The 144,179-nt window shown below is 41.5% G+C and overlaps 7 protein-coding genes across 10 annotated transcripts in view; 4 read left to right on the top strand and 3 right to left on the bottom strand.

The window, feature by feature from the left end:
- The window catches only part of magoh (mago homolog, exon junction complex subunit), a 3,089-nt gene extending 38 nt beyond the window's left edge, over positions 1-3,051 (bottom strand). The window contains exons 1-5 of the mRNA XM_083911278.1: positions 2,893-3,051; positions 2,481-2,539; positions 2,007-2,117; positions 744-826; positions 1-183 (exon numbers count right to left, since the gene is read on the bottom strand). The exon at positions 1-183 is cut by the window's left edge and continues 38 nt beyond it. Coding sequence (XP_083767404.1) covers positions 84-183; positions 744-826; positions 2,007-2,117; positions 2,481-2,539; positions 2,893-2,983 — 444 coding nt within the window. The 5' untranslated portion in view covers positions 2,984-3,051 and the 3' untranslated portion in view covers positions 1-83. The remainder of the gene's footprint in view (positions 184-743; positions 827-2,006; positions 2,118-2,480; positions 2,540-2,892) is intronic.
- Positions 3,052-3,549: 498 nt separating this feature from the next.
- aatf (apoptosis antagonizing transcription factor) lies at positions 3,550-5,201 on the top strand (the record flags this gene model as incomplete). Its single annotated transcript, XM_083940223.1, has 1 exon — positions 3,550-5,201. Exon 1 carries the CDS (start codon positions 3,585-3,587, stop codon positions 5,199-5,201), a length of 1,617 nt encoding a protein of 538 aa, XP_083796349.1. The 5' UTR covers positions 3,550-3,584.
- Positions 5,202-8,029: 2,828 nt separating this feature from the next.
- On the bottom strand, positions 8,030-14,555 carry uck2a (uridine-cytidine kinase 2a; the record flags this gene model as incomplete). The annotated part of the gene is made up of 7 exons (XM_083940387.1): positions 8,030-8,166; positions 9,563-9,611; positions 9,719-9,816; positions 10,755-10,897; positions 11,409-11,505; positions 12,504-12,663; positions 14,451-14,555. The coding sequence occupies 7 exons, from the start codon at positions 14,553-14,555 to the stop codon at positions 8,030-8,032; spliced, it is 789 nt and encodes a 262-aa protein (XP_083796513.1).
- Positions 14,556-17,006: 2,451 nt separating this feature from the next.
- On the top strand, positions 17,007-22,296 carry tmco1 (transmembrane and coiled-coil domains 1). Its single transcript, XM_083911274.1, has 7 exons — positions 17,007-17,194; positions 18,368-18,445; positions 18,548-18,607; positions 18,751-18,797; positions 18,960-19,027; positions 19,838-19,982; positions 21,812-22,296. The coding sequence occupies exons 1-7, from the start codon at positions 17,125-17,127 to the stop codon at positions 21,908-21,910; spliced, it is 567 nt and encodes a 188-aa protein (XP_083767400.1). The 5' UTR covers positions 17,007-17,124; the 3' UTR covers positions 21,911-22,296.
- A 6,305-nt stretch (positions 22,297-28,601) lies between these two features.
- On the top strand, positions 28,602-35,736 carry aldh9a1a.1 (aldehyde dehydrogenase 9 family, member A1a, tandem duplicate 1). The gene is made up of 12 exons (XM_083939867.1): positions 28,602-28,646; positions 28,878-29,040; positions 29,598-29,743; positions 30,057-30,186; positions 30,274-30,408; positions 31,032-31,228; positions 31,731-31,871; positions 32,647-32,835; positions 33,031-33,118; positions 33,280-33,421; positions 34,633-34,745; positions 34,913-35,736. The coding sequence occupies exons 2-12, from the start codon at positions 28,899-28,901 to the stop codon at positions 35,005-35,007; spliced, it is 1,518 nt and encodes a 505-aa protein (XP_083795993.1). The 5' UTR covers positions 28,602-28,646; positions 28,878-28,898; the 3' UTR covers positions 35,008-35,736.
- Positions 35,737-36,851: 1,115 nt separating this feature from the next.
- Positions 36,852-41,497, top strand: med8 (mediator complex subunit 8). 3 transcript variants are annotated; one of them, XM_083911624.1, is made up of 7 exons: positions 36,852-36,900; positions 37,275-37,396; positions 38,367-38,511; positions 38,601-38,741; positions 38,906-38,993; positions 39,080-39,277; positions 41,102-41,497. In XM_083911624.1, exons 1-7 carry the CDS (start codon positions 36,895-36,897, stop codon positions 41,170-41,172), a joined length of 771 nt encoding a protein of 256 aa, XP_083767750.1. In that variant the 5' UTR covers positions 36,852-36,894; the 3' UTR covers positions 41,173-41,497. The 3 variants fall into 3 exon arrangements, with proteins under 3 accessions (XP_083767750.1, XP_083767749.1, XP_083767748.1); XM_083911623.1 differs by having other exon boundaries at positions 39,080-39,319; XM_083911622.1 differs by having other exon boundaries at positions 39,080-39,340.
- Positions 41,498-56,368: 14,871 nt separating this feature from the next.
- Positions 56,369-121,427, bottom strand: LOC310966456 (pre-B-cell leukemia transcription factor 1-like). Of its 2 annotated transcripts, XM_083940189.1 has the most exons (9): positions 120,926-121,427; positions 120,027-120,100; positions 68,603-68,847; positions 66,187-66,377; positions 62,934-63,069; positions 61,414-61,573; positions 59,852-59,964; positions 58,757-58,846; positions 56,369-56,504 (listed from the first exon to the last, which is right to left on the bottom strand). In XM_083940189.1, exons 1-9 carry the CDS (start codon positions 121,111-121,113, stop codon positions 56,412-56,414), a joined length of 1,290 nt encoding a protein of 429 aa, XP_083796315.1. In that variant the 5' UTR covers positions 121,114-121,427; the 3' UTR covers positions 56,369-56,411. The 2 variants fall into 2 exon arrangements, with proteins under 2 accessions (XP_083796315.1, XP_083796314.1); XM_083940188.1 differs by lacking the exon at positions 59,852-59,964.
- Positions 121,428-144,179: the final 22,752 nt, after the last annotated feature.

Raw genomic sequence — 144,179 nt, 5'->3', positions numbered from 1 at the left:
AAAAGCAAATGTACAAATGCGGTAGTACAACAAACAGAAACATCAGCTAAAGCAATTAAAATGAGAAAAACAAAAATCCTCGTTTAGATAGGCTTGATCTTGAAGTGTAGGCCGATGAGACTGAAGACGAGACATTTCAGATCCTGCACCAGGTAGTAGAACACGCGAAGACCTTCAGGGTCCCTGAAACAGTGCCGTTAGAAAAGTTAAGCCCTTTTGTCATTGGCAAATATACAGTGTCTACTTCCCCAACTCCTGGATAAAGGACTCCCTGGGGATGTGCTCAAAATGTCAATATGGAAATATATCATGACATACTCCTGGCTCATGTAGATGCTACCGCACTGGCACAACAGCAACAACAAACACTATGATGGCTGTTTTGAAAAAGAAACCTCATTTATGGTGCAATAAAGCCAACCGTTGACTGCCAAAGCCAGTCCACATTAGACATTTCTCCATGCAAAACATTTATTCAATCATGTTGAGTTTAAAAATGTGAGAATATTTGATTTTCCTTTATAAATGACTTGGAATAGAAACTATTTTTTATTGCACTTGTAAGTTCTCTTTGTGCCCGTATCACAGAATTATTTAACTGTATTGATCCTCACTGGGGAAAATTCACATGTACATAATAAAGAACTGGAAAATCTGTGTAGGACATGATCATAATTAAAAAATGGACATGTATTACAATCTGTATCATGAGGTCAAAGGTCATACCCAGCCCTAATACTCACTTTGACTGGTTGACGTCAATCAAGGAGCCAATTTTGGAAGTTGTGAATGAAATGTGCTCATCTCCAATGACGATCTCCAGTTCCTGTGAAAATTAGGAGAAAAACGGCCGGGTTATTTTCAAGGCTTCAAAAACATTGGTCAAATCCATCAATGCAGAGTTGATGGAAAACAGCACCAGAGCTGATGTGTGAACGGGAAAACACAATATCAATGGGTTGTCCGAAGATTTAAAGGTGTGGTGTAAAGCTGCAAAGCTAAATCATTTAGTTGTCAACTATTAAATTAATCGCCAGCTATTTTGATTATCAATAAAACAGTTTGAGGGTTTTTTTAGCCAAATTCTCTGACTCAAGCGTCTGAAATTGGAATATTTCCTGGTTTCTTTCCTCCTCTATGGCAGTAAACCGAATATCTCTGAGATGTGGACAAAACCAGAAATTTTAAGCATCACCTTCGGTTCCGGGAAACACTGATCAACATTTTTTTTTCTACCATTTTCTAACATGTTAGGGACCAAACAAATAATTGAATGATCTAGATCAGTGGTTCTCAAACTTTGTACATGAAGTACCAATAAATATCAGGCTCTCACCAGTACCACCCCTCAGACCAATGTAAAAATACACTGTTCAGCTACGGACAGGAAGGTTTATTCCTGATCAGAAGATTATTTATTGTTGACTGTCTTCAGCCACAGCCACGCTGTAGGAAGAACATCAGAACTGATATGTCAGGGTTTTCAAACCAAACGTTTTACCTCTGCTCACTATCTTACCATCACAGTTTAGCTCATATCTTATGAACGTGACTGATTACTTAAGTAATTTCTTAGTAGTATATTAATTTATTAATTAATGTTTCATTTTGGAGATTTCTTCACATACCACCAGAGAGCTTGAGTATTACCAGTGGTTACCAGAACCACAGTTTGAGAACCAGTGCTCTAGATAACAATCAATAAATTAACAATTGATTGTTGCAGCCCTAGTGGAGTTTAATGGGGTGCTCTGTGCATGCAATCAAACTTTGTAGCCTTATTTAAATAATATGAGGTCATATAAAAGTTTCCCTTTAAGGTCAGAAAATCTGACAGGTTACAGAATGCTGTGCAACACCATCAGCGTTAAAAAGGTGAAAGTGAGCAATGTACAAAATAACTATATAATATATCATATATAATAACTATACAGGATTACAGAACTGGAGAGAACATGGGTATGTAAAAGCCTTGCCACTGTCTGACGGGGACGGGAATCACAAACCTGTCTGCCAACTCTGTCCGGGGGTGGCCACAGAGCATCGTCTTCCTTGGTGATCTCACTGTCGTCGATGATTCTCTTCAGCTCCTCCATCACACTTTTGTGTACATATGCCTGGGTTGGTACACACAACAAAGATGGACCAGGTTAAATGTGTGGAGCTGGGCCAACTTAATTTACAAACATGAATTGTATGTTCGGGGCTGTGCTTGGACTGAGAAACAATGAGTCTCGCTCTGCTTGGTTGACCACCATTACCAAGCCCCCCAATTCATGCCCTCAACATCCAGTTACATGGACTACTGCATGAAAACACTAAAACACATAATATATTGGGATATTGTAAAATATTTTAATCTTATGTTAACAGTGCTAATATATAGTGCCACCTGGCGACAATGGAAGAAACCCAAACAGCGTGGACTGCAGATGATTGGGTTTTTAAGGTACAGGGACGTGTTTGTAAATGAATGTTACCTCTTTCCTGATCATGACGTCATTCTTGTAGTTGCTGTTGTTTGCGTACCTCAGTTTACCTGCAAGAAAAAGTTCAGTTTACATTAGAAAACACTGAAATGCTATCACTTTAAGCAAAACCGAACGGACTTTACCATTCATACAAGCCACATGGCGCTTAAACACACATATATCACCTAATCACTACTGGATGACTAATAAATATTACAACAGTATTAATTCAGTAAAGATATTAACTATTATCATTTACAATGCACTGGAAACTAGGGAGACAAATTGGCGGTCGCTAGTGCAACTCGTCTCGAGTGCGCTGCGGCCTAAGTTAGCCATTACCGGGTGGCTGCTGGCTAGCGGAGTTAGCTCAGACTCAGGGGAAGCTAACGCGTTTGTATTACCGCCAAACTGAACTTACCGTCAGGTCTGAATTCAAATTCCAAGAACTCGTGTCCAAACTTTCCCTTGTGACCAACATAATATCTCAAGTAGAAGTCACTTGTTGACATCTTTGCTCTCCAGAAAGTACTCTTTCTGGTAGGTCTGCGGAACAAAACTCTAGCGAGAGCAGCACAGAAGCCTTGAGTCTCGTCAACCGTGTGCGCATGCGTATTGGGGGTACCGGAAAGAGAAAACATTTGCGCCCCGAAATTTGTCTTTCAGGAAGTTGGCACTAAACCTGAATATCATGTCCATTCTATAAAAAAAGCCCCCCAAATCTGTTTTTGCCAGTTCACTTTAGGACTCAAACTTCTCCATTAAGCCGAGTTAAATGTAGCATACAAATTGGATACAGTATGCTTTTACCCTTGAATGTAGAAGCTAACACTCAAATCGATAATTTGATAATAAATCCTGTCTCTCGGCCAAAATTTTCAAAATACAAAACGTAGTATGTTTGTTAACATATTTATTTATATTTGTTTTAGTATTTTGTTTTTTACTTTTCTAGTTTTGTTCTGAATTTTCCCAGTGGCTTGTTCTGCCTGGAAGACTGTACCCAGGTCTTATGGCTTTCAGGATCGTCGCATACTACAGACGTCATCACTTCCCGCACTGAGGGAAGGTCCTGACTACAGTTACACGTGTGGTGGTTCTAAACCTTTACCCATGGCCGGCTCGTTCTCTCAGGAGCTAGAGGAACTGTTGAATCCTTTGCCTAAATTCGCTGATCCAGAGGATGACGGCGACGAGGCGACCAAAGCCAAAGTGATAGACATATTCTGCGAGGACGACGATGAAGATGAGGTCGGCCTCGGTGCCCTGCGGAGGCACAACACATCCCTGCTCTCGGAAACGGACAGACGGTACGTGGGGAAGACAGTCTCCCGTAAACAGCTGCTGATGGATATTGAGGAATCTGGTGAGGAGGATGGGGAAGAGGAGGAGGAGGGCAGCATAAAGCAAGACGAAGAAGAAGAAGAAGATGATGATGAGGAGGAGGAGGGCAGTATAGAAGAAGAAGATGATGATGATGAGGAGGAGGAGGAATTGGTGACCAGTGATGTTCAATCAGCTGCTAAACTGGCATCCAAGGAAAAGGGCTCTGACATGACTTTTCCTCGGGGAGTGGACTTCCACAAACTGACGGAGGGCATGGATGACCTGGGAGTGAGTGAAGATGAAGACGACAACAGTGGCGAGGAGGACGCCGAAGGCAGCGATGACGACGAGATGGAAGACGACGTCGACGAAGAGGGCGAGGGAACTGTCCGCACATTTTCCCAGGACAAAGTCGACGCGGAGGTTGAGAAGGGGAAGGCCGTGAAGGACCAGCTGGCCCTTTGGGACCAACTACTCGAGGGTCGTATCAAACTCCAGAAAGCCGTGGTGACCACCAACCGGCTCCCTCAGCCGCAGACCTTCCCAGAGTTCAAGAGGAGGGGCGGGGCGGAGTACGCCGGGGAGCTGAAGAACACCCACAAAGCTCTGAAAGCCCTTCAGAGATCCCTGCTGGAGCTGCACGATCAGTTGCTGTACCAGAACGCAGACACGCGGACCATCGCTCAGGGGAAGACCGAGGCTCAGGGCGAAGACGAGGAGATAAACAGTGATGAAGGTGAAGAGGGGTCTGTGCACGAGGGTGTAGCACCCAAACGGAAGCTAGAGATGGCAGAGTACCCGGACTTCATGGCCAAACGTTTTGCCGCTTTCCAGCCCTACCGTAACGCCACGTTGCAAAAGTGGCACGACAAAACCAGACTGACTATGGGCAAAAGCAGCAAGGGCTTCGGGGCGTTCGACAGAAACATATTGACGCAGGTGGAGCAGGTGCTGATGGACAACGAGAGGCTGGTGCGGCGCACCCGGACCCGCCGCTCAGAATACAGAGTTCTGGGGAAAGGAGAGGCCTCTGCGCTCACCCCTGAGCTCGTCCCCACAGAGGGAGAGCAACTGGAACAACAGCTAAGAGCCAACGCACATCTCAAGGATCTGGACGAAGACATATTTGACGACGACGATTTCTACCACCAGCTGTTGAGAGAGCTGATCGAGCGCAAGACGAGTGCAGCGGACCCCAACGATCAGGTGGCTATGGGCAGGCAGTGGCTGGCCATCCAGAAGCTGCGCAGCAAGATCAAGAAGAAGGTAGATACCAAGGCCAGCAAGGGGCGTAAAGTCCGATTCCACATCCACAGCAAGCTGGTCAATTTCATGGCGCCCGTCGACCACAGCTCTGTGAGCGACGAGGCACGCAGCGAACTGTATCGCGGGCTCTTTGGCTAGAACTCCTCAGTCAGGGAGTGACGTGAAGGAGGTGCTGTGGGCGCACATGCCGCAGAGTCACAGTGTGAACAAAGCAGTGGCTTTTTTCTTCACACACTCAGGACTGATGCTGAACAGCAGTTTGTGTTCGGACAGAGAGGAGCGTCACCGAATGTGGACTCTTCCTAATTCCCTTTTTATCCTGAGTTTGTGTTTCAGTATGTATTTTTGCCTCATGAGCAATGTGTGATCAAATATGTAATACTTGAGTGTTTCCACCAAAACAAAATGAATAATGAATGTTAAAGGAAAACAGTGAATATGTTTTTCTTCCGTCACCAAGTCTCTTATGATTCAAGTAAAGTTTGTACTTTAATATGGCCTCTTTTTTTTGTAAGATTTTTTTTTTGGGCAGTTTTTCAAGTCTTTATTATATAGGGCCGTCAGGAAATGGGGTGAGAGAGAGGGGGGGGAGACATGCAGCAAAGGGCCGAAGGTTCGACTCCTTCCTGCAGCCGCTGCCTCGGGGACCTTCAGCCTCTTTACATGGGGCGACTGCTCTAACCACCCATGGCCCCTTTTTCTGTCCTAACGCATGCTGTATCCCAGTTCCATGCAACATAAACAGCTTATATGGTATACTTATAGTAAACTGTTTTTCCAGTTAGTATACAAGAAATGAGCCCATTTTACTGCTTTGTACTTACAGGGTATGACAATATTTGCATTGTATAACCCCCCCCCCAAAATGTAGTTATTTTTGTCGTTTTTCCATCCATAATTTCAAAATATATATAATTGTGGATTGCATTGTGGGAGAAAAGCATCCAACGGCAGCAGGGCCCGAGAGGAGATCTCGACATTTCCCTTAGTATTAGGATAATTCTACTTGATTAAGTTAAATTGCAAATTCTGTAATATTTTTCTATTCTCAACAAGTGTAAAAAAAATGCTCCTCTGGGCAGACTTTGAAATATGTAGAAATACTCAGAGTAACCTTTTGGTTAGCATGCATTAACATCTCACAATGTTAACACAGTGGGGTTTTTAACTCTTCGGACATCATGTGAATGCAGCACATTGCTCTATTTTGCAGTGTTAATGATAGTGAGGCAGTGGTGATACACTGAGCGAACAAGAAGAGAAGAGCACAGGTTTACGTTCATCACGGGGGGGGCACATTAGGTGGGTGGTCTGAGTGTCCACTCTAGATAAATGTGTCCAACACTTAATTTCCTGCAGATGGGTGGATTTTTCTGCACAGTTTACGGTGGAAGCTATTGAAATGATAAAAAAATGAAAATGACTCAAATGCACTGTAACTGCTTTTACTTGGTAAAGAACCACTACAACGAGTAATAACAAAATAAGCTCATTTAGGCTGTTAGAAGCTGAACCTTCAACCTTTTCTTGGTATTTACAATATGGCACCAAGCAAATGGCTTCTCCTGATATAAACTGAAAAAAATAAATATATATTTATATATATAAATATATATATATATATATATATATATATATTTATATATATATATATATATATATAAATATATATATATATATATATATTTATATATATAAATATATATATATATATATATATATTTATATATATATATATATATATATATATATTTATATATATATATATATATATATATATATATATATATATATATATATATATATATTTATATATATATATATATATATATATATATTTATATATATATATATATATATATTTATATATATATATATATATATTTATATATATATATATATTTATATATATATATATATATATATATATATATATATATTTGAGTAAAACGTATTAAAAAAATCAAAACAAGAATTTAGAAGTGATGGATGTGTCAACTCAAGCAAACAAAGAGTACCTGAGAAACTTTATAGGAAGAAGACAACACTAAACATTTACAGAACGCTGTACATTGGGTCTCTTGTACTTCATGACAGTTCACAAATCAATTCATTTAGTGACGCCATTGTCGGCGTCAAAGCAAAATAATATTTTGTGGTCATTTCACAACACAAGTAATTGTCTTGACGTTCTCGACATCTCGCTGAATCGATTCAAATGTCAGTATCACAGTGAAATAAAAATCAGATCCAACACAATTAGTCCACAAAGACGGGACAGAAAATGATCTTTGGTGATGTCATACATCAGACGATTTGAGGTGGGAATCGGTTGTTTTTTTTAACTAATAACTGACTCGCTTTGTTAGATTTAGACACTACGATGCAAGTGCAGCTTGGGACAGGAACGTCCAAACTCTCAATCCAGTAGTACAGTCTCAAAATCAGAATATGCTTCATACAGAGCATGAAAAAAAGAAGTCAGGTTGCATCGATAAAGGGAATGAGCGAGGTCACAAGGTGCACCTTTAACAGTGTTGAGATGGGTAAGGCCATTAGATAGCACACTGCATTCATTGTATGGTTAAAGGCTGTCAAGTGTTGGGACATCTTTTTTTAGACAGCATAACTGGATTTTGGAAAGTTGGTTTTGGTGCTGTAGTAAAGGCAAGCAGCAGTTGTAAGTTAAACTGAATTAACAGTTAGCCCCTTTGGATTTCTTCCATCTCATACAGTTCACTAACTAAAGAGTAAATATATTTGAATAGAACCACTTTAAACCAGCTCCACAAAGGAATGGATTCTGTTCTCATTCGTTTGCTCAGTCCAAAAACAATCAGATGAAAAAAAAAAAAAGGCCTTTTGATTCCCTGGCACTTACTCCTGCCCCGTAAGCCACATTTAGAGCACATTTGGCCCATACAGGACAGGTGAACCCTCCTTCCTCTCTGCGGGCAGCGCTGCACTCAGTGGGGCCGACTGCTGGACTCCATGTTTGGCTGTTTCTTTGTTGTTCCGTAACCGTTGAACCAACCGTTCAGCCGTTTGGTCAGGCCACCGGTGAGAATATCCTGGATGTGCTGAACTATGAGATTTATGGCAACTGTATAAAGAGACAAAGAGATTGTTTGATCATGGTGAGCCACAGTTTGTGTGTCTGATGCATTACCATTACATTTGAGTCACAAAATCACACCGAGACCTTTGAAAAACCCAGAAGGTTATCTGACCAAATAAATCTAAGTCAGAATTGTACATATTGTTTCTTTCCATTATTTTGTATTTTGGGGTTTTATACCGAATTACTTGTTTCCAAATAACTATTCAGCACACCTGGTCAACACAAGGTTTAAAGCAGTGCATTCTCAAGTTTCTTTGTGGGAAAACTCAAGATTTACAGATATGTCAACAAAATCCTAAGAGTGTTAATCGACTAAGAATGGATTTAAATGAGGACGGCCCTAGTGTACACTTGTAGACAGGCTCAGCAGCGGCCACGCGATCATAGATGTGACAGTATATATCAGCCACCCTCCATTCCAGCGTACCCAAAAAGTTCTGTCAGGCGAACCCAAAGACCACCTGAGTGGACACCATTCCTTTATTTCTTGCACCGTCTGCTGTAACCGTCCAGAATGGCAGCTTCAGTTCCATGTGTCAAACCCCTCAGCTCTCATGGGATCTGAGAGTGTGCCCCAACATTCATTTAATCATTTAAGAATGTTTACGGAAATGTCCAGACTAAAATATCTCAACTTCAGGATGGAGCAGTCATTGTCCCCAGAAGATCAATTCGGATGATTTTAGTGATCCTGACAAAATACCTGCAAAATTACTGACATTTCATTAGCCGTAGTGGTATTTTGTGTTAGCATTGGCACTGTGATCATGTTAGCACAATGACATTAGCATTTAGCATTTTTCTAAAATATCTCAACTTCTCAATTCTGATGATTTTAGTGATCCTGACAAAATACCTGCAAAACTACTGACATTTCATTATTTTTGCGCTAGCATTGGCACTGTGATCATGTTAGCATTACGACACTAGCATTTAGCTCAAAGCACCACTGTGCCCGAGCACTGCATCACTGCTAGCATGGCAGTCTTGTTCAAAGATATGTGGGTATTTATTTTCAAAGAACTGGATGCTTCACTCTGGGATTTTGATAAAACGGTAACACATGAGAGGCACAACCTGGGATTAGCTCAGGGAATGTATCCTGCTTCAAGACAGTCACACTATCTACTGGATTGTTTTCTTTTCCACTTTGTTTCGAATGTTTCAAGGTTTGTTGTTTTTTTCTTTTCTCAACTCGACAGACAGAGCCGTTTTGTTCTCCCAGCAGCAGATGCTTTTGCTTCCTTAGTTTTGAGAGTGCAATTCCCAGCTCAGAGGTCGACGATAAACACAGCTGTGTCCTTTATGATAAACTAGTGTCCGAAACATTTGGTTCTCTTTACCATTATCTCTGAGCTCCAAAAGCACAAATACTCACCAAGATTGTCAACTCCTCTTGGTATGATCACGTCGGCGTATTTCTTCGTCTAAATCAAGTCAATAAAAAGCACAAAGGTTTGACCATGAGTGGATGCTCAGGGGCAGCGTGAAACTGAGTCGAGTCGTGTTACAGCACGTGTAGAACAGCACTTACTGGCAGACAGAACTCCTCGAACGCAGGCTTGACAAAAGTAATGTACTGTGCTAGAACGCTTTCCAAGTCCCGTCCACGTTCATTTATATCCCGCAGTACTGGTGAAAATGAGACCGGGGAAAAGGTGTCGTTAAGTTAAAAAAAACACCAGTAGTTTGAGGTTTCATAAAAAAAATGCTTATTCGCTAGAGTTACAGTAGATGAGTCTCGTGTCAGTAAGCTACCACCAATTTGTTTAATCAGACTCCAGGAATATCCAAGTAACCCCACATACTGTAAACATGTTTTTACACGTTTTTTTTTACAGATTAAATCAAAAGGTGCATGCTCAATAGTGAGTTCAAGAGTTTCTAGTCTAGAGTTCTAGTAGAGCTAGCTGCTTCCTCCCGCTTCCAATCTTTGCGCTAAGCTAACCACCGCCAGTGTTAGTTCCACATTTACTATACAATCTTCACATCCAATTCTCAGCGAGAAAGTGAATAAGCTTACTTCCCAAAATGTCCGACTGTCTATTTTTGTCTTGCCACTTGTGTTTAAACAGAAGCTAGCTGCGGGCAGGATAGTGTGCTGCGCTATAGCTAGCCAAGTTGCTAATTACCAATAGATGAATCGACTACCCATCTACTGTAGCTAACGTTATATAGCAAATTCGATCACGGGGCCAGCATTGTTATCTGTGGTCAAAACAATACACAAAATAACTGAGTGTACTGAAGGTTGTTGTAACATTGCCACACTCATTAGCTTAGTGGCAGCATGAGCCACTTGTCACAGTAGCATATCGCAGTAAGATGACAGTTACAAAGCAAAAAAAAGGAAGAAGAAGCGAGAACTTTATAGGTTGGATGACTACTGATGAGCAAATGGAACAATACTCGAGTACTCACGCCCAACCCTAGTTTATATGGAAGTTTAATCAGAAGTTAGCCCGCTACAACTGTCACAGTTCTTGGTAGCATACGCATAAAAATGGCTGCCTCTCTAAACATCCTGCAACTTTGATCGTTCTATTATTATTCCATTTCTGTGGTGTCACCTCTTCGGGATAGACGTGTATCTGCGTCAGTGTCCACGAACAGCTTCATTTGGAAAAGGTCTCGGATCTCCTGAGAGTAGAACATCAGGATGCCCTCAAACAGCACCACGTCAGCAGGGTACACTGTCACCGTCTCTTCCTTCCTGCCACACAAAAGACATTCAATATCCAAACACTTAAAGGGTGCCTAGGTAGTATTTGCTGAACCCAAGAGTGTCAAACTGAGCAATGGTGTGTTTTATTGAACTTTGTAAAGGGCCGTTCTTCTTTCAAAAGTTAGAGTCTCACTTTAAAGCTACATTACAAAATCATCTAGAGTTTCATTTTTTCATTGTTCCAGCGCAACATAGATAAAACAGCAAAACAAAAAGGGACCACACCAGTACTTTGGCAAGTTTTAGTCAACTTTCATATACGTTTTATTACTGATACCATTTTCCATACTGTGGTGTGGCAACTTTTGGTTAACATTAATTTCACTATGCTATGGAAATCGATTTACATTATAAGCTAATTCATTGACCCTAGTGGACATGTCTTCTTGTAAAGTTAATGTTACTGCTGCGTTATGCTTTCACAGTGCCATTGCTGAAACATGCAAATGTACCGTATGTTGTCTCTGTATATATAACCTACTTGATCAGACTCATTCACCTGGAATGGGAAACAAAGTCATAGACAGGGATGTGCACTGTTTTCCCCTCTTTGATGTCCCACAAAGTTGCGGTTATGAGGTCGTTGTCAAATGCATCTACAGAAGGAAAGAGTACAAGGCAGTTCAAATTATTTCTCTAGCAGGATGAAATAATACCAAGCAAAGATCCAAGATCCTGAATCACATACAGATTTAGGGCGCACTCACACTGTCCGTCCGTACCGTGCCCGTGCTTTAGGGTACTTGTTCCCCCCTCCCTCTCCCCCTGCGGCCCAGTCCCGTTTGTACTTACACTCCCTGGGCCTCGGTGAATGCTTCTTGCTGCCTATACGTCATCACGCCGTAATACGTCACACGCATTGATTGAAGTCACCACGATGCATAGCTTTGTTTACAAATCTTTCCATTGACCTCAAAGTTTTTGTGCATCTTGTCGACTGTTTTTGAATATTTTCATCAGACCAAATCTGCAGTAAACACTCCACCTCCGCATCACAGCAACGTGAACCTTTCACCGCCATTGGACCGCGCATGGTCCGTCCTTCTTTTTTCTATGTCCCAACAGGCGCACATAAAATAACAATAGAACCGCCGTAGGCCTCACGCTCGTACACGTGTGCACGCTCGTGCTCATACATGTGCAAAAGTGCCCACCTCTCCCAAACGGGCCGTGCACTCACACTGGTCAAACGAACTAGACTTTAGCCGTGAAACGTGCTTGGGCACGGTACGGCTGGACAGTGTGAGTGCGCCCTTACTGCTGAATAAACAAGGCAGGAGACATATGGCTTCTATCCTCGATTATCTGCTGCCATATGGTACATCTGACCGTAAAGCAAGAATTCTGTATCCTTGTGTGTCATGCCTATCATTCACATATCTCGATAACCGTTCATCTGATGTACTTCACACATGGTGGGTTCAATACTGAGGACCCATGGGAGTGCAGTGTCGAATGTGAAGTAGATCACATGAGCGGTCCTCGGGAATGCTGCCAGCAGCACTTCCGGGCACCAAGCAATAGACACACCCAGAACTGCACTGCACCCGTGAATACAGTGAGTTATGTGATTAAGGGAATAATACGGACATACCTGGGTGGTCAAAGTTGAACTGGCCCTTAAGTGCTTTGGTCTTCTGCTCTGGGGTGAGGACCTTGTAGAAGCTGTCTTGGCTGAGGATGGCCACTTGCCGCTGGTGGTGGTCGATCTCGTTCTGACCCAGCAGCTCCATGATCTTGCTGCACACCGACGACTAGCAGCGCAAGAAGAACAAAACAAGTAGTGTGACTAAAAGAAAAGAAAATGGCTGCCCGAGTTATGTTATTCACCACATCCTGACGTTTTTTTGGAACATGAGTGGTGAAAATGATGTAAAACTTTCATTTACACTTTGTATTTAGCATGTCTTCGTGGCCTGGGAGCATAGCTTGTTCTGTTATGAGAAATCAGTATCTATTTAAACGGCTGCAGACTCGGATTGTTGATCTATCTGAGCCTGGCAGACAGATGCACCCACAGACATAACAGTCACACACCAAACAAAAGATGGCAGTTTCCTCCACACTCATAACATGTGGGAGCGCAGGTGTTCTGTGAGCAGTTACTTTTATGAGAAAAGGGGGGCATAGCACCAGGAAGTCACACCCTCAAGTAACTGTCTTCTGAACCAAGATCGGCTGATTTAACACAGTTACAGTGTCCAAAATGTCACACACACAGCATGCACACACTTGACTCATTTGACTATATCTCTGACATTTCAATAACTTTATTTGTAACAAATTAAAAAATAAGATATAAAGACTTTGATTTTTCCTTTGAGTGAGTATCCTGAATATCCACTCTGAAGGATAATGCAGATACAAGACTTTGTGTCAACGAAGGCACAATGAGATGCCAATGAGCTAGCTGGTAAAGTGAGGTGAAGTACACTCACCGGCCACTTTATTAGGTGCACCTGTCCAACCAAAATGTCTAATCAACCAATCACATGGCAGCATCCACATGCATTTAGGCATGTAGACGTTGTGAAGAGGATGTGCTGCAGTTCTGCCCGAGCATCAGAATGGGAAAGAAAGGTGATTGAAGTGACTTTGAACGTGGCATGGTTGTTGGTGCCAGACGGGCTGCTCTGAGGATTTCACAAACTGCTGATCTACACAACCATCTCTAGGGTTTACAGAGAATGCTCTCAAAAAGAGAAAAGATCCAGTGAGAGGCAGTTCTGTGGGCGCAAATGCCTTGTTTTAGCCAGAGGTCAGAGGAGAATGGCCAGACTGGTTGGAGCTGATAGATATGAAACAGTAACTCAAATATCCACTGGTTACAGAAGACTACACTGACACTTTATTAAGCACCAGGTGTACCTAATAAAGTGTCCGCTGAGTGTAGAAGCGTAGAGGGAGCTGGAGATAGAGGTTACATCCGTGTCACCAAGAAGAAAAAGCCAAGTATCAGCAGATAATCCAGAAACAACAGTACAGATTATGAAAAAAGGGAAATCCTACACTAGGTATATATCCATGAATATGCAGTGACTTGCAGGCAGCATCACACAGTGGCATAAGAGTCAGATTGTGCTTGGTTATTAAGATGAGGAAGTCTGACTTTATTGATTATGTCATGTGACAGGCAGGACCCTGTGCAGCTGATGCCAATGAACTGAAATCGTATCGTTTTACCCTGATCGTTGCCATCGTTGAGTTGAAAACGTATCATTTTAATAGCAATAAGACAGATGGGAGCCCTTAAGTCTGATTTCCATTCATATCACGCTACTTTATCAACCACCTGAGAAAGGGTAGGCCCGTATATTTCACAACACGTTCCCCTGTTTTGACTGGCTGTCGGCGGACTACAATACGCTGATCAAGCAGAACAATCAGTGTGACTGACCTGACAGAAACGTGATAAATACGCTAAGATTTCCTCGCGTGTCATCTTCAAAATGTCCAGAAACAAAACAGTTAGTGTCGGTTCATTCAGACACCTGGTCTAATAAATACCAATAACTACATGAAGCCTCGAATAAACACCAACCTTGCCGCTGGCCGTCCCTCCAGCCACACCGATGATGAAAGGCTGCCGATAAATGCTCTCATTTTCGGCTCGGTCACCTGGCTTTGTGTCGCTGTCGCCTGCCATGCTTCATCTGCAGCGCGATGCGGCCCTGCTCTAAACACACTCACACACACCCACACACACACACACACACACGGGGGTGCCCGCGCTCCTCCCATGTGGTGATGGTCATGATGAAGAGGCATGGTAGCGATGTGGGGAGGATTATGATGCAACGATGATGATGATGAAATCAGAGTTGGGTTTATTACATTCAAATATTGGTTTTGGCCACTTTGTGTTGAATTGTTTTCATTGTGTGAAGCACTTTATACAGTCTACGGTGAAGCACTGCAGCTTTTATTTTGAAAAGGTTTGGACTAAACCAGTGGACTGGCTAAATGTAGCTCTCCATTTGACTGATTCCTTTACTTCTTTCTGTTACAGCCACAGTTTCTTTACAAAAGTCACCTTTCAAAATGTTTTGTAAAAATGTAATACTAACAAAGACGGACGTGTAAAAAATCCTAAATATTCGGCAGGTGAAATTTACATAATTAATTGGATGATTATCTTAGCAAAGCACTCACATTTGACCTATAAACTACCCTATTTTTATATTTATAAAGATTCAGATTTTAAATCATATTTGACCACTATGGAAAACTTAAAACTCAAAAATAAATGTTGTTTTTGTTTTTGTTATAATTATTGTTTCTACATTAAGGACTAGCCTACGTTTTTTGTTCTTTGTTGTTATTATTGTTTCTTCATTTAGGACTAGCATACGTTATTTGTTTTTTCTTGTTATTATTGTTTCTACATTTAGGACTAGCATACGTTTTTAGTTTTTGTTGTTATTATTGTTTCCACATAAAGGACTAGCCTACGTTTTTTGTTCTTTGTTGTTATTATTGTTTCTTCATTTAGGACTAGCATACGTTATTTGTTTTTTCTTGTTATTATTGTTTCTACATTTAGGACTAGCATACGTTTTTAGTTTTTGTTGTTATTATTGTTTCCACATAAAGGACTAGCCTACGTTTTTTGTTTTTGTTGTTATTATTGTTTCTACATTTAGGACTAGCCTACGTTTTTTTGTGGTTTTTATTGTTATTATTGTTTATATATTTAGGACAAGCCTACGTTTTTTGTTATTATTGTTTCTACATTTAGGACTAGCCCACGTTTTTTTGTTATTATTGTTTCTACATTTAAGACTGGCATACGTTTTTTGTAATTATTGTTTCTACATTTAGGACTAGCCTACGTTTTTTTGTTATTATTGTTTCTACATTTAAGACTGGCATACGTTTTTTGTTATTATTGTTTCTACATTTAGGACTAGCCTACGTTATTATTGTTATAATTGTTTCTACATTTAGGACTAGCCTACGTTTTTATTGTTATTATTGTTTCTACATTAGGGACTAGCCTACGTTTTTTGTTATTATTGTTTCTACATTTAGGACTAGCCTACGTTTTTTGTTTTTTATTGTTATAATTGTTTCTACATTTAGGACTAGCCTACGTTTTTATTGTTATTATTGTTTCTACATTAGGGACTAGCCTACGTTTCTTTGTTTTTTTGCTATTATTGTTTATACATTTAGGACTAGCCTACGTTTTTTGTTTTTTGTTGTTATTATTGTTCCTACATTTAGGACTAGCCTACGTTATTTTTTATTATTGTTTCTACATTTAGGACTAGCTACGTTTTTTGTTATTATTGTTTCTACATTAAGGACTAGCCTACGTTTTTTGTTTTTATTGTTATCATTGTTTCTACATTTAGGACTAGCCTACGTTTCTTGTTTTTTATTGTTATTATTGTTTCTACATGAAGGACTAGCCTACGTTTTTTTTGTTTTTATTGTTATTATTGTTTATACACTTAGGACTAGCCTACGTTTTTTTGTTGTTTTTATTGTTATTATTGTTTATATATTTAGGACAAGCCTACGTTTTTTGTTATTATTGTTTCTACATTTAGGACTAGCCTACGATTTTTTGTTTTCATTGTTATTATTGTTTATACACTTAGGACTAGCCTACGTTTCTTGTTTTTTTATTGTTATTATTGTTTCTACATGAAGGACTAGCCTACGTTTTTTTGTTTTTATTGTTATTATTGTTTATACACTTAGGACTAGCCTACGTTTTTTTGTTGTTTTTATTGTTATTATTGTTTATATATTTAGGACAAGCCTACGTTTTTTGTTATTATTGTTTCTACATTTAGGACTAGCCTACGATTTTTTGTTTTCATTGTTATTATTGTTTATACACTTAGGACTAGCCTACGTTTTTTGGCATTGTGTATGGAACATGTAAGAAAAGAAACGTTTATATTGTATCTTTTCAATAAAATAAAAAAGTCCCTCACCTCACACTTCAGTCTTAAAAAATGACAGTGGCCAAGTCAACAAACCTCAAACAGTGTCAGTTATAATCATTGTTTAAACATGAAACCATTTCTGTTGAGACCGTTGAACCGGAAGTACTTTTCCCATGACCTCTCTCTAATGCTGACAGAGCCCTACAGAGCCCTGTGAAACTGACCGGTGTAATGTGCTTATGTGGTTCCATATATAATCTGTAATAACACACTGTATTATTGGTCTGTGCGGTCTGATAAACGGGACTCAGCACCATGAGCACCATGTTCGCGGACACTATTCTGATCGTGTTCATCTCTGTTTGTACAGCGCTGTTAGCCGAAGGTGAGTGAAATCCACCTCAGACAGGCACGAATGCATTTTACTATCGTCAAGGAAACACACTGAAAAGCATACGTTGTACACCGTCATTGGTTAGGTAGCGGTAAAATGTTGTTAACGTTAATAATATTGCATAACTGCTACTTTCAGTACTTTCGGGGAACAGCGGCATGCTAGCATGCTCGCGAATTTAGCTAACCAAGCTAATGCTCGACGTTAACAAGTCAGAGGTCAGAACATAGACAGCGAGCAATACCACTTCCGGTTAAACTTTCATAAATAAACAGTGCGCTAATAATTTTGCTTTATCTGTTTCCTCTTGGAAACTCGTCCTCTGCATTTCACCCATCCTAATTAAATCGTTCAAGTTAAAACGGCTGTTTAGGTTGTTTTGTTCTAAGTTAATGTGACTCTGATAGTGGGCATTTATGCTCCTATTCTCATTGATTGGAGTTTCCCAAGAAAGGGGTTGTTGTCACCCATGGTTGCCACATGTTTTTTCTTCGTAAAAGTTATTTTGTAGCTCATTTTTAAAGTGCCCTTTGACACCGCCTTTAAATTCAGCTGCTGAAAAGCAAACTCTTAAATGCAGGAACATCCAATAATATCCCTTTCATTTATATTTGCTAATTGTCTCTGTGCATTCCCAAGAGCATAACTTCTGAATTAAAGGCCCTGGAAACCCAAATCCACCATATCTTTTTAGATATGTGATTTTAGGAGTGTATGTACATACATTAAGCATATATATAACAGTACTACCAATTAGTTTGAATACAGGTCAGCATGTGACTTTCAGTTCTACTCAGACAGAAAACCAATAAACCGAGAAGGCCACACAAATGTTTTTTACAGTCTGGTATTGGTCTTCGACAAGCTGATCTCTTTATTAACATGACTGATTCTACAAGGAAAAGTTTCACAATGTAAACAAACGCATACCTCCACACAACTCCAGGGTGTTAGTGTTTCTCTAGGACTGCAAAATGTAAATTCTCAATTGATGTGTATGTAACTGTATATTGTGATATGTGATGAAAAACTGCTTACTGGTTAAAATAATCAATAAATAAAGCCTCACACTGGAAAACTCTGACCAAATATCATCTCACCGTGTATTTTACACCACAATGGCAATGGTATCATTTAATAAACTTCTTCTGATTGTCTCTTCAGGGATCACCTGGGTTTTAGTGTATCGCACTGAAAAGTACAAGCGGCTGAAGGCTGAAGTGGAAAAACAAAGCAAAAAACGTAAGTAACTCTCATGTAAACCTCAAACTACTGTTACTTCTACACTGACAGTTTTCCATTTCTGACAGTTTAATGTGTTCTCTGTTGCTTGTTTGATGATAGTTGAGAAGAAGAAGGAAACCATCACAGAATCTGCAGGACGTCAACAGAAGAAGAAAATTGGTAAGGAGCTGCAAAAGAAACTGAAGAAGGTTTAAGCAAACATTGCTCAATTAAAAGGAAAAACCTCAACATTCTGCTGTTATGAACCCTCTTCTTCGACAGTATTCCTTAACACATGACACATGCCTCTGAATGTATTACAGAAAGACAAGAAGAGAAACTGAAGAACAACAACAGAGACTTGTCTATGGTGAGACACGATAAATATATAATGCTTAAGCTCAGTGTAATCCATCATCATATATTGTCATATGAAATGAGATCATGCCTGTGATATTTGAATGTGTCGGTATTTCCAAACTCTAGTCAAATGTAATCCAATTCCAAATTTCTATTTCCTGTTTGTTTTTAGGTGCGCATGAAGTCCATGTTCGCCATCGGCTTCTGCTTTACAGCGCTGATGGGCATGTTCAACTCCATGTAAGTGTAACAAACACAACACAAAGAAAGGTTCAAAAGGTGAGGATTTTTAAGCTGCGCACGATAAATCGTTTGAAACGCGAGTAATGTGTCGCATGATCAAATTTGGACCAGCGCTCCAAACGCGGCGCTCCAAACGCGGCGCTCCAAACGCGGCGCTCCAAACGCGTGAATTCTGATGATGACGCCAACCAGTAAACTGGCTGCTCTCGCTAGAGGTGGCAGCTAGAAGCCCCGCTAGTGAGGCTTTGGTCTCGTTAGTTGGGATGCTAGTCTCGCTAAGGGCCGCAGCTAGCAACCCCACTAGCGAGGCCTCTGCCCCGATCTCCCCTGAGCACACCAAGCTGCTGTTAGCTGGCTGCCGGTTGCTCGTTGGTGGGTGGTGCTGTGTCAAAACAACTAGGGGCCATTGGAGGCTTTGGGACTGCAGCTAGTCTACTCTTCTGATTGGCCAACGCGGGATGGCAGCCAATGCTGATTGGCTGTCGGGCCACATTTTCGAGCGAAAATGTCCTTTTGTCGCATCTGTCCCTGCCCGGTGTGAACGCAGCTTTACATCCACACTGCTACGCTTTCATTCTAAAATAGTGTTTCAAAACAAAAAGAATCTCGAAAGTAACACGAGTATTTGGAGGTAACAATGCACTAGTGTGGCTGTAGCCTACATCTTCATTGGTCATCGAGAGACCAGGAATGTTTGTTTGCATTTTAGCAAAGAACATATGATGTATTCATAGCAAACTTCATCACTCCACTATTTTAAACCTGCCCTTAAGCTATCCCCACTGTCTCGTCTTCTGTCTTGCTCAGCTTTGATGGAAGGGTAGTGGCCAAATTGCCGTTTGTGCCGCTGTCCTACATCCAGGGACTGTCACATCGCAACCTGCTGGGCGAGGACTACACCGACTGCTCCTTTATCTTCCTCTACATCCTCTGCACCATGTCCATCAGACAGGTAACACTCTGAACAACTGTCGACCTAGGGTGGGGTTGATGCCTTTTACTGTATGTCACTGGACAGCAAAAACGCAGTGACCTGCATTCTGCTGAACGTTTGTTCTCCAATTTATGGTGGAAATATATTTATGTAAAGGAAAACACAAAATTCAGGCTCCATGTGACAATTCAAAATATAAAAAAAGTGGATTAACTGAATAGAAGGATGTCAGGCGATCTGTATCACTATAAAATATTTATTCTCTTGTAGATGAACTTTTCTTTTTTAATGTTATCTCCGCTGAGTCAACACACGTGTGGTCATGATTGACCCTACTATTTTGTCCTTCTTTGTGTATTTTGTTTAGGGAAGTAACCTCTTGGCATCTGTCCATGTCAATACTACTTTTATTAATTTTAATTAATTCATAAACCCCTGGGTTTTAATGTGTTTCAGCAACATTTCTACTCATGATCAAAACTTTCTGAACATTGAAAATAGGCTTTAATTCATTCCATCTGTGTTCTCTGAGACTAGGAGAATAAATACAGGGTTCCTTCGCAGTATGGAAAAATATGGGATTAATTTGAGTCATTTCCAGGTCTGGATAAGTCTGGAAAAAGAGTATGGAAAAATGTTTGTGGTTTTTTTCCAGGGTATTATCTCTCTTTCTAAAAATAAAATATATAAATATATACAAATCAAAACGAGTTTACTAACGCAACCCATCCGGCCTGTAGATGATATTAAACTAATCAAATGGCTTTAGAATGGTGTCAGGTTACCATGGTTTCCGCTGGCCGCGCAAACCTATTTGTCGTCTACATTTTATTCATGATTTATTTGTATTTATCCTTATTTTATTGATTTACAGTATTACTCCATCTAAAGCCAATGAAGCACAGCCTTGTGTTTTCTTTTGTAGTTTCCTGGTTAATGGTTCATCTCTACTGTTCCTCTCTGTAGTGTTACAGGTTCACAGTTATTCATTTCACTCTTTTAGCATTTAGCTGGAATAAAATGCTGTACGTTGAACATGTCTTAGTTTGGAGTTCATTCACTTATATGAGCTACAATACATAGGTAAAATTTCTTGTTACTAAGCAACATAATGGCAAACCTAGTCCGTATTAAACATATGTGTTAAAGTTGGATTTTGTAACTATTTATTGACATAATTATCTAACAATTGGTATTCAGATGTTTAATATCGATGGAAATTTGATTCTGAAAAGGTCTGCAATTTTGTGTAGGAACCCTGTAAATAGTTATAATTGAAATAGTTTAAATCACAATATTTCAAGAAAAAAACTACCTGTCCCATGATCTACTGTGCATGGAGATAATGCTCTGCTGCTATGGTAGCATTCCCTTGGGTCCGTCTAACAGACTCCGAACCTAGTTTGGGACTCGAATCAGTTCAGGAAGTCCGTGGTAAAATCAACGTCATGTATTGCGATACGTATCGTATTGTTGCCATTGTCATTGAGTATTGTAGTGATTATCTACGGCAGCAGAATGGTGTATGTGAGATTGACCTTAAAATAAACTACAGTGGCCATGTTCATCGTAATAAAGGTCCCCCAGTGAAACACTGTGGCTCATGATGTGTGTTCTCTGTGGCACAGAGGGATAAGATAAATCAGGCTGCACACACACAGTACTTGGTAGAAGAAGACATTCATTGTTGGTTTTGTCTTTGCTTGGGTTTGGGCACAGTGAGAAAAATGGAAATCTCAAATAAGTATTCTATCAAAATGAAATTACAGCTTTAAATTTGTGTTTACACCTGCTCTTTATAAACTTTCATTTCTGAGCGGTTTTGTTCTTTGTTTTTTTTTCTCCAGAACATTCAGAAGATGCTGGGTCTGGCGCCCTCCAGAGCTGCAACAAAGCAGGCCGGAGGATTCCTGGGACCGCCCCCCCAGGCAGCCAAGTTTTCCTAATGGTCAGACATGTCCGACAGTGTCCCTGCACTGGCTGTTTGCAGTCGTGGCTCCCTCTTCAGTGCACAGACAGAACTGACTCTGCACTGCTCCAGCACACACATTGATGCAGCTACCGTACCACCACTACCTTCAGTTGGATGTTTTGTTTATTTAACTTTAAGATTGTCTCATTTAGAAATGATTTAGAGGAAGAAAATTAGTTCTTAATTGCATCGTTAACCAAAGGATACAAATGTCTGCCTTGTGTTCAGAACATGCCACACTTTGTTTTGAGATTTTAATGATTAATCGGCACAGGAACACCTGATCCATTTGTCAGTATTATGGTATGTCATTGCTTGTATCCTTGTTTCTTACATATTAAAAATGTTTTATGATTACAATTAAGTAGTCCATCCATCCGCTTTCATGGGGCCCACTTTTCCAGTTGGACATGCCCACGAGGCGTCCCGATAAGACGTCCGAACCACCTCCACCTACTGGCACCTTTCAACGTAAAGGAGCAGCCACTCTGCTCCGAGCTGCCTCCGGAGTCTCACCCTTTATCTTACCCCCCGATGACCAGGGTCAGACCAGGGTCTTCTGCCTCTTCTTCAACCCTTCTTTTTTCAATTCAAAACAGAGCCAGTCAAAAGGGTTAACCCCTGGTCATGACTATTCCGATATGACCTGGGTCAATACCCAGGAGAGATCCACCTGGCTGCGTCTGTTTCCACAAGGAGCACATTTCTCCACCTTCCTCTGCTGTTTACGGATCCGCCTGCCTGCCTGCGTGCGTGCGTGCATGCGTGTGTGTGTCCTCACTTTTTTAAAGGTCTGTTTGGGGGTTAAGGTTGGTGGTTTTTTAAGGTGGAATCAGGTTTATGATCAGGGTCATCATTGTCAATGAGTGTTCTCACAAATATCGATGTATAGAATGTGTGTACCTTTAAGACACAACGGACAAATATGTGGAACAAGTATGTCATTTTAAATATCACAAATGGGGGCGGCCGGTGGCTGAGAGTTGGAGCAGTTGCCCCATGTAAAGAGGCTGATGGTCCTCCAGGCAGCGGCCGAAGGATCGACTCCGACCTGCGGCCCTTTGCTGCATGTCTCCTCTCTCTCTCACCCCATTTAATATCTGTCATTAGTAATAAAGACGCTTGAAAAACTGACAGAAAATAATCTATAAAAAAAAAATCACAAACAATAGTGGCATCGGGCTATTCCTAATAAATAGAGCTCCTGCCATAGGTGACGGTTGGAGTGTAGACTGAATGGTAACGGTAACAATAATAACCATGACCTCTGCACCAAAGGCCTGTCCATTCCACACTATTTTACCCTCACTCGTGAACTCTTTCCTTCTCTTTAGTCGTGTTTTTCATTATGATCCACTTATTCTGGATTTGTTCTTTCTCCCTCTGGAATCCTGAATCCCCTCTGTACTGCCATCTTTGCACACTTTGTCAGGGACAGCCAGGAGGCGACCGACCGTCAAGACTGTGCTCCCTGGCGACCACCAGCCCATCACCCCCCCCCCCCCCCCCCCCCCCGCAGGATAAATGGGTGTACAGCTGGTGGCCCTCATCGCATCCTGACGTGTGCTCAGAGCCTGAGAAGGGCAGCTGACTGATATCTTCAACCTGTCAACTGGCCCAAGCATCTGTCCCCGCCCTTTTCAGAACCACCGTATTCATATCAAACCTGCAGCTGTTTACTCTGTATATATGATCTACTGTGAGTATTATATGTAATAACACTCTGCCCTTTATTTATACCTGCATTGCTTACTATGTTCATACTGTATATTATAGTGTGCTCCTACACACTGTCAATACTGTTCATAGTGCTGTATATTTGAAGTGGATTCATGCCACTTCCAGTTTATTCCACATTCTATTTTATTCAACTCAACTTTATATATTTAGCACCTTTCTTACGAGCATGCAGCCCAAAGTACTTCAAAGAGCAAAATTGAAACAGACAAATAAACAACAATTAAAATGAAACAATGCTATGTTGAAAATGCTAATAAATAAACATTTAAAAAAGCAGTAGAATAAAATAAACCAGGGTTCAAAATAATGTATAAACAACGATTAATATGTAAAAACTAAGGCTGTAACTTTAAAGCCTGTGTAAAAAGGATGGACCTTTAATTTCCTTTCAAAGGTCCAGGCAGAGCATGCCATCCTATTATCCAAAAAGATAGGGCTTTAATTTCCTTTTAAAAACAGAGAGCATGCCGTTCTAATATCCAAAAAGGTAGGTCTTTAATTTCCTTTTGAAAGTACAGAAAGTGGGTTGACCTCTGGCTCACCCGGTGGAGCGTGCGCCCCGTGTCGGCTGAGTCACTGACCCTCGGCCCTTCCGCCCCCCTTCTCTCTGTCCCTTTTCCTGTCATTCTCTAGCTTTTCTAATAAATTCAATAAAAAAGACAGAAGATAGTTTAAATAAATACAGAGGAAGCATGCCATTGTAATATCCAGAGGCAGTGACCAGTTTATGGACATCAAACCCGTACTTCTGTGGGACATATAAGGACATTTAAAAGAAAAAAGTGGAGGATCTTACTGAACTGTCTGGGGAAAAATGAAAGAAAGTATTTAAATTATGGAGGGGCAACCGAGAGCTTTAACTAGTAAAATGACTTTAAAATCAATTCTAAAATGTACAGCCATGCGGTGTCTTAATAACGGTAATGTGATCCATGATGTGATGGACAGGGACTTTAATATTTTACATTAAGTAGCAGGACAACAGTGTAGAAAGTCCCAGGTCGAGATACAGTCATGTATTTAAAATTTAACCAAAGTAAAAGTATACAGAGCATTGGTTATATTCTTAAAGTGACATGAGTCAAAGCAGGCTCTGCCAAATGGGCTATTTTAGAATATATATTATATTATTGTGTATATAATGATAAAACTACTACTACTGCTGCTACATCCATGGGTTGGGGAAGGTGGGTGCTGAGGGTGCTGCAGCACTTCATATTGACAAGGAGTGAAATGACACTGTGTGTAGATATATACAACGTATAAATGCTTTACTTTATTTCTGTTATTTTGTTCAGAATTTGGTAGAATTCCCTCTGTGTCTATACCACTGCTGTAGCATGTTTTTTTTTAAATAACCAACAAAAACCTTTATTTAGTGAAAAAAACAATGATCAAAGTTAGAGAACAGTAACCATTGTGTCAGAAGAGAAGATTTAACAGTGTTTTCTTCCCTAGGATTCAAAAATGAACAGGAAGTGTAGAGGCCACAGCTTTGAATGACTTCAGCACATCTGCGCCCACAGGACATCACTAGTTTCTCACACTGCTCTGGTTTGATCTGGGTCCATTCTGACTCAGTCTCTTCCACAGTTCACTAACTGGAGTGGGTTTCATAGACTTTACTTTGTCACCGAGGATTTTCCAGAGATTCTCTATGGGGTCTAGATCTGGACTCTGGACATTTCATTGTTTCAATATTCTTAGCTTCAAGGAACTGCTTCACCTGTTTTACAGTGTGACAGGGGACATTGTCTTACATGAAAGTTGCAGCTGATTGGGAGACAGTTGCAGTGAAGGTATTGCATGTTGCTGAAGGAGGTCCACATAAACATTTGCATTCACCCTGCTATGTAGCTGCACAAGAGGCCCAACTCCTGCTGCAGAAAACATCCCCCAAACCATGACACTTCCTCCTCTAAATTAATCTGACGTCTTTACACACTTTGGGTTCAATCGTTCCCCAGTCCTACGCCAAACATAATGTTTCTCATCAAACCCAAATTAAAGTTTTAATCTTCTTGAAATCCCAGACTGTGAATGCCCAACCTCTCTGTGATGGCTGAGAGGCTCATCCCTTTGGTCTTCACCTGGACAACCTGCTGTCTCAGGGTTTCAGTCACTTTAGAGCAGCTGCCATCTTCAAAGGAACCAGGAGAGCTGCAGATAAACAGGTCGTGTCCAACAATTAATAATCTGAAAGTGTTCTCTATATTTTGCTTACTGCTTTTTCAGAAAATAAAGGTTTTTGTTGAAGTGCCTTGGTTATTTATAAAAACATTTTAGTACTGCAGTGTTGTCTTTTCCTACTCTGTAAAGTGTCCTGAGATAACTTTTGTTATGATTTGGCACTATAAATAAAATTGAATTGAATTATAGCCACAACTGATATTCTATCAAATTTTGAACAGTAAAAAATAACAATATTTCAGAATAAATCAAGTATTAATACATATTAATACTAATTTTGATCTCCACTGTATATAATTAGATATTGTACCATAATGGACTATCTGAACGTTTGTTATCAGCACATGATAAGGCGCCTGTCAGAAAAAAAACATGTTAAAATATACAAAATGAATGAATTCCTCCCATATTACGGGGCAATGTCCCAAGTCCTGGGCCTCCATCTTTCTCATGAGATATGAGCTTAATTTAAAATAATGTCCATGGAAGTGAGAAAAGATCTTTTTGGGCCCAGGGAATTTGTAATTCTGCCACTTGGCTTCAAAGTCCGACACACTTCCTTTGGGGCCTGGTTCATTCCTATGAAAGTTGCTCAATGGCGCATTAAACTACACAAAAAACTTCAGTGAGGATGACCGGCACTACTTCCACACTGTTGGTAAGGCTTAATGACAGAGGTTGAGACTTGTCTCTGAGCGTACGGGTATAACACATGCACAATGTAAATGCAGCAGTGCTGTTAGTGCTGGTAGTAGCCCTCTTCGGCTGCACTCTGTTACATCACTTTTTGGATGGCAAAGATACATGACTTTATTTTTCATAGACATTATACTACGACCCAAGGCCAACTGTGGACATGTCAGTGAAACGGCTCATTCAGCGTCAGCAGTCGAGCCTTTCCGCATTACAGAGCAGATTCCACTGCGCATGTGTTGTGCCCCAATGATATCACACAATATGGCGCCCTGACTTCTCTTTTCACCCTCCTTAACCGATGGGTCCATCGAGCAGCTGCACTCCCCTGGCCCAAGCCAGTTACTCCAGTTTAGGACTCCAGCTAACTTACCAACTCCCACGTGTTGTTCTGGAGGCAGACACTGTCCCCATATTTAAGAGTAAACTTAAAACTTTCCTCTTTGATAAAGCTTATAGTTATAGCTATGTTCTTATTTTTATGCTGATTTTGTTCTGCTTAATGATGCTGCTACAGGCCTAGTCTGCCGGGGGAATAATCCTGCTCCTGATACTATGAGCTTCTCTCCTCTCTGTCTGTATCATTCATGTCTCATCAATGCATGTTACTAATTCAACTCCATGTTTGCCACCATAATTATTATCATTGCCATGTTCTGTCACCCTGGCTGTGCCTGTTTCTTGCTAACTGCCATAACTTGTAAGTCATATTCACATAACTTTAGCTATCACTATAGTTACTGTTACTTTTGTGGTTGATTGCATCTCTGTCTTTGTGTCAGTCTGTTTGTCTGTTTGTCTTCCTCCCCAACCGATGCAGACAGATGGCCGTCCTCCACAGAGCTGGGTCTGTCTGACGTTCCTGCCTGTTATAGGGAAGGTTTTCGTTGCCACTGTACTCTACGGGGGAATTGTTGGGTCTATGTAAATCATAAATAAGTCATAGAGTGTGGTCTTTACCTACTCTGTAAAGTGTCCTGAGATAACTTTTGTTATGATTTGGCACTATAAATAAAATTGAATTGAATTGAATTGAGCTTGAATGGGGATTAAATAATTTAATTGTGCTGCTCTTCTCGACTTTCAAAATTGTATCTGACTGATTGAATACAATTCTGATAGGGAAACTAATCATTTTGCGGGGGTTGTGGTGCTAAAAAAAATGTCTCTTTCGCAATGTAAGTAAATGGGAAAAAGTCCTTTTGGGCTCATGGCTGCACGTGACAAACGTATGCTGTATGTTGTAATTCCACCATTTGACCACTAGCCTATGTCAAATAGGGTTCAAAGTCCACACTTGGCTAAAAACCTAGCTTTGCTTTGAGTTATTGTTGATGTATTGTCATATTGATGAGTTTCATATTCTGTGTACTGATTAGGAGGGAACTAAATTTACCATTCGTCACTATCCATTGACAGGAGGTCCTGGATGTGGCCATGACACAGTAGGGACTGTAAGCAGCGACGGTTGAAAATACGGCTGCGGCCTTCGAGAAACATTCCAATGGGTCCTTGACGTTATAGCCCAACTGTCTACTACGGGAGAACGACCGGTTTGCTGTATCGTCTACAACGGCAGACTTTTCTTGAACGCCGTCCCTTCAATCATCGCTGCTTAAAGTCCCTGTTGTGAAGGGAGAGACGGGCCTCCAAGTAATATTAAGCCGCCCCTGCCTGGATAGATAGGCTGAAGAATGTTTGAGTGGACATTTGTCGTCTTTCTGTTACGTACCGTTTTCTTGGCTCTGAAAACTTTAGGCCCTGAGCTACGGAAGTCGTGGCGGTGGCGGCGTTGCAGATATGTACTATGTGTAATATGTAACGTTATATTTTTAAACATTTTTAAGCCCATGCTTCATGAGTCCCCTGGAGGCCTGGGCCTTAAGCCCCGGTAAACCCCTGCATTAAGGCCCCAAATACAGTAGAAAAGGACATTTCTCTTGGACGAGGAAGCAGACAACGGGAACGAGATGCACTCAGGCGGCGGTGGGCGTGTCCTGACCCATTTGGGGGCGTGGTCTGTGCTTTATATGTGACAGCACTACCGACCTCGAAGCCACTCACTCCGCCTCTGCCGAGCCCTAACGGTAAAGCAAGATAACGTGTTCTCTGTGTACTAACCTACTGTGTTACGAATGACCTGTAAAGTGTGTGTGTGTGTGTGTGTGCTGAATGCTCTCGTGTGCTGCTTTCTCTCATGCTTGTGGAGCTAGCTTCACTGTAGTAGTGCGAACTTGTAACTTAAGCTAGCGGTAACGGAACATTATCGTGCACAGTCAGTTTCAGCCACTTTGCTGTGATTCTCCGTGTCCCCGCAGGTACTCCGTCTCTTTCCGAAAATGCCCCAGTCAATGCTCGACACTATGCCCGGAGCCTGGACAGGCACCGTGGTGGTCACGGAGCCTCTGAACTTCTGGGGTGGGAAGCGAGTGAGGCCGAGGTACGAGAAGAACACGGAGCCCGTCTATGAGCCGGCAACTGGTAAATACAGAGTTCATTGTGTGGCATTCATACCTTAATAACTTGTGAAAAATGTTCACCACGAAGCCTCTGCGCAGCCCCGTTCAAGGGTTCGCCGTCAGTGGGTAGTTCATGAGCTAAGGGTGCTGCTAGGTAGATTTTTAACCATGAAAGGAGTGGGTAAACTTGCATTTTTTTTTATTATTGTGTCATGCAAACATAATATCTCCAGCACAACTATTTACAATTATCTTGAAGAAAAAAAGATACTATACTCCAAAAGATACTTATATATTCCAGTGTCTTTTGGCTGAAAGGTGGGTATACTGTAAACTGTTTACCACTGCACTACAGGTAGCAGCGTCACAATGTTGTTATTTATGTAACTCAAGCTCTCCCTTCTCTTCTTTGGTGGGTGCAGTAACTTTTTGGAGTTGAATAAATGTATTTAAAATGTACATTTTTAAAACAGGCTTTCCCGATGCGTTTGTTATAATGTAGTAATAAATCAGATTTCCCCATGCATTCTCATGTTGGGTCTTGGACCAGACTTTAACCTGTTGCTCTTGTCTGATCAGGCCGTGTCTTGTGCCAGATGGTACCGTGTGGGTCCGAGGAGGTTGGAGAAGCCATAATGAGTGCCAATACTGCCTACCAGAAATGGAGCAAAATGTCTGGCATGGAGAGGGCTCGGGTGATGTTAGAGGCCGCTCGCATGATCAGGGTGAGGTCAAGCTGTGTCAAGACCATGTAGTCTGGAAACTAGCCAGTGTGATTTCAGTGTTGCCTAACATCAATTTGAGCAGATTGTCGCAAGACACTAGTTATTCATTAAAAGCACGAACATTCACTCTTCCCTCTGCTGCTGGCCTACATTTACACAAAACACAGCTTTTGTCTGTCTGTCTGTCTGTATGGTGTATCTGATGTCATTGAAAATAATCTGGAATCTTACAGTGTAACAACATGGAGTATATGTTTCTTATGATCTGTAAAAGTTTGCATTCAGAACATTTTTTCTGTTCCAATGAAAATAGGAAAGAAGAGAGAAGATCGCAAAGCTGGAAGTGATCAACAATGGCAAGTGCATCACTGAAGCACTGGTGGATATTGATGTTGCCTGGCAGTGCATTGAGTACTACGCTGGCCTGGCTGGAACACTTGGAGGTGGGTGCACAAACATTTTTGTTTCTGTCAAAAATGTATACATTTATGGAAGTTCCAAAAATCAGTGTTGTGTTTCATGCATTGTAGGCCAGCATATCCAGCTTCCCGGTGGATCGTTTGCTTACACCAGGAGGGAGCCCCTCGGCGTGTGTGTGGGAATCGGTGCATGGAATTACCCCTTCCAGATCGCAGCGTGGAAATCTGCTCCCGCTCTGGCATGTGGTGAGTGTGTGTTACCATGTGTGTAACCACATTATTATAAGATCTGAGCTCATTATTTCTGCCTATTTGTGCAGCAATCGTGTGTCTCCTGTGCCCATTAAACCTAAACAGAATGTAGACCATAACCTGCAGTATGGATGCTAATTGGAACTTTGTTTTTCTGACTGTAAGCCGATCCGTGTTAACCAATCATTAACCATTAGCGGAAAATCAGGCAACCGAGTCCCAGTTCACTCACCACGGCTCACCTTTGCGGTGGAGACGGGCTCAGGCATATGCTCCAAAGACAGCTGTGGTTTTGTACCAGTCGTATCAGCATCAGCATGTGTCCACAACGATGCATGCAGCATAGTGGCTGAACAGCTGTCCCCAGAGCGTACGTCTGAGCCCGTCTACAGTGCATCCTCCTGCGAGGCAGAGCACGCCAGGCAGACACACAGCCGACACAAACACACAGCTAACACAACCATCTCATGCTTAAGTTCTCCAATAAGCTACACCAATAAAAGGCATGTGTGGCTGCACATAACACATATATATTTGAACTGTTTAACTCCTGTTGTCGGTTAACAGTTAATGATTAGTGTCCCTAACCATCAGTGTTTAAATCTGTTTGTGTTTAGGTAACGCCATGGTATTTAAGCCGTCTCCAATGACTCCTGTGACTGCTGTCATTCTGGCCGAGATCTACAAAGAGGCGGGGGTACCTGACGGGCTCTTCTGTGTGGTCCAAGGTGGAGCAGACACCGGCTCCTTGCTCTGCAATCACCCGAAGGTCGCCAAAGTCTCTTTCACTGGCAGTGTACCAACGGGCAAAAAGGTACAGAGACCAATGCAGTGCTGTGATTTTTAACATATTTAGTTCAACTGAAGAGAACATGTCCAGACGAGCACCACTGCCGTCACAGTATCCAGCATACAATCATACCATTACAGTGTTTTTGCATGTTTTAACCCAACATGAAAAGACTTAAAGATCTTGTATATATATATATATATATATTACTATACAACTTTAATCACACCTGATGCAGATACGTAGTATGAGGTTGATACTTTTTACCACAATGCATTATTTTTATACCGTGGGGAAATTAATTCAGATGACTTTGTTGGCCATTACGTAATGGAAATGTGTCTTTGGCACTGGCATATTAGACAACACACACAACAAAACATAAAAATACATCTTAAAATCCAAGTTTCAGTAATAGAAGTGCTGAGTGGCTTTCTCCTCCACTGATATTTGTGCTTTGTCATGACTCAGCGTGCTCTTTAACTCTCCCTGCTGTTAATGGCCCTCGTGTTCTTCTTTCCCTCAGGTCATGGAAATGTCTGCAAAGGGAGTGAAGCCGGTGACTCTGGAGCTTGGAGGGAAATCTCCCCTCCTGATCTTCAAAGACTGCGATCTGGAGAACGCAGTGAAGGGAGCACTTATGGCAAACTTCCTGACCCAGGGACAGGTGAGGCTGTTGTGTCCTTTATATGCTCAGGGGTCCACACAAGGGGCTTGAAGTGCGTGAATTTTGAGAAAAATAGAGTACTGGACTTTGAAAATAGCCCCTTTAAATGAACATTCACAAAAAAATCCTTGAAATTCAAATGAACTACGTAACGCTGTATATTTTGACCAAAGTTTCTGTTCATCAAGTCATAATAGCCTTGTGAGTATGTTACTTAAAACTAGCTACTAGGTGCGGGAATTCTTGTAAGCAGGGGATTGACCTTTCTATTGTCCATCTCTGCACTCTGTGCTTCTTCTGAAGAGCTGGCTGGTGGAGAAAGGAGCTTGCAGTACGGCAGATGATCACTGCGTAATGTAGCCGCATTCTCTTGTAGTTCAGACAAACACAAGTTACCCTCGGAGATTCTCTGATTGGTTGATTATGTGGCCCATTGTATCGCTGTGTCAGGTTGAGCTCTCAGAGTGGAGGGTTGATAGTGTGTTATTATGATGAAATATTTTTTGCTTGCATATTTCTCTTCAAAATATAATATATGTGTTTGCAAATTATATTTTTCTGTCCTCCAAATCTCCCATAGCTTGCTCAGGAATTTGGCACAAATGTAATATAATACCATAACTCATGATTGTATGCTCAAAAGTACTTGAAAGTCCTTGAATTTCCTTTTGTAAAGTCTATCCGAACCTCTCTGTTGTGTGGTGTCAAGTTCGGCCCGATCGAATACATTCTTTGTCATCTCAGACGGCTTCAAATTTATATTGGCATTGTACAGGTTTGCTGCAATGGGACCAGGGTGTATGTGCAGAGAGAGATCATGCCCCAGTTCCTGCAAGAAGTGGTGAAGAAGACCAAGGCCATCAATTTGGGTGACCCGCTGTTGGATGCCACCCGAATGGGAGCGCTGATCAGCAAGCAGCACCTAGAGAAAGTGCTGGGATATGTCAATCAGGCCAAGAAGGAGGTGCGTTTATGATCCTCCCATTTTTAGATTACATGAACCTTTAATGACCCCTGTGGAAGAATTGAACCACTGTGGAGAGAATGAATCAGCTGGGATTGCAACACCAGCACTTTTTCTAGACCTCACAGCAGTTAAATGGTGTAACACTTAGTATGTTAGTTCTCAGTTATCTGACCAATATGTTTGTTTTTGCAGGGAGCTCGTGTGCTTTGTGGAGGAGAGCCTTTCTATCATAGTGATCCCAAATTGAAAGGGGGCTTCTACATGGCCCCCTGTGTGCTTGGTAAGTGTTTTTTTATATTCTCCAGGCTGTCTTGATTCCTTCAATTGTGCAAATTCCAGTCTCTTATGAAACAACACCACATAGTCAGTTTTACCACCACTTGCATGTTTCGTGTCCCAGTATGCACCACGTGTCACATCCAGTCCTTTCTTTGGGCGCAGATAACTGCAGAGACGACATGACCTGTGTGAAGGAGGAGATTTTTGGCCCAGTCATGTCTGTGCTGCCTTTTGACACAGAGGATGAAGTGGTCCGGAGGGCCAACAACACCACCTTTGGATTGGCCTCTGGAGTCTTCACCAGGTCAGACGAGTATACCGAGAGGACACTCGAGTTTGTCCCTACTCAGCAGTCTGTTGCAACAACGGATTCACAACGCTGGCCGTTCGCTTTAGTAGATAATGAGGCCATTGCATTCCATTGGCTGCTGTCCAGGGTTTCCACAAAGCAGCCAATAAAAATGTTGGATTTCATTGTGCAACAGTAGTGTGGAAGGCAGATGAAACAACACATTATCTGGGTGACCTGTGTTAGTTTAGGTTTATCAGTAGTTTAATCATTTGAATACGCCACCGGTAACACCAAGGGAAACAATAAACTTAATATTACATTATATCTGTAACTTATAAAGTTAGGTTATGTAATGTTAAACAGTAAAGATCCATGCCAAAAGATAGTACTGAGCGTATATTTTATAAATTGTCCATTGTATCACGTTCTTGCCACGGTATAAGTATGCCTATTAAAGCTAAGCCACACAACATCCACAAATATCATAGAGGTGGACAACACAACCTTAATATTTAAGGTTTAACAGTGACTTAAAGTCAGGTAATGGAATGTTAAGCAGCAAAGACCTTGTGCAGACTAACCATATGAGTTTGCTATCGTTAGCTAGCTATGCTAATGTCGCTAGCAAACTAATATTAGCTGAAATGCTTACATTAAGCTTTGGCAGGTTTTTGCAATCATATCCTGATTGATATGTTATCCAATCATACAGACAAACCCAGTAAAGTTACACAAAACACAACGGAGCAAAAAGCTTAACGTAATAATTTCTGCTAACGTTTTTTAATGGCATTAGCATAGCTAGCTAATGTTAGCAAACTCATAAGGTTAGTCTTTGCTGCTTAACATTACATTACCTGACTTTAGGTTACAGTTATATCTGTGATATTTGTGGATGTTGTGTGGCTTAGCTTATATTAGGTCTACTAATACAGTGGCAGGAACATGATACATTGTATTAAATATACGCACAGTGGGATGCTTTATTTGTTAACGATGAGCAATAAAAGAATACACTGCCTAGTATAATTCAGGTGCATGGAAATCTTATTTATTGATAAGGAAGTATGATAAACTGACTTTCTAATTAAACACACATGATTTTCCACCATGTAGGAGGAGATGGGGCCCCAGCCTGGAGCCCTGAAGTGGGAAGCTATTGGACTGTTGACTTTTTTTCCTGCTTAAAATCTGTGACATCTGTTCCTCTCCTCTGCCTGCAGGGACATTTCTCGAGCCCATCGTGTGGCTGAGAACCTGGAAGCGGGGACCTGCTTCATCAACAACTACAATGTCAGCCCTGTGGAAGTGCCCTTTGGAGGATACAAGATGTCAGGTAGGGTTCTTTAAGGTTGTCAGAATGACCACTCTTGCCATTGAAAATGCAAAGGAAACACATTCATAGTTATTGCAGCGAGTGACCTGAATTGTTTTTACTGAATAAAAGTAGGATGAATCACTCAAACAGACAGTGTCAACATGATCTCTACTGTGCTTCACCAGGCTTTGGCAGAGAAAACGGCCAGGTGACCATCGAGTACTACTCCCAGCTGAAGACTGTGGTGGTGGAAATGGGCGATGTCGAAAGCCACTTCTAAATGCTCAAACACAGCTTTGCCAGAACTATTGTATTAAATACACTTCTCCCTTTAGTCATATGCTATGCACCACACATAAGCACATGTAGCACTCTCTTCTTTGCGCTTTGTTTGTATTATACCTGCTAATGATCTGTAAGAAATCATGTAAGTACTGAAGTGGACGTGTTCACAACTCTCAAGTTTAAGTTTCACTTTTACTGGTCATACGTATGTGGCAAATGTCAAATGTGTTTGACAAGAGAAGGGGTCGACTCAGCAATAAATATATAAACGATAATTGACATTAATAAGATAAGATGACAATACTGTGGTAAAAGGGTGTGAATGAAATGGGAAGTCAATAAGATAAAGTGACAATCAAGGGAAAGGCAAGCCGGGGTGATGCCCTGATTGCATCTATGTGAATGAGAGTACAACAGTAAGTGACAGTTTCTGACAGTGTTGCTCACATGATATAGAAAAGTGTATTTTTGTGTCTTTACCCAACATGTCCTACTTTAATATTAACCAAGTCAATGAACGCCCACCTGTGAAACTAACTGCTTATTAAAAAAAGAAGTCATGCTGGTGTGTGGTCATGTATGCGACCAAATGCCTTAATTATGAATGCAGTGTGTAGTCAACTGTGAGTCAGCATTAATCAGTCAATGTCAGATTTTTATACCGTTTGCTTAACTGACACGCCTTTGGACAATGTTGCTTTTTTATCAAAATAAAGTGTTTGAGATACAACATCTCGTTTCCTGGTCATTTGTTGCTTTGGAAGAAAAAAAGATGAATTATGATGAAAGAATAATTTCTACCACTTCTGTAATCACATCTGAAGAAAACACCAGTACTAAGACTGCATAATCCCATTTCTGCAAGTATCCAATAGCTGATAGTCTTTATTGATTTTTGCCACTCTTATATTGGGCATGAATACATTATATTTGTTATTGTATTTTACTATAAATATTTCAGTGTGCAGTGTTATTGTCATCCCCTTTTGTCCATGCAAAAGTTTGATACACATATAGCGTACGTGGCCTACAATACCACGCTGAAAATACTTCAATGCATTTTCCAGCCAATCCAAGAGGTTCTAAAAAAGTGTATGTAGGACTATTTTAAGATGATTTTCTCAACCCATAAAGTAGCATTACATTCTGAAGTTTATCTGAATTTTTTTAAATTCAAAATCACCCGATGTGGAGAAACATGCTTGTCACTGGACAGGAAGGGACTGAAAAAAAATTAGTAACTAAAGCTGTTTGACCAAATGTAGCGGGATAGAAAAAGTGCAATACTTGCCTCTAATATGTTGTGGACTAGAAGTATAAGGTACAAAATATAAATACTCAAGTAAAGTACACGTGCATCTAATTTGTATTTAGGTGCAGTACTTGAGTAAATGTAGGCTACTTAATGACACCCCACCTGTTTGTTTTTTAGCATTGCTATTTCCGTGTAGAGTTCCCTGAGATTTGGGCACACTGGGTTAAATAGTACGCTTAAAAGAATTGAAAAACATTGAACTGGCATGTGTGAGCAGTGTAACGATCAAGAAACAGTAGAACGTGTAATTATTCATTATTCATATCAAAGATTCTACAAAGATAACACATCAAATATAATATTACAGAAATACTACAAAGTAAATTGGGACATGTGGCGTATATGACAATATGTATCTTCTTGAAAAAAACATATGAGGAGAATGAAGAGTCATTTTGAACTTATTTATACCCAGTTGTTGTACTACTGGCCTGAATGACACAGGTCTGATCCACGCTCCTTTCACAAGGTGGCGGTAATGCGCACTAAAAAGTTACCAACCGCCATAAAACAGAAGAAGAAGAAAAAGAGTTTCTGCCTACACTGATTTTAGCTGCTAGTTGAACAATGCAGGTAATTTTATTGGAATGCACATTTATTATAATTTACTGTATGATACGCTGTTCTGTTATTCACAGGTATTTTAACGGAAGTCTGACCTGTATACGCCGCTGCTTCCGGTGTACTTATCTATAGCATAGATGGATTGTAGAGCTAATGCAGTGAGTGTTAGCTAGCTTGCAAAATGATGTAGCCAACAACACTAGCTAAGGTTAGGTTACTTCTAATTTAGGCAAACTAACTGTTCCAGTGAAAGGAAGTCAACCTTAATGTAAAGCCGAACTAACATGAATGAATGAGCATGACCGTAAAACGTGCTGTTCCCTCAGACTGTCTGTGTTAGCAGCGTCCCGTGTGTTCACAGCTGTTCTCTTTACCTCCCTTAGCAACGAGAGGAGAAGCAGCTGGAGGCGGCCGTGGAGTCCCTCATTTCTCGGGTAGCGCACGTCAAAAACGCTCTTCACAGTTTCATTTATAAGTTGGAAAATGAATACGAGCGATTGACATGGTAAGCAAAGCATTGTCCTGAAGAGTAGATAAGAGAGTTCAGTTTGTGCCCTTGAACTTAAAGGGAAAAGCCTCGCTAAATGCATGTCTGTATGGTTGATATTTACCATGTGATGAGGCTTTGGGCGTTCTGTATTGCATTTAATATTCCACAATGAGTTGCTTTGAAATGAGGGCTTCCATGCCCTAGACACAGTTTCCAAAGAGCCATTCTTCACATTCTTTGGGCCAGCTTCAGCATCTCTGAATGACAAACCTTTAATCTGTCACTTGAGTCAAAGTCCCAAGTTACAGGGATAGTTCACCCTCAAATCAAATGTTCTTAATTAATCTAGACTGTTTTGGTGTGAGTTGCCCAGTGTTGGATATATCGGCCGTAGGGGTGTCTGCCCTCTCTCAAATATTATGGAACCAGATGGCACTCAGCTTGTGGTGCTTAAAGCTACATTTTCCAGAAATCCCCACAAACCTGGCTTAGAGCAGTTTCATGTAGGAACGATTTTCATTCTAGTAGTAGTAGTAGTAGGAGAAAACGAGAGCTTCACTCTGTGCGGTGATATGGTTGATAGCTTGATTTCTGGAAATAAACATTGCTGTTGAGTTTTTCAAATGTATTTGTGGCACAGAGTCATCTAGTTCAATTATTTAAGAGATAGCAGCAATCCCCAACACTGGACAGCTCACATCAGACTTCAGTTTTCAAAATGTTCTTTTGTGAGATTGTTTCTTTCCTCTGTGCTGTGTGTGTGTGTGTGTGTGTGTGTGTGTGTGTGTGTGTGTGTGTGTGTGTGTGTGTGTGTGTGTGTGTGTGTGTGTGTGTGTGTGTGTGTGTGTGTGTGTGTGTGTGTGTGTGTGTGTGTGTGTGTGTGTGTGTGTGTGTGTGTGTGTGTGTGTGTGTGTGTGTGTGTGTGTGTGTGTGTGTGTGTGTGTGTGTGTGTGTGTGTGTGTGTGTGTGTGTGTGTGTCATTCAGGCCATCTGTTTTGGACAACTTCGCTCTTCTATCTGGTCAGCTGAACACCATCAATAAACTGCTCAAGAACGAGAAGACCCCCTCCTTTCGCAACCAGGTTATAATCCCGCTGCTTCTGTCTCCAGACCGAGATGAGGATTTAGCAGTGAGTGTCAAAGAGGCCGACTGACGTTCCTGTTCCTCTGATGTTTAAGCAATCTTTCTTTCCTCTCACGGCCTCTGCTTGTTCCACAGAAACTCACGGAGCAGCGTGTCCCTGTCTTCAGCCATGAGATCGTACCAGACTACCTGCGGACCAAGCCTGATCCGGAGGTGGAGGAGCAGGAGAAACAGCTGAGTGTCGAGGCGGCACGGATAGGCCCAGAGGTGGCACAGGTCAGTTAGTTATCGCATGGGTCGAAGCTGTCTTACGTGTATAAATAAATAGTAATCACCTTTGCCGTGCTAAAATATAGAACAGTTATTTGCCTCACATTGCTTACATCTGTGTAGTGTTTTTTGCATCGTTCCAACCCTCCTGGTTACATTTTTATCAACAGAAACAGATCCAGACGTTGAATAAACTGTGTTCCAATCTGCTAGAAAAGCTCAACAATCCTCGTGATGACAGAGATTCAGAAAATGCAGGTACGTTATACTTTGACTACAAATAAATCCATCCAAAATGTCTTTATATTTAAATACGTTGACACTTAGGATTTATTTTTCCTCAGCAATACGCCAGAACAAAGCATCTTTCAACCCTGCTGACACTAACGCCTTGGTTGGAGCTGTTGCATTTGGAAAGGGGCTTTCCAAATGTAGGCCTCCAGGTCCAGTGGCCCCTGGGCATCAAGGACAAGGGCCAATGATGAGCGGAGGTCCAACCTTACAGCAGGTCACCATTGGTGGTGGTCCAAGCCAGCAAGCAGGTATGGGAGGACCGGTGGCTCCACAGCAACAAGGGCAGCCAGGTAGGAGACCTGGAGAGCTGGGTTAGTATTCACCTGACTGCTTTGAGCACTTGTTGTTCCTGTTGGATTCTTAAAATAGATATGTACTCATAATATCCCTTGCTGATCTTACTCTCCCTGTGCATGTGTGGAACTGTTGGGGGTGTCACGATTTCAATTCCAAATCAAAAATAGAGTTAAATGTGTTTATAAGTTTCAATCATCCAAATCCAAAGTAGGAGGGGCGTCCCCACCTACAGGTGTGCGTCCAAAAAGCCACTTCAAAGACGACACAGTGTAGCTTACCAGTAGTGTGCAGCTGCACTTCTCCAGACCCCATGGTCACCTCCGGAGTCAGAGATGATGGAGAAACAACAGAACTTCTCTGAAGTCACCAGTTTTTGCCTTCCCTGTGAGTTACAGTATGTAAAGAGCAAACGCATCGCTGCCAGAAACACTCCCGTTACAGCGGCATGACAAACCTTGCAGCACATCTTCCCTGGCATCATAAACAAATCGATGTGAGGGGAAAGAACGCTGGCACAGGCAGCTCTTCCATCCTCATTTAGTGCAGGTATTACATCTGCAAAAAAATATGGCAGCTGTATTAAGCCCAGTTCACACCAAAGTTTTTACGACGAGACAAGTTGAAACTTGCAACTACTTATGTACAGGTCTGCAACTTTCTGACGCCTGTCAGTTCACAACAATGCGACGTGTATGACCTCCATAGCAACGCCTCTCTGTACTTCTGTTCTAACCTCTGACTTTTCAGGCTGTTTTTCGTAGCTGGGTATAATTTGTAACACTATAAAATATAATTCAGGACGGAGGTAGTGAGATACTCGCTACAGCTGCATTTCTATAGAGATGAAACGTGGAAGTACTGTTTTATTTCCCCGACTCACTGTTTTGTTCTCGATCACCTCCCTCTCCTTATTCATGCTTTAGCCCTCGACCACCTCTCTGTTTTTCTTTCTGTCTCTCTCTCGTTGAGCCTCCGTCCAATACTGCCATTTTGACCAGCTGACAGTCTGTAGCTGAATTCACCAGCAGGCTTTGCTATGAGCCGATTGGCTGTTGAAACAGGTGACGTGTCTTGCGTTCTAAAACCAGTGCTGGCGATTTGACGAGTTGAGTCGCAGGAGACAACATCAGCCGGGTTGAGTCCAGACGAGACGGGTCAGCTCACACGTCTGCAACGTTTCCAGCAATATTCTTAAGCCGTTTCATCTCGTGGCAACTCTTTGGTCCGAACTGGACTTTACACTTGATACCATCCTATTCTTGACTTTCTTTCATAGACTCAATAGTGGTGACTTTTTTTTAAATTGAATCGTGGATTTGGAGAATTGTGACACCCCTAGTAATTCTACGAATACTTGTCCGATTAATTGATTCTCTATTTTAGTGAATGAGTTTGCATTAGACAGGTCTTTACGTTGAACTTTCTGTGTAGGATAATTGAACAAATACAGCGTAAAGGTGAAATGGTAAATTCTGTCGCACCATGTTTTGATTCCCTTTCACACCGATCATTTAAACAACATTTATTGGAGGGTAAAGGCTGACTAGACCTAACAAATGATATTTTATTCGGTCAGAGTAAATGTTTGTGACTTCCTGTATAAAGCGATGATGCTTTTGGAAAGTGTCTGACTCGCTTGAGCTCAGATTTGTCACTCGTCCACTTCCAGGCCAGACAGAAATTAATCTCAAGAGTTTGATATATTAATTTGAGTGCATAAAAATACCCCTGATGTGTGCTGAACTCATTCTCTCCCTTTTTTTTGTCTTTTTCAGGTAAAATGCCAAGCAGCATCAAGACAAACATCAAATCAGCATCCGGTTCAATGCATCCTTACAACCGATGAGCGCCTCCACTCTTATTTGTTACATTTCAGAGACTCACCTCAAGCAGCCACAACGTTCTTTAAACATACCTTTGTTACCTTTCTACAAACCCACTGTTTTCATAGACTTTTACAAAGTTATTACTCTGTTCTCTCTAATGACCTCACACATGAATGGTTATAATTGTGACCATTATTAGGGCACATTTTCCATTTTTCATACATAATTTGAGCCTCAGTGTTTGAGCCACTAGATGGCAGTATGCCATCACTCATGGGATTATAAAAACATTTCATTTTTAGAACTGTACCATTGACTCTCTTCCAATAAAAGATGTTTAAAGAACTGCTTGGTTGCGTAATGAAAACATTGCATGCATCAGGACTCTTTGTGTTTGGGTGCATGAGGAAAATAATAATAGTGCATATAAAAAATAAACAAATAAAATTTTGGCCTTCAAAAAAAATCCAAAAAGGGTCAACTGTTACAGTGCTTTCCTCTCGTCTTATTTTCACAATCGGGTGGTGTTTACACAGCTCTGTATTGTCAAAAGTGTAACCATGTTGTAATTGAACATACTAGCTTGACATGGTTACGCGTCTTGACATGGACAGGACTTGCACCCATCAAATGACCATCCCACGTTCCAGACATGCACCATGATCGGATGTCTGCTCACTATTTTCTGCCTGTTTCTTCTCTTTGCCCATTTTGCTGCAGTACCAAAGGTGAGAATAATGAGGGTGGACGTTGCTCTGTGTGGCCTGATAATGTCAAAGTGTTTAAGGTGGCAAATGAGGAAGTATCGGTGCTGACGTGAGAGGGGGGCCTCCCTCCACGCCGCCGCTCTCTGTCCACTCCAATCCCTGTCCTGCTGCACAGCACAGTGACCGTGCTGCTGTCACAGCATGCAGGCCCATGGCTGACCTACATACACCCTCTGTCCCCGCACAGGCAGACGTCTCGCTGTGTCAGCCGCCGTGGCCAGACGCTCTGCTGAGACAGCTCAAAGCTGCACAAGGTCACACTTGCGTCCACGGATGAGATCTAAATTATAAACAAGGACCCAACGGGCAACATCCTGAAAACCTCTAAACAAAAGAGATTCAACTGAGTTTTGTTTTTGCCAAACTATCACCCAAAGTTAAAGAATCACGGTGTTCTTGCATGTTTTTACCTTTAGCTATAGTTCACCTAAAAACTGGCCAGTTACAGTTTGGGGTTTTTAGATTTTAGATGTCTGTTTTTCCTACATTATAGACAGCTAACATGAATTTACAGAGACTTGACTCATGACTGAGTGAGGTAATCCATTACACTAATCATGCCTTTATTTGTTCTGCTGCATTACCTTGCTGTGGTAATAGCACACTAATGAAATTAAGCAGATATGATGCTCATTTTTTTACTATTTGCTTTTCCAGCTGGCTTCAAGCCTTTACGAGATCATTTTCACTACAAAATAAAATGGGAGACAGTGGCCAATCAATATATAGGTACCACTATTGTATACATGATCAGCAGAAAAATGGCCTAAAATAGGCCAAAACAATGGTATGCTGTTTAACGATTTTTTCCTAATGAAGCGATGACCCTCTGAGGCTGTTAACCTAATTTTATTGCACCTCTTTTACGAGGTGGGCCCACTGACATTTAATTTGCACGCTTCAAATTAATGATCTGTGAGGAATTGATGATATTAAATGAAAATGTATCCTCTCAAAAACAATTAAGGGCGTTCTGGCGTTTTTGCTTTTAAAATGCTGAGCCACAGTGAAGTGTTGCTGTCGCCTATAGACCCCCTCAATGGAATAGCATTGCTAGGCAACAACCTGTGTTCCTTGTTGACTTCCTGTCAGCTGATGTCATCCACATACACTGCAACATATATATACTGTATATATACTCTAGAAGAAGGAAGAGTCATTACGCCACTGCTGCCAAACTGGTGCTGTTCTACAACCTCTAACATATTATAAGCCCATATCTCAGACTGATATGGTGTTCAGCGCACACTGAAAACCGTAATGATTTTGATCTGTGTGTAAAGGTGTAAAAGATAATAATGATGGCTAAGTTCCATTTAGCTGCTTCAGCTTCAGGGTCATGGTGTCGTTCATGATGGCTCACTGTCACCGTCACTGTCACGGTCTCCTGGCACACTTGAATGGAGCGGAGCCATTGTTATTGCTATTAGTAACACCTGTGATTTCCTCGCTATGATGTCTGGCTGTAAAATATTTAGCCTATCACTGTTGAGACAGGATAGACTTATATAAGTAGTGGCAGTAGCTCAGTCCATAGGTGACTCGGTGTGGACCATGAATGGAGCGTGGACTGGTGGCTGGAGAGGTGCCAGCTCATCTCCTGGGCACTGCCGAGGTGTTGTTGAGCAAGGCACCGAACCCCCAACTGCTCGGGGAGCTGAGCCATTGGCAGCCCCCTCGCTCTGACATCTCTCCATTAATTGCATGTATATAGGTCCTGCTTGTGCATATGTGTGTATTTTGGGCCTCTGTGTGTGTGTAACATGAATAATAATAACAGAGCGAAAAAAAATGAATTTCCCTTGCAGGATTAATAAAGAAATTCTTCTTCTTCTTCTTAAATGATACAGTGTGGGCTGTGCGTGTATCATTTTTTGTTGTTTATCGTGTGTTTTAGATCATGTAGCTAGAATGATTATATATTGCATAAAAAGGTATTTGTGAAGGGGTCATGTGATGTCCAATGGTGTGGTAGTTGAGGTCATTTTTAATAAACCTTTCACACCAAACAAATATTTGTCAGCTACATGAATATTATGTTATCAGATCTGACATCAGCTGTGTTAAATTAATTGTCATCTTGAGAGTTGAATACTTTACTTAAAACTCATGATTGTGAATTAAGAAGTACGTTTGTTGGACGTACCTAGGCCTACATGTTTTTTCATGTTCTGTTGAGTTGACGGCGTCTTACATGAAATATTAATGACATGTGCATTAAAGAAAACTTAGATGTTCAGACCATCCTTTAAGAGCTGTGTAAGAGCGTATAGATGTAGGCAGGGATTTAAATGTCTCTCCCTGGAGAGGCACATATGGTAACGTAAGACCATCACTGCCCTGACACTGCTGTCACAGCCATATCTGAGCCTCGTGACAGTTGTGTTTCTTCTGTGTTACGCAACAAAAATATGAATTGACTGCCTGTCATACAACTAGCATGTTGCATCTGGATCTGAATAGACTTAGCATCCATTCATGCTGCACTACAAAGCCTAAACACAGTAGCTAGGCTAAATGTTTGGTCAACATTGGGTTAAGCCCACAATCAGACTGCTTATCACAGAAATGATTTTACCACATAATGTGTCATTTGGGTGGTAAAAGCAATTACATTATAAGAACTAGAAAACTGGCAAAAACAGCAAGCCACAGTGGCTGCACACCTGTGAGCCGGGGCTAGCTGCTGTGATAGCCTGTGCCTTGCTGATTTACCCACTTCTCCCTGTCCTGTTTTTCTCTAAATTGATCAAATCATTTGCAAACTTGTAAAGCGTAGTGATTGAGTTTGTACGACGGTGTATAAGGGCCAAGCATGAAAAAAAAGACAGACCTGGGGGAGGGGGGTACGGAAGCCCTGAAAGACAAAGTGACATTCTTTTTTCTGTAGTTTATGTAGGAGATCAACTTTGAGGCGTAATTAGTCTGTTTTGAAAGCCTTGCCTGACGCACAGTACAAAAGGAAGTGGAAGTTCAGCCAAATGCAGCATAAACAACATGTTTTACCTTATTAGTGAACTACAAATGTCTGTAAAACATAATGGGACTGTGCATAGGTGCAAACTTGGGTTAAACAGGCTCTGATGGAATCATATTGTGAAGAGAATGTGTTCTACATGGCTGCTTAATATTCACATCAATGGATGACCTGATCATGATGCCTGCAGACAGTGTAAACCTTCCTAATGTGTATATGATGCATGTGGAGACAAGAAATGCAATATGTGAAATAAATGGAACAACAAATAGCAAGTTAAGTTCACTCCTGGACATTATTTGTACATCACAGCTGATGTGTCTGGACATGGCTGTTACACAGGAGGTCTGTGTATTTCAACTGTAGCAGACGGCTGTTGTTTTCAGGTGATAATCACAGATGTTCTTTTTGTGCATGTGTGGCTTATTATAGGCAACATGATGTCATCAGACCTTGTGTCGTTCTCAACATAGTAGCCCGCACGACATGCAGCAGCTTCTGTGTTGATCCTGAAGCCATGTAGTTCAACACTTTTTTCTCGTAGATTTTCTTCTTTTTAATCCAATAAATCTGCAACTTTTTTTCACCTTGATTTGTTTATTTTAATCTCATAATCTGCGTCTTTTTTCTCGTAGATTTGCTTCTTTTTAATCTCATAAATCTGCAACTTTTTTCTCGTAAATTTGCTACTTTTAATCTCATAATCTGCGTCCTTTTTCTCGTAGATTTGCTTCTTTTTAATCTCAATAATCTGCAACTTTTTTCTCGTAGATTTGCTTCTTTTTAATCTCATAAATCTGCAACTTTTTTCTCGTAAATTTGCTACTTTTAATCTCGTAATCTGCAGCTTTTTTCTCGTAGAATTGCTTCTTTTTAAATCTCATAAATCGGCAACTTTTTTCCTCGTAGATTTGACTGTAAAAAAAAAAAAAAAATAGACTTGGCCCTAATTCGCGTGGTAAATTTGGCGAGTGACCATCATCTGCCAAGACGATAGCAGCTAGAAAGACACAGTAACGATGTCCTCCATCTTGACTCACTCCAAAAGCAGCAGCCGCTGCACACACTACTCTGCTATCGTTTGAGGCTGTCACTTTATCGGTCAGTTCACCAAAGTTCAATGTCATACAGATTTGCGTTGCCAATGCTTTACTCGCCCGTTCGCTTGCTGTGGGAGGTACAGTACATAATCACAGATGTGAATGTAGTGCTAGTGTCGTGCTTCAAGGCTGTATTTACTCTCAATCCACTAAATCTTACGGAGTACATCTTCAAGTCGGCTCCGGGTGATACTAAATGAAGAGCCATTTGGGAGCCGTAAGAGCCGGCTCTTCTAAGGGAGCCGAGCCTACAGAGCCGGATCTTTGAAAAGAGTCTATTAAATACTTTTTTTAGGTCTATGTGAGATCTGTGACAGTGATTCATAATCACTGATTCATAATCACTGTCACATGCATCAGGACTCTTTGTGTTTGGGTGCATGAGGAAAATAATAATAGCAAAAACATTTAATATAAAAAATCTAAATTTTGGCCTTAAAATTCCAAAAAGGGTCAACTGTTACAGTGCTTTCCTCTCATCTTATTTCACAATTTGATTTAAAGGCCTAAAATGACGATTTTACAACCGTTACACAGTTTGACTAAGAGTCTTGAAACTTTCCGACTGTTCTTGTTCATAGTGCTGTCTGCCTGATCACAGTCACACAGACCATGAGGGGTCAGCAGTGTGTCGCAGTTGAGAGGCACCAACCTGCCACAGGCTCATTCTGTAAAAACAGATTTCTTAAACCGCCTCCTGTTTTGACTATTCATTGAAATATTAATTTAAATCCATAAATCCAGTCTGTGTTTGTGTGAGATCGAGAGAGATGATATAGTCACACCCAGTGCGTTCAGTGTGAGCCTGAGCCCCGCTTTACATACTGGATAATGGGAAAACTCAATATGACAGCTGCCTCCTAAATTACAATGTACTGTACATAGCAGGGTACACAGAGCAGGGGGAACTGGGCAGTTTTTTTTTTACCAGACGTAAATCCATCTTGACAACATAATCAGCATTGCTATCTCATGAAAAGACAGGATTTCCCTCTAAAGCGACACAGCGAAGTGACCAAATGTGTCAAACCAAATGCAGGAAAACATTTAAGAAGAGGAAAACACAGACACAAACTCAGAACAAATTAGCTCCCAGCTGCAGGAGACTCGTCATGAATGGTTTTGTTATTGGATGCGAATGCCTTAATTATTGCAACAGCAGTGTATCTGAATGTCCTCGATCATCGGCGCAAAAAATATATTTTTTGTTTCATTTCTGATTCATGTTTGGGAGAGATAACTTTCCTGTTTCTTCATTAAGAGCACATCCTGGCACAGATTCTAAGGTTTAATGAAGAACACGATAAGGTCCACATCTTGCTCATTATGGAAGCTTTAGGCAAATAAAAAGAGCCCGTTTACAGCCTTAAACTCCCACACCCCAAATGCTCACATTTACTGCGGATTCTAATTCAAATGTTCCACGGTTGAAATAACTTGAAAGGCTACGATGACGCACGCCGATCTGTGAAATCTTTTCCAAATGTCTTCTTTATGAAAGTTGGGATCAGAGGAATTCATTAAAGATCTGTGGGTGGCATAGGCAATACGGGACTGTGAGGCTTTCCAGCTGCAAGTCTTTGCCAAACTGAACAGTTTCCAAATCTGAAATCTGCAACGCTGACTCAAACACACCCACAGTCACTAATGACTTGACCCTATTGCTGCAGAACCTTATTTTTTGGAGCTCTTTGGTGAGCAACGGCATTCGTATGGAGATGAGTTTCATCATATTAATGCAGAGGGTTTCTTTGAGACACAGCCTCTCCGTTGTGGCGTGCCCTCAGTCCTCAGGCCTTGTGTTGTCTGCTTCAGTAGGCCTTCCCTCAGGCACATGTGTGTAGCCTCTGTGTGTGTGTGTGTGTGTGTGTGTGTGTATCATGCTGGCAGGCGTTGGCATAACTGATGCACATTATGCGTTTTATATAAGTCCTTATGAGCCTTGTTACTGTCATTGATATAATGTGAGCCCTGAGCCCCACTGTATGTGCCACATGCACTGTGGTCTGGTTGAGGATGATTGATATGAAACTCCAATGATGAGAAGGCTTAGATGGACGAAACCAAGGATGAGGTCAAATGAGACTGAAGTGCTTTTTTCTTACGCAGTGTCACTGTCATAGACTGTATAAAAGAGGTGGACATAGCTGCTGTGAAGTCACCCACTCATTTTGCCATTTTGACGCGACTTTATTTTGATGAGAGGACAGAGTTGAGCACTAATCCAGTGTTGTTTCAACCAAACGTGAGCCATCTGGCAGATTATTGTTAGCAAGTGAGTCAGGAGCTCCGCACCATTCATCAGCATGTACTGCCCAGGTCTCCAGAACAGGCGCTCTCATCTTATGCCACCATGGGCTAAGCGGCTAAGCCCGGTACTGCAGCACTCGCTTCTTTCCTGTGCACGGAAGCACATTCGCTCATTAACTCCCATACATGCGGGGAGGAAGACCCTCTACTAAAAAAATGTATGTGGGCATAGTTTTAGCAAAATGGAGTTATGGGCAGGAGAAGGAGGGTGCGTGGCTAAAAAGAGCCGTAGCGAAACACATCCAGCAGCTTAGGTCAAGTCTTCGTAGAGTCCAGCGTAAGGCTCCGTACAGAGACACAACTCACTGCTCAAACTTTTAGAGCATTGTGTCCAATGTTTTTTTCTATCATTTTTGTTGTTTCGTGCTTGACGCTGGGGCAGGGACTTGGGGGCGCAAAGATTTCTACCTCTGGTAAGTCCTTCCGCGTTCACGAGAACCAAAAATGGCGGCGGCCTTAAGGGAGATTGCGCCACTGAGCAGCTTTCCAAATGAAGGAATGAGCGCCATTTTCCCCATCCGCCATCCGTTCTTTTTTCTCTGTCCGTAGCACTGTCCACACTGGGATGACACTTAGCTCCTTGAAACATCATTCATCACTTCCTGTTTCCATTTTTGAATGATAAATACAGACTACTGCCACCTGCTGGTAATAAGAGTTATTTCCTCTCACTTAGGCACAGAATGTATGCGCCAGTTGGCCGTCAGCTGTAGTCTTTGCGGCGTGTTCAAGTGCCACTTTTTGGCAACGTGTCAACAGTCAGTTGGCTTGATGTGTCCCTGTCTTAAGGGAATATTCTGTTGACCAGATGGGAAACTTTGGCAGGCCGGATGTGACCTGCAGGCCGCCAGTCGATGATCACTGCACTGGTGGGCCCTGTGACCTGTGGCAGTTTGAACAGTTTACACTGATATATTAAAGGCCTTGAATCTGGTTCCAGAGCTTTAATCTCTATCAAGCAGCACAGCAGTTGTTATGAGAAATCAAAACCTTTATGATTTTAACTAATTTGAACAACGATTACCTTGTGAGCACAGAAACAACAGCTCCTCGAGCCATTAGCGTGCTTATGGGAAATGGTGTTTGTCAAAGGCCACTAAAAACATGATCGATGTTATTTTTCAAACTACCATTCTTATCTAGACAAGCCTGGATTGCAGTTATTAGGGTGTAGTTACAAATGTCAGTGGCATTTTGAATGAGATTTTCTTACTTCTTGAGCAGAAAACAGAAGTGTCAGTTTCACTTCAGCTCTCAGGAGCATTGGACTGCATGTTGCATTTTAGTGGTGATATTATGGAATTTTTTTGGCAGTTAATTACATTAGTGAATCTGGGTTCTTTGGGTCTGGAGCCCCAAAGGTGTAACACCTGTGACCGCAGGCAGGACAACCAACATGAACCTGAAGAGAATGATGCTGTTACCTTTGAGCTTAGTTTCTCATAAGAGGCCACATGAGACTGAGTTAGGATGGGAGATTTGGTGACGCCAGGGGTCCAGGTCCCCCAGCACCCCCCATTAACCAAAGACAATTTTAATAGCCACTAATCAAACAGTTTTTTGTTAACCTTTGAAACAGAAAATTTCATTCAATTTTGTTCAGTCCCATACTGCATCCAATTTTAACTTATTAGAAGAACATGCTAGATCATTTTATCTTAAACAAATGCAATTGTTAGATATTTCCCCTACATTATGTATCACAATCATCGCCTTAAAAGCAGCATGTGTGTGTATGTGTATGTCTCATCAATGCATGTTACTAATTCAACTTCTTCCTCTGAGTTGTTTGTGCTTTGTCGTCTCGCAGGTCTCTGCTGATGGTGGTGGTGCCTGCTGCCGTGGTCCTGCATGACGCTTCCTGCTACTATTATAATCTATAACCTTAGCTGTGCTTGTTTCTACTATTCTGCTGTATTAACCGCCATAGCATATAAGTCATATTCACATTACTATAGATATTATTATAGTTACTGGAAGTGTCTCTGTCTTTGTCTCTCTCTGTCCATCTGTCCGTCTTTTCTCTCTTTCTCTCTTCTTTTCTTCCTCTCCAACCGGTGCAGACAGATGTCCGTCCTACATAGAGCTGGGTCTGTCTGACGTTCCTGCTTGTTATAGTGAAGGTTTTCGTTGCCACTGTACTCTATGGGGGAATTGTTGGGTCTATGTAAATCATAAATAAGTCATAGTGTGTGGTCTTTACCTACACTTTAAAGTGTCCTGAGATAACTTTTGTTATGATTTGGCACCGTAATTAAAATTGAATTGAATTGAATTGAATTGAATTGAATGTGTTAAAGTGTAGAGTATAAACTCCTCTTCATGTCATTAAAGCCGTCACAGTGACTTCAGTGAGCAGCATGCACAGTAACAGGAGCGTGAAAAAACTGAAGCAGCTACATGGAATTCAGCCATCTTTCATTTGACTATTTACACCGGTGCTTTTCCTACAGTCACATGTCAACATATATTTGGTGAAAAGGGCGTGAGACCAAAAAGCGGAAAAATCTTTTAGTCCAATGAATAATGCTACTTTAAAATCAAAGCGACAAGCACAAATATAATATATAGCAGATTTTTCATTTAGACAAAGCTGTCTCAAATCTATGCCTGCATTTAATTTGAACTGTTATCTTAATAAGCTTTTGTTTTTTCCACACGGGCATGAAACATTTTACTTTCGACTCGTGCAAACATTCCCGCGCACATTCACACACTGATGGCAGGTGATGACTGACGGCCATACACCAGCAGTTAGGGGTTCATTGTCTTGCTCAAGGACACTTTGACACTCTCTGGAGGAGCCGGGGATCAAACCTGGATCCTTCTCCACCGACACACACCAGTTGGATATGTGAAATTTTACAAAGCCTACGGATTAGAGAAGTTAAGGTTCTCTCAGAAGGAATCTCTGACAGCATTCCACCAAAGCTGGGACCCACTGCTGGCTCTTATTGATAACAGTCTCACTGTTATTCCTGATGATGCTGAGGATGCTTCCTAATAATTGGAAGGAGAGACCCCCCCCCCCCTTTCTCTTTAATTACTTTTTTATCAGTTAACAGTTATTTTACTCTATTTTGTCTAATTGTACCTTAATTATCTACCTATGTTGTATGTTATTTAATGGCCTAGTTATTCACTGTGACTACTCCTGACCTGGGTTGTTGGGAGGGATAGTGGGATTCATATGGGGTTTTTTCTTTTTCACTTTAGAGCAAATGCTCTGAAGCAGTATGCAACTGCTTTTTTTTTTTAACCTGTGTGAAAAAATTTAAAAAATAAATTTTGAAAAAGAAAAACAAACACCCTGGAACTTCCAGATTACTAAACGAGGGCTCTAGCTCCTGAGCGATGCCACCAGGACGTCTAAAACACCATCACTCCTCGACCGAATGCACCTGGGTTAAACCAAAACATCAAGGCACCATCACATCAGTGGTTCCTGGGAATGACTGACACTTCTTGTAGTAGATCAAAAATAATAACTTCTACCATCGGGTTCTTATTCCTTTAAAAATGCATATATAAACCCGCTGAACTGAAAAACGAAGGGGTTTCAACACAATTTGAGGAAATATTGTGGGCTACATTTATTCATTCCTCTTCATCTATAGGTATTTGTTAGTGGATAAAGGACTTCACATAGTCCTGATTCTGTTTCTCATTGGATTTGCACCGTGCAAAATGGATAATGATCAGTCTAGTCTCCTTAAAAACCTACACAGCATTAGTCACAGCGCAGCATGTTATCCAGTCTGTTTGTTAAAGGGAATCAGAAATTCAAAAGAACGTACTTTTGATTTGACTCAGAATGGGATTTACACCTTTTCACCATGTAATGACTGAATGAGCCTCACAATGCCTTTTGGTTTACAGGAGCACATGAATAAATTAAAGGCGTCCGGCACTTCTTGCCTTTCATGCCTCCAACAGTGGCCCTTTGATAGAAACAAGGAGGCTTCTCCATGTAATTACACTTGATCATGTTTGCATGTGTCACTCCCACAGTCTCTGTCACGCTCTCTGATTTCAGATGCTCCTGGGAACCTCTTCCTAATCCACAAGTTCATGTTTCAGCCCCTTTTTTCTTTCCCAGGATGAATTAGAGGAGCAGAATCAGACATCCTGTCTGCTTTATCTGGAGGAGAGAGATAAGTGTGGATTCTGCCTCTTTCAGGGAACGCACATTAACCATGCCTTGGAGGGAGCAGGGCGTGGGGGAAGAGGGAGAGGGGGGGTGTCTGTCTGCCTTGAGTGCACAGCTTTCACTCACTTCCAAAAACTGTGAAAATGTCCCCTTCACACCTTCGGCAGCTCGGCAAAGCTCCGGCGCTATGTTAGTGGTGATAAAATGCCTGCGTGCAGTAGCATAGTTGGAAGTGAGACGTGCAATGTTATCCAGAGGTGACAAGTCTACAACGTGTAAACTTGTGTCCTACAGTGACTCCTGACCCTGACCCTGTTACAAAAGTCTGGAGGAGAAGTCGCACACAAGTTGAGGAAAAAAGTTGACAAAAGCACATGAAAAATGACAAAAACCGCACCTTATGCATCAAAAGAAACAATTTATTTGGGATACGCATTGCCAGTACAAATGAAGAGACCATAAAACCTACACCATTTCAGCTATTTTTCTCCACAGAAAACAGGTTTTTGAATCTGAATTAAAAAGACAATAGTTCTGATACCTTTTTACATACGCAGAGATCTTAAAAGTTAAAACCTGTCGAGAAAAAAAGGCTCCACAATTTCACTCTGAAATCCTTATAAAAAAGAAGTTAACATTCAAAACACTGCAGTACGTTATTTTATTGAAGAACAAAAAGACATGCAACAAAGAAAACATTTCATGTTTTACAAATTGTTCATTTTTCTCTTCATGTCTCTTTTCCTTTTATATTCAAAAACTAAAAAGCATCATTACATGAAGCTTTGATAATATTTGACAGGCAATGTGAAAAGTACAGTTGAGCCGTATTTTTTTTTTCTCAAGGGGTGCAAAAACAATTCTTGGGTTTGCCTTTGCACGGCCGGTGCTGTCGACTCACTCCGATGACCTCAGGAGACACGACTGAGGCAGGTTCTGTGCATCGCTCCGACGGTGCTCGGCCCCTCCACTGTGATACTGAGCAGGGGAGTTGGGGAGGAGCCGCTCTGAATGATCCAAATTAGTTCGTTGGGCGTAATCGTGCCACCGTCGACGTCCACACAGCAGCTCTGAAACACCCGTGATCTCATACATGTGTAATAAATACAAACACACTGACAACCGTTAAAAATACGCATGGTTTTCAGGCTGTACTATGACTGGTTGGGATCTCGGGATTTCATTTTGTTTTCTGTAAGGTTTCAGTTGAGCTAAAAAAAAGAAAAAGAAAATTCCAGAGGGTAATATTAACACCAACTTTTCACATCACCTTCATTCGGATGGTAGCCATCTTTGAGGCGGGCTCGTTTTGGTGGTCTGAGTACAAAATAAGAACGAGGACGTCACCTTATATCCGCCGGGCTGCGTTAAAATGGCTACTGCCCGATTTCAAAGATGCAAAAAAAAAGAGTAAAGGTGCATATCTACATACTGTATATAGAGCATTCTTGGGCTAATTCACATATAATGGTAGCATTAAAAAAAAAGTCCTGTAGCAAAGCAAAATAATTTCAAATGAAAAAAAGAGTTATTCACAAAATGGAGACATAAAAATATATCCAAACATTATCTGGATCTGTGTGCCATCAGGGTATTTGTTTCTGTTTCAATTTATACAAACACTTCTGTATTCCGACTGCATTTTTTTGGCTTTGAATACAGAGTACTGGAGCATTATGAGATGCTCACTAGTACCGCGGATAATAAAACCCTACGAAAAGAGCCAAAAGAAAATGTCCGTAAAGCTGATCCCAATGTAGAGGATAAAAATGCTGCCTTTTTTTGGTATCAAAGTGTGTAAATGCTGATATCTCATGAGGACTACTGTAATCATGTATACGTGTTAGACCACATACTACACTGTACATACAACAAAGGTCACAAATTGAATTTCACATTTTGGATTGGTTTGTGTTGATGGATGCGGTGTTGTTTAGTGTCTTTAAAACAGAACAAAACAAAAAATGAAGGGACTCTCTTATACTGAAAATACAAACACAGTAGTTCTCTTGGAAATATTCTGCCCAATATCGGAGAACAGGAGTTACCTCAAGCCTTTTCTGCACTGACTGCATACGGAGTTACATTTGTGCCACAATCCTGAGCGTGCAATGGGATATTTGGAAGCACAGAAATGTACTTTTTTTGCTCACACACAAAGTTTATGTAAAGAGATTCTTATCATGTAAAGAATAATTCAACATGAGCAAACCCAAAATCTAATATGTGCTCCCGTCACTAGAGATGTGCGGGTCGGCTTCAACGTCAGCAGGATCCATACGTACGCATAGATGATCCATCGGCCACCCAGCCCGAGGAATTGGACTGGACTGAGATATTTTTTATCACACTGGTGGTGTAGACGGAAATTTATTTTTAAATTCCATAAAAGTTTGGTTTCAGAAATCCCCGCGTTGGTGTGGACTGGGCCTAAGAGACCCGCCCCCTCATGCAAAACCCATCTCATCATCTACTGGTCCCTGTGAAAATGAGGCTTAAAATATGTTTACAGTTTAGAGATTGAATTAAAATTTTCCAAATGAATTATTAATGATTTAATGATGTATTATTTCACCAAGCCATCCTCCACAAATCAGAAATGCGTATGACCCGCCCAGTTCGCAGATTAATCACGTATCCGCATGAATAACTCCAATCCACTAATCACGACCCGTCACACTCTCAGGATTATCACACAAATAGAATTCCACAAATGAAAAGTGAATTCAGAGAAAAGACATAGAAATGCGGTCAATCCCAACAACATGGTACCTTAAAATCTGAACTACAATTTTTCTCATTTTGGATTTGGTTACCAGCAGTATTTGGCTATATTGATCTCTGATACTGACGATGTCTGATCATGTACTGTATGTACACTTTGTTTCTTCCATATACCGTATGACTCCATAAAATGTCTCCTGCATTGTTTTGTTTTTTTCGACATTTACAAATGTTAGCCTTGACTTCAACCATCAGGTGTTATTGTGCTTTAATACATACTGAGGTGCAGTAACTGCTGCTAGTGTTGTCATCCATTTAGAGTTTCACGTCATATCATTTCCTTTGAATATTGCAGCCAACATGCACGACAGAACTCCACCTCTCTCTGGGAGTCATACTCGATTTGTTAATTGCTTGTGTAAAAATTGTGAATTCTCTGCATTATTATACTGCATATGAGCAGAAAACCTGCGTCTCTGGCAATAAAATATAAAATGCCTTATATTTCATCGTCTGCTGTAGAAGTTCTGAATACAAACTATATAAATCGAGGCTGAATATTTGGATATTACCTGACTAGTATGACTGGATTAACGTAACATAATACTTCACAAAGTATGACGTGAAAAATAGAAGGTCATGACATAAAAACATTATCAAAATTCACCTCCAGGGTTGAACTTTGGCACTATAGATAAAACCAAAAATGTGCGAACATGGTAATAAAGACTGAGGTGTTATGACAGGGCGGGTGTGGTGTACAGTAAAATTCCAATAATTATAAAAAATTTGTAAAACCGAAGCATTTGAAATGTTGTTTTTCTCTGTTGTTATTTCGAATAGAGGTAGTGTGGAAGCATTTCAATTTACAAGAAGTGGGGCCTTCTGCTGCTAAGTGTGTGCCTACTGTTTGAATACATAATGTTGAGAAATACAAAGAGGCAACATGGACATCCAGAGGAAACTGTACAAACTGTGAAGTGAGGATATGAGTCCCCTACGCAGGCTACTGACGGTGCTGTGGTAGTCCAGGTAGGAAAAGTGAAATATTTGTCCGTAAAAGTCGTCCCAGACCCCCGACTGTGTCCTGCCGCGTGACCAAACACGGTACGTCACGTCCAGTCCCGATGGGGGTTGCGTTTAAGTTTTGGGAGATGCGGCTAGGGGTGCAGTGGTGGAAGTAGTTATGGAGCAGAGGACGGAGGAGTGACGGGGTGGGGGTGGGGGGGGATCAGTTGGAGGTGTCTGAGTGAACACTTCCGGGTCCTTCTGTGGGTGAAGTCACTGATGAAGGGGTGGGAGCATCCTGCCAGCCACCGTTTGCCTGAGAGAAAAGAGGAGAGAAACAGAAGGGGGGTGGGGGGTGGGGGTCTATTACTTTCATATTCATCACTCAATGCAGCCGGGTCAAGCACAGTGAGACACAACGGATGGAAGTCCTGAGGGCAAGGTAGTGTATGAGCGCGGCTTGGAATGCTGGGACACTTTGAGCTATTCGCCACACAGTCGCACACAGCCTTAAGCCAAATCGGCAACCTAGCTCAAATTACAGCTAATATATATTTCCGAATAAGACTGACATGAAAGAAATAATAATAAAATCTTGTTTTCAACCAAGCAGAAATGGACCCATCATACAATGCACACGCAAATTCACATAATGAAGAAAATGCATTCGCTTCAAGACAAAAAAAATCTCTTTTTCACTTTTTTTTTTTAAAATTACATGAATAATATATGTAAATTGTATAAAAAGACCTCTGAAACAAAACAAGTACAATCAACGTCATGTGCACTAATAATGACGCTGACAGCGGGAATTAACACACAATAAGAGCTATGGAGGGCCTTTCCAGTGCCAGAGACAGGCCTGTTAAAGAGCATTCAGGATATTAATAGTAAGTTTAAAGCCATCAGAACTGGAAATGGTCCTCGACAGCCTTTCATTTCAAAGCCTGTTATTTGAGACGGCAGACAGCAGTGTGCAATCAAAAGTGGAAGGGTCAGATTGTAGAATGTCTGACTTTGGTGGCACTCTGCCTGTTTCAAAATTGTAATTACAGCTGTAATCATCCACAGCATGCATTATGTCTCTTCTCAGTTATTATCCAGTCCTTTTTTTTACATTTCAGATACAATAATTTTTCTACTCTTCATTCACAAGATCTAAATTTTTTTCCTGGAAATAGGGAAAACATGTAGCTAATTAGCAATATGATGATGTTGGCATTTTGGTTGTAGAAAGAAAAGTGAAAAGCAAATCTTTAAAATGTATAATTTCTATAGTATACTCTAAATTCGGGACCTAAAACTAGAAGCTAGAAAAGCACTAGATGACATATAGTACACGTTGTACAAGATTAGTAGCTTTGACAGAAGATAGCAATACTTTGAAAAATAGATCAAACAAAACTGCAGAGCACATTTGGTAGTAAAAACGGAAAAAAAGACGGCGAAGATCCAAAACTCCTAACTTACTAGCCTTAGCTACATAAATCACAGGCAAACAGCCTGACACACTGATATCCTGCTCTTACATTATGCATTGCAGCGCTTCTTTACAGGGTATAGAAGTGAATAACACAGCATATTGTGGCAGTGTAAGATGTGGTAGAGCAAGCAGGCGTCCAAGGAGAACCGTATCTGTGAGGTCAAAGGACTGAGGAAGAACAGGGCCTGAATATGTTAGCAGGCTCTCAGGGTTACCACAGCTGGCTTGGGGATGTGCTCGGAGCAGCCAGGGAGTCTATTTGAATACACATACATGTTTTTATACGGGAGACATTTCATCTGATTATCATATGGCCACTGAGGCACGACGACGACAGCGGAGGAACCCAGCCGCGGCTGTGACCGTCCCCGTCCTCTCACCGCGGCTCGCTGTCAGGGCCATTAGTGTGGCAGGAACATGATCTGAGCAATGCGCTTGGATTGCTGTCCCAAGTCCACACTCTGCTCTCCTTGTGTCTGTCTTATCGATTTTCCCCTTTACGACACGGCTTGTCGCTGTGAATTTCCCTACTGTTTGCAGCCGCCGGCGAGCAAACCCCCCCAATCCCCCCGCCACCCCCTCCACAACCCCCCTCTTCTACCCCCCAAACTCTACTGCAAAATAAGACAAACATGAGGGGAATACACCCCTGTGGCACACGAGGAGTTGTTTGCAGTGGCGTGAGGTTTTATTTTTAGCTGAACAGCGGCGTTGTCTCTGGGAGGCTTTAATGGGAGCTTCTGGCCCTGGGGCTGCTAATCACGGGTCAGGTGGTCAAAGGGATTTGAAGTCCAGTGCAGGAGGTGTCACCTGTTTGTGCAGTTGGCTCACGGCTAACTGTACGTGGCTGCAGGTGCCACGCCAGACCTGATCCAACATGACAGGTTCAGACGGCGGCTCTGCATGTGTGTGGCCGGCCACACACTTGCGTACGCCGGGCAGGATGCTGCCTGTGGCTCAAGCGATACAGAAGCAATCAACTAGGTGACCATGGAGCAGAGACAAGTCCTGCTAAGTGGCATTCTGAGCCCTATGGCTTCGAAATAATTGGTAGGGAGAGAAAGAAGAAAAAAAAGAATCCTTACATTGATGCCCTGCGGACTGTACATCTGGTTGGCTGTGAGTCCTTCACTGTATCCGCCTGTCTGACTGATAACATGGCGAAGGGTATCCACCTGAAACATTCAGAAGCAACAAACAAAGCAAGGTCAGAGTCAACACAAGAGAAGCACAAGAGAAAAGCTGGAGGGATGACAAGAGGATGAGAGAGACAACAAGAGGACAGCTGCTAGTATATCCTTGGATACAATAAGGTCCAATCAAACAAAAAGGACATCAAAACTTTTGCATTTGGCTTGTTAAAATAAAAACTATTCACATGGTCAACACATTGTGAGAAATATTCTGCCCTTGAGACTCTGACGAAGCTCTGTAGTGGAGCCGGTACAAGCCTGTATAGTCCTTCATCACGACAGACATTTGAACTTGCCTTAGCAGGAAAACCAACAGGTATAATTAATAACGCTAATGATGGCTCTGTTCCATGTAGGTCCTAATAAGCTAATGGTTTCCAAACTGTAGAGGTACTAAAAACGGGGTGTGCACGACTTGGGTATATGTAGTGGAAGCTGTTTCATGTGGGAGAAATAAACAAACATTAGTGCTAAGAGTGCTTCCATGCTAGTAAGGCTTTCAAAAGTTAGCGTAGCGAGATATTTTCAGACAGCAGAGTGAAATGTAAATTTCCCTCATAAAGCCAGTATATCAGTTCATGCTAAAATCAAGAAAACACGACTTCTGCATGAATTCTGCATTCATGCGATGTTGGAATGAGAAGAAACAAGAAAACCAAAGCCATTCTTCAGACCTGGGAGCACTCACGCACTGCTCCGACATGGTTACCACCATTGCTAGCCATGGAGTCACGCCATATTCAGTAAATAGGCTACATTAGCTTGATTAATGTGTTACATTTGTAGAGGCAAAACCAAATGCTAACAAACATGTATAGCCTAGCGCTTTTATAACTAGCTAACTCGAGTGAATTGGAGTTTAGTTTTTTTACGATATGACTCAAATTAATGATAATAGTTACACCTGTGCATGAGAGGTCAAAATGTCTGCTGGGAAGTGAGCCGGGTCTGCCCCTGTATTATCTGCTGTGCCACTCGCTGCCCTACCTGTGACTGCACGTTGGCTCCCACCTGAGCCCCCTGGTACGAGTCCCCATTGAGAGACTGCACGCTCATGAACAAGTCCCCGGAGTTTGACATGTTAAAAGAGCCAGCAGAACCTGAAAGGAGAGAGGGAGCAGTCGCATCACAGAGAGACAGAGAGCAAGCAGGGTAAGCAAGAAGAGGAGCACCATGCAGAGGTTAGCTAGCAGCCACACAGGCTCTGTTAGATGAGAGGAATGGAGCCGTAGGAGAAACTAATGGACACACGAGGACAGGAGAGATACAGCCGTAGCCTGACACAAGAGGCGTTTTGTGTCAAGTACACGTTTTACCTCCCAAATAAGCAATTTGTATATTAGTGCTCTTAAAAGGTTATTCATGGCTAAGCTACAACCAAGGAAAAAACTGTTGAAAAAACAGTCCAAATGCCCTTTTTTGTTCTTGTCTTACCCAAAGTCAAACTATGAATATGATTTCAATTTCAGAGTTAAGTACAGAAGTAGGCTCAGGGTGTGTTTAGCCTAGCTTACTACAACTATAAGGGAACTGCTAGCTTAGGTGTGTCAAATGTAGAAAATGCACCTTCCAACAAAACGTGTGTGACTTTTGAATTAATTTGATCATTACTTAGGACAACAGGATACAACATGTAAGTAAATCAGCTCTGGTGTGGTCACTTTGAAGATCTAAGCTAGCTCTTTGCATTTGCTTCCCATACGTGTTCTATGCTAGGCTAAACATGTTTCCTGTCCTGACTCCTGGTAAGACTACAAATACACAAATTTTTCAAAGTAATGGACTGTAGCTTTAAAAGATAAGGCCAGCAATATTCCGTTTTTCTATTGTCAACAAGTGTTATCCAATAATATACAAATACAAAAAAATACAAAATGTATTATATTTAGTACTTTCCGAATTTGTGAGGTTAATTGTTGGGTTAAAATAAGTACTACATTTGTTACCTAACTTAAGTTACGCATGTAAGTTAAAATAAGTCAACATGGCAACACTAACAGCGTTCTCTTAGACCCTGTGTTTGTTTGACCCATCCATCCACCTCGCCCTCCTTCCTACAGTATGGCTCACTCATGTGTCTTGTCTTTTTATGTGATTGGTTGACAATAAGAAAGAAGTACGGAATATCAACGGACCTATCCTTTGAATGTCAGTACAGCAGAACACGATGAATACAGAGTTAAAGTCATACTACATGAAGAATATGGTTAATTGAGATGAAGACAAAAGGACAATAAGCATAGGGAGACTTGGCATGGGGCTCAGGTTGGCTAATCTCTGACACAGCTTTGCTCTAGAAGAGTAGTAATCCTTGTTAAGGTGAAACGTTTAACCTGTTTAATATGGTACTGGTGCATTACCAGGTGATAGGCATGTCCCTAGTAGTGCCCATTTTGTTAGTGTTAATTCTTTCATTCCTTACAAATCACCAGCACCAGCATTGAAATAGCCTCGGACTGATATACTGCAATAGTTGTTTAGTTGTAGTAATGCACAGAGAGGAGGTACATGTCTAATAGCTGAGCAGAGCCAGGGACTTCCTGTCTCACCTGCAGAGTTTGGAGTTGAGGGTGAATTTGCTTGGCTTCCATGTGAGGATGCATTAGCCGCATTCACGGCAGTTCTCGCAGCGTACATGTTGGCTTCTTCTTGGAACTTACCAATGTTTTTCTTGTATCTGATTCTTTTATTCCCAAACCAGTTGGAAACCTGAGCAGACAAACAAGGGAATGTAGTTTAATGTTCATGAAATCTTAACATACAGAGCTTCTTCACATTAGAGGGGTAGAGATAGCAGGGTAGTCTTTAGCGTGCATGGCCTTAAATAGCATGTGTAACACTGCAGAGAGCCTTTGTCAGAGGTAGGGGCTACATAGACTGGTGCTGCGAATCCGCATTAGTGCCAGGATGGAATGATTGCCAATAACAGTCTCATTATGTCACCATGACTGCAGCTATCATCAGAACTCACGCAAGCACCAATCAGTCAACATCCGCTAACACCCATTACTGCTAATGGACTCCCAGATGAAGCGAGGGGGGTAATCCCAGCGCTAATGATAAACAACATTAAAATGAAAACCAAATCAATCCTGCAAAGTTTCCAATACACAGAGTAGGTAAACATTCTCCTTTATTATGGCCAAGAAACGGAAACTCTACAAATCATTTAGCCGCTGAGCAGCTTCCACAATCAGGCCCAGATGCATCCTCAAATCATTTGGTATAAATTAATGAAACCAATTGAGAAAACAATCCATTCCCAAATGATGGATTCAAAACACAAACTGCTGTTTACCTTGGCGTTGCTTTCCTTATTATCAATTCTCACAGGATTGAAACAAGTTGAGCACTAGAATGCAAAGGTGAAAAAAACAAGGTGCCTAAATGTTTGACTCTTTTTGCTTTGTCAGCAGCATTGGCACAAACATCTCAAGTGTCTTTAGATGTTTGGTAAGTTAGTGTAAGATTTATAGTAAATCATCATTGCACTTCACATGCCACAAATGACTGCAGTGCTAATTTCCAGGGGCTAATGGTCTTGCTAATTACTCAAAAAATTCATAGTTTTGTCAAATGACTCGACTTAGTCTGATGAGTAAAGGACATTTTACACAAAGAAAGAAAAGTTTCTTTCAACATCAATGATCAAAAGAAGCAATTAAAACCATATTCATTGTGTCACAGCCCACATTAGTACTTTTTCAGACTCTGGATTTTGTATATTTTGTGTATTATAAGAGAACCATGTGATTACATAAGAACTCTGAAAGCAGCTTGCATGACTTCAATAGAAACAAAGAGTCAGTGGTCAAAAATAGCTTTGTCTCATTTGAATCACAAGACAAACTTGTGACACAGCATATTTATACTTTGAGTCCTTTGTTGTCTCAGTGAAAGGTACTACTAAAAGATTAGAAAAGCTGTCTGTACTCATGACAGTCAGAAAACGTATTATTAGGTTACTTGACAAGGCGCTCACAGCTGCTTCAGATAAAAAGCGTGTTTGTCTCACTCGGTAGCTTTCCTACAGGTGCTGTGGTGTGGGATGCTCTGATCTGTGGCGTACCTGGGCAACTGTGATGGCACACTTCTTCGCCAGCTCTTCTTTAGCCTCCTCGCTGGGGTAAGGGTTACTAAGGTGCGAGTAGAAATACTCGTTCAGGATCTCTGTCGCCTGCTTGTTGAAGTTTCGTCTTTTCCGTCTGCAAAAAAGAGCACTGGAAGTTAAAACAGGAATAAACTCCCAACAGCAAAGAAAGGACAACAGTGTGCATTGCTGTCAGTCTTTTTGATACTACCGCTAGCAGTTACTCAAGTCTCTAAACTTTAACCAGAAGTGATAGTGAGTCTATTTTGGCTAAATCGAGCCTAACGTTCAAGACTTTTTCGTGAGTTATCATGAGAATGTCCAGCAATATGAGCTATTAGTGCGCCTGTGCAAGCCCCCTGCAGTGAAGAACCTGCTTAGGCAACAAAACTGCTTGGTTGGGTTAAGGAAAAGATTGTGGTTTGGGACAAAATAAGTACGTTTGCTACGTGAATGACATATCTGACATTCATTCAATACGTATGTTACATAACAAAAGTAAGTTAAAAAAAAGGGAACCGTTGACTTTTGTTTTCATTCAGGACATAAACGGTGGCCTCCTGAGTGAACGTCCTGTTTGTTTGACCCATAAATCCACACCAGCCTTTTTGAAAGCGTGTGTTCCTCTGCACGGTTTCGGCCTTTCATCCGCATGTAACCGCAGTTGTTGCTCCTGAAACCAGAGTTTTTTGTAACCGGAGTCCAGGGTGAACTTTTTGGAAAAGTCTGGTTTCAGCAGTCATGTGTGGACAAGTAAACCGAGGAAAATCGCAATTTCTTGTCGACATTGTTTGACGGTAAACAGTCAGTTGTATCCATGGAGACTTGTGGAGCACTCTAGACGTGACCAGCTGACAGATTTTGCGGTTTCATGTCGACGGAGATATTTTTTATCACACCGTCGGTGTGGATGGGAATTTTCTTTTAACCGGGGGCCATAAAAGTTTGGTTTCAAAAATACCCATGCTCGTGTGGACCAGGCCTAAATAGTGCATTACTTTTCGTAGGTTTAAGTATGAACAGCGAATGAGTACAGCCTCTAGCTTGATAGTATTCTGATCTTCAAATGATTTGGTCCCTTTAGGTCTCTCCAGTTTTGCTTGAATGAACATTTATTGCTTGTGACTTGTGCCACACTAGAAACTTTCAATTTAGCTGCAGTTTTGCTCCGATACACTTTGTCAGGACTCAAGAGAATAATTTGGCCCAGAACTGCTTAACTACAGCACTGAATGAGCAACTGAAAGCAGTAGCAATAATAGCACATACAGCAGAGGGCCATTATAATCGACTCAAAATCTATTAGTTGTTGAAAAAAAATTTTTCACATAATATTTAAAAAAAACTACTGTAACAGCAAAATATGCCAATTAGACAATCTGATATATAAACTAAAAGTAAGCATGCAAAGAAAGAAACTGAGTAAAGACACTGGTAGGGCTGCGTATCAAGACACAAGGTAGGCATTAAATAGCTGGTCAGATTGGAAATCATTTTGACCTAATCTTTGATCAGATAGTTCTTAATAAACATAAGAAATGTTCCCTTTTTTTATAGATTGAGAGATGCCTGCTGTGTCTGTAAAACCAAAAAAATGAGCTGAAAGACGCTAAAAAGTCTTGTGAAACTGACAGAGCTGCAGCATCATGGAACAATTCTCTAGTTTGTCACTATGAGTGGGTGATATAGCAAAACCTTCTATCCTGTTATAGGTCATGGCAGTCAATAGCACTTTTCAAAAGCAAGTTTTCTGGTAATTCAATAAATAAATGAATAAATAAATAAATAAATAGTCTATGAAACAACCACATGGTAGACATACTCCTGTGAAAATTAAATAAATGAAAAGAGTATTTGCTCATTGTTAATATACATCTTTAGTACAAAATTAACAAACGTGCAAGGATCAGAATATATTGCCGTAAAGCTTTTGTCATGATGGAAAAGAGACTGAAAAAATATATACCATAGACATTTTTGTATTGTTTTGAGGATATATATCGTCACTCACCTAGTGACCCCTTTCACACTCTCAATAGTAATTATATCCATTGTTACACTATATAAACATATTAATAAAAGCAGCGTTAAAGCAACTATCAAAACGGTAAATATAAATTATAAGTTTGTCTAATAGTAAACGCACAGGTAATCCAAGAACATGGCAGCACACAAACAAGGCTGTGTGGATCAAACATGAAATACAAACACACAGTTTTTCAAAGCTTCCATATGAAAATCAACCCTGTGAAAGCACCCCAACACACACACACACACACACACACGTGCACGCACACACACACACACACACACACACACACACACACACACACACACACACACACACACGTGCACGCACACACACACACACACACACACACACACACACACACACACACACACACACACACACACACACACACGTGCACGCACACACACACACACACACACGTCTCAAAGCAGACAGATATCATATGCTGATACACATGAGTTGACTGACCCTCTATCTCCTGCACCTATCAGGTCACGTCTGCTTGTGCCACATCTCAAGAGGGCTTTACATAAGCTGCAGGGGAACCCTGTAAAATCTCTATGCATGCATCCACCGGTGAGGAGATTTGTGCTGAAATCTCTGTCCCGCACTCCAAAGCCTGCTTGAGAATATGTAAATGTGCACAGCGTGAGCTCCAGGAGCCAGTAGATTAATCAGCGGCGCCGAGCATGGCAGTGCCTCTCAACCAGTGAAAGCTTTCCTCTTCCTCTCCCTTCCCCTTCCCCTCTGCACCACCACAATCATTTGCAAGAGAATAGATAGGGAGCTTTGTAAGGGAGCGCATGCCTCATTTAAATGTTATGCCTCCAACTCAGACTTTGAGTGACATTTATCCTTAGAGAAATGTATGCAAATCCAAAGCATGCATCAAAAGGAACAAGCGATTACATTAAAAAAGGGAAACAGTTAGCGTTATGGAGCACGCAGGGAACTCTTATTGGCCAGTGTTGCTGGTTATGCTGGTCCAAATGGCATCCGCAAGTGCAAACCAGCCCAGTGCGTGTGGTAAACAGCAAAAACAACATGTGTTACAGCATGTTTATAGCGTGATAGGCCTCCCACATCAGCCATTCATATGGATAACAGGCTGAGAGGGAAGCACATGATAATTCGCAATGTTGTTGTTAAGCGTGGTGTGTATGTGCACATTGCATTGTGCTTGTATACAAAGACACACACCTGGCATCGAGGAAGCGGGAGCGCAGGATCATGACGGCCTCGCAGGTGCTCTGCTTGAGCTGCATCTGGATGGAGCTGAACTTGCGGTGGATGATGTTCACCATGCGCTCGATCTCTTTGGGCGAAATTGGCCGCGTGCGTGACTGCTCCCGCAACAGGTTCATCACGTGGGTGGTGAACTCGTTACATGCCTGTAAGGAGGACGCACACGCAGGAATAAATGACAAGAAACATACAAACACACCCACCCTGAGGTCAATGCAACTGTGAATAAGACTTGAATTTGTCATTGTGCAGAAACACACATCTGCACACACACGATGCCGTACAGTATTTAAAAGTCACAGATGAAAGAAATGTAGAAAAAAAATCTAGTTCTGTGCTTAGTTCTGGGGCAAGCGTTCTCACAGAGCCACGAGGGAATATAAGCGCTGATATATTTCATATTTAACAGAAGTGGTGATGGCAGTGTGTTGAGAGGAGCCAATGACAGCTGTTCCCTTCTCAGACACACACTTTCATAGCACAGCCACCCTGAGAGGAACATGCCACGACGTTTCATTCATCCCCCCCGTGTGACACCAGGCGTGAATCTGCCACGATATTACACTCCGACTCTGCGTCTCTTACTGTCTCCTCTTCTTTATTTCTTCTCCTCCCGTCGATCTCTCTCTGGATTTAGCTGTGTCAGGCTTTGTCTGTGTCTGTCTATCTGCGTGTTCATCTGTCTTACTCACATTCATCTGAACGGGATGCTATTGTCGTGAATGCATCGGTTATCAAGGCGATGAGAGGAAATCAGCCCCCCCCTCCAAGACTATACTTGGAGTACACACACACACACACACACACAACACACTACATACGCTAGACTATTCTGGGCTGAAAACACGATCTTAAGTGAATTCTTAGTGAGAGTTCCATGTATTGAAGACATATTTGAATCTACAAGCGTTGCCACCTGATTTAAGGCTGATTCTGCCTCAGCAATGAATAACAGCCTGTTTTAAAAAGAGCAAATGAAACGTGGGGAGATGGAGCAGCTCAGCAATGATATGCAGTCTGTGAAATGTATGTTAAGACAGCCATTAACTGACTTTGTATTTTTCCTCTTATGACTGCATCTGTTGGTTGTGTTCCAGGGGTTTTTATAGAGCAGAAAAGAATTGCACAACATTTACCTAAATGTCAGTGAAAGTTGTGAAAAAGGACCATCCCAGTTCCCAAAAGGCCAAAGTGACATAATCGGATGTCTTGCGTTGACCGATCAGAAATCACCCAACCTTTAAAAATACTCACTTTACGATCGGACAAATAATAGCAGCGCATTTGCACAAATGAGTAGCTGCTAGATCTGGGGAACTTTCTGTGTTTTGATTGGAAAAATGACTTAAACAATCATCCAAATAGCTGCTGAACTTTTTCTGTTGAGTGTCTCATTGAATAATTGTTTCAGATGTAAATACATGGCTATTAATATTATAACTTTGTTTTATTTTTCAATCCACAGAGAAACGCACACAGCCTGTATCCAGTAACTGTGTCTTTAAATGATGTCACAACTCTACTACATGGAGGTAAAAGTGCTGCTACGGTGATGTTGCAGTCATTCCCTCACTGCAATGACGGTGCAGAGACACAGAGAGTGTAGATCACAAGACACGTAAACACTGACCGATCAGAGCAGACACAACATGTAAACATGTTCTAGTAGAAACCCAAAATACAGGTAGAATCTACTTTTTTCTTCCTCACACTTGTATCAACTAATTCTCTTGGTAAAGAGCACCTCCTGTTCTACTTGTTGCAATACCTTAACGTTGTATTGTGTAAGACGAATGTCCACAGTAAAGTTGTACTTTAAAGAGTACCGCTCATCCTGTGTAAACTGTTGTGCTTCATCTGTCGTGGCTGTGGAGGAGCTTTGTCAAGAATAAGAAAATGACTGTGCTGAAACAGTTAGTCAGCTTATTAGAAAACCATTCACCCACGATTGACAAAAAAAAACTGTCGCACATTTGCTGTTTTGGAGGATTTGCTGCTTTTCTCTGTTTTATATAAATGTACAATGAACATCTCCCCAGAGGTTAAATAAGAGTAAAAAGCCTGGGGATTAGCCTAAACTCAGAGTTCAATTTTAAAAGCACATCACACAAAGAATGTGATGCAGCTGTCCTTCATTTAAGGAATATTGCAAATGTACCACTGTTCCTATCCCATCATGATGCTGAAGAAACTTGTTCATGCTTTTATTTCAACACTACTGTGATGCTTTCTTCACCCATCTTCCACAATAATCCACAAACAATCTACAGTTAATTGAGAACTCACTAAAACGATAATGATTTTTTCAGGTGTCTAAAATCCATTCAGCTGCAGCCCCTGTCCGTATGAGTCCATACTCTGCTGTCCTCACCTGTTCGTACTTCTCCAGCTCTGTGTGGTAGATCTGTCTGATCTGGGTCAGCTTGGCCCTGTAGTCAGAGTGCTCTGCAGAGTTGTCCGCCCCAGCTCCCCCCGAGGCCGCCGCCGCAGCCGCTGCCGCCGCCGAGCCTCCGCCTTTCTCCGGACCGGATACGCCCTCTGCCAGCAGCATGTTGTCCAGGCGCATGAGCTGGGGATCGGGGGGCTCCTCCTCCTGGGCGCCGCGGATACTCAGCACTAGGATGACGGGAGAAGGTCAGAGGTCATTCATAAAGGTCACACCTGAAGTGGCGTGATGCACCGTAACAAGCTGTCAGCTGGAGAGGCTGACTGCATGGCTCACACACATGCAGCAGCTCAGTGAGTGCTGCAGTATGATAGGGTAACGAAAGACATGCAGAGAGTGTGAGAGTCAAAGGTGTGGGCAGCAGAGACTAAAACGGATTTGTTTATCCCTTAATAAATGACAATATTCTGACATTTAAAAAAAATCCAGATGTTTCTATAGATGAATGTTGACAACAGAGGAGATCTGTGTGTGTTATATTATTGTACAGCTAGACAGGATTTGATGATGAGTAGGAATTAGTCTTTATTCTCTATTTTCCTTCTGGAAATATATCTATATAATTTACTCCAAAACACAAAGCTTTCCAGTGTCCACGAGGATGCTCTCTCCACTTAATGAGCCAGGCGCTTGGATCCAGTCCTCCACCCAAGCTGGGATGATTAGTCATTTAGTTGCTTATTTGATCCACAGAAAAATAACCTACAATTATTTTGACAATTCATCATTTAAATCTTCCCATTTCCAGCTTCTCAATTGTATTTGAGTATTTGCTGCTCTTGTCTGGTTCATATCATTACAAATTGCATACATTTGGACAAAAGAAGACATTTGAAGACGTCGACTTGGGTTTCAGGAAATTTTAGAAACAAAGCGATGCATTGATTGATCATGAAAACAACGGGCCGATTCATTGCAGCCCTAGATGTCATGAGTTACTTTAGGGAGGACAAATCAGGAAGCTATTTCTCTAACCCCTCCTCATCAGTGCTGCAGGGATTACTCCAAGAATCTCCTTCATAATTATTACTATCATCAGAACAGTTATTGCTTTTATTACCTATTCTTTATGGTAGCTATATAGCTGCCAGAGTTGTTGGGGTTTGTTTGGATGTAGGGTGTCAGCGATTCCAAACCAGAGGTACTTGTACTTGGGGGCTCTTCTGCAGTTACTAGTAGAGATGCACCGATCTGATACCCGGGGTTGGGTATCAGCTCCGATATTGACTAATTAGCTGGATCAGATATTGAATGAATGATGCCGATCCAGTATTCTGATCCAGTCATTTCTTTTTTATTAATATCATACACAGCAATACAGTTAGTATAGTACAGTAGTAGTTCAAGATGGCGGCGCGTTCAGACGCAGCGGCTGAGTGCTCTCCCTTTCGGTGTTTTGTTTATTTCTGCACTTTTAAGGGATTGTACTGTAAATTTCGTAGTACCGGTACAATGACAAGAAAGACAATTCTATTCTATTCTACTTTATTTATTTTTGCTGCACTTTGTTATTTGTTAAAAAATAATATTAACTGCATTTATATCTGTGTTTATTTGTTACTTTTTCTTTAACAGGGCTAAATGTTTATGTCAAGCCTGATGCCTTCACTCACATGACATGGTATACGCTTCATTCATTCAACAGTAGGATCGGATCGGTATCAGGTATCTGCTGATACGTTCATCGGTATCGGATTGGATCGGAAAAAACTGGAGCAACTGGACAGTTAGCTAAAAGTAATGTGTAACTGCTTAAAAAGTAAAAAATAAATAAATACCGAAACAACATTGTACAGTAATGTCACAATTGTTCTGACTAGTGTTAAATAACATCTAGATAATGATAAATTCAAATAAACCCATTTGGAGCCTGATGGGTGGTGTTAATGAAACAGCACTTGAGTTCTCCTGGTGCGTCTTAAAGAAACCACTGGTATGTGTGATTCTTTCGCATCTTTTGTATTCAATTTGAAAAGTAATTGTAAAAAACAATGTATCCTTGTTACTTTATTAAATATGCATGTAGATCTGACTGGCTGGCACACAGTGTAAAAGAGAGAAAATAAACAGCACAGTAGACAGTGTGAATAACATGAAATGGCCTGACGTGATGTGACGAAACAAAATGTCCCTTATCCTTATAATGCAGCACAATAAATGGTTATTTTAAGATTCAGCAACAACAATAATCTGGATGGATGCCTCTGCCTTCCACTAGAGGTCTCCCTTGCCATTCTTTCAAAGATTCAAGTCCCACCTTCCATTTTCTGAGTTGAAAACACTCCCAGGCTCTGCCTCGTCCTCCTCCATCTGAGAACCATCCATTTCAATATAAAACACCTTCTCTTGTGTGGAGCGTGGCGCTGCGAGGATCCAAATTGATCCCAGAGTGGACATGAGAAAGCTCGGCCTGCATTATCGTTACAGGGCCTCGGCCGCACCGCCAACAGTTGCCTCTGACTCTGTGACTCTACGCCCTGCGTGTGTCGATAGCCGTTTAAAGCGTTACCATTTGTCATATGTCTCGTTGTCATTGAATGAGAAGGGACAGGCAGGGAGCACTTCATTAATTCAGAGACAATAGGAGTGCTTGGTGCATTAACCCCAGACTGCTGTCCGGGTTGGTCGGCCTGGGCAGGGGGTCACTGGGATGAGAATGAGGCCTGCTGTACTAGCAGAGGATGAGGAGGGGGCTGCCTGTCGTTGTCCCCCCTCTTGTCTTTAAGTGGACTGGAAATGCAAATATGGCAACTGTTGGCGACTGGGAGAGGTCAGGGGTTCAGGCCACAGGCTCAGCAGGAGGTAGATTGAGTGTAGAGGGTTGGATAGGGGGGGTCTCTTGGGATTGCAGGACTGTACAAACATCCTGTCTCATTACCCAGACCCCTTCATCACTCCTGTAATGTATGGACGGGGAAAATCTCGGATGGCTTCACACCCGCCTTGCCTCCGCACCACCACGACTGCAGCCGCGCCATGACCCGATCATACCTGCTCCATCAGAAACCCTAAACCCGCCTGTCTGCTCTCGTTAACGTGCATCAGCCGAGGCCCCCGCCGCTCCCCCCAGCTCCTGAACTCTCACCAGTATTTGAGAGGCAGTTTTTCTCTATAGTTACCACCTCATAAATACCAGACTAAAGTGGGTGTTAAAATGAGAGCACGCCACAATATCCCACGGAGGAAAATGAGCCGTGCTCGGTTTCTGGAAGTCATTTTCAGTAGGAAAAGTACTCATAGCTTAGTACTTGCTTACAGGAGAAGAAAAAAAACCTGCCTGTTTTAACAAAAGTGCACAATGAGAAGCACTCCAGGGTGGATTGCACATGAGTTACGACATTTAGAAGATTCACAGGATGGTTCTTTCCAATTCTGATTTCTAAATATGACCTATTGCTTTGGACAGCTCACCTGACCATGCGACTTGAATACATAAACTGAAAAAATGTCCCAAAATACAAGCTAAAAAGCACAATTCAAAGAGCGGGGAAAGGGAGGAAGCTCTTGCCAGATGTTTCTACCAAAAAACTGAGGCCAGATTTCTTCCCGAACCCATAAAACGTCTAGACTGTCAAATGAAAATGGAACACAAAAATTCCCCGTGTCCAAAGAAACGTTTCGATCCGCGTCTGCCAAGTTCCAACTTAACATTCATGAAGTGTTTATTTTACTTGGCTGGAAGCTCCTCCAACATCACTCTTTTAGAGAGAGCGGCTGTTGCAGAAGAAGGTCATTTCGTAGGAGATCTCTCGGAAGGCCAAGAGAAAAAACACCATGCAGCGGGCCGATTTTTTTATTTAAAAAAAAAAAAAGCAAAATGAGGTCATGAAAAGCAAACAACTACTTTCAAGAGGGCTGGGTATTGGAAGCTGAACATTATGTTCAAACTAAACAGGTAAACGTGACTTAAACTGACAATTAACACAAACTCTGACGTGATCCCCAGGCCTTGCTTGTTGACACGTGTATACCCTCGCTAATCAGCTCCTCTCCTCATACGCAGCACAGATCCCTGCTCCATTCTTGCTGCTGATCCAGCTGTCTTGGAGAGCATCTGTCAGGAGGGACCCAGGAAGGAACAATGCATTACGCCATGTTGGCTGTGTACTGTCATCCCTCATTGACAGCACATTGTCACACTTACACAGTGTCCTCTGAGCTGGGAACAAGCTAAGTAGCTGCTGCCTATAATATCAGCTCTTCCTGCCGCCTCTTATCATACTATCTGATGGGAACCTGCTCCGAGTGGGGTTAATGTGGATTCTGCGAAAAAAAAAAAGGATGCGACGGTGTTCGTTTTTTAATTCGAGCCACTAATCAGCTTGATCTTTATAACGATGACAGACATAACAATCTCTTGTCTTGCCATGGGTAGTTCCCCTACACGGAGAAAACCTGCAGACCTGCAGTGATGGAAGCAAATGATGATTTATTTATTCCACCCTGAACCTAAAGCACATAATTAAAACCATGGTGGGATTATCTCAAACAAATAAAATTAATAAAGAAAAGAAAGGGATAATGTGCTTCCATAAAATTGGCTTTGCTGTGGGTCATAATTACACGACTCAGTGAGGGCCACTTTATTGGCTAATGGCAGCCTAATTGATTCATCCTAATGTTTTTCGAGCCTTGGGTCTGCTGGGCACTCCCTGTCCAATAGTGCTGGTGAACTTACTTAGCCACCCGCAGACAAACACTGAAGGTTCTCCCGGGGAAAAACAATTATCTGTGTGTATGTGTGGCTGTGTGATTTGGACCCCCCCTCCCCCTCAGTGAACACACATTTTCTGTATGTCTCTAATGGATGCCATTTCCCTCTTGGAGGCGTTTCAAAGATGGCTTGTTGTCAGACGATGCCTTATTCCTCCCTCCTGTTGTTGACAAGCAATTCTCACAAGGAGGCGAGCGCCGGGCTTTATTGCTTCACTTTATTCTTCGCGTTAATACGAATAAAAACATTGGATTCCCACAGTGGCTCTGGTTGCTGATGAATTCACTAAAAGCAGAATGCAGGGTTGCGGTGTGCCATTGGAAGGAAACCTCTGCATGTGTTTACTGTAAAAAAGCATCTCTGCGATGGGGGGTCAGGATGGGTGTGCACTGGTCGGTGGTTCTGTGTACACACAGCAAGACGAAATGTCATCGAGTGGAAGACCAGAAAAGTAAACTGGAATGGCAGAACATGACATTTATTTAACCCCACATCGTCTGGCCTTTTACAAATCAAATCGATATTTAATAAAAGCCCTGGACAATTGGCTTTTGGAGAGGTGGATGTTTAACCGTCTGGTTGTTTATCTGGGAATATGTATTTCATTTCCACACTGAAGGGAAAAAAGCTCTTTGAGGATAAGCTTGGAATATCATGCTCGGAAATGATTTACGTCCCTATTTGGGGAAAAGCAGCTCGCCTAAACCCCCTTCTTCCCCCCCCCCGTTGCTTGTTTTCAGCAAGCACACGTGTTACAGTCTCTAGTCCCCATATATTAGTCACTTGAGAAGATTGGCCCACAGCCTCATATGAAGATGGGTGTGGGTATTAAAATATTAATTGAACTACTAGCAATAGAGATACATCATTTCAGAGCAGCCCTGAGTTTGGGGTGAGTCCTAATTGAACAAAGACCAGAGAATAAACTGAAGGCGATTGAACCGTGGCAAAATCAAAGTGGCTCGCAGCCTGGGGCTAGCATCATAACTAGCCTCTTTGGAGAATTGTAACCACCAGGGAAGGACACAGGTCCGTCACAGGTTGGCACGTCATGTCACCATGTGTGGCGGAAGTTTACAAATGTGATAAATATTGAAATTGACAACAAATACAAGCCAGATCCAGGTCTAAAAATAGGCTTTTGAGTCAGTGACAATATTTGGGTTGGTATCAAAAGCTTGTCAGGGGATTAAGAATTCTTCCAGGACACTGCTTGCATCTTCAAAATGATTCCGTTTTTTAATGGCACAACAATATCAGACTCAAAGAGTTACAGCACACCATGCTCGGCAGTCCAGATATCTTATCCTATCAGATTAACGGAGGCAAATGGCAGGCTGTCAAAAACCATTACCATGTGTAATCCCCTTCTAGATTTCGAAAGCATGTCGGCAGAGACTGTTGGCATGGCAGCCCGTCGTGGCGATCGGGTGATTGGGGGAAAGCCCGATGTTTAATTAATGATGTTGGGCTGTTCTGTCACAGTTAGCAAGATGAGTGGTCAAACATAAAAGCCTCTGACAGAGATTGGGTGCCCAAGTTCAAACTGAGAGATACCTTCGGAGGCCCTCCGTTCTACACCCAGATGCTGAAATGTGATCCGCGGTGTTACATCACAGGTAGGAGCACGGGGAGAGTCGGCCAAAAGTGACACTCGATGCCGGTCAGGTGACAGCGTGTCCAGGCAGATCAACTGTGCCTGGCTTGACATTTCTAAGAGCTCTCTGTGTAGAAAGGCGAAGGGCACGAGACATTTAAGCGACAACCTGTGACGTTTACTTATCAGTTTTTCTGTTGCTGTAAGTGAACTCAGCTCATATACAGCTTATTAAACTTTTGCTGTGTCAGGTTGGTCTTTCTTCCTTGAGAAAAAAATCATCCGCCACACAGGAAGTGATATGCGATCCGTCTCTTCCAGTATTTAAGATAGGCTATTGTTGTTTTTGAAAACGCACACTAGCCGGTAGGGTTGTAAAAAAATATGGATCCACTTGAGTATTGAGACATTCTTAATGATATTATGTTTTGTGGTAGTGTATCAATTCTCAAAAACACTATCCATTTTTAATTCATAGTTTACATGCAAATATTCATGGTGTTTTGTGTTGTTTAAACCCCTGACTGCTAGTTAGCGTTGTTGTGATGTATCTTCAGCCATTTGAAACTTCCACTCCAATGTGACAATGCATAGGTTGTATGGTGGTGTCTTCTTTATACTATGACAGTTTTCTGAACACTAATTAAAAGAAATCGCAATAGATTGCCTTTCTTACAGTATCGCAGCAAGGGGACCTCCCGTGCTGAAAACAAAACAAAACACTGACAGTGAGTGAGTGTCACAACTTTCTGTATCTTGCCCTTCAAATTAAAGCCCTCCAGCCTTTTAGGTCCAATACTAGCCGCCAGTCACATAGATTTTCACTTCAATTTGACAAGACACTACTCCAAATGTTGTTGTTTTTCCTGTGACCAATTGACCAATGAAATAATGTTCTGCTAATGTTTTTTTGGTGACCAGTGCTTGGTTGACTATTTGGGGGCAGCCCCACTGTAAAGTGTAAAGTGTAAAGTGCAACCACTTTTAGTAGCAACGCACTGCAAATGACCATTGATTAGGATGTGGGTTCATAACGTGTTAGTGAGAAGTTGTTCAAAATCTAACTTTTTTGAAAAAAATGTAATGTCTTTTACAGACATGACTCATCTTCATTGAAGGACAAAAGGTGACACGTAGCCTACACAAACTGTCAAGTGCAGTGTAACATTTAGGCATTAGCATTAATCAAGCAACAGTCATAATATTCTAGATGAATCATATCAAATATATTTAGAGAATTGAAAGTATCTAGTAAAAAACAGTTTTTTTATCATCTAATATGACTTGATAATAAAACCATTACTGAATGGCTGTGGTAGTCTACTGATCAATACTGAGTCGATTTACCAGGGACAAGGATATTTTTTTCTTCATATTGTGCCGATAGCTTCACATAAATTTTCAAATATGCAAAAATAAAATAGTAAAATATGCAGTACTTCACTGCGGGGCACAAAGGAGGTCTGCACATTGTTAAATAGTTTGTTTTCAAGGCAACGTTTCGATTTACAAGATCTTCCTCAGGCAAATACGCAGTGCTGACTATTAAAATTCAAGCGCATAACCCAGCTGTGTGAAATCTTGTATCGCCAGATTTGAAAAAATTATTGCTTTTATGACTTCCTGTGTATAAAACAATATAAAGATGTTTAATTCATTGCTGAGTCATGCCTTTTGGAGTCCTCAAATAAAATCAGCATATGAGTAAATGAATGTGTCTGATCTCAAATGTTTACAGTGATTCTCTGTGTATACTCACACGTTTAACCAAACAGAGTTGTGATGTAATCTTGCCTTTAATAATCAGTCCATCCTTGGGCCTGATGAAAGCCAAATGCTTTTTGCATAATTAACCCTTTCTGGTCAGGCTGCGGTCGGCCTGTCTGCTTGAATTTACAGTGACAGCCCTGGCCCTATTTGTTTGCATTGGTGCTTCAGTGGGCACACTTCATTGTGGCTTCAGCAGTTAATAAATCACAAGTAGAAGCCCCCTCTCTCGACGGCAGCCTGTGCTACGGTGGTCCTGTCACAAGGCAGGCACCAGCTCCGAAGCGACAGCTACATGCTAATTCAACATCGGCATAATTCATTATACAGTCGCAAGTGTACTGGAATGGAAAGAGAACCAACATACACCAGGAGGAAGACGACAGGCATCAAACTGTTAAATCCCGCTCCTCTTAAGTCCCCTCTGTTTGCCTTTGTAAAAACTCAAGTCTTTAAACTCCTGCCAGCAATAAAAAATGATACATTACTTATTAGATATGCACAAAAAGAGCTTTGGGATGTGTAAAGAATACAATTGTTTTACTGCATTTACTTTCAGAGCGTAGACGCAGAGCCATGTAATTCATTTGAAGGGAAAAAGGTTAACAGACAATATCAAAGAAGTTAATGGACAATGAAGATAATTAAGACGCAACAGAGCTCCTTAACAGTGTTGTTGAAAAGAAATCTTCCTTTCTTTTTTCTTTTTTTTTTTTTTAACGAAAAATGCTAATCTGTACAGCCACTTCCTGTAAGTCATGCGAAAGCCAATGTAAAATGACATATCAAAAGGTAGAATGGGAGCTATTGCACTAAAGGGGAAATTAACAAAAAGATAAAGAGTCAATTAAAGCGATAAGGCCTTGTGCTCTTCAGAGGGTGAAAACCAAGGGGAGTGGAGCTGACAGCCTTCACATTAAAGCGCTGTGCTGCCTTCTCATCCTCTGTGTGGACCCTCCGCTTTGTAACCGCCAGTTCAGAAGAGAAAGCATAGTCTTTGTTGAGAAATACCAATCCCACACACACTGTCATCTGCAGATACCACTGATGAAGGTAATTAGAATGAAACCTTAGGGCAAGTAGTAATGACATAACCTTAGTGGACATGCACGTCCCATTGAAATTTACATGAAAAATGCTTTTTATTTGTTATCACTCACTTCTGTCCGACACATGTTTCAATGAAACCTTTTCGATAAGAGAACGGTATGCCTGACCCCATCTCACTGCGTTCAGGATGAAGTTAATACAGACTCAGACTTCCATATATGCCTTTTATTGGTTTAGCCATAAAGAGTGCAAACTATTTTTCATAAAGAATGTATTGCTATTTTTGATTTCACTAAACTAAGCCAACCTTTTTTTGCAAATAACCCTTTTAAGTCACCCCAGTGTCTTCCTGCTCCCCCTTATCACAGGACTGCACACATCTACAGTATGAACTGTTTGACCAATTTTTTGTAACAATAATTTTTAAAAAGTACCTAAAAATATTATGTATAAATCATTTTGTGTATTTTTTTCTTGGGCATTAAATCTAATTCTTAATAAACTTTCTCATCTTGACTAAAGGTCTACTTTTCTGAAACTTTCAACCACAGCTCTTGGTCTCCCCCAGCCTCCGTCCACTGGCAAAGCCTGTGAGGGGTGGAAACATTTTTCTGATTATCATCTCATGATCCCTCCAATTTATTTTGGGGGTCCTGAAGCCAAGGTTGGGAACCACTGATGTACTAAGCTGGTGTTGATTAAGGGTATAACAGTGTAACCCTTATAGTAATTCAACTCAAAATTGAATAAATGTCATGCAGTCACACTGAGATTTGGAATCCAACTAAATTATGGATGAATATGCCATGTTGTGGACTGTTGCTGGACCAAGTAGCATATATCAATGTCAAAATGTCTTTGTGATTGCATTGGCTGTAGCAGCAGCAGCAGCAGACGTTTGGCGGGTCCCAACTTTTATTGCTATGTGACAGCTCTCTGGTTAGGACAATATTGTGATGACCCCTTCGCTCCACTAGGTGTGCCTGTTTTTGCTGGCTCATCTTTTGTGTTACAGGCTCTTGCTTTAAAAGCTCATCCCCTTCCTGTAGACTCCCTCTCTTACTTCACTCGCGCAGTCTCTTTTGTTGGGTAAAGACATTTCCACACCCCCATGGGGCTGTTCAGACCGATGAAATACCCTTTTAAAATACAATTTCCCGGTCCAAACACTCAAACAAAAAAGACAACAACGGCCGAACCTGTGTGCAATTACGATCGCTTGTTTCTTCAGTGAGACAACTTTTCTTTAAAAAAACAAACAAACAACAACTCAGATCTGTTCGTACAATGGGGAACACAGCACTGCGGCATTGTTAAAGTATGAGGCTTGGACCGGCTATCGTATTCGTCACAACATAACAGCGGGATACATGCAGACATAACTGATTACTGGATTCCATGTTCCTTCCTTTTTTTTGTTTAATTTATAAATAAATACGCCTATTTTACACTTGTGCGTGTTGCAGCCTTTGAGCCTGGTTGTTACAGTATTTTACCACAAATATATTCTACTGTACCACTGGGGGGTTATGGGGATGCTCTTCCATAAAGAGTTTGCTGCACTTGATTGTCCATATGAGTCAAAAACTGGATCTTTTGCTTTCTGACTGGCTTTTTGAAACATACAATTTTGGTAATTTCCTACCCGTGGTCAGTCTCCACTCTTTAGCCTTTTTCTTCGGACAATGTCCGACAAATCTATTCCGGACATAATTCAGAGATGCCCTTTCACACAACAGGAGATAGTCTGTCAGACTTGTTCTCACTTACTGTGAGCACTCGGTTTGGTTCAGGCGAGAAGGTGACAGTGGGTATAGTGTGTAGGAGGTAGGACATGACATGGATTACACGGCGATCACGTAGCTAGTTCATAATTTGGTCATAAACAACCAAGTCTCTGTACTGTTTGCTGTTTTTTATTTCCAGTTTTGCATGAGCCGCATGATAGAAACATCATCAACATACCTACTCACTGTGAACAATGAGCCGGAGTCGGAGTACTAGAGAGCTAGCTGGCAGCTAATGGGCAGGGTAAAGTCTGACAGATTAGAACATTTGCGTTCTCACATACAGCTCCTCTGGGTTATGTCGAGATCATTTCAGGTTTTCAGTGCATGTACAAAAGGCTTTACATTCTGAATGCCTGAATGCAATGTTGACATCTTGTAGGTGTAGTTGACCAGATTTGCAATCCTGACAATGCCCAACATCAAATCCCAAACTCAAGTTTATTCCAAATTAGGCTGTTATTCTGCATGTGATAAAAGACATGGAGTAAAACCAGCTCATCTCTCAGTGGGTTCATTCTGCTGTGCAACTTCTCTGCCCACATAAAGGATGGGTAGCAGTTAAAGAGCATCCAAATGAGTGCCCCGTGTCTTCCACATGAGATAGTGAGCGTCAGGCAGCATGCACCAGACTGGGGCCATCCATGGCCCCGGGCAGTGTGTTGACTGGGCCTGCCATGTCATTAACAGTCGCCTTGATCTGCTCTACCTTATTAAAGCCATTCCTTCAGGAGAGCAGACGAGCATGTCACAGTGTGAAACCAGGCCAAGGAGGGAAGGTGACCGCACTGCCACCCTCAGCTTGTGCAGAGGGCAGAGGGGGGATACGAGCACAGTGCAGTGGCTTTGTTGTCAGCCTCATCCCGGACCCCCTGATGTCCCTGTGATTCCCTTGTCAGTCTCTGTTAATGGAACTCAGTGGTTATGCTCCTTCCCATTCTTATCTCCTGTAGCAGGGCGGTCACACAGCCCAGCAGGATCTGTTTGGCCTTGGCTCAGGACACAACTTCTGTGTAGAATACTGAAAATATCTCTCCTTCTTGGGGAACTTTCTTTTTATCCATGTTTTCAAGTTAAAGAAAACAAGAAAATAACAAGGGTTGATGTGAGCCACACATTGGTAAGGAGCAGGGTTTTTCAACTCCCCACACAGTAAATGAGCATTCACAGTAGATCAGGTGGACCGGGGAAAATGCAAGAAAAATTGAGACAAATTACATTTTTTAGAAAAATACTGCCTCTATAACACTGATTTAAAAAACTAAAAAACGCTCTCTTTCTCCGTAAAATGAACCTGCCTTCAATTTCAGTCAGAAATGCTGAGATCATAACAATGGTCTGAGAGAAAACGAGTGAAATATAAAGTGTACTTGTGCTACGTCAGGGGGTTAAAGAACCCCAACCTTTTTGATATGAAGTGCCATTTTCAAGGATAGCTTCATGAAGCTCAATTAAGTATTTTACTAGATGGCACTCACTGTTCAACAAAGGGTTGAAAGCATAACCAGTCCTTGAGCCTTTTTTTCTTTAAACCAAGAGCTCCGTATAGTGGCTTCATAAAATAAAGACAATGCTTCATGAAGCTTCATTTGGACATCACTAGGAAAAAGTCAGTCAAACTAACGTAAATAACAGGCAGTGCACTAGCCAATGGTAATTTGGCATGCGGATGAGAAAGCGCAACAGATTTTCGCAAAATTCTTGCAAACTTGTTGCTAAAGTGTGCCATTGGTTAAGCTACTCTGTGCGAATGGTGGCATCCGCGCTCAAGGTTTCTGAGCCCTGCAATAGGGTGAGACTCCCACTGCCGGGTATGTATTTCAATGCAGCCTGCTAATTTCCACCACATGCAGATTCGGTCTGCTGCGTTCCGACTCAGTCACAGCTCCGGCGATATGGGCCCCTCTAGAGCAGATACGCAAGGCTTCTATTTTTGCCGGATGCCGGAGGATTCCATAGCAATTCAGCGCAGCAGATCGTGCGGGACAGGAAGTCAAGCACAGAAAGAAAAGAAAACATCCGGTTGATTTCAAAATAAAACACCCTTCTCACATTATCGTACTTAACCATTGTAGAATCACAATAATCTCCACAAAAAGGGGGATCCGTTGTTTCCTTTCTAATCCTCTGGTTGGAAACAGTTAGTTTTGTGGTTCTGTTTATAGAATACTAGATCTAGTCATATCGATCATACGTGAATTTGTGATATCTCATAGGTCCTTGTGACTGCAGTTGTCTGTCAAAGCTGCATCGCTGTGGACGACAGACGCAGCCGGTGGGTATTTACGGAGGGCAGAGCATGGAGCAGACACGCAGGGCTGCCGTTCTGCAACAAACCAGGTGAAACTGAGCAGTAAGTTACATCCCTCATGTCTGTAGCACATTTTTTCACCCAGTATTTTATATATTGTTCAAATCAAATCAATTCTTCTCCAAAAATGTTCCTTATTCCTTTGGTAATCTCTTACCAACATGAGTGCAGTAGAAAAAGTTAGGCTTATGGAGGTGGTCTGCCATTAATTTACCACACTGCCTCCAACAAGCATCCAATGCCTGAGAACTTCACTGTATACATTTTAATTCGGAGTCACAAAATATCCTATAATGTTCTTCCAGCAGAATTTCTCCCAGGATCTTGAGTCCTAGCCTGACCCTCGCATATATCATTCCAATCATCCTCATATATGGCCAGGCCCCATTTACCTCTGCCATTTCTGGGACAGTGACAGGAGAGTCATTTTGAAGTTGTGTAATTTATAATATATTCATGATACATAATGTTTTGTTTTTATACGCATCAGTGAATTTATTAACCAGGTTGACAATATCTATCCTGTCAGTGGGAAATAGGATCAGGATGATATTTAGGAATGCTGAGAAACCAATCATCACTTACCTTCAGTACAACTTGTACTGTCTGACCAGTATTAAGTGATGCAGAGAGCTGTTGAAGTTAACTTTATCTGACTGGTGTGCTCATGAGAAAAAAAGCTCCAGCATTAACCCAGAGAAACACCCGGCTCTGTCCCATTCCATCTAGCTGACTAGACACACTCATGTGGCATTTTTCACAGAGCACAGCTCTCCTACTGCCAACCAGTTTATGTAAAAGTGATTAACAGTAATTAATCCTTAATCACCATGATTAGCCAAGTCGCAGTAAATTAAGCCACATCTGGAGCAGCCGAGGGCTCGAGAGTGGCAGCAGGCATGCTGAGTGTGAATGCCACTGTTGACTGAGGTCTACCTAAAAACATCTGAAGGCAAACAGCACAGGGCTCATCTCAACTCCCCTGTTTGGACTTTGTGCTGTTAAGTGGCACGTGAATTCAGATAGTAGCCCTCTGAAGAGCAAAAACACTTTATGGCTGTGTAACGAATGTCCAAAAACAGTAAATAAATACATTCATCATAAATGTTGGAGTGCAGTTGGTCTTGATTGTTCTCTGATAGAATATAACAGAATATAGACAACAACATTTTGTTGGAGCAGTCCTAGAGCTGCCCAGGAATATGAATAGAAAAATAATCTGGCAATCAAACCTAAGGCCAATAGAAAGACCCCCTGGCAACAAACGGAGAGAACTCTCAACACAATAGTCGTGTTTTGTGTGCATTTTGAAGTATCACATTAGAAAAGCTGTATGGAAAATGCAAAATTTGATAACCCCCCTGCCCCCCACACTCATTTCTCTCTCGTGGCCGGGTTAGATGTCCAAGGTGTTTCCAATAAGCAACCTCTACTTCTTCTACTCTGTTTGCTGGTGGATGACAGCCATACATAGCCTGTAGTGCCACCTCCTGACCAAACTACGCTGTAGCCTAGTTTATTTGCTCCAAACGGGATATAAGGGATATAAATGCGCCCTATTCCATTTCGTTTTTGCAAAATTTCATAAGTTTTTTAAAAATTTGCACGCTTTTGTAACAAACTGACTGAAGTATTCGACAGTGTCTGTCAATCGATGAACATCTTTTGCATGAACACATATGAACATATATCATTAGCAAACATTTTTCGATTCTTTAAATTAGGTTTTTAAAGAGCTGCACATTTTACAGTCAAAAATCTGTCAGTGTCCTCTGATGAACTACCGTGTGCAATGAAGGCACTGTTTCTATTACTTCAAACTTAAGCCTTTATGTACATCAGTATATCTGTGATTAAGGCTGGGGGGTATTAAACCAATCTCAACAAGCCAGCGACTGCATTACAGCAACATTTGGATGACGCTTTGCGCTTAAGTTGTTGCAAATATACTCAGTACTTTTCATTGGTCAAGTATTTAATTCAAACAGTAGTTGAAAATAGGCTTTACCATGTGGTTATTTCATATACACTATTTATTTACTGAGTTACCAGAAAACATGCTTTATCATGATCATCATTATTAAAAATGACATTTATTGGGATAGAATACTTTGGCTAATTAGCTAATTAAATATATAATAATAGATTATCTGTTGAAGTATTGTAAGACACCCAGATGTGAACCCAAATATGAGTAAATTGAAACTGAACACATTAGTGCATACAGCCAATCAAATGTCAGCATGACCTCATTACCTGAAAGTAGATTATTAAAAAAGTGATTAAAAAAAAACCCTTCTGTGACGTGGATCACTGAATATAAAATGCGGGTTGCGAGTAAATATGGTTATTTTGAATTGAGCATGTGACCCAACAAATTATGATATAGAAATAAGAGAAATAAAGAGTTAATTTCTACTTTTGATTCTTATTATTTAACATGTTAAGCAAATATGGAGTGCTGATTTATATCTTGTCTCTATAATAACAAATTGTTGATGTATAAAAATTTCCCAAAATGACTATTAAAAATGTAGTACCTTTTCTGTGGTTGACAGTTTAATACAATAAATCAAGATGAGGTATTTGAATAGTCATTTCTGAACATTTACATTTTTTAAATACATTTTAAGAAAACTTTGGTCTAAGAACACTGTGGAAAACAACTATGCCTGTTTCTTAAAGTCCAAAGTGATGTCTTTAAATGTTTTGTTTTGTCCCGAACCCAGAGATATTTATGATATTCAGTTTACTTTGATATAAAACAAAGAAAAGCAGGAAATCTCGATATTCACTGTGCATTAAGAATGACTTTAACAATAATCGATTATCAAAATAGTTGGCGATCATTTTTCTGTCAGTCTTTGCAGCTCTAATCTGTGCAGACTAAAACAGCCTTCCAAGAAACCAAGAAATTGACCTTCAATATCTACTGTAAACAGACACCAGAGCAGATTCCCCACACACACACGCACACACACACACACACACACACACACACACACGCACGCACACACACACACGCACACACACACACACACACACACACACACACACACACACACACACACACACACACACACACACACACACACACACACACACACACACACACACACACACACACAAACAGTCCCATCACCCTGTGTGTACCCGCGCTGCATTGGTGATTGGCTGTGTTGCCTGAAGATGTCTCATGTGTAGCAACGGCGGCGGCGCCTCTCTGTAGCTTTTTCCTGCCAGATAAATGATGCAGGAGGACTGGTTGTGTGCTGGGGAACTGGTCCATCACAGCGGGTGTGCTGTTCATCTTAGCCCAATGTTTCTCTTGTGCACCCCTGGAGAGTTTTCTCCCTGCGCCCCAGTCTCTCCCTGTTACACAGCTCCAGATTAATTACACACTTTAATGAGCTGAATTATTAATGGGGCTCTTACTTGGCAGTTTAAGGAAATGCAGAAGAGGAGACAGCGTTGAGCATCGGGAGCCGAGGCTCTCATTAAAACATCACACAACGCCTTTGGGAGCGGTGTTATTTAGCCAGAGAAATAATAGGATTTGGTTTTTTATATATCAGGAACAGTGAAGTTGCTTGAGTATGAATCCACTGAAAGAGAAAGAGAGAAGAGCCCTGCAGAGGCTCATGCACAACATTATGTCATTATGATTGCAGGCCCAAGGAAAATAAAAGGCCATCTAATGCAGCCGCTAGAAAAGCTTTCCTTTCTGATTGTTCAGCACAGATGGGAGCAATATTATGTGAAATGAGGGGGATTAAAGCAGAAGTGGAATGAGTGAAAAAGGGCTGTTTCTAGGTGAATATGTCTCATTCCCTTCTCCCTCAAAACAGGCAGGGTTTTTTTTTTATCTTGCACAACTGTAACACTTGTTCATCAAAATCAGGAATACTGGAAACTGCCATTATAAACATGCAGCAAAAAGCAGCAGGAAAATGAGATTATTCCCATAATAACACACTTGCTGATAAGTGGAAATCCCAGGGTGAAGAGACAGGAAATGAAACCAGGAAACAAGTTCCAGAGTTGTTTCTCTGAGTCTAAATTTATATTTGTGCAAAATTCATCTCCTCGCCACATCTGTGTATGTGTGTGTCTATGCATGTGTGTGATGTATTTAATAAGAATGCTGAGAACACTGTGGAACATTGTTAAAGCTCACTATATGATCTGACAGAACAGAAAGAGGCAATTTGTTCTCTAAATGCACTTTAATGTGTCAGAGAGCAGAACTATCTCGTCTCTATTTTTTGACAAAGCATCTTTATCAAGAAGCTGCTCATATTTACAGTGTGATGATTGTGTTTATCAGACAGGTTTCACTGTGATGGCTGCTGCACTAACACGAGCTACATGTCTTGAGAGCACCAAACGGCTTTAACACTCGCTTGTGGAATCCACAGTGGGATCCCAGGGGATCTCTCTATCTCTCTCTCTCTCACTCTCTCTCTATTTGTGTACAAGCTGCTGCCAGTGCTGACTGTTCTTGGTGTTTGGGAGGAAACAATAACAGCCTCATTGCACAGTCAGATTACATTACAGCCTGACGCTCTGCACGGCTAGGACTCTGAATGGATCTTGGCTTTATTGCCATATTTGGGGACACACTTCAGGAGAACTGATGACACAGTGCCTGACAAATAAGATTGAAATCTGACTGATGATTTGGCCTCTGCGCCTCTGTGATACGGCACATTAACACAAACCGCTGATTAGTAATCACCATGAAGAGTAATCAGATGACCTAGAATGGCCTGGGTGGCCGCGCAGGCAGGCGTCTGGATGGGACGGTGTCTTTGTGCAGCCCTGCAGCTCCAGACACAAAGCCCCGGGGACACTGCTACCGCAGCACAGCTAAACACCCCCCTGTAGCCCTGTAGCCAGGATGAAAACCACACGAGTTCCCGCTTAATAAAAAAAAAAAAAGGCCAATCGGCTCATTACGTGGGTCCTATTTGGGTCAGGGAGCAGATGCAAATGTAGGTCAGAAGGAACCCCTGTTGTCAATCAAGAAAGAAGAGAGAAAAGGGTGGAGTAATGAAGGAGGATGGAGAGAGAGTCTCCCCCGGTGAAAGATGGTGCCTGCTGCTCTCCACAGCCCATCCCCTAGGACAGAGGGTATCAAATCATATGCAGAGGAGGGGAGTGGTGCTAAGCTTCAATGAGGAAACTTAATTAGACCGTGAGGTTAATTTGAGCTAACTGACACGAGTGAAAGAGCATTACATTTTTTCTGTAGCAGGAACAGATCCAACATCGAGCTCTGTTTCCAGTCTGGTGTCACCGGACCATATATCACCAGCGCACCAATAAAGCCCTGTCCCATCCAGCCTATCCTGCATGTTTTGCAGTGGGATGATGAGGTCGATCTGACCTACATGCTGCAGACCTCCAGAGAGTCCAGGATGTAACTGCTCCACCAGTCTGAAAGGGAGTAAACTGTGCACACTAAAGGGGTAGTTCTGAATATTGGAAGTATGGTATTGAGAGGTACTTATCCATAGTGAGTGTATTACCGACAGTAGATGACAGCCAGAATGCCCCCAGTTTGGAGAAGCAGACAGGAGGACGGGTGCGGAAGCTAAGACATGTACTGTTGTGGATTGGGGCAGCAACCAAACACATCTTAACACCAAAACAATCAATATCACTTTAAATGTGCACTATATTTTGAATACTTTACTTTGCATTCAGAAAGACCTGTTTAAGTTTACATGTGGGGAACTGAAGCCATTCAATGCTCTTGTCAAAGCAGGGCTAAACAGTAACAGTTGCCAGGTTGTCATGGGCAACCATTTTGAGAAATTTGACTGGCAACCGGCATTTGTGTTTCTACAACCAAAAGCTGATCCAGCCTGGCAACCACTTTTAAAATTTAGTGTTGAGCCCAGCTCCAAAGCCGCTAAACTCCATTGAAAAAAAACAGTGATTTTACCTCAAAGACCACTGCCTCGATCTGTTAGTTAGTTAGTTTGTTTGTTAAGTTTTGTTAGTCCCTCACCCTTTAACAAAACCAAAGTCACACAATAACACAAACTAACTGACCGATTGAGGCGCCAGTAGACTCCTGTGTTCTATTTTTGTCAGTGGTGTCTGGTGGCTATGACGAGAGCATAGAAGGACTTTAGTTCCCCTCATGTACACTTAAACAGGGCTGTCTGGCAAGGTGAAGCAGTGATAATATTCTAAATATAGCGCATATTAAAACTTGTATCAACTTTTTTAGGGTGTGCCTTCTTTAGGTGGTGAAAATACATTTAGCTGCTGTCCTCGTCCACAGCAGTGCATTTCTTTGCTTCCATGCCTGACTACCAGACCACCATCTACTGTAGGTAACACACTGCCTATGGATAAGTACCTGCAGTCACACTTTGAAAAATCTGAACTATCCCTTTAAGTCACCTTGAAGCAAGATGTGCTGTCACATTTCCACACTTGAATTCCTTTAAGATGATTTGTGTTTTTTTTCTCTTTTTTCTAAGCACAGAAATGTTGAAGTACATCATCTTTTCTTGCTCTTGCACTTTTGGCCAATTCCAGCTCCTCTCTGAATATCTCAGCAGCAACCGCAGCTCCTCCAACTCTGTAGCACTTCATTTCACCTCACACTGAGCTTAGATGCAGCGCTAACTGCCTGGAGGTTGACACTTGTCTGAATAATGTTATGCTAATGCTCTAGTCTACCTGTATTTACCCCTAAGTGCAGCAAGCAATCTGTTGATTGCGAGAGAGCAATTTTCCTGAAAGAGGGGGAGAGCGGGCGGCGAGAAAGACTGAATGAGAGGGTAACAAGAGATCTTCTTTAAGCTGCGGCAAAAGCAATTTACAGAGGACGACAATTTTCTCTGGCTGTGAAAGGAGCGCTCTCTCTAATTGTGCCTACGCAGAGCCATCAAGACGAGTGTACAGAAAATAGCAGAGCAGGCTCACATATATCCCAGAGCGACTTAGAGGTATAAGCAGGAAAACAGCTATAAAACCTTCCTTTCATTTAGTCAGGGATATTTGGGGGAAAATAAATTGAGATACCCATTCACTGTGTAGATTATTAAAAAAAACAGCTCACACAGAGACTGTAACAGCTTGGCTACATCGTGTTTTCCAGCTCAGGCTAATTACCTTTAGGTCCTACATTATATGTAACAAACTCCAACCAAACATAATGGCATGTATAAGACAGAATGGCCTCAATCTCCCTGCTCTTGTTTCTTTTCTCATACAAAGGCATAATGCAACTCCAAAAGCTATAATGATGAATGAGGACATTGTCCCTTTAATTTGTTTGTTGGTCCTTGTGTTGCTTGAGAAGGCAGATGTAGAAATTAATTGCTCTTTCTGACAAGGAGTGGGGCTGGTGTTTGTGTAAATGTATGTGTATGTGTGTGTGTGTGTGTGTGTGTGTGTGTGTGTGTGTGTGTGTGTGTGTGTGTTTGATGGGGTGACAAGGCTTCTAAAAATACAGCAGCAGAACCGTGTGTGTGGTGCCAGATTGGGCTCAGTGCTGTGCTCGTCTCGCTCTGGCTCGACTTCTATCTGCCCGTGTGATAAAGCTGCTAACAGGCCTTTATCGGGGAGCAAGGGGAAATATGCTCCTGCCAGATTAGGCCCCAGACTCTGCCAAGGTTATAAACAGCCTGTTATCTGTGTCCCAAACAGAGTAATCCACGCTCTATCAGCACCCAAACATATGGGCCACACAGAGCAGAGATAGCCTCTGATGGACACTTGGTTTTAATTGCAATGAGAGCCAGCGGAGCATCTCTGGGAGAGAAAAAGGACATAAAAAAGTCTGTAATTGTGGACATGTCCCAGCCCGGTGTATCTGGCCAACATCCACAAAGAGCAACCTCGACCTTTCTGCAGTATTGCACCTGCTCCCTCCTGTGCGCCCGGGCGATAGCATGAATGAGCGGGGCAGCATCAGTGTTACGTTTCCAAGAATCTATTAAAACCCTGCTGGATATTTGTTTGCCACTCAAATTAATATTTTCCCTTTTCATCCCATGTCATTTGGTGTCTTTGTGCATTCCGCCAGCATGCTTAATTAGATCTTGGCAGCAGTAAGTATGCATTCATTTGATTAGGCGCTGATGGGCTATTTTCAGTCCTCAACACAACACGGCTATTCTTCAGCCGAGGCTTCACAAAACATCAGTTCTAAGATGCACTCTGTCTCCCTAATCAATAACAAACTAAAACTTCCCCAGACGTTCTTCTTAGTAAACAAGAGCCACTCAGACGCTCGCACACACGCACACACACACGCACACGCACACGCACACGCACACACACACACACACACACAGTAAAAGTCTGAGTGAAGTGAGGACAGCAGACAGAGATGATGGAGAGAGAACGGAGTCTTTCAGCCCTGCAGGAACTGTGTAGTGCCTGTGTTGAAAAGACTGCCATAAATGAACAATTATATTTATATTTCAGCGTTACCGCTCAGGCCAAAGAATACCTCATCTTTTCGTCCAAGCTAGTTTTAATGGATGTTGACTTCGACATCCGTACATCTGCATTCATTGATTGTTTTGGGCGCTTTGAGGCTGTGGAACAAGTTCTGATCGTTCACATATCATCATCTTATGAAGCTCGTATGATGTAGTTTCAAGAGCTACAAAATCCGGCCGGGGTCGATGTAGGCCGCTGTTGGTGTCCTGTGTGAAACCAAAAGTCAACGATGACCTTTTTAAGTAGAAAACATGACTACGTTAGTATTACATAATTTTAGCCCAAACCATGACCTTTTTTCCTGAACCTAACCAAGCAGTTTTGTTGCCTTGACTTAAGAAAGTAGCTCATTTTCACAATGTTAACTACTTGATTAAAACTGCCACCATGCGACCATCTCATCCCATCACAACGTTTAATAGTGCGGTGATATATGTCCTTTTGGGATTCACTCAGTGCGTTTACACGCGCATCAGTAACAAGAAAATGGTCTTTCCCCGGATAAGGGAATAATCAGATTATTGAAGTTCCCCATGTTTACACGAGAGGGGGTTGAATAGGAAAATGACGGAGTAACTGCACCAACATTCAGCTGGTCGGAATACGGCTTTATTTTCGGGTTCACCTTTGTCTAAATCACAAGAAAAGGGGAAAACGGACGACTTTGGGACAGAAACAACAGAAATGGGTCTTCCTGGTAGTGATGTTACTTGGTTTAAAGGTAACGCTCTATTGTTGTTGTTTTTTTAAAGCCGCGGAGTGTGGGGGGCTCGGGGGTGAAACCCAATAGTAACCCAGTAAGGCTGTTGACATGCATGAATAATCAGGGAACTGAAGGAGTTCTGTAGGTCTGTTAACCGGGGTATGAGAACTCCGATTTTACCCGGGGTATGGTGTTTACATGGTGTTTGTGAAACCGGAGTATTGCCTTACCTCGAATATAATCCGTTTTTCAACTGCATCTGAACGCACTGAGTGGCAACTAACTTAGTTGTTGTTCAGGTACTGTGTGGGGATGTGTGGGAATATTGATGAGAGCGGCTTTAAGCATAAAGGCTTTGACAAAACAGGAAGCAATGAAGTCTTTTCTCAAATTTATGGGCAATAATGTTAAGTGCTCTCTTTTTAGGGTTTCAGTTTATCTCTAATTGATTATACCAAGGGACATACATGAGGGTGTCCTCGGGATATTCTCTATCTTGTAACACTGAATAACACTTGAGAACCTGTGGCTTTGATAATCTGGTTAAAGTGTTGGCTTGTTAAGGTGTCCCATCGTCTGACAGCTCAGGTCTTTGGCCCCATCTGACTTTGTTGGAATGATGTCCCCCTGGAATTACTTTTGGAGCACATTGTTATCTGGAGCAGCGATGATTTGTTGATCAATCAATCAGTAGTATTTTGTGGATTAATCATTTAAGTCATTTTTCAAGCAAAAATGCCAAACACTCAAACTTCTAAATTGTGAGGATTCGCTGTTTTCTGATCCGTTTGGTTTAGGACTATTTGTTGGGCAAAACAAGCCATCTGAACATGTCACTTTGGGCTTCAAGAAGCAGAGCATTGATTTTTCTATTTGTTTTTCACACTTGTTTTTTTGACATGTTAAAGACCATACGTTTCATTTATTTATTTGCGCCACATTATAATAAACCAGAGTTATCCTTTAAATTGTGTTTGTTCATGACATCTAACTAACCAAAGCACAACAGAAAAATACACTGGAAGCCTATTATTATGACACTATTCCTTGTGAGACTGTACATCCAAAACGTTCACCTCTTCCTCTGCGAGACGCGAGCCGAACGTAACGAGCAGCGGCTCCTGCATTAATGAGGATTGAGGTAAATCAGGGAGAGATTTAGACCCTCTACTACTCTCTGTCTCCTCATATAAGCAGCAGGCTGCTCTTTCTGTCGACAGAGCTGTGATCTGAATACCTCTGCCTTCATAAAAGATTCAGGGCCTTATTGACTTCCTACTTTGGTTTCCCTGCAGAGCCTACCTCCTCGGCTCCTTTTAAATTCTGCTCTCGTGGCTGAAGATGCGCACCTGCCTCGGGAAAAAAAAAAGTCTCTGGCTTAACGCAGGGCTTTTATAGCCTTCCCTGAGCCGCATCCAGCACATATCATCCTCTGTGCAGGAAATGCACACCTCATCTCGGTGCATTATCAGAAGATGACCGTGGAAAGAAAAATAAAATCCTGTGTATCTGATAGACTGAAAGAATCATCACAAAAGAGACCGTTTTGAGCCATTGTACTGTCGACTGCACTAATCACTCAGCTGCTACTGACTTACAGGGTCAGCTGGGGATTATTGGCATTATAAAATGTCACATCACATCTGTTATGCTAAATATTGATATATCATGTTCTTTTTACTTCAGCACCTGCTACCTGCTCTTTACTGCACATCATTACTGCAGCATTAAAACCACACAGAATGAGCTCATCTGTCTCGCCATGCAATATTTCAAACACAACCTACACAAAAGGACACAAAGCATAATAAATTCTTCATTTTATATACTGCCCCCAGATTTCTAAGTCCTGTCCAATAAACTTTTAAATGTCAGGAAGGACCTATAATGGAGACAGTATAAACCGGAGCCAAGAAAAGCATACAGGGCTCTGTCCCTTATCTTTTTATCTGATAAAGTTTTATATCTTTGAATCAACTATAAAATGGTTTGGAAACTGCCAACAAGGGGATAATTGAACAACTTTATTGTTATGGAAATATGTCCCAGTAGGCTCGTTCCTCTTTTCTGACAGTAAATGAGAAAACTGTACGCTATACAATGTATTTTTTCAGTAAGCCTGTCCAGTCTGAATGCATCATAACAATATATTTATATGTGTTATATTCTGGAGTGTCTAAAATGTGTGATATATGTATGATATATAAGAAGGATACACTCTCTGGTTGTCACTTGGGTAAATAGAGTAAAAAAGAAATTGTGTTCTTGACCTCTAAAAGCAGCACTGACCTTCTGCCCAGGATTTCCGAGTTGCGACAAACTGGTCGAACAAACAAAAGCAGACCAGCATCTCCAAGGCACAGCATTTCACACTTGGGTAGAGGCAGAGGACGGGCCTTTAATGACACACAGTTCCCCCAGTCACCTAGAATGAACACGCAGCGCTGGAAATAGACCGGAAACTCAGCCTCCACGCGGGCCAGAAACCTGGTGATGCCTGCCTGCCTGCCTGCCAAACAAATCTGACCACTGCAGAGAGACACAAACCCCCGACCATGTCTCAATCATACAAAGCGGACATGATCGAAGCATGTTATTCACTCACTTATAATGCTGACACCATCATTGAGTGAAGTGTGCAGATACAGCAGCACACTTCACTCCGCTGATGTGCTGTCCAGTGATGTGTGATAACACTGGAGATGGCACAAAGCCCATCCTTGGATTTTCTGTGTGCAGCTACCAACAAAACACTACACTGGCTGTACAACAACATCCTCATCACATTTCTGTTGTGGGTGAGTGGGATGTGAGGGGTACCGTTACACTGAACCAAGGGACCCAGTGAACAATAGGGCCGGGTGTTCACATTTAGAGATACTAGTGGACATTTTTCACTACTTGTGACATTTTATAACAAATAACATGACAATGAAAATCTAGCACATACCACAGAAATGTAGGTATGTTACATGAATATGATTGGGTGGGCAATAATAATAATAATCGTTTATCATCTGTCAATGGAATCGTGTTGTGATGAAATCATATATTGAGATATCATGATATACAGTACATTTTTTAAAAATTGATAATCAAGCACATACTAACTGAATTTTTTCAGAAAATCAGACATGATATGTTTTTTTAAGATTTTTTTGGGGAATATTTTTCAAGCCTTTATTATATAGGACAGACAGGAAATGGGGGGGGGGGGGGGGACATGCACCAAAGGGCCTCAGGTCGGAGTCGAACCCGCGATCGCTGCCTCAAGGACCTTCCGCCTCTTTACATGAGGGGGCTGCTCTAACCACTGTTCCACCGGCGGCCCTATATGTAATATATTATGAGTGTATATTGTGCATTTAAGTCATTAATAAAATGAGAAAATACTGAGTACTTTTTATTTGTTACGTAATTAAGGAGTATACAAAAATAGGCTTTATTTCATATAGACTATTTATTTGTTGAATTACCAGAGAACACGCTTTATCGTGATATATATCATTATGGAGATAGGAAATTAACTATATCGGGATAGAAGATTTTGGCCATATTGTTCATTATTTGGCATTGCTAATCCTCTGATAACCACACAGCTGTGAATAAGCCAGTGGTTGTGGAGCATGAATAAAACAGCTGATGTCAATCAACAGCCCTGTCTCTTAAGAATTACATTATCATGCAACGAAACTGCATTCTCAATTACGTTTCAAGGGAAATTTATTCTATAAGTACCATAAAAACATTTCCAGTTAAGTCCAGTTAAGCTAATGTCAGTGAAACAACACTTTGCATTAAAAGACTTGCAGCAGCTCGCTCAAGGAGCCTGATTTCCTTTCCTGGAAGCTTTAATGAGAAACATCTGCAGGAACTGAAGGGTTTGATTGACAACAGTTTAACAGCAATAAATAAATAACAAACATAAAGTAGAAATGATTAGTGAATGATGAATACAAGGAATATGAATATGAGGAAATAGGTGCTGTGGGTACAGTTCAGAATCTATCATGTGAGCCATTACTTGGGGAAATTCCAAACCCGTATTTTTTATTTTCTTCTTCTACCATTCCTGTTTTAACAATGTCGTTTTTGTCCTCGCTCCAATCTGAGACTTGGTCATCCTTTGACTTGAGGATTGACTGTATTCAACCGTCAGACAAATTGAGAATTTGGGGACACGACCACTCTGGATTGCATCCCCAGATTAGCTTGAGGCAGAGCGGAGCTCACTACCACCTGCGTCTTTCATCCTACGCTGCAATAGTTGCCACATACTGAGATAATACTACTGCGAGGGGAGACATTTTCTTCCCTTCTCTTTCTGTTTTTCTCTCTTTGTCTTCTCTGTGAATAATGGATCTCCTGCCAGCAGACTTTCTTTTTTCCCTTCAGTGTTTGCCTGATATCTCAGGGTCAACTCAATGTCTATGTGAAACAGAAACATTATAGACTAACTGTGAGACTGTATTAGTGTGTATGTGCATACAGTATACGACGAGCCGTGTCTGAAATGCCATGCTCTTGGGAGAGGGAAGCTATCCACATATAAGAAATGAATGAGGTAATGTGCTGGGAGGTAATGGGTTTATGCAACATACTGGAACAGAGAAGCTCATTAGGAGACTGGAGCCTTAACCCCAGTGCTGTTTGCCTTTACTCCCTTTGTCATAGCAGACTGGTGGAAGCCAGGGAATTTAGTGCTGGAGGGGGGATCCATTTTGGGAGGTGGAATTCAATACTGGGAGTCTTCGCACAGAGGCACAGGTGAGTTACTTTATGTATGAAATGGCCTGTCTCTAACCAGCAAGCAAGCCATGTCGCTTCTACTGGCAATGAAGCACAATCAATATGAAAGCACTCAGTATTAATACTGTGTAAGTGACCTATATGTCATACTAAATGTGCAGAAAAGTCAAAGGCAGTATTCATTCAAAAGTAAATCCTAAAACAAGTGCTTATGAGGGCATTGGTAGTGGACCTGAATACCTTCTTGGTACCGGCCAAAAATACCAACAGCTGACCTTGAATGTCTACTTATTCTTTGATTCCCGTACAAATGAGTGTATTTAGAAGTTTAACATTTAAGGAGCATAGTGTCAGTTCATGCAGAGCACTGAAGAGCAGTGAAAGTTGTTTTACACAAGTCTCCTAGAAAATTACCTTTTCATACAATGAAACGGTATTCTTGATTATGTTTCAAGGGAACTTTTAGTAATTTTCAGTGTGAAACAAAACTACTTGGTAAGGGTTTAGAAAAAGATGACGTTTGGGTTAAAATAAGTACGTTTGTTACGTTAGTTAAGTATGTTACATAGTTTAAGTACATTACGTAGGCTAATTACGTTATAAACAAGTCAATGTTGACTTGTGGGTAAAAGTGTACGTTTGACCCATCCATCCAAAAACACTTCTACACTACTGTATCTCAACACTTCCTGCACGACCTTCCACAATAACAGCTTTATGCCCTTTGAGCCGGAGGAATGCTTTTAATGTGAAGGATGTGAGCAGGAAGTGTTGTGTGTGTTTTTCATTGACAGTACTGTAGCCGGGACACACCAACAAATGAGCCAACAGACAATCTACAAACTGTTTCTGCTAAAGAGCTCCATGGCTAAAAAAAAAAATCTTGTCTGATACAAGTTTTCAATCTCACAGCCTCTTAACTTTAGCCATTTGTTAACTTTTCTCTTCTGAACAGCCAATTATCTGTATTACCAGCAGACTGACCAATATGTATTATCAGCAGCAGAGTAACAGTTAATGTCTTTACTGTGAGTATGTTCCTTTAATTTAATAGATGAAAGTCATTAATCTTTACTCTATGTTATAGCAGTTTGAGTACAGCATTTTTTTACCTCATGCTTTATGTTGAAAATGCCATTTTAACACCAGCGGTATGAACAGTAGTTGTAATTACCCGAGGGCTACAGTAGGGGCAGTGCAGAGCTGTTGAGCTATTTTACGGCACACTTCACTTCTTTCTCTCAGATATTAAGATGCATGGTCTGAGGAAAGTTGTGTCCGTGCATCGTTCATTCATTACTCCACTGCTGCGCTTGATAATAATTGATTTCAAATAATTCACCGTTTGAGAATTTATGGTATTTGTATTACGGCTCAGAGCTGACGGCAAGTTAAGGGAACACAAATGAATGTACACATCCTTCAATACCTCTGATCACAAGCGTGCGGAGAACACTTTGGCCCACACTTGTGCAAATCAAATAATCAAAGACACGACTGGCTTTCATGGAACAAACCACTTCATAGAGGGTTGTGTTGATTGATTGTGGATGCTGAATAAATCTTGTCAATTATCAATTAGGCTGTACTAATCCTCTGCCTTTTCCCAACCAGAGAATATTTATGCCCGTGGAAGACAATATTAAATTACTGCGACAGCCGTCCCTGTTCACAGCAGCTTCATGTGTGTCGCAGGCCGAGGACATGCGCGTTAGCTCGCACTCGCAGAAGGATTTATTTAAATTCATGACACCTTAGTTGGAAATCGGTTGGGCCTTAATTTCAGCTCGGTGTCAGAACACTTTATTTTGTCACCATAAATCAACAGTGAGCCCTGAAACAATGGGCCTATTTCTCAAGCGAGCAGCAGCCTGTTCCACGCTGCGGAGGGAGACTTTGACTCTGAATAAAGTACTCAATATGGCACGAGTGTTTACATAGGTATCAATATTTAATCAGAGTTAAAGGCAGCCGCAATTCACAGAGACAATGGCCAGGGTTTATATGGAGCGCTACTGCCATCAGCCAAACCATTTCTGGAGTTCGCATGACTTCCTTGGCCCTCGAATGAAAGGATAAACAACAACATCAAATCAAGGCCAAGTGGGAATCTGCACTCCGAGGCTGTACGCAATCACTACATGTTCTACCATTACAAGTGATGATGAGAATAACGTGAGATCCTGTCTCATGTTTAGTTGATTCATCACTCATGTCTCCCACTTCTATGGCAACCGGCGACGAGGACACTGATGTCTGTTGTTGATGCTATTGTTTGTCAGGCTGAGTCAATAAGTGACGTTTCAATCCGAGGCCATTTGGACTTCGTTAGAGCCGAGACCACAGCCCCCACACATCAATCAAGGGAAACATTGTGAGCAAATGTGTCCCTTGTTATAATTGGATGCAGCCCTTTTTTCTATTACACAGTGACAGCTTATGCAGCGCTGGAAAACTGCAATGCAACCCGCAGTGAATCATTCCGTTTGAAGAGGGGAATGTCTTCAATATGAAATCCATATGAATGTTTCAAAACCTCCTCCAAGTTTCCATGAAAAAAAAAGAATCTTCAATTAAATTGCCAAAGTAAATTGTCACCATCTTTCTCTCCCTCCGGGGGAGGGATGTGAGGCTTGGCTAGGCTACTGTCCTCTGCATGTGGCTGCCTTCTCTCCTCTTCTCTTCCAAGGCTAAGTTAAAACAGAGCATCAAAATCCCAGCTTTAATAATTGAGCAAGAGACTGCAGGGTACTCTGCTCAGGCCTTCTTGATGTGAAGAGTCCTTAAAAGATGCATGGATGCCTCCCCAGAGGGAGATGGAAGGGTTTCATGGAGCCGAGGCTCTGTACACTTAAAGATTATGTGTGCATCCGCTAAAGCAAGATGACCAGAAAAATGCTCAGAGGACCATTATTCTCCACGCAGTGGTTTGAGGGATGGGCACCGAGCTGATAAGATACTATCAATATTCATGCCTCTAAATCAATTATATCCCTATGCACTTCAAATGCAAATCATTTGGCAAGCGAGACATTTTCAGAGTGACTCTGCAGCCTGAAATAATTGAATGTGGGATATACAAAGCTAGGTAAACAAGCACTTAGACACAGACTTAGCTTTAGAAGAAGAGCGATAAGGATTCCAGTAAACATAAATGTGTCAGCTGTTTACAGCAAACACATTCAGGGGTTTTCTAGTTAACTCCGGCAGCCCGGCTGGAGCTGTGCCTTTAAAATGTAATCTCTGACTCAGATGTATCGCTTTCTCCTCACTCCACCATTAAGGCTAGAGCCTAAATTATTGATCCCCTGCCTTCATCAGCATAGCGGTCACGTCCGAGCGCAGGGGATCTAACTCTGGCAATGTCCCCACGCTCCAGCCACTGAAATAATTAGGAGGAGTTCTCATTAAGGGGGAATGAAAGGTTGAGAAAGAGAGTAGGGGAGAGCAGCCTGAGGGGCATTCTGGGTGTTTAATGTCTTCCCGTGGGCCTCAAGATCATTCTGATCAAATCCTGAGGCTGTGTCTAAAGACGACAGGTCGTGCCGTAGGACAATATGCACGCTGTGTGGACACACAAATAATACATCAAGACATCAAGACAGAGGAGCGATGCATTAATAAAGATGCTGCACTGTGCGGCCAAATTAATAATAAATTGTTAGGATTGGGATCAATAGCATCAGTGTATAACATCAGCTGTATAAACAAGGCAAAAAAAGGCTCCCATAGATGCAGTGTGTTGTGTGAATGAAGTGGAGCAATCCCCGCTCAGCTTGTTTTATTTTAGCTGCAGAGGGAATCCACAGGGCTTTGGAGTCCCAAGGTGGTTTCCTTCTTAACGCTTAGTGAATCATACAGCCAAAAACTTGACTCTGTGTCAGTGTGTGTGTGTGTGTGTGTGTGTGTGCTGTATATGGAATGCAACTTTTGACTGTGAACAGAAAGGTTGGAAGTTAGAAATGAATACATTGACAATGGCAGCATGATGAATATTTGATTGGGAAGTATTTCCAGAGACATTTTATCTACCAGAAATAGCAATGCGCTTTATGTGCCAGCACTTCACAGGAGCCCCAACACACCTTTGATTTCGACCAGTAATACGGAGATTTCCTCATTCATTTTTCAAGATGAGAGCGTACTACAAAGAAATTGCATTGTCATCTCTCTCTGTGGAAGGAAACTCTGGGCAGAGCCTGTAAACTCAGTTTGCAAACACACCAACTGAGGAATTTGCATGCTACAGTTACAGTCGTGCCAAAATGGCTTTCTCAACGACTAGTGAAGTCCATGAATCTTTTTGTCACATTGTGCTTTCACTGTCGGCTCGCCTCACGCTGCGACTCCTGAGCTTTCTAAGTAGCTCAGTGTCGAGGCCACACCCCTCGTTAGTGGGGAGGGTTCATTATGCAAATGATCCTGCTGGAGCGGTATCAACGAGGCGCACGCTCCGTTATCATTTTCTGCCGCCGGGGCTCTTCTTCTCCCCGATCGCTCATACGGAATCATGGCCTAATAGCATCCCATTAACATAATTGCCAGCACAACTAGTGTTCCGTGTCTCAGAGCCACTCTGCTGCTCTGCCAGCCGAAAAAGAGAGAAGAGGATGAAGATGAGGGGGGGTGGAAAAAAATTTAATTAAGCCAACGCGCTGGCCACTCCCTCCCACAGTAAATGTCTGTTTTCTTTCTTTCTGTTTTTTCAAAGAGGAGAGGGCAGAGCTTTTGTTTTCAGGAGACCTTGAAAGTCTCCCTGTGCTCCTGAGAAGCAGGCAAGGCGCTCAATATTCCACTGATGAGCTCACAGCAGACGCCAGAGTCATGTCCAAATCCAGTCTGCCAGGCAAAATAAAATCCCCATTATTTTTTAATTAATCCTTAATTAAAATATATTACAGAGACGATTCTGCAAATCTTTCCTAATGTGAAGATGCGGCCCACTCAAGCATATTTACACATCTTTAATTAACGCAGCCCATACTTTTAGCCTAACAAGCCGTGGACTTGGAGATGCTGGGAAGGAGGTCCTGCAGACCCTCCCACAAAACAACACGTTGCCGTTGTGGTCACTGAGGATGCTTGGCAGGAACCTTTTGTAGCTGTGGGCCGACGGGTGTACAGTCAGTCAGTCCATTAAGGCACTGCAGCAGCAGCTACAGCGGTGAGGGGAAATAGTTGCAGCAGGGAGCCATAATCATGTGCTGCGCTCCTCCTGCACGCTGCCATTACCACGCCCCCAGCTCTCCGCTCTGCACAGCCACCCGTGTTGCTCTGATGAATTGATTGACACCATTTTCCATCTTCCAGTGCTGTCAGAGAAAGAGAGAGAGCCACACAGGGAGGCCTGCTCCTCTCACACTCAGCAGCAGCACTGTGGTCACTTCTGAAGGGCCTCCACTGGCAAATGGACGTATACTGTATAACAGCACTGGCCTCGCTTAACCTCAACATACACTAGGGCTGTTCATTGGCAAGAATCTGGTGATACGATACATATCCTATGCGGGGGTTACGATTCAATATATTGCGACATATTGCTTTCATGAGGGGAAGGTGGTATATCAATTTTTTAAAAACCTGATTTTAGCGAAACTGTCATGGCATAAAGAACACACTACCATGTAAGCCATCATTTTTAACTTTGGTACAATACTAGTATAAAAAACAGTACTTGGCATACAAAAAATATATACCTGCACACAGCTGTACAGAAAAACTCACTTCTAGATGGTAGAAGGGTACTTTAGAGAGTTTAAGTTTCTCCCTGGTGCACCTGAATGCACCATATAGTCTTGTTTACGTCACTCACAGGAAAGGCAACATGTTGGCTCTTCAGGATTTAACAGTTCTGTTGTTTTTTTTATTAGCTCCAACTCCATCGTGACTCAAAAAGAGCAGCGCTAGGCTACTAGTAAGCTAACATTAGCTGCATGCAACTGTCTGTAAGCTACGTTATGTCATATGTGTGAATCTGTTTTTTTTAGTTTGGGTACTTTCTTCACTATCAAATTTATAAATAAAGGAGATTGTATCATTTTAATACAGATGCGGTATCAAGATAAGTATTGAAATATTGATAATTTTGACAAACTTGCCACCGTGCATACGTTGTTACCTTGGAGTGGAAGAGTTAAATGGCTATTTATACATTACAACACTGCTATCTAGGTTTACAAAACACAAAATGAACCAGTCATACCTGTTTTTGCCTTGTCAACATTTTGCCTAATTTTGGAGCGTTATTTATCCACCTTCCCAACAAGAAGAAGGTCATTTAAAAATCCAAACCGTCTTTTTTTTGAGAATTGACACAGTTTCACAAAGCATAATATTGCAAAAATGTATGTTTTCTTACACTCCTAATATGCACCCTGTATAATTGATAGTTATTTTACCAAACGCATGCTTTCTATAGTATAGTAAATTTAAAAATGATCAGATTCAGATGAATAAAAAAAATATTTTTCACACTTCACATTTCCCATAAGACCCCAAAGGCTTCATCAATACGGGCTGAATGTAAGAAACCTGCTTCCCCACTGCAGCCTCACAGCTCAATAACATGTCTTGCCTCGTTACGCTTATCACAATGACAACTAAATAAGCACAATTAGCAGTCATCCAGGCATCCTCGCTGCTGTTAATTTCATTCCCCAAATTATTGCGGAGATCCCAAATGTTAAAAGCAACTATTCTTCATCAAGTAACGCATAATAATTACAAACCAACGGGAAGGTTAAAGCAGCATGTTGACATCAGAGGCAGCTCCGAATCAAACTCATTTCTACAGCAGAGATGTGCTTTTGTCTGCTGTTGTTGACTCATTTTCTAATGGAAAGATTAAAAGTTATTTCTGCTCATTTGTTCTGGATGGTCTAGGGCAAAAGCAACACTCTCTCATTCCTAACCACTTAAAACAAATTGCTGCCCTAAACAAACTAAATAATGCAACGGAGGGACATACATGCAATGAAACAAACAGACACACATCCTCTCTCTTTTCCCAGGCTGTTTTAATTTGACACCTTGAGCTGGGGTAACTAGGTGGGGAGTGAGGAGCCGCAGAGGAATTCATTAGGCGCGCCACTGCAGGGTCCTGGCTCTGAGCGTTAATGACATTGGAGGATAGGGAAACGAGACAGCCCAGACGCAAAATGAAATAAACATGAGGACTGTCAGTTCTGACAGCACCAGCAAAGGGGACAGAGTCATTTGGGCTGGAGACCTTCAGCCCATAAGATCAGACCAGACGGCTTATGGACCAAAACAATATTAGTGTGGGAGCACAATCATCCTCACTAGCCCCTTAGATTCACATTGACAGACACTGTGTGTGTGTGTGTGTGTGTGTGTGTGTGTGTGTGTGTGGCTGTGTGGCTGTGCGAGTGTGTGTGTGCCGGCATTGATCTTCCTGGGCTTCACTCTTCATATCATTAAAAATATCCATCACTTGGCACTCCTGCAGCATTCAGATACACGACTGCAATTAAATTATTAATGTCACAGCAACCCCTCCACAACCCCTCCCATTCAAACTGCACTCTTAATGTGGCTGCTGAAAGACATTAAATATACAGCAATCTTTGTCTGGCTTCACCGAGGATCCATTTACATGACGACAAAAATAACACGCAGAAAGAAAATGTGGATGCTAGCCACAGAGTATGAAGACACAGAGACATAGAGAGAAAGAGTAAAGGGTGCATTAGTCATACGGCGCTCAATATTTCGTGTTATTTCTTTGAATAAGAACGTCATGCACTGGCAGGTGGAGCAGCAGCCAAATATGTACACATTTGCTTCTAAAATGACAGAACCTTAGCAGCTGTCTCTGGGTCGTTCTCTCTGTTTCTCTCCATATTTAAGCCAGTTGTAAAGTGGAGTAAAAGAAAGAAAAGACAAAGAAATATGATTGACTTGAATTTGAACAATCCAAAAGTTGTTGTTTTGAAGCATTAACATGGTGTTACATTGGCTCAACACATGCTAGCTACTAGAAACGAAGCTTACATTTAAATGCTTCCCTCACAATAGCTAGGTGTCAGTACTTTTGTGACCTGTAACCACGTCTCAGTGTTTAAGAGTTTTGTTCCACCACATGTATGTTTCTGCACATATAGAACAGATACTGGCCTTACTGATGCTTCCCTACGGTCATATCTGAGCTGTTTCTGCTGTGTTACATTATGGCTAATGCACAATGTCTGTGACAGCTGCTTCACAATAAAAACGTATTTTTAAAAATGAACACATTACTCCTCTTAGAGATTAAAATTGCTTTAAAACGTTTTTATCAGCAATAAAACAGATGTGCTTAGCTTAATGAGTCATCAAGTTATGTGGTCTGGTATGAGCAGTAGCTTACACTTGTTAATGTTTTCTAATGTTAATATTGCTTTGTAACTGGCATTACTGTTCAGGTTACTAACTTATGGCTCAGTGTGTAGGATGTATTGGCATCTAGTGGTGAGTGAAAAATGAAACTTCTCCCGTGTGCCAAACGTGTAGGAGAACTACGGTGGCTAACGTAAAAATAAAAATAGCCAGATAGAGCCGGGTGTGTTGGTTCTGCGCTGCTGTAGAAACACGGCTGTGCACCATGGCTGGCTCCGTGCCTGAGGACCTGCTCCCTAGGTAGATATGAAAGGCTCATTCTAAGGTCACAACAACACACTCATCTTTTTTTATTTTTCAGGTGATAACCAGGCAGAAACCTGAAGAAAACATTAAAGTGACCAAGACTGCGATTCCTCGAATGGCCACCTGAGGTTGACTCCAAAAACAAGTCAATCCCCATTGAACACAATGTAAAAATGCCCAACTTAAAAGAAGAAATAAACATGTTTACAGCTCTGGAGCCACCCACTTGAGCTTCATGTTGGCTCTTCAGAAACCTATGGGTGACATCAGAGAGACGTCGTCCATATTTATTAGTATTATATTCCATATCTTCTCCCACTAAATGCTTCACACTGGAACTTTAAGGACATTTCTCTACTTGTGTTAATGTTTTAGCACTGATTGAGAGATTAGCATTGACTGATGTTAGTGGTGCTTGGTTAGCAATGTAACCGCTCATTAAAACAGGTCTACACAACAAGTTATATCCGGTGCCATTTTCTCAGTGGATCAGTGTTTTACATATGGTTGCAAGAACTGTAGCACAGCTCAGCGCTACTGTCTCAACCCATATGGAAAAAATCAACTGAACTATCATTACACTGCTTTTTTTCTTGGATAAGATAAGCTCATAAGAATCTCTCATGAAATTCTGAGTCCTGAGTCCTTGGGGCTGAAGCTTTGTAGTCAGAATATAACATGTCAGATTCTTCCATGACTGCTTTTGTACAATTAGAAAAAGAGTGTTGTCAGCTAAAAGACGTGGACTCTATACAAAGAAACAACAATGCATACAAAGGAACGAGTAATTCTTCCCGAGCACGGCTGAGTATGGTCTGTGTTTGTAAGGCCTCTTCATGAGAGCCTTTCATCCCCGTTCCTCAAAGGACACAATAAAGCTGTCAGTCAGTGTGTCAGTCAGTCAGGATGCAGCCCCAGTCTGTAATGCTCTTGGACTGGGACAGTCTCCTCTGGTGGATGCTCCATATCTGACATGAGCGCTCTCACACGCTGATGGAGCTCGGGTCTCTTGCGATATGGCGACTGTGAATGGGTGGCAGAGATGACCCTTCTTTCTTAGTTGCTCAGCTTCAAATATGTGGCTCCATCGCAGCAGGCATCTGCCTGGACGAGTGTGAGGAGGGGGGTGGCGGGTTGCTGACACCTGTCTCTCCTAGGACGAGCCCGGCTTTGTGACGTGGGAGTCCGGGTTGGCTGTCGGGACAGGCCCGAGACAGATATGACAGGGCCGCTGACAAGGGCCAGGCTGCACGCTGGGAGCAACACTGCAGTCCAACACAAACAAGACTTCTGCTCTCTTCACTGGGCCTGCAGTGAAACCCACAGCTGGCAGCTGAGAAGCCTCAGGCAGTGTGCACTGAAAGCAACGTTGTGAGCCACTGGCTTCTCAACAATGCTAATGACTGTTGCATGGTTGGACCTCCAAAACACAAACACGGAAAATCAGATGCAGCTTTAACTGTATGTTAGTGGTTAAAATCTCTGTGCTTCTCAAATACTTTACGCTGAATCTGTTCATTATTTCAACCTCGCTTGGCACTCTTATATTTATGAGCCCCATTCCAAAGCGGACACTGCCTAATTGTTATCAGGTCCGTGTTAGACAGTCTGAGCAGAGGGGACGCTGATAAAAAAATCTCCTCTGGAGCTGATGAGACTTCTCACAAATAGCTGCAGAACCCAACACGTTAAGGATGTCTAGGTACAGTGGAGGGTGTGGAGGCATCGGCAGCGCAACACGCCTTGCTCACTGACCACAGTTGGAACAATATGACTAATTGGCCTAGTTTCCCTTTTAATTAATCATGCCTCACTGACAGCTACCTGTGCCACACATCATCATTAGTCAAGAGGAGAGCAAGCCCCAGCTACATATGATAAGAGAGGAGGATACACCTCATCAACTCATTTTACTCTGTTTATTTTTTACAGCTACAAAACCATCACAGAGGAAGTATTTCACACATGCATCTTTGCCCTGTTGAACAACTGTCTTCGGATAGGGTTGGGTGATATCACAATATATACCGTGAGCAAATATCATTTTGTCAACTGTTAATTGTAGATACATATATTATTACCTCTGTATTTGACCATTGCACCCTACTTAGGTTTGTGATCCTTTACAGCCCTTTCATGTCCCTGTCTGTTATCAGCACAGACATGCTAGATCTGTTTCCCTTTCCACCGCTGACCGTATTATTTAATATAAAGAGTGCATACAAACAATCACACAAGTAGCATATTGTATTTAGTTTTAAATTTCCCTGCATTGCCCGGATATGTGATGGAAGCCATGCGCTGCAAAACCTTTTCATTCCCCACTGCTCCGTCCAGCTCTCGCTGTATTTCCTCTTCAATGACGTTGCACAGGAACGTCTGCACCAATGTTTCTAACTACACCTTCAGTATCGGATCAGTGCGCTCAGAACCTCAAAAAAGGTTGACGGAAAAATGGGACGGTATGGAGCGGTTCGATTGGAAAATAATCCTCAGAACCAGTATGATTGTCTGAGTGGTTGTGTTTTTTTGTTCAGTAGGGCCGGGTATCAGTGCTTGATATCTTTAAGGTATCGAACCGAAATAACCCAGTAGAAGTGTATTTGATCGTTTTTGTATGGGGATCTAGAAAAAAAAGACCATTTGTAGAGTTATGCTTGCAGCTAATCACCACAAGCATTCTTTGTTCAGTGATTTATGCAACGTGTGATTGGCCCAATAGCAGCAGCTACCCATACAGTCTGCGGTGTAGTCTAGTCCACTGTGGTGTATTTGATTGAGTTAGCATTCAGTGAGCTGAGATGCTTCCTTTCACATGATGGGTATGGAATGAAGTCATTTATTGGTTATTTTTTAAATGATACCCCACCTTTCTGTCAGATTTTATGGTATTGAAGCAGCCGTTTTCCCAGATCTCAGCAGTTACTTTGGTAAATAATACCGTAAAAAACATAGATGAAGTGCAAAATCATGCAAATAAGACCCAAGTTGTAGTATATTGAAATTATCCTTTTTTTAAAAAAGCATTACACCCAAATCGCAGGATCTAAATGACCTCTCTCTGCATCTCTATCTTCAATCGTTTCAATTATTTGGACAACCATCTGTGCGCCTCTCTTCAGCTTCATTCAGAACGGAAGGATGAATTTAATTAAAGGCTAACACACTATCCGCAGAATGCCCCACAGAAATGCACATGTGTGACAACAAAAGACATTGTCCCAGTCCCTCACTGAGAACTGATGCTGCCTCTCAGGACTCAGGAAGCCTGCAGATGATTGACAGCTCCATCTTTACAGGGGCCATTCAACAAAAAGGCAGAAAGAGAGAGGCCAACCCCGCCCACTGTGCTGAATGTGTTTGGAGACCAGCGGTTAATAAAAATTCCCTCTCAGACACACAGATTTATGTTGAGGAATACTGATCCTAGACAACTTCTAATTGGACTCATTGTTTATCACAGGTTTTAGCTTCCGTGCAGGCATTTTAACAACTATCCATATGTTGTTTAATGCAACGTATTTGGTCTTATCTTACTCATAAAGGGATAATTACCACTTTCATAAGGCAATAAACACCTTGTCACATTCAGGATATTGTATCCAGAGATTATATACCCAGGATGTGGTATGTACAAATAAACCCACTAGAATATTGTCTCGCTTGCAGAGGCAGGATATTTGAGGTGAGATATACTACAACCATGTGGAAAGAGGGTTGATGGATATCATCTGAAACATGAAAAAAAGGCTGGTAGGGTAATAGCCTGCCTGAACTCACACAAATAAATGCTCCACAGCCTGTGCTGACATAGTTAAAAATGAAGAGAAATGTAGCAATGTAAAATTCTCTCTACAAGCTGTTAATATTTCATGAGTAGCCATTCTGACACTGTCAGTATACACCTAATTTGTATAGCATGCAAGGAGAGGGGAGGGAAAAAGGGGGAAGAGAAGTGGAATAAATGGAGGAAGATATAGGATAAAGGTGGAGAAGTGTCTCCAGAAAGACTTCACCAGGCACCGAGCAGGCTGACAGTGAATTTTTTGGAAGTCAGCATAGTACAAAGAACATTTGAAATGGCCCATTTAACAGCACTGTACTCCACTCCCAGCCGATGCCAGCATTTGCATACTTCATATCGGATGAAGATGGATGGTGAAAATCAATGTCACTGAGATGAGCGTTTTATCAAGGTTACGCTATCCTCCAAACTCCTAAAACCTCTTTATCTCATCTCTGTTGTCGGAATATTAACTTATCAACACAATCTCTTTACAGCAGAGGCAGGAGAAATGTGCATTTATCAGCAGGGATAACAATGACAGGGTGGCCGGCTGGCTTTTAGAACGGCAACTAATGATGGTTTTGACCATCAATTAATCTCTCAATTATTCTTTTTTGATTGGTTCATAATTGTCTAGTGTGTAAAATGTCAGAAAATAGTAAAAGAGTACTCATCTTGTCCAACACACAAACATGTTAAGATGATTTAAAAGGGAGAAATATCCTCACATTTGAGAAGCTGGAACCAGTGAGTGAGTCATTTTCCCTGAATTAATTTCCCGTCCATCAATAAATCAATTCATTCCCAGCACTGACATTTGACGTTTTAAGGGGGTCACTGTCACAATGACTGCCTTAAAACATTAAATGTCCCATCACTACACCCTCTCTGTGTCAATGTTGTTAGCAGGCTTAACATCTTCTGAAAATATAAACTGTATCAACATTTATTTTGTAGATTATGCTGCAGTTATTTAGCAGAATGATCAAACAGGAAAAACAACTGTTCTGATGAGTGTTAACGCATTATTCAAGCCCCACTGCTAGCCTTGAAGACACACAATATAAACAGCCTAAATTAGCCTCCGTTGCTGTGTTACATATTTCTAGCAGTTCTTTAACATGTGAAACAAACAAAGGGCATTTTTTGGGCAATATTTGTTTTTTAATCTTGCTAATTCAATGTTCTGTCTCCAAAGAACGGCCGCGAGAGCACAGCGAACCTCTGTCACAGAGCTACAACTTAGCTCAATGTGGAGATAATAATAATAATACACTGTATCTATGTTGGAGATACTGTAGGTCTGGCTATGCAAGAAGACAGATGCCGTTTCTCAACACCAAGTACGGCAAGTTCGGACTTGTGGACTTAGTAGTTCAGACTTGGCAAGTTCGACTAAGGAGTCTAGAATCCGGAGGACGCAGTCCGGATGTTCTGCAATCGTCTTGGTTGTCAGGGTTACCCCAGGACCTCACATCTCAAGAAACGTCAAATCAAATTTTAAAATAGGCTCTATCTTGATACACTGACCACAGATTCAAAGTTTAAACAACTATATTCTTGCCTAAAAAAAACATCTTAAATCTGCTTTTTGTGACACAAATACAGTAGCATTTGGAAATTATAATTCAAAGTTGTGTGTTGTCTCCTGCGCCATGTTCGCTGATGTTAGGGTGAAATGCATTCTGGGATACCTGGCTGTCCGACGTCCACACAAGTCACCTCCGATGCATCCTCGATAAAATGGGCGGAGTGAGTCACATCCGGGTATTTGGACTGCTCATTTAAATTAGCTAAAGCAACGGTATTATTGTTAATACTGGATCTTTTTTAATGTAAGTGTCAGTTGTGGGAGCCAGTCAACAGCCATATCTGTGACTCTGAATTATAAGCTGTAATCATGGTTTAAACTTTAGGACCTGAATGCAGCATTAGCCATTGCACAAAATGTTAATGTTAGCCGTTATCTTGCATTGGTTTTTTAGAGAGAGAAGCAATGATTGTGTCTGCTTTTCTCATTCGTTTAAAAAAGAAACTATACATTAATACATATATATCCAATGTCAGTTCTCATATCATTTTAGCATGATTTTCTAACACTCCGTAACGCTCCCACTTGGATGGAGCAGCGACCCCCTGGAAAAGCAGTAACAGGCTCATTTCATCCCTTCCTAGATGATCCTGGCTCAAACACTGTTTCAATCCCAACCTCTCCAGCTCTGCAGTCCATGTTTAGTGAAACATCATTATACCTCTCTCGCTGTCAGGCTACAGAATCCTTCCCTTTGTCTGCATGATTAGCTACTGGTTCCTCATTATGGAGGGGAGGACGGAGCTTCCATTTCAAGCCTTTGTGACTCCCACCTTTACTTCAGTCCACTAGTCATAAAAATGTCATGGCAGCTATAGAGCACACAGGCCACACTGAGATCTAACAGGAATCACACGCTCAGGGCCAACTCCAACAGGGCAGACACGGACAGTGGTTACAGTTTGGAGGTCGCTCAGGCATCTCTGCATGTGACTTTCCCCACGCTCACCCTTTCCAACCTCCTGACATCAGCCTGAAAGTGACTTCAAACCAAGTGCACATCTTCCGTTAACTCTCGGGGTGTAATGTTGCACCGCCGAGAGAAAATGACAGACCATTTATAAAACAGGAAGAGGAGCTAACTACAGTAAGCATATGCTATTTCTGGAGGAGGATGTCTGCAAATAACAAAGAGCTGTCAAACTCAAACCGGTCCACAGTCAAATAAAGTCACTTAAAAAAATAAATGAAAAGGCTTCGTCAGTGCAGAGACCTGCAGAGTTTCGCGTCCTGCTGTGACCCCTGCTGATGCTGCAGACGATCACACTGCACGCTTTAAGTTCCCCACCATGTCACCGGTGTTGGCGCTGGGAAGGCGTCCAAAACCACAATACATTTCTGCTATGGAACATTTGTTTCCTTTCAGGGGGCGCAGGGCCCCAACATGCGCCTACATTTTTCTGTCCTGCCACATTGCATGACAGTTTATTTTGGGAAGCGCAGGTTGGCACCTGAGACACAAAGCTGACAAAGCACTCAGTGTCACTTCAATGAGGCCAGTTGGTGCCATGACAATGCCTCTGGCCATGCAATGCTACAAGATGGACAACACTGCACTGAATCTCTTGGCGAAGTAGGAAAAGAGGCATCAGCTGTTTGCACAATTTCATCTTCAGAGGGAAATAAAGCAACATGCAAATGTGAGGCTGCTGCAGGAGGGAATCCACCTCAGATTACTGGTCCTTAATAAAATCTGAACTGCTGTGATGGACTGTTTGCCAGTTCAGGGTGTTTCCGTGGAGAATTAGTTGGTAAGACAATAGCAGGTTGAATGACAATCTGAACGTAAAACTGATTTGTAGAGTCCATGACAGTTATGTATACTATCATAAATAATGGTATGAATATCAAAATGGATTCTGAATTAATATGAATTCAAACTAACACATGATTCTTTTAAAAGTGACAAAAATGCAGTCCCCCGAACGGCCACTAGAGGCTCTACAAATGAGGTAATTGATATATATAAATATTTTTGTACTTCTTTTTAACACTAGAGAGCGGAAATTTTAATTATTCATGGGCAGTGACAAATAAAATGTATGTTAATGAATGAGAATAGTGTTTATTGTTCTAGATAAGCAAACTAAGGTCGGCAGTATTTAACAGTTGCGCTTAAAAAAAAGCCCCCAGCCTTGCCCCCCAGTTTGAAATGGTCCGCCACTCCACTTTGCATTTCTCCATCTAAACAATTCTTTATACGTCAGCAAAACATAGTAATTAAGAAGACAAAGTTCTGATTCTATTAATATTAAGAGTGACAACACCTGTATTTACTTAACATAACCAACAATGACTCAGTAATGCAGTTGTTACTTTCTATGAGAAAAGTGTAAACTATTGACAACAGCTGTTGAATTAGCATTAGGGATTAGGGATGCTCAATGCTGCTGGTGACAGCTGATCTGTGGATACCACTACTGCAGTCACAAAAAAGCACAAGAATATTTATGATCCGCTGATTTGGATTGGGACAGGATGAAAAAACTATAAAACACTCATGTGATAACTTTGTCATATGGCACGACCTTGGAGTTCAGTTTCCCAGGAGTGTGTATTTTAAAATGCTACTTTCCAGAAAATGAAGTGTTGTATAAATACACTACCTGACACACGCTCAGAAGTGAAGAGTGAATGCATATCGTGTTTCTCATAATGCAGTGGCGACTGAGTGCAGATAAGATTACTGGCTGAAATGACTGTTTCAAAAACACACATGGATGAAGCCTGCGTGCACACACTCATACCCCCCCTCACTCACACACACACACACGCAAACGCGCGCACACATGTGCTTGTACTGTAAAGTGACAGAGCAACTGCTTTGCTGTGTTAAATATCAGATGCAAATGAAAAGAGAAAATCTATCATGACTCTAATGTGGCCTGATAGGAGGGGGCTCACTCTCCTCTGAGGAGCCGAGCGGTGTGAGGAGGGTGATGTATGGAGGAGCTGGATGAGAGGTGAAAAGCGTAGCGAGACGGACGAAGGGAGGGGTGGATTGCTGGGAGGGAAGGGAGGAGGGGGGCACGCAGTCCTGCCAGACTCCTGAGAGCCCAGGGCAAAAGTGGAATAAATGTTGATTAGTGTTGATTTTGTCCAACGAGCACCCGGCAACTGACAGTGGGACTAAGCTGCAGCGAAAGGGAACCATTAATCTTGGTCTGGTTTAAGTAGTGTATATTAATTTGTGTCATTTCCACTACGTGGAGAGAGGCCTCTCTCTCCCTCTCTCTTTTCTTTCTCCCTCCCCTCCAGTGTTTGAAAGCTGTGGCAGCCAAGTCTCCTCCACAGTGAACGTACAGTGGAAGCCTGGAGGTGGCATTCTGCAAGTAGCAGCGGGGGAAAGTGGAGGAAATGAGATTCCAAACACTACATTATGGAAAATGAACTCCTGGGGGGTTGGTATGGCAACCACATCCAAATGTGCCATTGCATGTTCAATTTAACGTGCATAACAAATTTGCCGACTTGATTAAATTCGTAACATATTAAGAAGGACTGTATAAAAAAAGGCAGAGCAAACCTGCAGGGACTGAGATTACAAAGAGAGCCTTGAACGAGGTAAATGGCAGAACGGTGATATTTAAGCAGCGCGCTGAGCACAGGAGTCGACATCCAGGTAAAAGATTGTGGCCCACGCTCCTTTACGAGTCTACTTGGATCTTGCCTTCGTTCTGTAATCTCCACACCGGCAGGGCTGCTCGGAGCTAAATGTAATTTTTCGACAAACTGCGTTTCAGTGGCCTTCAGCCAAGAGGGAAAAAAATCATTCATCAGTTCAGGAAATTCTGAAAATGTACCAGTTAAAAATATAAAAACAATAGAGTGAGAGGTGGGAGAGAAACTTCTCCTGGAAAAAAAAGAGATGACTTTCCCTGTACATGTGATGTCAGTGTTAATTAACAAATGGCAGCACAGTAAGATTCCTATAATTAAGCTCCTTAATATGATTAACATGTATCAATTAGCCGACTGACAATTTGCATAATGTATAATGTAACCACATTGTTCTATACTGTAATGGTATTAACACACCATTTACAATGCTGTCACTCACTGATGATTCTGTGATTAGGATTCTGCATCAAACACAGTCAAAAGTCAGGACATGCCTTATGCTGGTAATCAAAATGCATTTCTCCCCAGTTGTCTACGTCCTCGGAGCAGAATTAGACTTCAGATCTCCCTCTCGCTCTCTCTCTCTCTCCCTCTCTCTCTCCCTCTCTCTCTCTCTCTCTCTCTCTCTCCCTCTCTCTCTCTCTCTCTCTCTCTCTCTCTCTCTCTCTCTCTCTCTCTCTCAGTGGATGATTAAGCAGAGAGATTGGGGAAACAGCTGTGGCGGGCGAACTTGGCATTTCTCTCCCCCTGAATGCTGCTGTATCAGCATCGAGGAGGAAGGATAAGAGGGAGACAAAAGCTGCACGTATCAGAGTCGTCTCTCTGTCCACCCGAGAGACGGGCAGGAGAGGGGAGGAACAACCCCCTGATAGGCCGCTCACTATCAGGGTAGACATCTACATTCAGACAGGCTAACATACACCTTTACTACCTCACAATGAGTCCCAACAAGGCCAGAAAAGCTCAATACAGATGCTCTGAGAGGGGCTCGTAAAATAACAATAAATACATTCAAAATGAATCTTTTTGTCATCGCATTACACAGTAACTGACAGATTAATGGGTAATAAAAATAGTAGTTCGTTTTTGGTGTTACCAATGTAATGGTTGTACATTGAATATTATTGGCTTTTAGGACTGTAGTCAAACAAACAAGACGGTGTTACCGTGGGCTAGAGCTGCAGCGATTAGTCGACAGAAAAATAATCAGTAACTGTTTCTGTTTCAGCTTCCCGAATATGGAGATGTCCTGCGTTTCTTTCTTAGACATTTAAAGACATCACTTTGGACGTGGAGAAACTGGGATGGACCATCACTGTTTTCTGACCCTTTACAGATCAAACGATGAATCTGTTGATCTAGGAAGTATTTAGTATGAAAATAATGGTTAGTTGCAGCCCTACTGTGGGCTTTAGGATAATGTGCTGGCCCATTTGAACAGTTTTCTGATGTGCTATAGACCAAATGATGAATTGATTGATCAAGAGAATAAGGATGAGGAAAATCTTTGGTTGCAGCCCTGGTTTTGCCCAAAACCAAGATATTTAAAATACAATGATATAAGACAAAGAGGAACCAGGGAATGTTTGACACATTCATTTAATCATGACTTAAATTATTAATTACTTATCAGAGTAGTTGGTGATTCATTTTCTATCAACAGACTAATCAATGAATGGACTATTTGTTTCAGCGCTGCACCACTTTTGAAACGGGACACGATCACCACGACGGCTGTGGAAGTGTTGTGACATGCAGGGCTGAGCCGTGTACGTGAGCTCCCTAATACAAATAGGCAGATGCCAAGCATCTGAATGGACTGACAAGTCAATGTAGTGTGGGCTTCCATGCACCTTCCATAATCAGACCTCTGGCTCATTTCACCCTGTCAAACACTAGTCGGCTGCCCTCTGTAAAACACCCTTCATAAAATAACATTACATCACTCGGCTAGTCATTTTTATAAATGGAGGATCCCCTAGGCTTGAAACCGTACACTATACAAACACGGGCCACAAGAAAGCTGGCCTTTTGTTGAGGTTGAGAGGAAAAAAATGAAACAGCAAGTCAGAGCAGCACATTTAGCGAGCAGCTCAGTCAAGGAGTGGCTTTGTTTGACACCGCCAGAGATTTATGATGTTGGTGAAGTGTTTACAGAGGTCAAGGCGGCTCATTTTCCAAATCAGTTTGTCAAGCATTTGCTTATCTAAAGAGGCCTTTTCATCAATCATAAGAAGTGATGGTGAAGACCGAGAGAAAACAATCCAGTTTAGAAAAGATCAGTGTTTTTACAGAGATAGAAAGATAACATAGAAAGTGAAAACTTGGGTTAAGTTGTGCCATGTTGTTTGAGATCTCTCTCTGTGAACTTACATTCAGTGAGTGGAAGGAGGCTGTTGCATGTGCCAACGGCAGTGGAGTCATATTGTTTGGTTATATTTGTATAATAATTTGTATATAAGTCAAACTAGGGATGACCCCAAGTGATCCCACGTTTCCAGTCCTGATACCAGCACCTGAGTATCAGCCGATACCAACCATCCATCGGACACTAGGGATGCACATCACAAGTTTTACAGATTTTTTTAGACAATACCATATTTGGCTCACATCACGATGATATGATCAGTGACAATTATATTAACTCACCAAGAGCAACTCACATAGGATTTCAGAATTTGAATAGTGAGCTCTTCTAGACTTTTAATTAATAATAATAATAATAACAATAATAATAATAGTAATCATAATAATTATAACTATAATAATAATTATGATAAAGAAACTATTTTTGAATTTAAAAAATGAAAATTTCAAAATAAAGGTGCTTGTAAAGATGATACATATGGATATTTTCACATTGCAGCGATAATATTAGATCGTCGATTATTTATTGAATCTATATATTGATCCAGATCGATGTATTGTCCCATCCCTAATCTGTGAAGCTCACTGTGTGGAAGTGACTGGGATCGTTCTTTCACGTGTAAGACTACATCAGGCCCGACTTAAACGCTGCTTTCCTAAGTTTGTAAAACCAAATGTAACAAATAAATAGATAGAAATACATTAACTGAATTATTATGTATTAATAAAAGAATAAATTGTTCACTAGCAACTTGATTAAATCAGATTTTTTTTTTTTAGGAATTACAGTTCAAGTGCAAACTTTTAACTGCAGCAACAAATTGGTCCAAACTTCAACAGTTTCCAGTATTTAATGTGTACTGTATATGACATAAACATAGAGTTAAATCATATAGATCCGCCCCATTGCCACTGATACCTGCTCCAGTTATTTGAGTTGGCCCGATAATCAATAGAGATCAGTGCATCCCTCGAAAACAGACAAGACCTGCTATTACCTTTGCTCCACATTTTGGACACATCGAGTACAGTAATTAATAATGTATGCTCCGTCTCTTCTTAGGAATGTACTATGCCGCACGCACGCACACACACACACACACACACACACACACACACACACACACACACACACACACACACACACATACAATCATGCACGGTATCGGAAAGACAGAATCCCTTTGAAGTCAAAAAGACAACCCAAATATGCTTGGAATGGGTAAAGGCGAAGTCGGTGTCTGTCAAAAAAAAAGAGGCAGTGGTTTAAATAAAGTGTTCCTTCCTCGTCTTTTCCTCTCGGGTGTTGCTGCACCATTGTGCTTGTTTATGCTGCACAATATTTCTGTTGGCCATCCCTCACTTCAGCCCAGTAAAAATACACAGAGTAGGTCACAAGTTCAGGCCCTAGATCAACACTGGCATTGTGTCCTGCAGGTGCTGTCAGCCGCTCCGGGGACAGCCAGGGATGGAAAATACACGCGAGCAAACATACACACACACACACACACACACACACACACACACACTGTCTCTGCACTCACGTACTTGAGACAAAGAAGTTACAGCAGCTCGACCGCAGCTTTGACGAGCAAAGCTGTTGGAAGACATGCACTCTGAAATATCTAAAGGTGGAACGTTCGGCTGTCGGTACAGAAAGGTTTGTTTCCTCACATCAGTTTCATCACCTAAATACTAGAATAATGACAATAATAGCACTACAACAAACAAAGCTGCAGCATTTATTCTTTCATCTTTTGAGCCTTCCGTCAGAGTCTTCACGTAATATAAGTGTTGAGAAAGAAAAGCTGAGCGCCAAAGGACTTCTTTCACTAATACGGTGCCAACTGTTAAGCTACAAACACCCTGATACTGAGGTTATAATTAGTATCAATGTATTATAGAACATGTGTAAAACGATACACTCAATAGTATCAAAAGTATGAAAAAACAGATCGTTCTATGAGGAAAAAACAATAAAACTAAAAGCAATAATAATGATGACATAAAGAATGTGGTAGGGAAAACATGTAAAAATAGTAATAATAATGTCAATTATTATTAATATTATTACAAATGTGTCGGTACTGTTCATTTAAAATAATAATTTAAAACAATTTTTCCTATTTTGTCCGTCTTTTACTTTTTTCTTTTCGAGTATAATTTTTTAAAACTGTATGGTATCGAAGTTTAACATTTTGGTATTGCAAACATTTTTTCACTTTAATAGATGTTTAAATTCCGTCTCAAAAGGAAACCAAACCACTAGAGGGTGCAACGACCTGCGACGTTTTTGAAACATTTTACACAAGTCAGATAATGTTGAACCGCCGGGTTTTACAGAGACAACAACACTAAACATCCAAATCCTGGTGTTCCACCAGACGAAGTGAACTTCAACAGGAGGGAACAATAATTATTATTATTAATCCTCAAGACCATGTTCTATATTTGATGAGTGGAGCTAATGAGGAAAGAGTACAACACTACGTTCATATCATCACTTTTTCACCCCAACGTGTGAGTCAAGTGGTGTTTTATGACCCACTTGGCATGAGAAATAGATCTTTGTAACACGTTGTGTTTTATTTACACTATGACTGACAGTCCTGTCGACGTGCAGACGAAGACTAAATAGTGTTTGAAGCACAATTACTCTTAATCCAGATTGATGATTTTTTTTTTAATGTGCAATAAACCAATAAGGTTTATTCAGAAGAAAAGTTTTGTGTAGTGTAAATTTAGAGGGGCATTCTAAAATAAAAACCATCTTATAATTATTCCAGAATTAGAGGAAGAGTCTGAACTCTAGTAAATGTGTTTCTCACTAAAACTTGGAAGAAAGCTAAAGGGATGAAATGAAAGTCTACACAAACAAGACGAGCACCAGATCCTCTGCGGCGCTCTGTAAGCTGCACCTTGTATTTATAGGTTGCCAGTTGAAAGAGAAAAGAATGGGTGTGCAGGCAGGAAGAGGTCCAAGTTACTTTGTACTCTCAGCAGAGCCGAACTTTGGATGAACTCCGAGAAGCGCCAGGGAGTAAAACACTATGCATAACTGTGTCACTCCCCCTGCAAAAAAAAAAAACCTACCAAGACAACAAAAAAAGAGGAGCGAGCCAGCAGGCTTCAAAAGGCCCCCCGCTCTCTCCTGAGGCAGTGGCCGATTCAGGATAAACTGCCAGGCCTGGGGGCAGGCAGCGAGGTGAGCTTCAATGGAAACCTCAATGAAAACATCCATGTGAGGGTGGGATCACACACGAGGAACGGTATTAAACAGCGCCAGTCAACGCCGCCACAAAGGTCAAGTATGAGCAAGTGCAACTTTGGAGACAATGACAACAATATCTTCTCCATCCTCCATCCATTCCACTTGATTTCATGCACTAATGAGTGTGAAACACACTGAGTCAGCCAGCACGCTGTGTGTGAAAACTCGATATCTCAGATGTGAACGTTTCTCGAAAGAGTCCTAAAGCACACGGGTCCAAAGACAAGGGGGATAAAGTGTATCAGTCTGAAGTGCACTGGATTCTATCTGTGCCAATTTCAAAAATGTCACAGGGAAAATGATTTGGAAACATGACTTACGCCTCCTATGTTACGTTATTCCTCTCCCAGCAATTATTCTGCTGACATGCTCTCTCACAACTGCTTTAATAGAGAGACACAATACAGAATAGAAAGAGACGTGTGCACCAGACTTGACAGTTAACTCACAAGGGGAGACATCAACGTGCCGGTGACAATTTTTGCTCAATACTCTCTATTATTCCACAATAGCATCAAAAAAACACTCATTCATATTTTGACACGATAATTGATAAGGACTGCTCGAGGTAATTGTCCACACTTCCTATTGTGAAATAGTTAAAACGCCCAGACTTTAGAGCTACAGGAGGAAACACATGTCTTGCATGTCAGTGAAATTTATACGGTGAATTGTGGTGTGACTGCATATCCAACATCAGCTTCTCTTGTGTGAATCTGAGGCTGAATAGCAAATTGCTCTTTGATGATAAAATAGCCCACACAGAGCCGGTGCCTCAGCTACATGCCCCATTAGTGACAAATACCGTGTGCACTACTCTGTTCATTTAACCTGCTTAAGGGGACTTTGTGTTTTTTTTCCCTACAGTATGGGGACAACAACAGTGCAGTGTTTAGGAGATGAGTGAACGAGAACGTACCTGTTTTTTCTTTGATTTCACACAAGACATTGAAAAGAGCTGGCTTCATTCTGTGACAGTTCAGAGCGTGTTTCCTGCAACAGAAAAGTGGCTTCATGATCAAACCACAGAAATGCTGCATGTATTAAATATACACAACCCATCAGGGCTGCACACACTATCATTTCTAATTTTTTTACCTTTTAGAAAAACATTCAATACAATTACAGGCACAAATGGACTCTCCAGTAGATGAATAACACATGTGTATGTAAGCTACACGTTTGCACCTCCACTGTTGTAACCTGCATTTAGCTGTATACAAAGTAACACGTTTAAATAGCTTCACACTGTTGATCATAAAATTATACAATTCATATTCATACTAATTGTTTTTTTTCTGACCGACTTTATCAATAAAACAAATGATTTTAAATGTGTAACTTTCCTCCCCTGAATTTACGGTGGATTACACAACATGATGGGATCGCATTGGAGACGAGCTGTAATTCACTTTGGACTGTTACTCACTTGTTTCATTTATTTTTTTAAATAAACCATATTTTATTGTTTGGTCTCGTGACTGTATTAAGGTATACCGTGCTGTGTAAATAGTGTCAGTGGGCGACCCGTTGGCATGTCACAGTAACATCCATCCACTTTATTTTCTCTTTCAGGAGCGACTTATTTAAATGTGGAGAAACTAGTGATGTGCAGGCGTGCCATCACTGTTTTTACGGCTCCACACATGGCTGTGCAGAGCCCTTACATTAATAGTGCCGTCCACACTGCTCTATTGTAAATTTAGAAATTTCCAAAATAGATGTATGTGATTTTTTCTTCCAATTTCTTTTGAATATGTTAGTTTGCCGCCGCCTCTTCGCAGTGGGAGAAGAGGCTGCCTTGGAGCGTATCTTTACCTGGCTTGGGCTTCGTCCAGACTTTGATCCGTGATGGTCATAATTTGCTGTAAAATGTCTCCAATGTCCTGTTTTCTTCCGTCGCCGTCCGTTCCTCCGGTGCCTTCCTGCATATGCTGCGGCAGGCCGGGGTGCCCTGCCATGCCTACCCCCGTGTGAGAGTGCATCAGCCTCGTCTGCTCGTCCATCTCTTCTGCTCCTCTCTATCTAATTCTCTGTGGCGCGCTCGCTGCTGAAATCCTGCAAAAATACATAAAAGAAAAAGAGGATGGGGGAAAAAAAAGATCCCGGTAGTGTTTTAATATTTGCGCCGCGCACTCCGGTTGCTCCACGGAGGGGCTTTTTTGGTGTGTGGCGCGGGTATCGGAGGGGAAAGCGGAGATAGGAGCCCTCCTGCTCTCTGGCTGTCTCTCTCTCTCTCAGCTGGTCGGAGCTGAATGTGAAATCTGATCTGAACTGCTGTTGCCTTCACTGGAGTGGGCTGTGCGTAAAGAGAGACAGGCTGCTGATTTCTACTTCTGACATGAACTGGGTTTTCTCGTGGTGTGGCGCGCTGATCCGAAAGCCCCCTCTTCCTGACAAATGACCAAAAAGAAGTGGCTGTGAGGAATAAGAAGTGTGGATTTATTTCACTCACTCCATCCTCTTTGCTTTTGTCTATACAGTACAGGCTGTGGGGCAGGCAGCGGCAAGGCAAAGAGCGCCAGAGTCAGACTCCGCCTACGCGACATGATTGGGAATATAAGACCATTTAGCCCCACCTTGAGGTGCCTCTCATGAAACGTCGATCATTGGACTGTAAAGGTGGGGATGCAGAGGAGAAGCTTGGAGATGTGACTGCTGCCTTCCAAGCAGGGAGAAACTACGGAGTGGCACCAGGGTGATGGATAGAGCCAAATAAATAACAGTGGCTGACACAGAAGGTCTGCTCAGTCTCCCCTTCTGACCTCAGTCCGAGCACCAACAGGCTCCACTGGACACCAATTCATTTCCACGCTGTGCCAAGATATGAGGTCCACTAATCAAAACTATTGGCCAGCCCTTTCATCTGTTATACTTATTAGAAAGATAATGTGATTGAAGATTTATGGCTGGAAAAATCTATCTGCTGATGAGACACCTTATGTAAAGCACCGCTGTGATATTAATATTTCATTTTGACATCAAATGTGCTTGTTTTGTTGCAGTAGGCAACGTGGATTTTGTTCCATTCACTTCCAGGTATGTTGCAGGGCTCCGCTTGGCTGACTTTGGCAGGGTCCTCCTAATGTTAGGCGGTGACCCATGTTGCGCAGCCAAGCAGCAAGGCCCGAGTGTGTCTGGCCAGGCTGAAAAGTGCCCTTCAGGCCCAGCGCTGCCTCACTGCTGCTGCTGCTCCCCTCCGCCACTGAGAGCCATTCAGAGGGAAGAGATGAGGTGGAGGAGGAGGGGCAAAAAAAAAAGAGCTCCAGTGTGGAACTAAAGTATGAACAGTGCCGCTGTGTAAATCATCAGCCTGGATGTATACATGTGTGACACACATAATAAGGAACGTATGTAAGAGTGGCTTTATTGTAAGCAGCTTAAATTCAAAACAGAGTTAAATGTGTTGCTGGCTGTTACCTGCAACCTCTTTTTCCCTAAATCAGTCCCCATCAGACACATTAGTTAGAAATACAACAAGATGACAAGCACATTTCATGTTGAAAAACCCCGAAAAACCTGCTTTCAACTGATTTCAGAAAAAACATTAAAGGTGCCTTAATGTTTACATCCTCTTCCACCTGTAGATCAGCAACAGAATTTAAACCATTGGTGGGAAAATCTATTATGTCACATGTGTGGTTTTGCCCATGCATCATGAAAAACAAAACAGGGACCTACTCATAAAACACTGCTCCATAATGGGACTTTCTATCAAAAAGTCACAAGGTAACTTACATTCGATAAACATCCTTGGGTATTATTTATTATTATTTAAGGTCCCATATTCTGCTCATTTTCATATTCATACTTTTTTGTTTTTTCTGCTAGAACATGTTTACATGCTTTAATATCCAAAAAACATGTTATTTTTTCTCATCCGGTCCGTTTTAGTGCCTGCCTCTTTAAGACCCCCTCCCGAAACAGGACAGTCTGCTCTGATTGGTCGGTGGTTCTGGGTCTGCACGACTGTTCGCTCAGCGTCTCTGCCTGCTCCAGGCTTTGGCCCCCTCCAGCGCGAGGAACCATGGTGGAAAATCACCGTTAAGAGCCTCTCAATCAAAACATGACGCTGTCATGAAGTAGAGCACATGGGATCATAGGAGTTGTTATTGCTGATAAAAATTATGTTTTTTACGTACAAGTTAATGTATTAAACTTTTATTTATGATATATTTTTCAACATGTATTCACTTCATGTCGTTTCATTCTAATGCTATAGACCCAGTGTTTTGTGTTCATGGTGGTTACCAGTGTAGTGTGAAGCATGGGGGAGTTAGCAAGCTAGCTAATATTATTTGTAAAATTTAAAAAACGTAAAGCTTCATCCACACATTCTTGTCACAGCATAGAAAACACATTGCTATTTCCAGCTCTAATACCGGCTAAAGTCGACTAGCAGCAGGGAGAGATAGAGGGACGTGTATTTGCTAGCTAGCTAACTTGCTTAACGTTATCATTAGTTGAGTCAATACCCTACAGTTACTAGCTACGATATGTAGTGAATTCTGTTATCCCCGTACCATACCCCTGTCGTACTTATGACTTTATGAGAGTGTCGAACATTATTTTAACTTTAGAACGTTATGTTGTTCTAAGTCCATGCCTCTGTATAAGTAGGCTAATTATAAACTGTGCGACACAACCACAACCAGTAACACTAAAGTAAAGAATACAACCTTAATATAAACTGCAACTTAAAGTTAGGTAGCAAAGAGTCAGGCGGCATATCGTGTATAACGTATAATGTAACTGTATCTAGCTTACGTTATACTATTGCTAGCAAGCTCAACATTTTTTTGTGGCAGAGAGGGTGCTAACATTACGTTTCCTAACTTCATTAGACCCTTCTCGTCTCCGCACAATCATTGCACCCAGGGAATGTCAATAACAGCACTGTAGTAGCCCTTTCTCTCTATAGTAAAGTTCCGATATCACAACTGTATGAAAGTCCTCAAACAGCTCATTTAAAGGCAGTTTGTGAATATGGGCAGGACCTTTAAGAGCTTAAAAACTCAAAAACTGTTGCAAAACTGTTGCAAGAGTTTGATTCAGATTTTGCTAAGTCCTGATTGGTGCAATGAGGTGAATGGCAACATCTCAGCGAAGCACCGACAACTGTTCCAACTCTTGTAGAGAAGGGTGAGCCCATAGCTCGTAGTGTGAAGCTCGCCGGTTGAGAAATAACAAAAAAAAGAAAACGAGATGAGTTTCCTAATTTGAGGTTGGGAGGCTCATGTAAATGCATCAATTCTGAAACTTGAGGTCCTGATAAGTGAAAAAAATAAATAAATAAAAAGCCACTATTTTACATTCTTATTAATTCTGTTTTCTTAGTAAAACATGACCTTATTGATATTAAACTATTAAACATCATCATGCCACAGAATTTCCTTCCTCACAATTCAAAATATACACTGGGATGCACCCATCGGAATTCCTCTTTACAACCATTAGCATATTTGAGTTTGAGGTGTAGTGGCAGTGACATCTCAGACTGTCTTCCTAAACCTCAGGTGGAGCTGCGGTGCAATCCTGGAGCTAGGTACTCTCCCTGTAGGAGCTCCTGTGAAGCACCGGCTATGTAAATTGGGAGCAGAATATGTATGATGGATAATGGTAAGTGTGGTAAGTTTCCCTGCCATCTGCTCTGTAGTAGAATAATGAGAATACCTGAGGGGGTCTCTGTTACACCAACATCCATATGACTCCCCAACATCTGCTAAGCTACGTTAGCAGGGCATTTAGAAATCTAAATATATGCTGATACTTTCGGGCTACATGGCAAGGCAAACAAATCACAGAGCTGGCAGTGATCCTCATCCATTTATTACCAGGCTGATGCACGATCAGCCACTCACTAGTGATAAAACCGGAAATGCTTAAAGAGGTCCTGTAAAAGGCTTAATTTTCAGTGAAGATGTAAGCGATATATTACGGAGCGTGATGCTGTATACATGAATTTCCTACGCCAGAGTCATCCACATTAGTGGGATTCTGTGATACAGTCATGGCTATTAAAAGAAACAAAGGCAGACTCGAACAGCAGTGGCAAATATAACGCCCAGGTGTAGCACAGGACAGCAGTTCTGGCCCTTATACCTCTGCACTGTAGATCCTCCAGGGCACTGCGACTATGCGGAGGACAAACCCTGAATGGAAATTACATTACATTATATTAATTTAGCCTATGATTTTATCAATTTACAAAGCAAGTTACAGTTAAGTCAATGCATTCACCCAAAAAGATACCACCAATAATTGTCTACAATCATTTAAAATGTATCAAATAAGCAAAACTGGAAATAAACCATACACATACAAATGCAAATCTGCTAAGAAAAAAAAAAACTGTGTAATTAATTCAAAATAATATTATTTATTACCTGTGTTTTAGGATTTATGTTCACTTTAGGAGTCAGGCCTAATCGTTTGACTTTAAAAATACATCCAAACTTTTCTATGGGTTGTCTTTAATGTATTATTGGCTGCTCTCTGTGCCCCAGCATAAACATGAGCAAAATGAATCCCTCTGAAGGAAAGGAAAGTCTGGGTTGTGGTGAGGATGGTGGGTAATGGTGAGGATTCAGTGGTTTCTAGATTTACAGATTCATTTCTTACTTTTTTTTTTTGTTTTTGTTGAATTAAAAAAAAAAAGGAAATATATGTACAATTTATCAATTCTATTTTCTGAACAACTTATCCTTTGCAGGGTTGACAGGGGTCTGGAGCATATCCCAGCATGCACTGGGCAAATGGTCACTGTAAACTTGTTGCCAGTCGATCACAGGACACTTAAGCCCCATTTACACTTGTCATTGTAATTATCATATTTTTGGCTAAAATCCAGATGGGATTTAATAAGCTTTTGTTTACACTTGCACGCTGCATCAATGTGTCTCTGTTAGCCGCATCATAAATCTGATTCCATCTCCCTGGGTTTTCCTGGACTGCATGCAAATCAGGTTCAGCCCCACTGTAGTCCAGAGGGGGGTGGTAATTTACCTGAGGCTGCTAACAGCTAAAATCACAAGAACTTCTTCAGTTAAGTTACAGTAAAGGTTTAGCGAGGCAGCTAATAGCCTGACTTTATATCCACTAACACACAGGGTTTAGTGAATGGACTTTGGGCCAAAGCAAAGTTTTGCATGCCTTCAGAGGTCCAGACTCATGCTGTTCCATCACATAGAGATCATTCAATGGTCTATTTTGGCACTTACTTACATCATTCTGCTAATCTAATCACATCATCATCAACATTTTTTCATGTTTAAACTATTAACAGAGAAATCCGGATCAGGAAGTGCCTAACACTGATTAGCTCGGGGCAGTACGGTGAAGGCATTAAAACGTCTTTTTTAACCACTAATACTGCTCAAAATAACACCAAACTTCTGCAGTAGCATGATAAAAGTCCCTTCACATAAAATGAAGCACCAACAACGTAGTTTGTGAACCGTAGTTTGTTTATTGAAAGAGTGTTTTAAAGACTTACCAACTGGCCCCTCTACCAGCTCCTCTCATAGTAAAGTCCATTCAAGTGGATTATAAAGTCAATCCAAATGGAAGGAGCCCTTTGGTGCTTTGTTTTCTGTGTAGGGACTCTTCTCATGCTTCTGCAGACGTTTGATATTATTTTGAGCAGTATTAGTGGTTAAAAAAGACGTTTTAATACCTTCACGTACTGCCCTGAGCTAATCACTGTTAGGCACTTACTGCTCTTAGCGTCTGTTAACGACTCTACCGGATTTCTTCGTTAATAGTTTATACATGAAAAAAAACAACGGAATTTAAGGTCATTTAATGTTGCCACTTCACCTAATCTCCATGTCTCCCCTTATGTCATTTTCAATTTATTTTTACGTTTTTTACTCAACTTCATGTTAGTCTTGCTGAAACCAGACATTCTGGGGATTTACTGACTTAATTTCCCCACAGAGAGGGGTCTGAGAGAGCATCACAAAAAAATGGGCTGGTCATGTCACGTAGCACAGTAGCACAGTAGCACAGTATCACAGTGGACTAGTAGTTTATTAAACATTGCATAACATTGGGGGTTTTTTTGCAATTGGGGGTCCTACAGTTTCAGAGTGCAATTCACTTATACACTGCTGTCTTAGACACAGACAGATGTACTCGAACATTTGTTAAGATTACATTACTCATAATCAAAAATTAACAAGTACTCGACTTTGCTAACACAGCCAAAGATCAAGCATAAGTATTATACTTACTGGTCCAACAGAAGGGTGGCCAGCTCGGCTTTTATTTCAAGAAGCTCGCGCCGACGACTCAAAGCCAATCCGACATTTGTTTTTGCTCACTTTCTTCTTTCTTTCTCTTATTAGCATCCTCCTTCAACATCCTCTTCAGTCTCTTCATCTCTGCCATGATGTCCTTAGAGGCTGCTTCTCAGTTCTGTTGCCTTCGCTCTGGTCCAGTTCTGGCAGTAGACTGATGCTGCTCCCCACCAGCACGGTAGTGACGTAAAGCATCACGCAATTCTCCTGGAAGATCCGACACATTCACAAAAGTTACATAGTGAGAGAACAGGCGTTCATTTCATGGGATAAGCTGTTATAAGGTGAACTACCTACACAATGTTGCTTTAAGGTTCATTTTACTTGAGATTTTGGTTCTGTAGCACGTCAATAGAAGCATGAGTTCTCACAGTTTCGGAATAATCGCTTAGAAAACTAACTTAGACATCCAACAGGCCTGACAATCCTCAGCAGAGCGTTGGCCAGATATCTTTACAAGAAAAGCACAGAGGGCGACTGGAGGACGATGGGACAAGTAGCCGGTGGTGGGCTGGTTTCCATGGCACCTGAGAGAAAGACCTTTCTACTCCAGGCCCCGGGTCACACCATGTGATGAGGTTGTGCAGATAAATCCTCCCTTTCATCTTGCACAGCTTCTGGCCTGTGTGGAGGCAGGGCTCATGGAACAGATTCATACACATAACCCTCTCTTTGATTCTAATACGTTTGGACTGAGAAACAAATGCATGGGAGCTCCATGTCCAAACTGTTTTCAGACAGGCAACACAGCATATATGTACTTATACAGCAGTGACCAAGGAAAAGAGAGCTGTTTCACCTCCACAGAAGCTTACTATTATGAGACAACTGTTTTTTTAAATGCCTTATTGAGTCCCCATGGCTGTAGTCTGGCTTACTGGATGTACAGGGCGGCTATAAAGCCTGACATCTGCTCGTGGCTCATGCACCGGTACGGTTTGGCTGGAGCTAGAGCGGCTACACCCTCTACAGTCTGTTGATTGGACAACAGAAACAAATTTTTCCTTGCGACAACAGCTGGCAGCTCCTGTGTTCGTCGTCACGCCGATATGATGTCACGCTACTAAACCGGCCTACACCTGCCCATCAAATGTGGGTGTGGTTGGCAATGGAACGCTTGCACGGCCAGGCTTTGCTATTCCAAACCATACTGTACTGTACTGAACCTACCCCCACCACACAATTGAAACAAAGCTTTATATTGTTTTCTTTATTTATGTCATATTGTAATTATGACTGAAAATGTCAATATAACCTAAATATTTCCTAGATATTTTGTGTTTTGGTTAGCCACTATAAGAGCTGAGTAGTTGATAACATGTGGTTACATTTCATGTATTGCTAATGCTATGGAAAAGTTTCAGTCCTTTTTCTTGAAGTTTTGTTACCCATATGAAGTATTTGTCATTTAGAAACCAATGTAATGACTGACCGTGACACATTTTGAGTAGTTAAAGAGATCATTTACCCATTTTAATCAATGTTTAATTGAGGATTTTGGCATATCCCAGACGCTCCATTCCGTGGGGTTATTTGCCATTGAGACAGGCCAAACACCATTTATCTGAACACTTTGCCAGGGCACAGACCTATCATGCTGATATCATTTGTATCACAAATTTGGTGCACAATTTCACAATTCTTTTGACCAGTTGAGAAATAAAAATGGTAAAGAAAAATATCTCCAAAATACCACATTAAGAAACCTCTTCACAATGACCCTGAAGTCACACACAGGAAATGTCCTCATGTTTAAAGTCATAAAATACTTCCTTCAGAGGTTTGCTGCAAATTTCAATGTAATCCTGTTCAGGATGACCCTGACTATGACCACGTAAAATCTTAAGTTATTTTACTATCTCACTCAAGACAAAATTAAAAAGTTGGCAGCCTCGCAAAATCTAAAATATATTCACTCCAGTGATATCATCCAAATGTACATGAAAGCATGTAGCTAGTCCTTTGGCTCAGACAGTGCAGTAGTGTTGGCAGTAGTTTGGGCCGCACATGTGATGACATGCTGGACAATTATGTCCGTGTGATTAAAGATGTGCTGCTGAATGCAGTGCAGGTTGCAGTTCCATTAAATAGACATATTTTAACCAAAATATGCTATAAGACCTTATTTTGCTTTACGTGTATTTCCCCTTGAAATAGGTTCACTACTTACAGTTCTGATTTTTAAAATTGAAATAGTGCAAAATTGCCAAAATTATGGAGCTTAACTTCCCTTGAAAATGATCTGGAAATTTACTTTAAATGTTCTGACCCTTTGCAACCCTATCCGTGGCCCAATGGTCGAGAATAGCAGTATTAGAGTATGATATATTCCTGTGGAGACAATCAATTGATCTGCCTTTACGGTCATTATAAGCCATTAAGTCTTTTAAGGATGCTGATGACAGACAGCAAAAAGTTTGAAGACTTGATATTGGACAGCTTAAAAATAAAATGTACAGGATTTTAATGGCCCGCTGCTGTAAGTCATCGTCGAGTAGAAAATAGAGTATTTGAAGGCTGTGTTTCTTGCTGCTGAGTGTGAGCGAACACTACACGAAGATCCATGGCACAAGCTAGTTTGAGCAGAGCGAGCACCAGTGGAGTACATTCGGGAGGAGGTCTGAATGGATCAATACATCACAGAACAAAGAGGAACTGTGCTTCACCAGGGGCCCCAGAACAAGACAGGCCCATTGCTCAACTACTGTCACAGCAGTGTATCCTAGGCATCTCACATGCATCTCACACAACAAGGTTAAGATAGATGTGAGGACGGCTGGATAAACTGAGGAAACATGGGACATAACCAGCAGACAGACTGATGAACTACCCCTGTGACAAACAGAGCTACCTTGGCTAACACAGTTACGTCGTCATAAGTGTTTTTTATTACATTAAAAATTAATATTTTATTGTATTAGAATTAAAGGGGGGAAGCCATGTTGGGGGTAATGCCTTGGTAGTCTGTTCCTAGGTGCTGGTAGTCTCATTTTCTTAACCTTGGAAAGAGCCAGGTTAGCTCTTTTCCGCTGTGTCCAGTCTTTGTGCTAAGCTAACCTACGTGGCTGCAAGCGGTAGCCTTACATTTGTCATCCAGGCTAATGATTTTCACATCTAACCCTTAGCAAGGAAGTTATTACGTGTTTTTTCCGTTAAACGTTGAATTCTGTGAAAACAATATGTTGTTTTCTATTTTTTATGTAGCTCTGGGCTGAGTAACGGAAAGAAGTAGAAGTAAGTCTTTGATCAAGAGCTGGAATTTGCCAGGCGTCCATGCTCATGAGTTTGGGTCCTATTTTCTGACCAATGAGCCATGCTGACCCTAACCACTCAAGGTCAATACCTCACCCTAACCACTCAACCGTTCATAATAACGCTCCAACTGGTTTTTAGCTACGACCAAATCATGATTCTGTTAATTGGGCTGGTCTTCATTGTAAAGGTAATAGTTCTGAATCCTTTCTGTCTACCTACATGAGAGGAAGACTAATATGTTCAAACAAACGTATTTGTATGATGCATCATAAGACCATATCTTAAAACGAAAACACTTGCACCTGCATGCAGTGGCAACGCGATGAATAATAAATATGGGGATCTTTTAGAAAGCATTAACGGTGATGCTCTCAGGAGAAGTGAAGGAAGTAGTGGAACATGAAACGGTATAATTAGAAGTACAGTGCAGAGGCTGGCACATTTAAAATGCACTACCTCAGGTCATAGGGAATAACTGAAACAGAATTCCTCCTTTTAGAGCAAGACATTAAGCTGTGCCTGATCAGTGTTTTTCCACCTGACCAATCCTTAATGCGATAGAAACAATGTCAACCCATCACATAAAGGTTACTGACAGTCTAGTTACCCTTCACACACCAGTAGCTGCATGCCCTTTATCTCATTCATTCATTTTTTTCATCCACCTGTCATATTTCTTACAATATTGTTTACCCATGTCATGTCAGTGCAAGTCTGGCATGTTTTCACAATACCTTATTCTCTAACCAGTGAGGGATATAAAAGGGAAAAGATCTCTTAACTGAACTTTGAAGAGGCCCCCTCCTTTCTTTTAAATCCAACCTGTTTAATGTTTGTGCTGGTGGGCTGCTTAAATGATGCTATAATCAAACCCCAAGATAAATTAAGAGGCAAGCGTTGACTCAGCATTTTGTTGCCCTAGCGATCCATTGACCCTGAGGGCCGGCAGCGAGAAAATTGAGAAATGCTCGTTTTAATGCCTATCCAATATATACGGCATCTACCTCGAGATGGGGCCGTGCAATCAACCACTAATCCATTAGACAGAGATGTTTTTCAAAGATTGACGCGTTATTGTGCTGCTGTCTGCACTGGCTCACGTTCAAGGTTAACCTTTTAGAGACGCCTGATTGTTGCTAGAAGGTTAAACAACACATTAACATGCATTAAAATATTAAATTATGGCTCCATTTACTATATGAGAGAAAAACAACAACATAAAAAAGGCTTTTAAAATTATGAAGGCAATTGATAAAGTGGGTGGCTTGCACAGGCATTTACTCTGGGGGGAAAACAGGGTTGTGGAAGTGAGATGGTTTTCAAATGGGCAGACCGGGTGCAGTTCCGGCAGAATGAGGGCTTCCTTTATTGCCGGGTTAATGAACTGATGGTGAGGTCAAGTATTGAAGCCAATTGCAATTAAGGTGACTTTTCCCATAAGAGCCGGCCAATGCACAGGATAAAAACAAATTAGAACAGCCACCTCTCTCACTGACATTTGTAGATTTGCAGCAGCCCCTCAGAAAACAGCTACAGTCTGTGTTGGTTCCATACAGGCTAAATCTATCTTCCAGCAAACCCACACCGCAGGAGGCCGGAGAGAAGCCCTTCAATGTTACAGTATATTGACAGAGGGAGGACTCTGAATAAGTGATGCCTCCTGTCTGCTTGAGTAAAATACAACCTCCACCTTGTTCCAGAGGATAAGCAATTAACTAATCCGAGCATTACAGTAGAGCCACAGTGGCAGCACGCGCTCCTTCCCTACCTCGTCCATTTGAGTAATTTAAGGATTGGAAAGGCTGTCCCATTTTAAACATTATAAAGGAGCAATCCCATCATGCATGTCTTCACCCTCGCCGTCCCATCTTATGCTGTCTCCCATCAAATGCCTCTGACTGACAGCATTTCCTTTTCAAAGGTCCCACAGCACACCAGCTTCAATTTACCACGTACAGTGCCAATAGTGGCCAGGGTGAGGATGCACATATCTGAGGCTGCAGCGAGGTCTGGAGGTGAAAGAGAGAGAAGCTTAGAGGGGTATGGAACAAGAGATGGAGAGATGGAGAAATGGGGAAGAAAGGACAGACAGAAAGACGGAGAAGGAAGAGGGAGAAGAGACCCTGTCACTTGGAATCACCATCACAGAGCAGGTGAAGAGAGATAAATGTCAAAGGACTCTCGGCGAAATAAAACAACAACTCGCCTGCACTCATCCAGGCAAGCACGAGTCAGCCACAGTTCGTGAGTCTCGTGGCCTCTGATCTAAATAGACACGCTGAGACAAAAAAAATCCATAAATCCAAGTGCAAAGAAGAATCGAAAATAGAGGGCTGTGGGTTTGACTAATATGGACTCATTCAAGATAAACAATCAATAGGTTAACCCTAATTATCGTTTGTGCGCATGCTGTGCAGCACTGTTTCTTAAATGATTTCCCCATACAACTAAACTGCAATCTCAGTTACGTTTGGAGGGGAAATTAATTTTATCCTACATTTCCTTGTTTTTTTTATTGTATCACAAATTTGTTGTTTATATTTATAAAACAAATGGCTCGATTCAGGCAATCTGATTGGTTGTAAGCCGTGGTATAACTCCTGTATACCACGGCTTTGACGTCCAATTCCTCGTCACAATTCTTTATCGCTCCGCTTTCATCTTTTTATACAGTGAAGGGACTTAAGCCTGCAGAAGATTTCACCCTGTTTATAAAGTGATTTGTTAATCTTATTTTTCCTGGACATAGTACCTAATTCTGTCCACAGCAAAAATAAATATTTGTTTCCGTAGATAGCTAAGTTATAACAGTATTGAGCTAGCAAAGCAGTATAGTGTGTGGCATTTATTCAGTTTGAGAAACTTCACGACGTCTATGCTAACGCTAGGCTACGCTCGGCGGTAAAAGTAACAGGCTAAAGTCAAGATAGTACCTAGATAGGATAGATAGGGCCTATTTCTTTGGATGAACAATGGTTTATGGAGGATTTTTGTTATTAGACTCTGTTTAAATTGGAATATGTCCATCACTTTAATATTGCCATAGTTAGTAACCTTAAGGGCTGTGATATAATCCCAACATACCACAGCCTGTCGTGAGCTAGCTTAAATGTTTACATATGTGCAGTGTCTGTGTGGAAAGGACACATGCATCCGGTAGTTTGTGCTTTGTGGGAAAGTCAATGTTGACTTGTTTTAAAAAATAATGTATTAATCATTTTGTATTGCCAATGGGTTCTTAGACAACTGAAAAATTGAGACTTTCACTGACATTCTTGGTCGTCTATAACAGCCTATGTTCAGGTTTCGGGACGGATTTTCTGTGAAACTCCAAAAGATGTGATGTTTTGTGCACTCTTAAGTCCCTTGCCTCTCTTCAGCTCACCTACAGCCAACGGTGGCTGTAGACAGTAGCTAAATAGAGCCTGCTAACCTCAACAAACAAACCTGCACAGTCCACACATGCCGTTCTTCTATTATACATTCTGCAGTGGCAGCTCAAAGAAGGACCTAAGGAGTCCAACTCTGTGCTGTGGTTTAGCCTGTGGCAGAGGCATGTGTTGTGGTGGTGCCACAAAACCCTTTTCCACCAGTGTTGAAAAAAAACTGACATGAAATATAGTGTACTTATAGCTGCTAATGTTAGCTAATGTTGGCTTGTTTGCTAATACTGAGGAATTGTTAGCTAGCTGACGTAGCAAAAATACTGCCTTGAGTGGGTAACATCAGCTAATTTATCCAGATTCCCAGGGCTGGTCTGGCTAGCTTGCTGCTTGCAAATGACCTTATCGGCAAATGTTACAAACACAGCAACGCCAGATCCATATAGCTAAGTTGTAGCTAGTTTTAGTGAGCTAACATTAGCAAGCAAGCTAATGTTAAAACCAAAGCTGGCTGTGGCTCTGCTGCACGGCATGAATCGCCATCGGTTGCTTCGCGTGGTTGGCTGATGGAGTAACTTGCAAACAGCAAGCTAACATTATGGTAAATAAGATTCCTGTCCATTTCACAGAAATATACCAACAGATGCCAGTCAATTATATTCAGTCTCACTGACTGGTCGTTCACTAACAGCTACCAGTGCAACTAATAACATTGGTCTTCTGAATGTTACACAGAAAACCGATAAGGTATACACTATTATACACTTAATTTCCATCAGATAAGCAACATACCTAACTTGCATATGTACAGTCACATTACAATTTTTTTTCACCAGACCACATTTTTTTCCTAAACCTAAACAAGTACCTTCAGCCTGTACTCATTCCCAGGGCTTCAAATACCGCCCTAGGCATTTCATACCAATGCACAGGGCAAGAGTGGTGGATGGGTCAATCAAGCACAGTACTTAAACCAAGAAGACCACGGTTTGTGTCCCGTGTGTCATAAACCCCACCTGTGATCTTTTTCTCACCCATACCACACAGTTTTGATAAATTCACAATGTTAAGCAAATGTTCCCTGTGTTTAAAACTGCGACCGTAGTGGAGCATCACAGTTTGATGCGCACCAGTGCACTGACATTTGAGGCCAAAGGGTCCTGACTAATTGGTCGTATTTGACGAGTTAGGATGAGAACTGATGAGATGAATTAGTAGGCCTATAGGATTTTAATCTTCATTTCTTTTTTTGTTTTTTTCTAAAGCAAAGTTTGAATGTCAGAAATTGTAATTGTTGTCTCATCTCTCATCTCTCATCTTCAGATATTATACCTGGAGAGGACACCTAAAAGTGCAGGAAAGGCTCCAAAATTTGGTTTGGACCCGTGTGTGTGGAGAGTGTCACAGCTGCGGTGTGACAGGTCCTCCTGAAGGCCCTATTCCCACAAACACTCCGAGGCTGCTTTTATTAACACTACCCCCCCACACCCCCACCCCCCAAAAAAATCAAAACAACAGAGAATAGAGCCAGGGCTCTGGAGCCAAGTAGCTGTTGCTGGAATTTTTCTGGCCTAATTTGCATTAATAAAGAGGCTGTTCCTTGTCGGAATGTGTTTTATCCAGCTCAAAAAATCCCTGGGCGATCCCTCTCGGTAGAGCACTGGGAGAATCCAACTGTCAGAGCCGACAAGACAAATGAATCCTGGTGTCAGCGCCGAGTGGCTTCGCGTTGACAGATTGAGAAGAACTGTCCCTCTGTCGACAGGCATGCTTCATTTTCAAATTAATAAATCTGAATAAAATATTTTACCCTTCATTATGAGTGCTGCCGCTGTGACAGCTTTGCTGAACAGAGCTGGGAGGGGGATGGGGGGGGGGGACTGGGGAAGGGGAGGTTGCTGCCAGTGAAAACAGCTTGCACCAAATCCACCTGGGCTTATGCTGTGTATTTATAATGTTTGCATGTGTGTGTGCTTTGTGATGTGTATGTGTGTGTGTTTTTGTTTGCGGTTTGTCTTCTTTTATGCACATGCACATTTTATGCGTTTTTCCATTGATCCTCCTCTCGCACATTTCTCGCTCAGCGCACTCCCTGAGCCCCCCGTGTTCCACCAAAGAGGACGGGACAAACAAAAATAACTAGCACCGCTGTGGTACAGTCGTGATAGATTTCTCACATATTCTTCCCTCGCACCTGTACAGCCATATGGAGACACGTCAACGTGGCAAAAAAAGAACTCTTCAATGAGACTGTTGAGCATGATGTAAATGCTGAATGTAGCTTTTGGCTAATGGCAACAAAGGAAACTTGTTTCTTTACTTTTTCGGCAGTGTCAGTTCAAATGTGCACCACATGTGATTTGATTTTAACAATTCTCCCTTTATTCTCCAAACCACAGCTGATCATGTGCAGTACATGAGGATTGATCAAAAAGTCAAGTGTTGAAGTGAATGAACAGATGAGTCTCCCGGCAAAACAGTGTGTGTGTGTGTGTGTGTGTGTGTGTGTGTGTGTGTGGGGGGGGGGGGGTATAAGTAGATGTTGAGTGACAGATTGATGGGGTGAAAGACATAATTGCTTGAGATAAAAAGGAGTAGAAAGAGGGGGAAGTATAAATATAACACACAGGACTCATAATCCTGCGATATTACCCCTTCAGGGCAAGAGAAGAAGGCATAAAGGAGCATGGTGGGTTGTATCCAGTCAGTCATTCTGGATGCTAAATTAATATGCAACAGCAAACACTAATATGCCCTTTGAGGAGGCCCGGCATATTGTGCAAGACTTTAAGCTTGTGAAGTTGCCTGAGGGCAAATTCCTATGAATAACATAAAACACAATATTATGCTCTGTAAATTGTATCCTGTCAATTGCCTTTTGCTCTCCTCTGCTGTGTATTTGCGTTATATTTACCACAAATTCCATAAAGTGACAGTGTAATGTAATACCAGCAATCAATATTTGGTGGTATCAAATATTAAATGCTCATAATTTAGCCAAAAACCCTGACGACGAGAAGTCACAGTATCAATATTTTTCCAACTGACGCACATTTAGAAGATTCATATGCTTTATTATAATGCAAATATTGTACACTACATAAAACCAGTGCAATAAAAAGCAGCACATAAGGAAACAGTGTACTGTATAAGCTGCACAGGTTCCATTTCTGAAAGGTAACCCATTTCCTCTAATCAGCATACAAAAAAAGTGCTATCCAGCCAATTAATTTACACCAGCCGACATGTGTATAATAATGACAGGCAGCACAAAGGACTCCATGTTCCTCCTTATGTAGGCCTTCAATATTTAAAGAAGAGTACACGTTTTTGGCAAGGTTACGCAATGCATGTCAGTTAAAGCTTCTTAGACGCCAGCCTTCCCTGTGAACATCACATCATCAAAGATGACATTTCATCAACTCACTCAATAAATAATAGAACACAGTGTCTGCCATTTGAACCGTGGGTGACAGCATCTGAGGAAATTGTCACCCGGTAATTTGTTTTCTTATGTCTTCTGTCATCTTTTATTAGAGTTATCACCTGTATTTGTAATGTCCCAAGTACAGTCTGTGTTACTGTAAAACTCTGGGGGTATATACATTTAATTCAGTCACTTGTGACCTTTAAATTATATCTGGAAAGTCTGGAAAGGGTAAGGTTTTTACAATAAAGACAAAACTATGATAATATTGAAAAGAACATCCATAAAGGCTGACTTGATTTGACATCCTTGTTTTGACCATACATAGATAGAAATCAAGTAAACGGAGCAGACAGACAGTGACAGCACTGTATTTGTGATCTCTTTCCAGTGGACGGGGATTGTTAGGGAGCGGAGCCGGAGAAATGTGCCAGCCCTAATGCCTCATGGCAACTCATGCCCAGCTCATAAGACAATATTTCATGTAAGGTCAGGGCCAATAAGGAGCCTTTTCAACACCACAGAGATGAATAGGGCCCGACTGCCATGATCAAAAAATGCCAGCTACACACACACACACACTCACACACACACACACTCACACACACACACACACACACACACACACACACACACACACACACACACTCACACACACACACACTCACACACACACACACACACACACACACACACACACACACACACACACACACACACACACACACACACACACACACACACACACACACACATACGGACTGAGAGGGTGTAATCGGGTCAGTGTGTGTATAGTGATGCTGAAAAGTTGAATGACAAGACTAGCTCTCTGTTGGCACTCTGCCTCGAATACATTTAATGGTGCTGTTTTACAGGATTGTTTGAGTAATGTAACCTTGCTACTGTTGATTTAGATTAAGAAAAATATAAAGTAGGTCACGGCTGAGGTACAGTGTAAAGTCTGTTTATATTACCGTCTATACACTGTATATTCTAAATCATTTGAAATGGCTTACGGCATTAAAATAGATTCCAATGTAATAGCCTTACAAGAATCCAAAATGTAGTGCTAAACACAGCCCGTTTAGTGAATTGTTTATGAAGTTAGACTTAAAGAGTAAGAGGATGTAGCCACAGTGACAAGGCATGCAGTTGGAGGTTGTTTTATTTTACCTAAAGCAAAGAGCAAATCAAGTCAACGTTCTGTCACATACAGAGCAATGTGTGAATGGAATTAACTCCCAAATAATATGAAACAACAAAACACCCAATGTAGTTTTTAAAAATCCCATAAAGAATATTACCTTCAACGAACTTCAGTATCTAATGCTTGTTCTTGTAGTGAGTTGGTTGCACAGGCTTCTCTTATCACTAATTCTTTAGATACAGATTAATTTGGAGTCGTCTAATGTCTGTTTTTTTTTGTTTTTGTTTTTGTTTGATTGCATCAGTTACAATTCTGTCACTATTTGAGTTGTATTTTGTGTAATGTGGTGTAATGTAAAATGTGTTGAGTATTTTGTTTAGTGTGATTTTGTAAATTGTAGTGTCAACATAATACTGCAGGACCCCTGGAAGAATAGCTTCTAGCTACGCTGAAGCTAAAGGGGATCCTAACAAACAAATAAATAAATAAACAAACAAACAAGCAAAAACGCAAACAAACAAATAAACGTCACCCATTGGTTTGTGCACTACCGTTTTGAATCCTCAAGTTTGGCATTTTGGCCGTAACCATCTTCTTTTTTGGAGGCAGAAGTGACCATATTTGGATGAGACAGCGGGGCTGGATGATAATTCAATATATATTATTTTCTTTGATTGGAATGATATCGTGATTCAATATACTGTATATATCAAGATATTGTGATTCACAATTATGTTGTCTCAATGTATAATAACAAACACATACAAATACTAGTATATATAGTGTATATACTCAAACTTATCTGAAAATCTGATGTGAAATATTTTGATATAATTTAAAGATTGGTCTTGCATCACACTTTACATTACCACTCAGTTCAATGCAATTAACAACCTGGACTGATACTGGCACACAGTCACAATCTTTAACCTTTAAGCTCCATTACCCAGAATACAATGGGGCATACAGCTCAGGACTGGGTTCTCTCTGCATAATAATGGTGGAAAGGTCGAATTGGAACCCAAATCTTCGTTAAACATTTTTTAAAATAATTTTACTAGAATTCTTTCATGTTAATTTTGCGCCAAAGTTATTTATAAGATGAGGAAAACACTTTTTTTCATTGGTCAAGTATTCATTCACATAGGAATATACAAAAAAAGTTTTACCATGGGGTTATATCATATGGACTATTTATTTATTTAATCATCAGAAAACAGGCAATGTCCTGATATTTATCGTTATCCTGTTATGTATATCAGGATTCAAGATTTTGGCCATATCACCCAGCGCTAAGCTGAAGGCTTAGTTACAGCTAACACTAGCTAGCTGACTTTGTTAGCAAAGTGCATGAATAGCCTAATTTACGTTAACTCATTAACTGGGATGCAAATTTTGGCTTTCTTAAAACAAAATGTACTCACTGGAAAAAAAAAAATCAGTCGAGTCCTTAGCTGTCTTTACAACCAAATGCTAAACTGGATATTTTTAGGCAACCAAAATGCAAAAATTGATGTTAGTGAACTGAAAAGACACCGTGAACCGGTCAAAGTTCTAAGACAAAAACCTGGACAACAACCAAATGCACACAGTGCCACATTCACATTGCTAAGCCTCTATCCTGACCGAGGAGTTGCCGGGAGCGGCTTCTTAATTACAAGGTAGCCACGCCTTAAGCATAGTCTGCTTTATCGTCTAGTCTAATCTAAATGGGACCATCGTTTAAAAAATGAACGTGCTGTATTGAAGAAGACTTGAAAGCAATTGAGACCATAAACTCATTTGGAAAATGTTCACGGAGGTAATAAATCAAGTGAGAACACAGATCACAGATTTTCAGATAGTGTTTACTTGCTTTTTAAACAGTGTGTGTAGGGCGATACCTTAGATGCTGTACAACTAGGTTGTCCTCCGTGCAGACACGCTCATATTACGGGGCTGTTAAGTGTCCCCATAACTGAGCCCTTTCACATTATAAATACGTATAAAGGCATAATCATTTGAGCTGTTTTTAATATAGTGCAGCTTTAATATTACTTCATATGTTTCAATAGTATACCTAAAAATGGCAATGGTGATTTTTCCTGATTTTTGACTGTGTGAAATGCACATTCACATTCACAGCTGGAAGAGGACAAATTTAAATAAATGATGTGATGGTGATGCAACAGCATGGCCAGTTTCATTCAATCTTTTAAAGAATATTTAAATTTTGCTCACATGCGTAGATCTCAAAGCCATTATAGCTAGTGTCATGAGAATTTTAGGAACTTCAAATGCTCTAATGTAAATGTCCAGTAAACCATAGAATATAAGAGTCTGCATTAGTGTCAGAGTACAATAATAACTGCTATAATAGTGATTGTGTTCAACGGCCCTATTGGCCCTATGCTGATTCTACGTGCTGATAATTGAGTTTACAGGCCAAGGAAGGGTTAAACCTATAAAGAGAGATACGTACCTCAGCTGTGACCCCTTGCTCTCCAAGGTATCTCCCCAGTGCAGGATTCTTATTCAACTTCAAACTGACAGTGTTTTTAATCTTTTCTTTGCTTCTCTCCTGGAGATTGGGGAAACAAAAATCAATACACTGTGGCAGGCGATCTAGAAGCCTGTGAATTACAAGGCCTGGATCTGGCCGTGCAGCCTGCTCGGCAGCCTTGAGCAGGGGACCATGGGAGTATCATCAGAGACCAAGGGCAGGTCACAGGTTCAGGTCAGGAGCACAGGCAGAAAAGCAAGGTATTTACTGTCTGTGCACGAAAATGAGAAATAAGTTCAGCGTGGCACCAGGGGAGCCTTGAATCTTCTGTCTTCATTTTTTTTTCCTGAGAACAGTTGTGGCCTCCGTATTGCTCTCCCACCACACTTCTCTCCTGACTCCCTTTGGATGATATACTGGGCCTGAGCCTGTGATAATGCCCATGCTACAAATCTGAGCGCAGAACATATCGACACCTGGGTCTGTCATTATCCGTTAATCACGCTGCTGACGTACGTTTCAATCCAGGCTTCTTGGCAGCCCACCAAGCTACATAAATGACATCAGATAAATCCGTGGAGCCACAGAGCACATACTTTCATCTTAACTCCAGGAACTAACCAAACTTACACACTAAAACACATCATTCTGCTTATCAGGACAGATGCACATAGCCCACATTTATGACACTGGCCATAAACTAAACATGTGAAATGTGAGTAAATTTAATTTAACAGTCCCCTAAAGAGAAATCAAGTTCTGCTTTCAGCTGTTAAACATATTGCCATATCACTGTACGTCTGGTGTAGTAGTGCGGTTTTTTGGTTGTTTTTTTTTGCATCCCCAAAACGCAACAAATTGCATTTTGGGATTGTTGGCAAAAAGTAGTGCCAAGTACATGAACATGTTTCTTGTTCCATTGTGGGAATTATTGAGGATACTAGTGTAGTGAAACAGTTTTAGACAGTAAATATAGTGCACTATATGACTTAAGACATAGCCTTGATTTTCATCCAGTTAATTGTCTGTTAAGTTACTATCTATGAAAGAGTGAGTTAAAACAACAGTGACTGATCATATGACCCACTAATGAAAGCACTTGTATTTGCTGAAATACGATGTGGGTGTCTTTCCCGTGCTGCAGGTACTGCATGCTCAAATCATTTGCTAAAAGGGCAGATGGACTTACTTAGTAATACTTCCACCATGTAGTGCGAACTATCCAGCATGGTCTGCCTTTGGCGAGGAAGAGGAGGAGGGTTCTTGGCCAGCAGGTGGTATTTGATAACTCAGTTCACATGGACAGTAAATGCAGATCACTCTGGTCTTGTCCAGAGAACCATCTGGCTTTGAAGCTGACCTTGTCATTCAAAAGAGCCTCTTTATTAATCTCTGCTCAAGGAGGTTTGTTTCTGCTTTCCAGCCACAATGTTACTGCTGCATTCCTCCTGATTTACCAAACTACGGGGCGGGCCGAGGGTCATAATTACAGAACGTCAAAAAATGAGTGGCTATGACAGCCCTAATTATAATACAAATAGATGTGTGGCTGGGATCAGCAACATATGTAAGATTGTTTGGGTAAAAAACAAAACTTTAAAAGTAATTTCCATCCCAAGCCCCAGACAACAATAAACTTCTTAACTGTTAATGAATTATGACAGGGAGAGCTCTGTGATTAAAGGGGGTGAAAGGAGCGAATCAGTAAATCACCTCCATGACTGTACAGCCTCTAATGCATAACCTCTAATAATGCGTTGTTTTTGATGCCCCTCCGTGGCCAATTGTGCCACATGTGACCCAAGGGCCTGCAGCTGTTTGTATGTTTGTCTGTCTGTGAACTGATCTTGTGGCCATGATAGCATCCCAGCCATGCAAGATACAGTCAGGAAACTTTACAGGTGTGTAGAGGAAATCAAACAGTGGATGTGGCTAAAATATGCACTGGCTTAATAGTTATATCAGTGGTAGTAGTTAGTAGGGTTGTAAAGATTCACCAATATGAATCAGAAACCGATCTTAATGTGTCAGTTAGCACGAGCAAGAACACGCAAGACCTAACCTAGTTAGTAGGTAAGTAGTAGTTCACAGTCTTTTTTGTCTACTGGAAAAGTAATAAACACGATGACATTTTATTCTGAAATGATATATTTATCTTCCAATTTCTTCCCATGCCATAATATAAAGAAAAAAGCATACTAGATTCCATGGTCCTTTATAAAATATATCTATTATCTATTATTATAATATATTAGAAGGTAAGCAGCAGTGACACATTTATAAAAATTTGCTTATTTTAATTTATTCTGGGAAACAAATGTGTTTATAAAACAAATGTTGGGAACTGTTTCAGATGGTATTGTATCACGCTGAACCGTGTCTATTAATGTCTATTAATATTTTTTTTTTTTTGTGGGTTTGACAATGACTTTCTGTCACGTTCTTTTTCCTTTGTAGCAGCCAATAGCATTGGGCGTTGCTGGTTGCCAGGGTTGTCTGTTGTTGGGCGCAGCTACTGTAGGCTGGCACTGGGTGAAATGGAGTTTGCCAATCCTGCAGCTGCTTTGTTATCTGTCCCAGCAGCTGAGTGACCGGAGACGGGCAAAAACCAGAGTAAATATAGTCCAAGCATTCACTCCATGGACTGAGAGAAAGGAGAGAAACGCCATTAAAACACACACGCCAGAATGGCTACGTTTCTCCCTGATCAGTATGCCAACTTTCATGTTTACTTAGCTGTAACGGCTAATGGTAACGGCTAACGGTAACTGCCAGTCAAACTCCTCCAAAATACTTGTTTTTTGGTGCAATTTGCCAGAGGGGACGGGTTCAAACAGGCTCAAACAGACTCTGGTCTCCTGGAGGCTACTGGGCCAGGTCTGACCAACCTGGCAAGCCGACTGCTAGAATTATATTTTGTTGCTGGAACTACAATCTTGAGACACTAGATGGCGGTGTTCTGCCCATTCTCCATATTCAACCTTTAAGGTATAGTAAAATTAGCAGGCTAGCCAGCTAATGTAGTCCTGGCCATTAGTTCCCTCTTGTAATGCAAGAGTACCTACCCGGTAGAAGCTA

Source organism: Echiichthys vipera (assembly GCF_963691815.1).
Source record: "Echiichthys vipera genome assembly, chromosome: 3".
In the NCBI taxonomy this organism is placed as follows: domain Eukaryota; kingdom Metazoa; phylum Chordata; class Actinopteri; order Perciformes; family Trachinidae; genus Echiichthys; species Echiichthys vipera.
The sequence above is the reverse complement of the archived record's forward strand: the minus strand, read 5'-3'. Positions and strand labels throughout refer to the sequence as shown.

Bases quoted from the DNA above. Each gene is read 5' to 3' on its own strand.
- tmco1 (XM_083911274.1), top strand. From the start codon at position 17,125: ATGAGCACCATGTTCGCGGACACTATTCTGATCGTGTTCATCTCTGTT. The intron at 18,798-18,959 runs GTGAGACACGAT...GTTTGTTTTTAG, and splicing joins ACAACAGAGACTTGTCTATG to GTGCGCATGAAGTCCATGTT. The intron at 19,983-21,811 runs GTAACACTCTGA...TTTTTTCTCCAG, and splicing joins GCACCATGTCCATCAGACAG to AACATTCAGAAGATGCTGGG.
- aldh9a1a.1 (XM_083939867.1), top strand. From the start codon at position 28,899: ATGCCCCAGTCAATGCTCGACACTATGCCCGGAGCCTGGACAGGCACC. The intron at 29,744-30,056 runs GTGAGGTCAAGC...CAATGAAAATAG, and splicing joins AGGCCGCTCGCATGATCAGG to GAAAGAAGAGAGAAGATCGC. The intron at 31,872-32,646 runs GTGAGGCTGTTG...GGCATTGTACAG, and splicing joins ACTTCCTGACCCAGGGACAG to GTTTGCTGCAATGGGACCAG.
- med8 (XM_083911622.1), top strand. The intron at 38,742-38,905 runs GTCAGTTAGTTA...TTTTATCAACAG, and splicing joins TAGGCCCAGAGGTGGCACAG to AAACAGATCCAGACGTTGAA. The intron at 39,341-41,101 runs GTTAGTATTCAC...TGTCTTTTTCAG, and splicing joins TAGGAGACCTGGAGAGCTGG to GTAAAATGCCAAGCAGCATC.
- LOC310966456 (XM_083940189.1), bottom strand. From the start codon at position 121,113: ATGGACGAGCAGACGAGGCTGATGCACTCTCACACGGGGGTAGGCATG. The intron at 120,101-120,925 runs GTAAAGATACGC...TTTCTGTTGCAG, and splicing joins CTGGACGAAGCCCAAGCCAG to GAAACACGCTCTGAACTGTC. The intron at 63,070-66,186 runs GTGTGTGTCTTT...TCTTTTTTGCAG, and splicing joins TCCCGCTTCCTCGATGCCAG to ACGGAAAAGACGAAACTTCA.